The sequence below is a fragment of the Microcebus murinus genome, chromosome 11 (assembly GCF_040939455.1).
Source record: "Microcebus murinus isolate Inina chromosome 11, M.murinus_Inina_mat1.0, whole genome shotgun sequence".
Lineage (NCBI taxonomy): Eukaryota > Metazoa > Chordata > Mammalia > Primates > Cheirogaleidae > Microcebus > Microcebus murinus.
This window is the reverse complement of record NC_134114.1, coordinates 51,492,202-51,636,380: the sequence shown is the minus strand read 5'-3', so window position 1 is coordinate 51,636,380 and position 144,179 is coordinate 51,492,202. Positions and strand designations below refer to the sequence as shown.

General features: G+C 43.1%; 1 protein-coding gene and 1 long non-coding RNA gene across 2 annotated transcripts; one reads left to right on the top strand and one right to left on the bottom strand.

Moving 5' to 3' along the window:
- The first annotated feature begins 47,909 nt into the window (after positions 1 to 47,909).
- On the top strand, positions 47,910 to 114,658 carry ZNF366 (zinc finger protein 366). The gene is made up of 5 exons (XM_012783297.2): positions 47,910 to 48,366; positions 93,961 to 95,306; positions 98,475 to 98,666; positions 107,554 to 107,728; positions 110,580 to 114,658. Exons 2-5 carry the CDS (start codon positions 93,975 to 93,977, stop codon positions 111,104 to 111,106), a joined length of 2,226 nt encoding a protein of 741 aa, XP_012638751.2. The 5' UTR covers positions 47,910 to 48,366; positions 93,961 to 93,974; the 3' UTR covers positions 111,107 to 114,658.
- Positions 75,281 to 120,799, bottom strand: LOC142873735 (uncharacterized). Its single transcript, XR_012921692.1, has 5 exons — positions 120,689 to 120,799; positions 81,183 to 81,252; positions 80,457 to 80,748; positions 79,091 to 79,178; positions 75,281 to 75,356 (listed from the first exon to the last, which is right to left on the bottom strand). It is a non-coding gene; the product is annotated as an uncharacterized LOC142873735 (long non-coding RNA).
- Between the last annotated feature and the right edge of the window lie 23,380 nt (positions 120,800 to 144,179).

Genomic DNA, 144,179 nt, shown 5'->3' with positions numbered 1-144,179 from the left:
CCTGGTCAATCAAGTAGCCATGCTCATACCCCAGCCACACGGGCCGCAGGTAACGTGAGTGTCTGATGCTCTCAGCTTCTGCTGTGGGAGGTGGGTGATTCCCAACCACAGGACAGGGATTCAGATGTTAATAGGGAAAAAGAATGCCAAGTGCCCACCACTGGTGGGAATCTTCTATTCCTTAGCCACTGCATTTCTGCCTGGTTGTGCACCAAATGGCAGTTTGGGGTAAGTCTTCTCATAGGTTTTCAATAATAGCAGCAGCAGTAGAATACCAGTTATTCCCGCAGTTATCCACAGAACAACCTTGAAATGCAGGTGACTCATACCCACAAAGTGAGTCATGTTGAAATGTCATTTCCACATTTCTCCATTGCTCTATAGCATTTTACCTATTCCATCATTGAAGGCCTATTGATTCCCTCCTTCTGCTTTTGTCTTATCATTATGATTGACAGTTCAGAATGGGGAATAGATGGGGAAATTGACAGGAGATGTGTGGAGCCAAGGATGAGTAATAAACACCTTGGTATTTTCACAGCTGTCAATATTTTTATTTCAATCACTTTGTCATCAGATGAATCATATTGTTGAATGAACCAAACATTTGAAATAAGCAAAATTTAGAAATTGCCATTCTTCCCTTGTTTTTTTATGGTTTTTTAAAATTTAATTTAATTTAATTAATTTTTTTTTTTTTGAGACACATTCTCACTGTGTTGCCTGGGTTAGAGTGCTGTGGCATCAGCCTAGCTCACAGCAACATCCAACTCCTGGGCTCAAGCAATACCTCTGCCTTAGCCTCCCGAGTAGCTGGGACTACAGGCATGTGCCACCATGCCCGGCTAATTTTTTCTACACATTTTTAGTTGGCCAATTAATTTATTTCTATTTTTAGTAGAGATGGGGTCTCACTTTTGCTCAGACTGGTTTCAAACTCCTGATCTTGAGTGATCCACCCGCCTCTGGCTCCCAGAGTGCTAGGATTACAGGCGTGAGCCACCCAGCGCAGCCCATTCTTCCCTTATTTTAAAGAGAATGGACAATGAGACATTTTGTCACATCCCTTAAAGACCCTTTCTCCTCTGCCTCCTCTTTTTAATTTAGATTCAATTTTAATAGGTATACAGTGACCAAGGAAGAATTCACATGACTTTCAAAACCAGAGGCTGAAATGGACAAAAAAAGGTTAATTCGTAGCCCCTACTTGCAAAAATGTAAATTCAAAAGTTAATATTTGCAGATAGTTATTAGAGATTTGGAATATATTATCCTCTTCTGCTGCTGTTTGATATTATACTTTCAATTTTCACTCCTTGCTTAAAGCTTTTGGTGTTGTAAGTAAAACCTTGATGGTATTTTAGAAGACAGTTCTCCTGATAAACCAAACTGGGGAGCTGTTAAAAATACCTACACACGGGCTCACTCAATACCAATTAAATCACACTCACCACGGCCCAGCCCTTTACCCCTTGACTGTAAAGTGCAGCCAGGACAGAGAACCACTGGTCTAGGCCTTGGAGGCATTTGACTGTTGACTCAAAGAACAGCCAGGTGGTGGCTCAGCTGGTAAGGCGAACTTGACCCAAGCAAGAAATGAGAATTTATCAGGCCTAAAGATAGCCTTGGCTTTACAGCAGGGAGGGACAAGGGACTAACTTGGGGCTGTCGGGAATGGAGGGGAGGGAAGTGGTGACGTTGCAGGGCAAGCTGGTGCTTCTGGCCAAGGTCACACGGTTCTGTTCTTAAAGAAGAAACTTAAAACGCTGAATTTCACCGAAGTATAGAATTAGCCTTAAAAACAGGTAGATGGCTGTCTTGAACGAATCAAACACGATGAAGAAAAATGGGTTGGAGAGGGTGCCCCCCCCCCCCCCCCGCAGGAGTAATAACAAAGGGAACTACCAGGCAGTGTGAGACTTTGGTTAGGCAGGCAATGCTGCAACGAAGGCGGTATCCTGAGACGCCTGGCTCAGAGGCAGCTGTGCCAGGAGCCCCAGTAGATGCCTTGCAGGCCTGGGGCAGATGGTACAAGCTGTGGGGCCCATGCCAGCTGCTGCAGCAGGAGGGTCCCCCTGGGAGCATCTGGTGGTGCCATTTGGGAAGCCTTCCTGGCTTCATGGCCTCCAAGCCTGATTCTTGGCCTTCCTAGGGATTACGGTCCCTCAGCACACCGTAATAAATTGCCATTGTACTTCAACCCATAGGAGTGAGTTCTGTGTTTACAATTAAGAACTTGGAATGACACACATTCTCATTTAATGTTCATTCAGCCCAATGGGATAGAAGATATTATTCCTCTTTAATAGAAATTGAGAATCAGAAAAGTTAAGAAGCTTGTCCAAGGTTAGACAGCCACAAAAGGATAATACTGGAGGGAAATTCACATGTGAACCGTCCCACAGCCCCTTCTCTTTTGCCTGTAGGGGTCCTGGAAGGGCGCCACCACGCTGCGCAGCGGTGCTTTGGAGATCCGCTGCTTGGCAGCCTTCTCCCTGCGTGGTTCAGTCTAGGGAAGTGACCCGGCCTTAAGGTTGCCTAAAGTTTGTCTGCCAACGTCTGCCTTTTATTCAAATTACTCACAAGAATGTGGGCTCCGACTGGATGCTTCTATGGTTTTGTGTTTTTGTACCTCGTAATTTCCTAGCAATAAGTTTTTCTGAAAAATTTCCTCCTTTCAGAGTTGAACTTACAGGAAAAGGGTTTTTCCTACACCTCAGCCAATATCAGAGTGGTCATGTGTGTGTGGGCGGCCCCAGGGACCCAGTTTTAGAATGGAGGACAGGTCATGAGTGCCCAGGCGGGAAGAGACCAGGGGTCACTGTTGGCCCCTCTTCCTGCCAGCTTCTCACAGATTCCACCCACCTGTGACCTCCAGAAACCATGCATTTAGACCCCAAACCACTGGAGCCAGAGTGGCTCTACCTAGTAAACCAACTCTAGTTCTCCTTGGAAAGCCCCCAAATTTAAAAGCTGGAAGGGACCTTAGAAACCTCATTTTGCGTTGAGAAAACTAGCTCAGAAAGGATTTTCTTGGGGACACACAGTTAATGGCCAGGAAGAGTTCTTGCTTTGGGCTAAACATAACAGAAACTGCAAAAGCTCTTTATAACCAGAAAAAGAGAGAAAGCTTAAGGCAAAAAGAGCATGTGGCTCTTCATATTTTACAATTTACCTGGGGAGACATGTACTGAGAGATGAGACGTTGCGTCACTTGGAAACGTCCTGCAGGAACTCGGGGGCAGGCGACCCTGGAGAGTCTGAGTGGTCAGAAAAGGCTTCTCAGGGGATGGGGGGGGGTTGGAGTGCGCCCCCAGAGGAGGAGGAGCAGAGAGTGATGGCTCCCTCTCTGACTGGGCCTGAGGAAGGGGAGGAACCCTGCTCCCCCACCACACTCCTGCTCAAAACCCTGGGTCCTGAAACGAAAAAAAAGGGGGAGGGGGGAAGGCACCAAGACAGCTGTGCAGGGTGATCCCTCCTTCTCTGGTCAGTGTAAGCAAGCACACGTGTTGGGGCGTGGCTTAGGGGGTTTAGGCATGCCTGGCGGCCAGGAGGAGGTGTCCGCCTGGCCAGATGTGGCCACTCTGGAGCCTCCCTGTTGGCGCCTAGCTCTCCCCCTACCTGGCTCCGCCGGGTGGGCTCCCAGGCTCCTCTCCACCCGCTTCCTTTGGGCGCCTGCTGCTGCTTTAGCTGCGAAGGCCCAGAACCTGCTTCCTTCCCCAGTTAACTAGGGGTTGTGGGGAAGGAGGACCCAGAGAGCTGGCGCCCCCTCCCTCTCCCGCCTCTCCTCTCGCCCCTGTCTTGCACGCCCCCTGCGTCCCCTGCGCCTAGGATGGCAGCCCTGCACGCAGCCCTGCCGGCCTCAGCTCCGCAGTCTGCCTCTTAAGAACAAGATCTTGCAACTGAAGTTGGCGCTTTCGAGTCCCAGTTTCATCACATATATTTGTGTTTTCTATCTCCTGGATCCCAGTAACTGCTCTTCATGCTGCAGAGGGAGAAAAAGGTGCACTCAGTTCTTCAATTTATTTATTCACAGTAGCCATCATGTCGAAAGAACAGGCACACACCATAAAACCCAGGAATAGGGCTGTCGAAAGAGTGGAAACAAGGCCAGCAAGCCACACGCCACCGCATGCCGCGTTCCGTTCGGTACTCCTGCGAGCGAAGGGCACTGCCCTGGGGTTGCTGGCTGGCCCCTTCAGTGGGGAGAAGACCTGAACGTCCCCCCTGCGCACCCACCACCCCAACCCTTCCAGTTTGACTCTATGAAAAAATAGAGTCTCCGTCAGTTGTTCAGGTTTTGGTTGGTTTTGCCTTTTGGAGGCTTGCTAAGGGCCACAAGTCCCAGCCAGGATTGATAAAAAGCTTTGTCCTCTGGGGTTTTCATTCATTCGTTCAACAAATATTTACCAAGTGCCTGATATGTTCCAGGCATTGTTCTAATGAACAGACTTAATATTGTTGCCCTCATCAGAGCTGACATTACATTGGAGAAGAGGGAAAATAAAGAACAAATATAATTAATAAGTGAATTTACATGTTAAAAGGAATAAAAAAAATAGAGTGGGGTAAAAGGATCAGAGTATGTGGGTTCCAGTTTTAAATAGGGTGGCCTGGGTAGGCCCCAGAAGAACCACTGCAATAGAAACCCGCCAGGCAGGAATTAGGCTATCTTAGCTTAGCACACTTCTTTGTGCTCAGATTTGCATAGAGCTGGAGACAGAGGCTTGAAGAGGATGGCTGTCTTTTATGGCTAGAATAAGATGGGAGGTGGAGCATCAATAATTCATAGTTTAATAGAGCATTGCAGCTCCGACTTCCCGTGCTTCCATTCCTAACCTCTGGAGAGCTGTGAAATGGTGGCGATTTCTGAAAACAGGAAGGTGGGGAAAGGAGAGAGATCATAAACCACGGGAGTTCTGTGCTTCTGAGGGCAAAAGGGATCCTCAGGTTGGCTCCTGAGAAAGCTGGTGAAAGGAAGGTGGGCCCAGCTTTTTAGGGTGGGAAACAGCTATATACCGGGTGAAGTCAAGGACATATTTTAATAACTCTAAATTTGATTTTTCCAGTGGGTTGATAATAATGACAACAATTAAAATAGCTGGTGTTTATTGAATGCTTACAGTGTGACAAGTGTTGTGCACAGGTTTCACATGTAACTAGAATGTCAACTAGAATGTCATATAAGGTCCATGGGAGCAGAGACCTTGTTTTGTTTCCTGCTGTGCCTGGAGCAACGCCTGGCACACAGACGGTACTCAGTGAGGGAAGGAAAGAATGACTGTGTTAGATCTTATAACAACCCATTTTACAGGAGAGAAAACTGAGACTTAGAAAGGTTAAGTAATTGCCAAGGTCCTATGGCAAGTTCATGCCAAAGAGCCTGACTCCAGAGCTGTGCTCTTACCCATTACACTAGCTGGTAGGGTAAAGGATGCACTGTCATTATTTTATACTATCCCTGTTGCCCGGCTTACCACATCTCCAGGGTAGGGCAACGTTTAGAGCAAGTTCTCTGTCATTTAGGGGAATATTTAAAAGCCTGCCAAATACTTTAACAATGCATTCAAAGCAAGAGATCACATTGTTTTATTTCTTGGGACTCATAGTGAACTGGCTCGAATTCTTTCACTATTAATTACAGTTGGCTCAATGCTTTAAGAGTATTGGGCCATGAAGATAATTTGGGTGCAGGGCATTTGTTATAATTGGTCTGTTTACTTCTTTTGAGGTTGTCCAGGTACAAGGGTGTATTAGTGCCCAGTGTGTACTCAGTGCTAAGCAAGTTACTGAGCAGGGAAGGGCAAGAAGGATTAAAATTGCAGCAGAAGTCATCCTACCCAATCTGACTGCACTGATGATGGGTGGCAGTTACTGAAGTGAATGATAAAAAATGACAGCACCTAACATGTTTTCATTGTCCACATACATGTAAATTAATATGTAAACACATAAATTCATATAAATACATATAAATATAAATTCACTTGCCAGTTTTTCACAGAAGCCTAAGAGCTTTGCTTTGATTCTACATTGGCTGATTAGACTTCCGTATTGTTTTTCTGGACTAAATCATATCCGTGGTGAATCATCTACGATGCCCAGTTTTGGTTTCTTTCAAGTGAGACAGTTTTCAAGTAAGTTGAGTGCAGAATACTTGTAGATTTTTCAGATATTTCCCCCTAGTCTTTTAGAGTTGTCTTTCTCACGCCTGATTTGATAATAAGGTTTTTTTGTGTATGCATGCAATTTAACTTTATGAGTCTTTTCAAAGTGTTCAAATTAGTTTTTGTAGAAACAGTTTTTTTTCCTATTCACATGCTCTGAATTTTCCTATTATTAAGTAGTTAATTGCATAATTAAGATGAAAGCGCTACTGTTATAAACAGCTATGGGGACAAACATGGCTGCTCCCTGGCAAGCTCACAGCACCAGGGAGGAAGTAGACAGAGCACCTTCCTGGCTGAGAGACTTCTTTATGCCATGAGCGTTGAGCAGTACGTTTTGCAGAAGCAGTGGGGAGTATGAGTACATTTGGAGAGTCAGCGCAATGAAGGCTGGTTAATAGAGCTCCTATGACATATGCACCCTAGATGTGTCACTTTCTAGCCCTCCAGAATCCCACAACCTACTGGGAAATATGTGTCCCCAAATGCCTTACCCACAGTCCACAGAGGTCTCCTGCTCTCAATCATGGTTCAGAACCCAGGGGTTCTGCCCACCCATCCTCTCAGATCACTGGAGGTGGACACCTGACCCCCACATAGGCCTTGGAAACTTTCTGGAAAAGAAAAGCCAGGTTAGTTATATTTCTGTAACAGGGAATTTATACTTAAGAAACAGAAATCCAATTGGTGATGAGCACTTGAATGAGAGATCATGGAGTCAGGTTTGAGCAGTTATTACGGGGTTGTTGGGGTTTTGAGGGAATAGAAGTACAGACGGAGCAGGTCAAGCACAGTGGAAATACAGGTGGAATCGTTAGGCAAAGAAATAGGAAAGCCATAACAGAGAGCGGGCAGGAGACGAGGAGTGGCTGGTCTGCGAGCTTCCTGGGTCTCTCCCTTCCTGCGTTTTCTCCTCCCTTCCTTCCTTCCTTCCTTCCTTCCTTCCTTCCTTCCTTCCTTCCTTCCTTCCTTCCTTCCTTCCTTCCTTCCTTCCTTCCTTCCTCCCTCCCTCCCTCCCTCCCTCCCTCCCTCCCTCCCTCCCTCCCTCCCTCCCTCCCTCCCTCCCTCCCTCCCTCCCTCCCTCCCTCCCTCCTTCTTTCTTTCTTTCTTTCTTTCTTTCTTTCTTTCTTTCTTTCTTTCTTTCTTTCTTTCTTTCTTTCTTTCTTTCTTTCTTTCTTTCTTTCTTTCTTTCTTTCTTTCTTTCTTTCTTTCTTTCTTTCTTTCTTTCTTTCTTTCTTTCTTTCTTTCTTTCGACAGTGTCTGGCTCTGTTGCCCAGGCTAGAGTACTGTGGCATCAGCTTAGCTCACAGCAACCTCAAATTCCTGGGCTCAAGTGATCCTACTACTTCAGCCTCCCAAGTAGCTTGGACTATAGGCATGTGCCACCATGTCCAGCTAATTTTTTCTATATATATGTTTTTAGTTGTCCAGATAATTTCTTTCTATTTTTAGTAGAGACAGGGTCTCAAACTCCTGACCTTGAGCCATCCACCTGCATCGGCCTCCCTTAGTGCTAGGATTACAGGCGTGAGCCACCGTGCCTGGCCTCCTTCCTGAGTTATTTGTTCTGCATTTCCTAACCCCTCTGAGACCTCTCTATATTCTTGCCATTAACACTCCTTTTAACTTGAGTTGGTTTGAATAGGTTTCTGGCTCTTGCAGTTAAGAGTTCCAACTAGATTAGGAGACAAGGTAAGAGCAAGCAAGTGCTAAATTGTATGTTACTGCTCATTAAGAACCCACGAGAGTCCAGAGAGAGATCAGCTGATATCTTGATTTTCTGTCCTATTGCTCTAAACTTGGAAGGTAGATTCAAGTACCCACTGCTCATTAGTTCTGCCCATCCCACTTCAAACTCTGCATATGTCCATCCTTGCCCCTTGGCCAGCACGCTGGCTCAGTAGCCCATCCTTCTTTCTGTTGTTTCCACTCTGATTTTGCATCCAGACCAGTATCTCCTGTTTCTGCCCAGTCCCCAATGTCCTGGAACTGAGATTTGCCTTTCTTGCTTCTTTGGAGCTTCTAAGACTGGTCCAATTGTTGAAACTGCTCCTGGGACAGTTCTAGCTACCGGCTCAGGCCCCTTCCTGATACTGACTGCCTTTCTCCCTCCAATTCATTTTCATTGTTGGCTACAGGAACCTCTCCTTGTCACCCACACTACTTCCCAGGGTCTTGTCCTTCTCTGTCCTTGTTCTTCCATAACCATTGTTATCCCAGGAACTTTACAGACAAGGTAGGACTTGGCTGGACTTGGAAGGATAAGGGTATGTGGTTTGGCAGTGGAGCAGAAGAAAGATACTCCAGTTATAATGGTTTATACCTACTTCATTTTCATTGGCTTTTAAATTATGGCCATGTTTTTAGTAAGAACATGATATCATTGTTGTAGGAGTGAAGAGCCATCTGTTTACCATATTGCCCAGGGACCAATGTATATGTTTGTTAGCTATGATGTGAGAATTTTTAAAGTCAGTTCTTGGACTTGATGCCAAGATTGTATCTCCTGAAAGGCTCAAGAGATATATGAGTCATGCTTCCTATAGTTGTGAGACGCTGTGGGTTGAATGGATTAAGGAGTGTCAGTAGGAACACTCTCTGCCATTCCAGCTGGAAAAGGTAGCTGCATTCAGAAGAGAACTGACTGAACGTAACAGTACGAAAGTCATTTTAACTCCTCAGGTTAAAGAAAAAATATTTGCATACCCCCTGTATGATCTGAGAAAGAAAATCTAGTAACCTCACAGTTATATGGAATTCAGAATAAGTGAGCTATTTACATAAGTGAAAGTTACTCCTTTAAGATGTCAAATCTTCATGGGAAATTACATCAGATTTTCCTTCTTTATTAAACAGAGCATATTAAACTATATTAACATTCCTAGATGGTTCAGGGTCTCACTAGACATTTTGTGCTGCCTGCTTGCCACAATTTCTGCCGATGGGCAGGCCTAGGGTAGTAGCTGTGTTTTGAAGCACGTAAGTCTCCCAACGGATTGGACCCAAACTGGCACCTGTCCCCAAAGTAGCCAGTCTACAAAGTTGGCCAATGATTTGTGGCCTATAATCTGGCTTAAAAAGTTGAGTTGGGCAAATAGGGATGCTCAATAATTTAAACCAAACATGAAAAAATGTGGAGATTTGTGAAGCACGCCTAAATAAACATTTGTGATGGAAAAGTCAGGGCTAAAGAGTCCATGATGGTCTGTAAGTAAGCAAAGCTGCGAGGAAGCAGTAACCATGGAGAAGCAGGCACAGAGTTGGTTGAGAGAAGACTTAGGAGTTGATATGCAGACATCTCTGTTCCTTGCAGCCAAAGGGATCTAACGAGAACAGGGTTCTTACTTCAGCACTGCGTGTAGGCCCTCGGCCGTCCTGCAGTGTCCAGGGTAGTACGGCTGACACGAGTGTCTCCAGTCTGCTCTTCTCTTTGAGCTGGTGCTACTTTTCCTTGCTCTTGTCTTCTGCGTTCTTTTTTTTTTTTTCTTGAGACAGCGCCTCACTCTGTCACCTGGGCTGGAGTGCAGTGGCCTCATCATAGCTCACAGCAACCTCTAACTCCTGGGCTCAAGCAATCCTCTCGCCTCAGCCTCCCGAGTACCTGGGACTATAGACATGCACCACTATGTTTGGCTAATTTTTCTGTTTTTCATAGAGACAGGGGTTTCACTCTTGCTCAGGTTGGTCTTGAACTCCTAAGCTCAAGCTATCCTCCCACCTCGGCCTCCCAAAGTGCTAGGATGACAGGCGTGAGCCACCATGCCCAGCCTTTCTAAGTTCTTCTAAGTCCCTTATTTTCACTCTTGGGGAGTCTATTTCTTCCAGAATCATGAACATTTCTAGGCTTTGCTCTGGCTTCTCTGTTTTTGCCATTTGTTTCTCATTTTTCATCACTTTTTCTGTTCCTTCTGTCTTCCCCCAGATTACTTTCCCTGGGCTTCTGAGTTTTGTTATTCTCACTGACTGACTTCTGTAGCCTTCAGAGATCTTGCTGTCCTAGTGTGTGCTGTTGACTAGAATAAGAACTGGTTGCCTCGTGTTTTCTCTAACCTTCAAGGTTTGGACCTTCTTAGAGTGAACCACTGCTCACTCCCAGAGGCCTTCAGGGGCTATTTTCAGGTTTGCAGCTGTTCTGGAGAATAGGAGGTACCAGATGTTAGAGAAATACCAGTTGGCTAATAATGCATTATGTTCTTTTCTTTTCTTTCCTTTTTTTTTTTTTGGCAGCAAAAGCCTGCCTTTCAAGTCCCTTGCTTATTTTAAAATTAGTTTGCATTCCATGAGCTCAAACCATGTGAGCTGTGGGGGGCAAATGAGCCAAGATGTTTGTTGTGCTAAATTTCAGGGAAAAGTCAACCCAAATTAAAATTGGACCTCAGGTAATGAACAAAATAAATATTGTTAGATAATTAAGAACTGATAATAGTGCTGATTCTAACACTATCTAGAAAACACCTGACCACAGTATTAGCAAACAAAATAGAATAAGTGAGAGGGAGGATTTTTAACTTGCCAAATGCCAAGTCAGCAAACATACTATCAGGAAATCTCTTATTGTTCATTTTCTTGAGAGACTGGAAAACTTATAGTCTGTCTAGTTTCTGGATTCCATGGTTATTTTATATCCGATATAAAGTTGCAACTAAAGTTCATAGCTTGGCCTAGTAGCATAAGAAAATAAAGTGACCCAACATCTTTAAAGCACCAATCACCTTCTCCCTGTGGTTTAAGAAAGTGTGGAGCAAATTGGTTCAGAGCACAGCTCCCCACCTCCCCTTCATGAGCCCCCACTTTAGAAAAGAAGAAAACCAGCCATCTCCCCCATTCTCAATCTTCCTGAGGAACATTTATTATCCTGGTCTATAAAAGACTTCTGGGCACTGAACAAACAAAGGATTCATTATCAGGCTACAGTTGCTGCAAAAAACAAAAAACAACCCAAAGGATTCAGGCTTGCATCATCCCTTATAAGAGAGCCACAGAAAAGCAAAGCAAAGCAAAGGAAGGTTTGGGAGGAAATATTGAAGGTGTGTTGCTTTGTTTCATTCAGGTGAAAAGGTCATGGTGAGTTTTTGTCCCTCCATCCACCCTTCCTTCTTTCCATCCAATTGTATAGCTTAGAATTTAGAAGTAATGTTTGCTAAGGGATGTGTATTAACATGTTTATTTTAAATGATTAAAAAATAACAGAAAGCCATGTCTGAGTGAAAGTATAATAAGTCTAATTTGCTAAAGAATTTGACGATGATGACAGCTTTGCCAATTACATAATATGCTGGAAATTTTCTATAAATTGTATGAGCTAACTTGCAGTTTCAAAGTTTTTTTTAAAAAAATAAAGTATTATACAATTTAAAGTATGGCAGAAATTTCACTCTTTGCATGTATTTAATGATAAAGATGTCTGCTTAAAAGTGTGTGAATCTGTATAAAGTTCTTCAAAATTATTTTACTCTGAGATACCAGAACAAAATAATTGAGTATCACTGCTGTAAAGAATGGTTAAGGATGTGATGGTATTTTGCTTGGGGAAGATCAAGAGGAAATTGTAGAGGTGGCGGTGGTGTGGGCTTGTTCTTAAACAATTTAGTTCAATGGAGCAAATGTTCTAAACACGTGCTTTGTAGAGGGCATTGGAAATGATGCTGCGGACACAGAGATGAGTAAATGCTGATGACATCGCCATGCCCTTGAACCAGGTAAATGTGTATCAAAAAAATTTATGCCATGCGTTATTTTTGGAGGAAGAAGGTACGCTAATGAAATAAAAGTAGGGTATCATAACTGCACAAATGTGAATCTTGAGAATGAACTATCTTCCTGGTGAAGAGGGTCAGAGCAATGATGGGCAGTCCTGCAACAAACTTTCAAAATATGATCTGGCATATGCAAGAATGTTCATGGCAATTCTATGCATGTGGTCACAAACCAGACTAACCCAAGTGCCCTCTTCAGTAGAACGGGCAGACAAACCATGTATACTTAAGCAACAGAATACTTTACAGCAATGAGAGCAAGAGTCAAGAAACTATGACTACACACAATATGAACAGAACTCACAAATATAATGTTGCATAACAAGACTGACATAGAAGAGTATATACTATGTGATTTGATTTTTAATTTAAGATCAGAAACAGGCAAAAAGAGCCATCATGGTTAGAAGTCCGTTAGGGTCATGGTTATACTGGAGAAAGCTTCTAGGTGCTGTGCATGTTCCGTCTCTGGATTTGGAAACTGTTTACAGGGCTGTGGTCACCTTGTGAAAATTAATAGAGCTGACTATTTATGATTTGTGTGTTTTTATGTATTCATGTTACGCTTCCATAACATTTAAAAATAAACAAAGCGGCTGTGATGTGGTGTTAAGTTAGTCCTCGGTTGAGTGCACCGCCCTGGTGCTCTGCACAGCCGGACGTGAAGTAGGAAGGCAGGGGCCTCAGAGGCGGGAGCCGCTGTGAGTGGAGCTCAGGATTTTGTGGTGCCCATCAGAGTTCTGCTGTGGCGGCTTCTACCCCACCAGCCACAAGCCGTCGTCCTCCTCTTTCTCCCCACCCTGTCACAGGGGTTTCAGATCTCAGACTATGAAATGGCACACAATTTGGAACATACCTGCTGGGTCGGCGGCAAGGCCACATGCCACTCCTGCCCACGTGACTCCTCGGGTGGCTCAGCACAGTCCTCTCCCTTCACTCTAGTCAGACCCAGGAGAGCCAGGAGGCAGCTGGAGCTCCTGGGGCCGGGTTAGACATCTCTCCTGCCAAGCCTAGTGAGGTGGACTTAGCAGTTTCAGCTTCTGACACCCTGTGGGTGATTTCACAAGTGTTAGAGGGTGACTTTCATATGATTGGCAGCTCAGGGGAAGAGGAAAAAGCCCTTTCTGTGACTCTCGCAGGCAGGGTGACAATGAGGCATGTGCATGGAGCAGCTTGGCACAAGGCAGGGCTGAGAATCCCCGGTCAGCTCCGGGGCTGAAGGTGGCAGGTCCTGGCTGGATGTGGCCCAGGACATCAAAGCTGTGCAGACTGAAATGAGACTTGTCCCCGCCCAGGTGGCCTCTGGGCGGGTCAGCTGGCCTGGAGAAAACAACAGGGCCTCAACGTGACAGTCCCCGCATTCTGCAGACTTAAAAGGGAAATCCTTTGGATTCTGACTGGACTCCTGGGGCTCAGCCCTGGCCGTGGCCTGAGGCTGCAGAGAGGAAGAAAAATCTGGAAAGGGCTGCATGTTGCAGGGAGGGGCTCTTCAGAGGTGATCAGAGAGGGTGTCGTGCCTGCGAGGACTCAGTAGCCTGGGCTGCTCTGTGCCTTCATGTGCCCTCAGCTCTGCTGACGGTGCCGGGGACCCCTCTCCCCATACTGCTCCCTGTCACCTTCACTCACCCCACATGGCTCTGCGGATGCCTCTTCCTCACTGTGACTCCCAGCGGCCTGCCTGTCAGCCCGCAGGTACTCAGAGCTTCGCCCCAGTGCCGCTGCCCCTGGGACAGACTCCGTGCCTGCGCCTTCCCTGCTCCGTCGTCCCGTGCTCGTCCCTGGCTGGCTTGGGTTTTTATTTGCATTTCCCTTCCTGTGTACACAAAGGTAGGACACAGAGGAAGGCCAGCAGAGGGCAAAGAGCACTAGCGCTGGAGCCAGGACATGGAGGAATGTTTGGTGTGTGACTTTGGGCAAACGGTGGAGACGCTGCCTCTGGACATTGGTGTGACGAGCTGGGTCCCCTGTGCCAGACCCCAGTGCCTGGGCTGTGCCGGTGCCGGTGCCAGGGCAGGTGCAGAGACGGGACCTCTGCCCCAGCCCTTACAACCTGCTTGATAGCAGTGTCTGTGTGTTCTCCCTCTCCCCACACCTCCACTCATGTATGTGCGTGTCTCTCTCTCTCTCTCTCTCTCTCTCACACACACACATACACTCCTATAGGCTGAATCAGAGTGTTTCTTAGCCTTGACTCACTTTAGTAGCTCCTTGCTGCCAGGTGTGACTCTACACTCCTGTTTAGTTTTCAAAATTTGGTGAAATGAAGATGTTAACTCAAAGCTCATTTTGTTTTGCTGCCACAGATATCCATGTAATTGCTGGATCCTTGCAGTGGGGAAAATGCCTGTTGTCTTGACCTCAAAGCAGACCAAGGGCATGGCAGTCGGAGTCAGAGAGGTGCAATCAGACAAAGCCAATCAGAGGTTTACAGAGCCGAGTCTGGCAGGACTAGACCTAGAATTACACTAGGGAAGAACATGAGGTTTCATGTGAATTTCTGCAGAGTCCACTTGACCCGCTTCCTACTTGGTGCGTTATGGCTTCCACTAACTCCCGTGCACAAAAGGACAGTGTTCTTCTGATTAATCAAACCCCAATTCTTCCTGCATTTGTACCCAGACTCTGATAGGATGTATGTCTTGATGACCTTCAAACATCAAAGATTAATTAGAATAAACATTTCTCACTTTCAGAACAATTGACATGGGGATGGGATTTTGTTTCAAAGTAGAGAGACTAATATAAATGGGAATATCTGTGTGAATACTCAAAATCCAAGGCAAAGAGTGTCAAGTTTATTCTGGACTCAGAACTGCAATATGACCTAAGGGTTAACTTGTGTCAGAATATGAAATGTTATTTTCTACTAGGAAGGAAAAGAAAATAAATATATCTTAATGTGTGCTATGTGATAGGCACTTTACATACATTAATTTATTTGATCCCGACCATAAATCTCCAAGGAGATATTTGATTTCCTTTTTACAAATGAGAAAACTTGAAGAGCAGACACGACAGCTATAGAGCCAAAGCCAGAGTTGTAACCCACACTCTGAAATGAGGGATTCTGCAAACATTCAGGTGTAACCCCATGCTATGCCATGCCATAGCATGTGACCTCATCAAACCACTTCTCAGCCATCTTCTGTCACCACAATGAATTTAGTCTTAGTTCATTTTCTTCCTGGTACTGTGCTAGTGGTATGGCTATTACAAAAGAATAAGATGATTCCTCTCTTTGAGAGCTTACTGGTTTGAGAGAAATTGGAGCCACAGACACAAAACAATTAGAGCATATTTGGTATATAACGGAGATGGAGGAAGATGTCGAGTTAGTGAGTGAATAAAATTCAACTGAGTGCAACTAGATGGATGTCAGATGATGTCTGATTAGGGAATCCATCCTAGGACAGACAGCAAAGGGGCAGTGGCAGGAGGCCATGAAAGACAAATTTGGCAGGGTGAGAAGGGAGCTGTGGACCGGCTCAGGGTGGGAAATTCAACCGTTTTCACTGGTTGGTTGACCCTAATCCATTCATTTCCATTTTAATCAGCAATAAAGAGAATTTTATCTGAATTTGAGAAGAAACTATTACCTTTAACTTTGCCTTTATTGTTCTGATCCTTATTTTCTTTTTCTATGTCCTTTTAAAATTCTGCCTTTCCTATAGAGGGGTTTTCTTTTTTCTTTACTGCTCATGCAAAACTAAGCAAAGAGGGGCTCTCCCTAGACAAGGCCTGCCCCTCTTCTGTTTTTGGAATACCTGTTTCATTCCTCAAAGCCTCAAACACATTCTCTTTCATCTGTGTTGTCTTGAATTTGTGCCCAAAATTGACAGGAGTGTGAATATCCTGGCTCTTTCACCACTCAGATGGGATGACTGGGAGGCAGGTGTTTTATACTGGATCACAGAGTGTCCCCAGTGGAAGTTCACTTGAGTGGCCATGGTAGTAGCTGGCTTGATGATGCACCTGCAGTCATCTTCCTTGTGTCACTGTCATATCCCACATGCCCACCCCTTTACCAGCACTCCCCCTACCTCCCAAAGAAGCCACTGGCATTCTAATCCTTGCCTCTGATCCTGTTTCTGGGAGAGCCCCAACTAAGACAAATATATATAGACAGACCTATACTCAGAAGGTGAAAAACAAAAGGAAATCATATATGTTGATGAATAAATTACATTTTCTTTCTTTTTTTTTTTTTTTTTTTTGAGACAGAGTCTCGCTTTGTTGCCCAGGCTAGAGTGAGTGCCGTGGCGTCAGCCTAGCTCACAGCAACCTCAAACTCCTGGGCTCGAGTGATCCTTCTGCCTCAGCCTCCCGGGTAGCTGGGACTACAGGCATGCGCCACCATGCCCGGCTAATTTTTTTTATATATATATCAGTTGGCCAATTAATTTCTTTCTATTTGTAGTAGAGACGGGGTCTCGCTCTTGCTCAGGCTGGTTTTGAACTCCTGACCTTGAGCAATCCGCCCGCTTCGGCCTCCCAAGAGCTAGGATTACAGGCGTGAGCCACAGCGCCCGGCCATAAATTACATTTTCTATGTGTGGAGTCAGTTAAGATATTTGTACTGAATGTGGCTTATATTAGCATAATAAACTCAAAATTTCAAATAATTGCAAAAATGTTTCCTAGTTAGCTTTAAAAGATGCTTTGTGTTTTCATTTGTTTATGAGACTAACTGGTGACTGGAAATAAAATAATGAAGCCACTAATGAAAAGACTCCCTCCTCCACTGCTTGCCTTGTTCTTGCCCACTATTCTGTGTTAGAGATGTTTTAGCTTGATGTTAAACACTAGTTTAAAATACTCATGTCTGCTGTAGTTGTTCATATCATAAAATCTTAAGCCCCTCAACTGAATGAATGGACACCCTCTTGGCCAAGGCGACCCGCCCCCCAAAAACCCCTGAAAGCTGAGTTACCAGCCATGAAGAGAAGTGAGGTCAGACACGCCCCCCGCAGTCCCTTTTGAGGTGTTCTTTGTAACAATAAGATAAAAAATCATTAACAATTGATGACCACACCTGCAGGTCGTCAATTTACTTAATAGATCATTGAATCATACCCAATGTCTGGTATACGTCTGGTGGCTTGTCTCTGATGAACAGACTTACCTTAACTTAAAACATTCCAATCCTTTAGACAAAGCTTCATTTCTTTAACCAATTACAAATCAAAGGATCTTTAAACTCGCCTATAACCTATAATCCCCTGCTTTGAGATATCCTACCTTTTTTGGGCCAAACAAGTGTATATCTTCCCTGTATTGATTTATGACTTTATGTGTAATTCCTGTCTCCCTGAAATGTATAAAACCCAACTGTAACCCAACCACAGAGAGACCACTTGCTCAAGGCTTCTTGGGGTGGCTCTCCAGGCCGTGGTTGCTCAGAATAAACCTTTTCAAATTATTTTACAAAGTTTGGGCTCTTTTCCATTAACATTAGGAAAATTAGTGTGTTTTCATTTGATCTCTTTCCTCCTGGGAACTTGATTGGATGGGAAATATAGACATAAACAAGAATATGAACTGAATAATTTTCAAATCTACCTGCTTAATTACAATTATTTGCCCACAGAACTCAAAACAAGACTTGCTGCAGATAATGCATTCCATGCTCTCGAAAGCAGGTTGCATCCTTTTGTTTGAAGCCTAGATGTCCAGAACTCCAGGAAGGCTGGGACTGGAGAATTGGAGACCAGGAAGACAACTGGCCCCAGCTCGCATCTCATTCCCAGACATATGCAAGATTCTCTTCAACTGCAAGTTTCTTCTGCTGGTGTACTTCAGTTTTAAGTAATTGGATTTCCTTGTAGACCATGTCAAAGGTGTATTTCCTTCATATTATTAATAGTTTTGCCTGTATTGTCTCTAGTTTCTGAAACTTTGTCAAGTTCTCTCTTTGGTATATTCTTCAGACTTTTCTAAAAACAGTTGATAAAGAGGATTTCATTATGTCCAGGATACACCTCCCAATGGAACTTTCTAGTCTCTGTTCAGCTGTAAATTTTACCCCAATTGCTTCATGTATAGTCTAGTTGTTTTTTCTTTCAGCTAGACCGTGAGCCCTTGAAGACTGGAATTGAAGCATCTTCCCGTAATTATCATAAACCATCACTGAACACACAGTAAGAGTCAATAAATACTGGCTAGTTGATTCACTCATGCAATCTGCAACAGTAAATGTGGTACCTGCAGGGGTTCTCTAATTGAGAATCCACACAAGGAAATCACATGTAGAATGGCACCTCCACCGTGGCTTGCTTTCTTATCTAAATGATTTTGTTTAAGGCTGTATCGTTTACAAAGCACATTCAAATGCGATGTTTATTTCATCTTCACAGTAGACTTTTGAGGTAGAGAAGGCAGGGCTTAGATCTCCATTTGACAGTTGAGGAACCCAAGGATAAGGGATTTGTACATCGTTATGAGGCTGGTATCTTATGAAGCCAGCACTGGAGCCCAAGCCCTTTCAAATAGATTTAATTTCATAAAGATCGTACTGCCTACAGTGCTATGTACAAAATTGGAGCTAGGTTCAAAGAAAATTTAGAAAATATATATTTTCTAAAAAAATATATATATATAATATATATATCAAAAAATATATATATATCAAAGAAAATATATATTCCTGAGCATTGTGTTTCCCAATTTTATGACCCCCCCCTTACAGAAGCCCTCAAAGGTGGCAATTTTAGCTTCTTTTGCTTAATGCTTAAGAACTTAGGTACTATAGTCAGCCTGCTCAGGCCTCACCACTTAATTGCTATTAGTTTGCCCAGCTCTAAAATGCAGGTAAATATACTTCCCTCATGAGTGTGTTAAGATTGAGCCAGGAAATATATAGTGAGGATTTAGCAAAGTGCTTCTATAAACATTAGCAATTATCCCATTACTCCTTTGTAATCTTTGAGGCTTTTTAAATTTTTTTCCTTTTCTTGTAAATAACAGCCATTGTTTTGAAACTTCATTGGTTTAACTCTTTTTTAAAAAGCTTTATTGATACAATAATAAAATGTACTCACCAGCAATTATCAGAGTTTTTTTAATAGTTGCTTCACATCCTTACCAAGGAATAGTATCTCTAGTTTTCTTTATTTTGTGCATCCTAATGGGTATATAGTTGTAACTGATTGTGGTTTTACTTTGCATTTCCCTGATGATCAATGATATAGAGCATCATTTCATGTGCTTATTTGCCACTCTTATGTCTTCTTTTGTGAAGTGACTGCTCAAATCTGCTTATTTTTAATTGATTATCTGTCTTCTTATTATTGAGTTGTAAAAGTTATTAATATATTCTGATTCTTGATCAAATATAAGTATCATGAATATTTTCTCCCAGTGTGTGACTTGTCTTTTCATTTTCTTAATGGTATTTTTCAAAGAACATAAAATTTTGATATGATGAAGTCCAGTTTGTCAACCTTTTCTTTTATGGTTTGTGTTTTTTTGGGGTTCTAAGAAATCTTTGCATACTCCAAGATTGTAAAGACTTACTTTTCTGTTTCACCCTAGTTTTATAGGTTTAGCTCTTATGTTTAAATCTATAATCCATTTGATTTAATTTTTATTTATGACATGAGATAAGGGTCAAGGTTCATCTTTTTACCCAACAATCAATATCCAATTGTTTCAACACCATTTGTTGAAAAGATTATCCTTTCCTTTCCCCATTGAATTGCCATGGCATCTTTTAGAAAATCTATTTACCATTTATGTGTGGGCCTATTTCTGGACTCTAGGTTAATCTAAATGCCTGTTATCTCGCTGATACCAGAATGTCTTGATTTCTTTAGCTTTGTAGTAAGTCTTGAAACAAGGCGGTGTAAATCTTTCAACTGTGTTCTTCCTTTTCAAATTATTTTGGTTTATTTAAGTACTTTGCATTCCTATATAAATATACAATCGGCTTATCAATTTCTCCTACATAACATACATACAAGAACCTGCTGGGAGTTTGATTGGAATTGCATTGAATCTATATATCAATTTGGGAAGAATTCACTTCTTAACAATATTGAATCTCCTAATTTAGGGTATGGCATATCATTCCATTTATTTAGGTGTTCTGTAATTTTCCTTGGCAATATTTTCTAGATTTCAGTATAGGTATTGCATATGTTTTATTAAATTTATCCTAAAATATTTCATGTTTTTAGGGGCTAATGTAAATTAAATTTTAAACATTTCATTATTCAATTCTTGATTGTAATATATGTAAATAGAAATGATTCTTTTTACCTCATACCACGTGACCTTGCTAAAGTTACTTATTAATGTGTATATTTCTTAGGATTTTCTATGTACACAACTATTTTTTCTACAAATGAATTTTATTTTTTGTATGTCTTCAAGTTCTATTATCATAGCTGCTTTAAAGTCCTGGCCTGCCAATTTCAGGGTTGGTCTCCCTTGATTATCTTTTTCTCTTGAATATTAGTCACATTTTCCTGTTTTTTTCAGTAGGTCTAGTAATTTTTTATTGTATCACAGACATTAAGGGAAATACATTATAGAGGCTCTTGATTCTGTTATGTTCCTCCAAAGAATATTGATTTAAAAAAAAAAAATCAGGCAGAACCAAAGTCTTAGATATCAGTTCAGTGTTAAGCTTTAATCGGGTTGCTTAGAGTCTGCTTCACCTGTGATGATTCAGGAGTCAGCCAGAAATACGAGCAGAGTTCATAGGCAGATTTTAGGACTCTCCCTCTCTGATTCTGTTCTGTATGAAATTTCTCTCCTTTCTTTCCAGCTGCTATGGTTGTCCTGATGTCTGCCCCCTGGTTCTTCCAGCAATATGATTATGGATTTCTATGCCCTGCAGGATGTGAACTAGGTCTGCCTTCAGGCTAGCAGCTTTAAAACAAAACAAAACGAAGCAAAAAATAGGAAACTCACCCAAAGCTGTTCTCTTCTAGATTTCAAACCCTCCTCAATATCTGCTTACTTACTTACTTACTCACTCTTCAACGCTTTCAGGTAGTTATTTTAAAGTATTTTGTCCAGCTTTTCTGGCTGTTATTTGCAGTAAGAGCTCCTCAGCTGTCACTGGAAGTGGAAGCCGTCTTCATGGGAGATGTCCAGTTCCTACAACAACTCAAACAAGATCTGAGAAGAGACCTAATTTTAGGCTTTCTTGCAGATCACAGGATACCTTATGAAAACTCGTGTGTAAGTGTGACTCTAGAAGGGTTCTCCCTGTTATTTTTTAAAGACAAGCTTACATTTAAACAAGGTAATTACCTCTTAGAGGCTGTTTGCCAGGGCTCCTTGCCTAACGCAGAAGAATGCTGACAGAATCTTCCACAGGTTCAGGCTCTGTGGGCGGAGCCAGGCTTCCAGAGCAGCAGTCCTTTAGAAATATGTCGTCCCCGGAGGCAAAAGCAGACCTAGAAGCTGCCTCTTCTATGTGATGGGCTGGACTCTCCCGTGGCTGCCCAGCTCCCCAGGAAGCGCCTGCCTCTCTGGCCACATTTTCATTGCCTGGTCAAGAGTTTACTCTGGTGGCAGAGGCATCTGAACTTACTTCATGTGGCAGGAATTCAAAATAGCTCTCCTGTTCTGGGAATGGAGCGGCCATCTTGGACAGCAGAGAAGGAAAGGAAGGAGAAATCCGATAGAGCCACTCTCTGGGGGAACATTTTCTTCTCGGAACCCTACATGGAACTTTGCAACTGGTTCTTATGTAAAATATCATTAGACTGGAAAAAACCCACTCAGTATGCACTTTTGGTATCACTCCACCCACATTGAACGAGGCAACACTTCCATCTCCCAACCCTCTCCACCTGCTTCTGCTGCCAGAATACTCCTTGGCCTCAGCAGTACACTGAGAGATGAGCTCCCTTCCCAACTTTTACCCCCAAACCTTCCACTCTGACCACAAAGGAAAGGCCAATCATGATTTACTATTTGAACCACATGGTTGCTCAGAGGAGGCTGAACAAAACTAGGACTCTACTAGAAAAGAGGAAGGGAGAAGAATTGTTGAGCAGGAGTCCACTGTATCAACTTCACCTGGATATTCTTTATTAAACCTATTTGGATATGAATAGGTTTTCAAGTATTTGTTCGTAACTGACACCATATGTATCATAATACACTTACACTAAAACCTGACTGTGCACAGCAATCATCCAGGGAGCTTTTGAAAATGCTGATGCTGAGTCCTTCCTCCAAAGATTCTGGTTTAATTGATCTGGAACAAAGCCTGTGCTATGGGATTTTTAAAAGCTCTTCAGGTGATCCTTTTGTATAGGAAAGTTTGAGAACCATTGTCGTAGTTTGCTATGGTTTGAATGTGTGCCCCTAAAAGCGTGTATTGGAAACTTAATCCCCAATGAGACGATGTTGGGAGCTGGGGCCTAATGGAGATGTTCAGGTCATGAGGGCTTCATCCTCATGAATGGACCACCCTCGTGGTGCCAGTTATAAAAGGGCTTGAGGCTGTAAGTTTGATCCCTTGTCCTCTTGTGCCCTCTCTTTGCCCTTCTGCTATGGGATGATACAGCAAGAAGGTCCTCATCAGATGCTGGTTCCTTGACTTTGGACTTCCCAGCCTTCAGAACCATGATCCAATAAATTTCTGTTCATTTTCAATTACCCAGTTTGTGGCATTCTCTTATAGCACAAATCAGACTAAGACATAGTCCATTACTATTTTACACATTCCACATAGAAAAGAGAACTAGAAATCAGTTGCCCTTAAAAGCTAAGATCAATAATGCCAGACTATCAATAACTGGTATTTTTAATCTGCTGTAATTGGTGTGGACTGCCGTGTACAAACAAGGTTAAAATTACATTTTAGTATTCAGAATAATCATTCTGGTCCTCCACAACCTGACACATACACCTACCAGTGGAAAACCTTATGTCCTTGTCTAGGCCTCCTCCTCATTCTGACCTTAGACTTGTTTAAGAAAATTCCTGGGGCTTATTCAGTGCCAAGGGCCAGTCCTAATTCTACACACATCATGGAGAAAGAAACATGGAATTAGCTAGCTCTTCCAGAAAGCCCTCTGTCTTCTCTGCCATTACTCCTGCCAATGCCCCACGATGCAGTTAAGACAGGTGTCCACATGCTGCCTGCTGCTACCTTGATCCCTTTGCTGGAAGCAACCAGCAATAGCTTTTAAGGCTATTATAAAAAATGACAAAGTTACGCTTCACTAGACACCCATTGTATGTATTTATTCGTTCTTCCAGGTCCCTAACTCAAAGAAAAAACAAAAGGTTTTGTTTGTTTGATTGTTTGTTTGTTTTGGTTTGGTTAGCTAGTTGGATGAAACCTGAGCCAGAACAGAAAAACTTCCTTTTAAAAGTTGCTACCGACTTCTTTGTCTGCCTGGGACTGAAGTGTCCCCTCTCAATTATGCAAATGTAAGGTCAATAGGCACTTAATACTCTGGAAGGTAAGATGACATTTATGGCCTGAAAACAAACAAACAAAAAAATCAGTTTACTTCTTGTCCCAGTGCCTCTTGTTATGCAGAATTGGTCCATAAAGAGTTAAAAATGTTGTAGGGAGGAAGGTAAAAAAGTTTTCTGGGAATAGATTGTGTCTTTTCTCTTTTGAAGTTCACTGTGGTGCTGACTGCAGTATGCCAGTAGGATAAGACATGGAGGGCCCTCTCAGGGTTGGGCCCCTGACCTGGACTCAAGACCAGGTGTGGCTGTTACCAGAGCTGCTTCCGCTCAGCATGTGGCTGACACTAGGACACATCCTCAGCTCCCCAGGCAAAAGAGCTGACCAGCTGAGAGTGAATCAGAATGCTTATCCTGGGAACCCCAGCAGGACGCCTCTCCCAGTCCATTTCCAACGCTGAAGCAGCAGAGAGAGGCAGTAGCCACACTCCCAAATGCAACCTGCTGGGACTCCGCCTAGATGGGCAGCCGCTAGCCACACGTGGCTTCTGAGCACCTGAAATGTGGCTAGTCTGAATGGAGACCTGCTCTAAGCATAAAGAACACATTAGATTTTGAGAACATAATGCAAAAAAGGATTGTAAAATATCTCAATAATTTTTATGTTGACTACATGTCAAAAGGACGATATTTTCCATATACTGGGTTAAATAAAATATATTATTAAAATAATTTTGTTTTAATGTGGTTACTAAAAAATTTAAAAACACACATGTGGCTCATATTCGTGGCTTGCACTATATCCCTATTGGACAGTGCTGGTCTAGATGACCCCATTGTCACTGCCAGAGCCATTTGGAAGCGGGTAGTACCCCTGGGACATTTCAGCGTTCAAGGAATAGCAACCCCAACTCAAAGAGGTACAAATAATAAAGAAATGTATTATCTCACAGAGCAGCAGTTCGAGGCTGGGAAGCACCAATGTTGGTAACACAGCGGCTTGATGGCTTCATTGGACCTGGTGCTTCTCGCTCTCCCATTCTGCTCATTCAAGGTCAATATATCTATCTACAGAAGTCCCAAGAGTCACATCCAGATATTTTCAATGTCCAGAGGACACAGAAGGGAAGGTGCCTTTCCAGCAATCAGCAATCAACGGACTGGCGTTAATAACGTCTTCAGTGCTAACTTGCTACACCTGTGAAGCTTAGCTGACGTTTCTGGGCTTCAGCTGGTTAACCTTTAAAATGAATGTCCAAAGATTCGAGTCAAGTTGACTCAGTAATCACATGAATGCTTCTCCCTACTCTAATACAAATGCGTAGGAATGGTGATATAAATGGAATGTAACACATTCAAAAAATACATGTCATAGAGTAAAAGGGAAAATTTCTTTTTAAAATAAAAGATAGCAAGTCTAACCATGGAGTACTATTCAGGTCTAAGAAACAATGGTGATATAGCACATCTTATATTTTCCTGGTTAGAGCTGGAACCCATACTACTAAGTGAAGTATCCCAAGAATGGAAAAACAAGCACCAGATATATTCTCCAGCAAACTGGTATTAACTGAATAGCACCTAAGTGGACACATAGGTACTACAGTAATAGGGTATTGGGCAGGTGGGAGGAGGGAGGGGGGCGGGTATATACATACATAATGAGTGAGATGTGCACCATCTGGGGGATGGTCATGATGGAGACTCAGACTTTTGGGGGGAGGGGGAGAAATGGGCATTTATTGAAACCTTAAAATCTGTACCCCCATAATATGCTGAAATAAAAAAAAAAAGATAGCAAGTCGAAGTCATGGGGCATGTGGGAAGTAGGCTCTGTCAAAGTTCTTTTGGACATGAGGGCCAAGAGAACTCTGCATCCTGGGTGACCAGGTTCTCTGGGTTAAGCAGGGGGCTGGGACGGCACCTCCAACCAGGGAACTAGGACGGAAATAATTGCTTGACGTCTCAGCTCTGGTTAGAAATTTTCTACTTGCCTAGCGAGCCACCCATATATAACAAAGGCAACCCGCCTGCAATAGGTTGCAGGTGTAATACACTACCTGCTTGAGCTGAACATGCTGAAACTTTAATGTGAGATTATTCTGGAACTTCTGTAATGTTTAGAAGGCCAGGCTGAGGCAGCCATGGGAAGGAGCAGGCATCCAAAAATAGCTTCACACAAGATGAAATCTCAAGTAAAATTCAAAAATCACACAAAGAAATCTGTCACCACATGAATCCATTATGAGACTCAACAAGTGAGAATTTATACCCAAAGAAATTAGAATGACATGTAACTCTTCAAATAACTTTAAACTTAATATGCTTAGCTCCTTAGGGATTAAGGAAGAAGAGTACCCTTTCAATACTAAATGGGAGGTTATATAGCAAGAACAAGAAGATATGGAAATAAGCTTGCTGGAAAAGTTGAAAATTAAATTTTACTCATTGATTTAAGAAAAATAACAACAAAAACAAGCCTCAGTGGTTGAGCTAAACAGGAGACTGGGCAGACCTGAAGACAGAATTAAAGAACTGGAAGATGGAGCTGTGGAATCACGTAGGACACAGCCTAGAAAGAAGAGACAGAGGAACAAAAGAGTTAAGAGGAAAGAAAAGCAGATGGAGAAGCTCCATTCACACATCCAGTGGGAGTTCCAGAAAGAATGAATAATGAGAATTGGACAGCAAAAAAAATATTTGAAAATACCATAGCTGAAAAAAATTTTAATTGAAAAAAATATATAAATTCTCAGACTGAAAAATCATCCTGAATGCTGAGGAGGACAAAACCAAATAAAAATAAAATTCGCATTTAGACAGAATGTCCTAAAATTAAAATGAGTGTTAAAGAATTAAAATGGTTGTCCTGATTTTACAAAATTGTCTGGAGGGTCAAAGGAACAACCGGTGGGAAGGTGCCCTGCAGAGAACAGTGCATATAACTGCAGTGCACTGGGGCAGAGTTGGGGGTAAGAGGTGATAATTGATCAACACTCCCCCACAACCTCTGAGTTTGGAACCAGTTGAGAAGTAGCCACAAAAGATGGAGAATGAACATAAAAATATCAGCTTTATTTTGGATAAATATGGATTGATGAACACTATCCACCTTTAAACAAGATGATTCTGATACACAACAATATTTAGGAATCACTTCCTGGAATCATTTGCTATTGCTGTGTAACAAATTTTTAAAATTTAGCAGCTTAGATCAACACACATTTATTATTTCACCGTTTCTGTGAGTCAGGAACCTAGACACTGTTTAGCTCGGTCTTCTGCCAGGGTCTCGCAAGATTGCAAACAATTGGCCAGGAATCATTAGTTCCTGGAGCTCAGAGGTCTTCTTCTAAGCCTGGGTGGGTGTTGGCAGAGTTCAGTTCCTTGAGGATACAGGACTGAGGCTGGAAGATTCTAGAGACCTCCCACAATTCTCTGCCATGTGGCCCCCAACATATGCAGGTGACATGACAGCAGCTTGTTTCCTCAAGGCCCACAGGATAGTCTTGTTCCAGAGTGCTAAAAACCTGATTTCATGATGCAATCATGGGGGATAGCCTGGTGCCTAATTGAAGGAGTGACAGCCTGTCACCTTTGCCATATTCCATTGGTTAGAAGCAAGTCATAGGCCCATCCGCACACACAGGGAGTGTATTATACAGGATGTGAACACCAGGTGGCAGGAACTACTGGCAGTCACCGGTCTGCCCACCACACTCACTGTCCTAATCTATAAAATGGGAATAGTATTACACAAGGTTGTTATGAGTATCAAACAAAATAACAATATGAGAAAAAGCCTGATGCAAGGAAGATGATCAGTAATACTAAATGTCCTTTTCTGGCCCATGAAGAGAGTAGGGGGGATCAGACACTGCCATTTGCAACAACATGGATGGAACTGGAGGAGAATGTAAAGTGAAATAAACCAAGCACAGAAAGACAAATCTCGCATGTTCTTATTCGTATGCAGGAGCTAGATATTAAAAACTATTGATCTAATGGAGACAGAGAATAGAATGATAGCTACCAGAGGCTGGGAAAGGTAGCAGAGAGGAGGGATAAAGTGGGGATGGTCAATGCATGCAAATATATAGTTAGTTAGATAGAATGAATAATATTTGATAGCACAACAACGTGATTATAATCAACAATAAGTTAGAGTATACTTTAAAATGATGTTTTTAACACAAAGAAATGATAAATGCCTGAGGTTATGGATACCCTAATTACCCTGATTTGATGAATTCAGATTGTATGCCTGTATCAAAACATCACATGTACCCTATAAAGATATACAGCTATTATATACCTATAATAATTAACAATTAAATAAATAAATACATAAATAAAGTGGGGGTGGTTTATTAGATTCCTCACGTCTGGTACATTGCAGATCTTGCTTTTGTTCCTTGGCCCTAGAGTTTGCCAAAAGTAAAACTCAATTTTGTCACTATTTCTTTTGGATTGGCAAATACTCTCAGGGCAAAATCAGATTTGGATGTTGGTCTTGTTCTCTGGGTTCTCTTCTTTTGGTTTTGTAGTTTTGTTTTGTAGATTTTGGTTTTGTAGTTCCTCAATACCTTATAAATACTTAAAATGCTTCTAAGATGTTTTTTAATATATCATCCAGCTCTTTAGGTTTCCTTAGTGGGACGGTTGGTCCAAATTTCCTAGTTGTCAATTACTAGGAGAAATTTCAGCTTACGTATTCATCTGAGGAAAAGAAATTTTTCATAGTTTTCTATTTCTGATTACAAATTTGTCAGTTACTACAAAACATTTCATATTTGCCAAGAATGTAATATAACCCACAGAACCAAAATTGTTATGTAACATTCATAAAGTCCCTTTAAAGAACCCAATCTGGTATGATATGAAATTGTTTCTAAGTTAATTTTAAGTCATGACTACTTCTGGCCTTTGGTATTCCGTATGATAAACATGTACCCCACCAACTCATAAAGCTATAATGGAAGAGCCAGTGAACCATATAAAATATACACACATAATATCTTATCCCACCAAGGACACCTACTTTTCCCACAGAATGAAGGCCTATTCCTCTTCCCTTGCCTCTTTCTCTACCCTTACTTTCTCCATGAGGCCTTCCCTCTATATTCTGTTTGAAATTACAACAACCCCCAACGCACACCATTCCTGTGTTTCTTCATATTCTCCTGTCCTTTGCTTTTCTCCCTCATACAGACTTACATACTATACATTATATATCCTGGCTTTATTTATCACTGTCTCTCCAACTTGATAAATCTGCATAACCTCTCAATTTCTCATTTTCCTGTGATATAAAACAGGGCCAAGAAAACTGTCCCACCCTTCTTCATACAGATGTTTCACAATGAGTATGGTGATAGATCATAAAATAGGTTACATTTTAATAAGATTGTTACCATTATTATTATTGCATAATAAGTTTCTAAATAACAATGTGGTGGATTGCAAGAAATGGCTGCAAATTTCTCCTATCTATATATTTACACACCCTCTTAAATTTGGGCTAGTCTTATGACTTGCTGTGATCGATAGATTGTGGTGGAAATGATACTGCGTATGTTTCACGTATAGACCTCAAGGGTCCTTGCAGCTTCCACTTTTACCTTCTTGGAACCCTGAGATATTTATGTGAACAAGACTGGGCTAGCCTCTTAGTGGACGAGAGCCCACACAGAAAAGAGAGGCCCGGCCAACTGCTTGCACCAATTGCCAAGGAGAATATCTTAGATCACAAAGCTCCAGTCAAGCCACTAGACGAATGCAACCACATGCACAACAATGCACAGGACCAGCAGAAGAACTACCCAGCTGATCCCAGTCCAAATTGCTGACCCATAGAACCACAGGCAAATAACACAGTTATTGTTTCAAATCACAAACTTTTGGGGGTGGAATAGAAAACTGAGACAAAAACCATTTGCTAAAGAGCATGATAGACAACATCTTAGAAAACATTTGAATAGCTATTTATTCAAGAAGCAAAATAATAGGAGTTATTTATTCCTGTCATAGCAATAAACTCCTACCAAACCAACTGTGCTGCAGATAATAATTTAAAACTTTAGAAAAACATAAAAGCTCTCTGATGGCTTTGGAGGGCAAAGAAAAGCAGGTAGATATCAGAGGAGAATCTACACTTGAAGAAGGCAATAGTGTGAGTTAAATTTTATGTCTTTTATCCTAAGAGGAGGCTATAGTTGGTGCCACATAGAGGTCACTGAAACTTAGATAGAAACCCACAGTCTTCCTGGCTACCCTTTAGCATCAGATGCTAGAGTTCAAGGGAACCACAGCTTCTTGAAAGTGAGAGAAAAATTCCATGAAGGAGAGAATCAGAGAGAGAGAGAGAGAGAGAGAGAGAGAGAGAGAGAGAGAGAGAGAGCGCCCAGAGGCTGCCTATAAGTCTCTCACTGGAGCCTCTTACATGTGTGGGGCAGATCTCAAGCCTCCCAGCTAAGGCTAAAAAAGCTGAATTTGGATCTGAGGGCATACTTCAAGGCAAACAAGAGTTTACAGTTTGAATTCAGCTTGCCTAGGGACAAAAGCACAATATTCCTTAGAATAGCCTAACAGAATAGAGTCTTTATATCATTGACAGTAGCCAGGATACACTCCAATATTACTCAGTATTTGAAGAAAGAAAAATATAACCCATTCTCAAAAGAAAAGACAGTCAATTGAGAGTGATCTGAGGATGACACAGATGATAGGGTTAGCAGACTAGATTTTAAAATGGTTATTATAGCTATGCTCAAGGACATAAAGGAAAATATGTTCCTAATAAAGGAAAAGAAGGAAATCTCAGCAAAGAAATAAAAACTATTCTTTTAAAAAGAAGCAAATGAAAATTCTAAAACTGAAAATCACAATATCTAAGGTAAAAAATTCACTGATTGGGCTTAACATTAAAATAGAGACACCAGAGAAAAATGAGTGAACTTTAAAATAATTCAATATAAATTATTCAATATGAACAACAGAGAAGAGAATGAAAAAAATGAGCAGATTATCTGGGAACTGTAGACAATATCAAAAGGTCTAATATATATATATGTATATATATATATATATATATATATATATGCAATTGGAGTCAGAGAAGGAAAAGAGAGAAAAATGGGGCAGAAAAAATATATGAATAAAAAGAATATGGGAAAGTTTTCCAAATTTGGAGAAAGACATAATTATACATTTAGGAAAGAGAGCAACCCTCAAGTAGAATAGGTTTAAAAACACACATACATATTCACATATATACACACCCCAGAATATCAGAGTCTAACTACTAAAAACCAAAGTTAAGAAGAAAAATGTTGAAAGAAAGCAAAGGATCTTATTACAGACTCATTTCACACCAAGCAAAATACTGCATCAAAAATTTCATGATTTTTTGTTTTTTTGAACATTTGGGAAATTTTCAGCGGAGGAGAAATTGCTGCTTTTCACTGGAGAGATTCCGCGTGTGAGGGGCATTGACACTGAGGTCCCACAGAGGTGGGAGGTCGGAGAAGAGACCAGCAGCCCTTCGTTTCCATGCTGGCTGAGGAGGAACTTCTGGAAGAGACAGGGTGCCGTGAGCTCTCTTTCTGGAAGACAGAAAGATTTTGACATAAATAAACCTGAAATCAGGGACAGAGAGAAGTGAGATCATCATGGTAAACCTGAGAATGACCTGACCAGGAAGTCGAGTGCCTTGGAGCCGGGGGAATTTTTGAAATGGAATTAGAGGAAAGAAGTTTGGGGGATATGGGGAGGGCCCAGAAGATTTTGATTATTTAACAGCATCTGTTTCCTCAATATGTTTTCCCTTCTTTCTCCCACAATTCAGTCTACCCCTTCTCGGGTGGGGAAGTTTCGTGAGCAAGTGCTCTGACATGGGAGGAGCTGGGCTCGTTCTCTCCTGTGCACCAACAGAGCACAAAGGGCTGGAGGGAGCTGCAGTGAGATCAGTTTCCCCGGGCAGAGGTGTAGTCCTGTTTTGGCAGATGTGGCCCTCTTAATTCCTGGAGAATGATTTTAATGATTGAAAAAAGAAAAAAAAAAAACAAATAACAAAACCTCCAAATGTAAACCCAAGTTTGCTGTTGTAACTATATTTTTCATACTAGACTAGAAATAAGGTTACTGCATTTTTCCTTATAATATAAGTCACTTTTGCTCTTTCCGTCCTCCCTCCCCTACCTCCCCATGCCTCCATCCCACACCATCTTTTTAAAAAAAATTTTTAAAAAATTTTAGAGTATTATGGGGGTACGAGTGTTAAGGTTACTTATGTTGCCCATGCTCCCCTCCCCCTCGAGTAAGAGCTTCAAGCGTGTCCATACCCCAAACATTGCACCTCTTCCTCGTTGTGTCCCACACCATCTTTATGTTTTAGGGGCAGTGTACCCGAGGAGAGGAAACAGCCCAAGAAACAGCTGGCTGCCTGAGGTTGGGGCAGATCCCGGGACCGGGGACCGGCGGGGAAAGCGCAGCCGCAGCGGCACATGGCGAGTCTTCCAGGCCCGTCTGCAGCTCTTCCTGTAAGAGAGGCCTTTTCCTGTGTTTGAACTCACTCCCAATGGCTCTCCTACCAAAGGTAAACAGCAGCCTTCTAAGCAAACGACTCTGTTCCCAAAAGAAAGCTTTTAACTTTTCTTTTGGAGGAGGCGGGAGGGGGTTGTTTGAGGACTGGGTGGAGGAAGAGGGGGGTGTTTAGACCAGAGGAAACAGAAGTGACCCCAGAGCCTTGCCCTGCTGTGTTCCTTTCATTTCTTTTCTTTTCACCTCTCTCATTATTTTTGGCTGGCTCCTTTGTGCAGACGGCCCTCTGTTCACTGGCAGCCGCTTTGAACATCAGTCACATCAGGTCATCTGCCAAGCTGTGCGCCTCTGGTCACATCACTTGGAGGCCTCCAGCTTTTCAGCTTCAAAGTGCCTCGCAAGTGGCGACTTGTCTCCTTCGGGGAGAGCGTTAAAAGAAGGGGAAGCCTGGGATAGACTTGTGAAAGCTCTGGTGTGAAGGCTGGAAGCGTCCATCTCATTTTGCAGAAGAAGAAATTAGGACCGAGGGAGAACGGCGAAGGGCTTGTGGTCAGTAAGTGGAAGGACCAGGGGGTGGAAGCCAGGCCTGCTCACGTCTAGTCTGAAGGTGTTCTTCCTACTCTTGAGATTTAAAGCTGCATTTCTCAAGAAGTCTTAGCCCGCTTCAAACATGCCCCAGTGATGATGACATTTTGAGAGTGAGATGGGGAAGAGGAGGGGCAGGGAGAATGCCCAACGGACAGACAGAGCTCCATCCTCCTCCTCCAAACGGAACCTCTTCTCTTTGGTCCATTCGCTCATGCATTCACTCAACAAATGCAAATCGAGCAACATTCATGCGCCTCGCGTCCACACTGGAAAGACAGCAGCAAACCAGAAAAGTCTAATTCCCGTGACACTGAAATTCTGCTATTTGTATTAGCTTCCAAGTAAGATTATTTTTTGGTGATAGGGTTCTGTTAATTTTTTTTCTTTTGAATAAGCTTACAGAGCATTAACTAGTATTCATTAAGCATTGGCAACAGCATAGATTTTGAAAGCAAATGTAAAGCAAATGAACTGCTGATCCTCCAACCCATTGCAATTTAAAATTTGTCAAGAACAGAAAGTGAAAAAGGAAACTTGCTTATACAATATCACCTCTACTCACTGACAAACATGGGAAAGAAATAAAGAAACAAGTTGTTGGTGCTGATGGTGAGCCGAACTCCTACAGTCTGTAGTCTACCAGGGACCCTTATTAAGTTTGCCTCCCTGTTATCCCATATATAATAGTGTGCTGGAAAAATATGTGAATACTTTACAACTGACCCCTTTGGTAGGTGATGGAGCGAAGGTGGGTGTAGCAGTTGACAGCCTTGGTTAGTTTCAGTGTCAAATTTTGAGAGCCACCCAGGTGAATATTCCCTCCTGGGCTTTTTGGTTTGAAAAGTTAAAGCCAAAAATTGTCAACTAGCAGCCTTCTAGGTGCTAAGTATATTAGTTATCTTCTGCTGCATAACAAATTATACCAAAACTTAGTGGTTTCAAAAAAAAAACAACCCAGCAATAAATATATATTATCTCACAGTTTCTGTGGATCAGGAATTCAGGAACAGTTTAGCTGGGTGGTTTGGCTCAGGATCTCTGATGAGGTTGCAGGGGGAACGTGGCAGGGGCTGCAGTTACCAGAGGGCTTGATTGGGCTGGGCGATCCATTGCCAAGATGATGCAATCAAAGGGGTGTTAGCAGGAGGACTCAGTTTCTCTCCATGTGGCCCTCTCTGTAGGTTACTTGAGTGTCATATGGACACTCAGTGTCATAAGGACACTATGCTAACTTGAGTGTCATGAGGAGAGATCATTTCTGTCCTGAAATTAACTGGCAGCTAATTTCTCCCAGAGCAAGCAATCCAAGAAAGAGTGAACGAGGAGGGAGCCTCAATGTCTCCTGAGGCCCTTATTGTCACTTCTTCCTTGTTCTGTTTCTTAGGAGCAAACCACCAAGTCCAGCCCACAGGGAAAGGATGAGGAATTAGACAACATCTCTAGAAGACAGGAATGTCAAAAAATTTGGGAACATATTTTAAAACTGTCACATTATGTTCCCTCCACATATGTAATTTATTTTTTTCTTGAAGAATTTTAAAACAAATCACAGACATAATATCATTTTATCTGTTAATACTTCACTGTATATTTTTAGAGCAAAACTACCAGTCATTATCACAGCCAACAAAACTAATAATAATTCCTCAATATCTTTTAAAATCAGTCTGTTTTCAATTCTAAAATTTAAAAATTAAAGGGCTTCCACATAAAAATTCAGATTTCTGTGTTATTTTTTAAAAATAAGAAGATCTGGGCCAGGTGTGGTGGCTCATGCCTGTAATCCTAGCATTTTGGGAGGCCAAGATGGGAGGATCACTTGAAGCTAGGAGTCTGAGTGAAAGTGAGATCCATTCTGTACAAACAATGGGAAAATTAGCTGGGCGTGGTGGTGCGTGCTCGTAGTCCTAGCTCCTGGGAAGGCTGAGGCAGGAGGTTAGCTTGAGGTTGCAGTGAGCTATGATGATGCCACGGCACTCTAGCCTGGGCAACAGAGTGAGACACTGTCTCAAAAAACAAACAAACAAACAAACAAAAAAACAGAAGAAGAAGATCTGATCACATTAGGCCTATATGTGCCCATGGTCACAAACCACTTTAGATGGAACATGGACTCTTCGATTTGCCATGCCTGCCAAACCCTCTTGTATTACTTATTTAACACATTTGTGTTACCTGCTTAGCTCATTTAAGTATTTGAGTTTAGATTTAAATACTGATCTAGATCAAATGAGGCTGGAAGAAGTGGCAATGGGGTTAAAGAAGGGAGAAGGCTGACCCCTGCCGCGAGTCAGATCCCAGAGGATTAGGAAATGAGACAGATTGCTGGTTTTCCTGGAGTAGCAGCAACCTTGGATCTCGCCTGTGTAGGGCTGTAGAGATGACAGGGCTAACTGTGGAGATTTGGGCATGAGGCAATCAGTCTTGGAAGATTTTGGTTGATGCTCCTGTGACAGAACTTGACACTGAGGATGTAGAGCCACCAGCAGGTGAGAGACCACGCACCACCCAGGATGGATCAAGGATCAGTGCTATCTTCCTAGCATGATCTGAGTCCTAGATCTGGTAAAACCTGAGGAAGGGTGTGGGACCCATGAAAAATGTTGACATAGATATTAACTAACTTCAGCAAGGAGGGGGAGCTCTAATCATATTTAATTTAATGTATAAAGGTAAAGAAGGCTGTTTCTTGCCCCCTGTGTGCCACAGACACAGATACAGATGCATAAGCACTTAGGATGCTAGAAGCAAGAAGAAAGGCCTTTACAACCTCTCTTAGGGAGACTATGCAAAGATGGGCTTTACTCAGTCATAAAAGTGAATACTGGAGGAGAATGGCCACTCACCTCTGGCCTAGTAATAAACCCACAGTTGCTTTTTCTTGTAACTACAGCCACTCCCCAACGCAAACGTGCTTGTTTGCTCACAGCAGATGTTTGGAGCCCAGTATTTGTATACCTAATATCAATGCATTTTCCTGTAGAAACTGCATGTTCCTTGGTGGTTAAGTTCAAAAGCCAGTTGTGATATTGTGAAATATGTATTTGGTGTTCATCCTGGTTTCCTGGCATACAGCTCCTAAAATCCTTGGAATCTGAAAGTGGTAAGTGTACTTTGGTATGCTAATGAATTGACTGGTGGCTGGCAGCCCTAGGTAGATTTGGGATGGGGGCTGGTCACAGCAAAGGCCAAGGCTGATTGTCAGCCCCACCCCCAACCTCCAGGCAGGGGAAAGGAGTGAAGTTGATCACCAATGGCCGATGAATTAATGAATCATGCTTATGTCATACAGCTTTCATAAAACCCAAAAGGCCTGGGTCCCAGAGCTTCTGCATGGGAGGGCATGGAAGCTCTGCACCCCTTCCCCCATACTTTGCCCTATCCATCTCTTCATCTGGTGTTCACTGATATTTTTTGTAATATCCTTTATAATAAACCAGTAAACATAAGTGTTTCTCTGCTTTCTGTGAGCCACCCTAGCAAACTAATTGAACCTGAGAAGGGGGTCGTGAGAACCCCAACTTATAGCCAAAGCATGGGTGAAACAGGCTGAGGCTTTCAACTGGCATCTGAAGTGGGGGGCAGCCTTGTGGGACTGAGCCCTCCACCTGTGGCATCGGATGCTGTCTCCAGGTAGATGTTGTCAGAATTGGATTGAATTAGAGGACACTCCGCTGGGGTCTGCTGCAGGAATGGTTGATTGCTTGGTGTGGGGGGAAAGAAGTCCAAAGTGTTCCATGTTGTGACAGTATAATAGGAGACACCGAGTCTGTTTTTTCCCATGTGCTCAGACCAGTCCTCACAACCATAATGTGCTGGAACTCCATTATAACACTACCCGTCTATCAAGTAACAGTTTTCTTAGAAAATTTCAGCCTGAGTTCTACATGGGATGCTTAGAATACATTTTCCCCCGAGCCTAGTATTCAAACACTAAGTTTTTCTCCATCCCTCGAACTTGCCATTCCTGAGCCAGCCTGGAGGATGCCACTAGCTCCCTCCAAGTGTGTGCTAGAACAAAGGGAAGTGTCCTTTGAGTGAGTGTTGAGAAGTTTAGGCATGGGGATACACCTTGGGACAATGACAGCAAGGCAAGCAGACAGGAGGTTGGGGTGGAGTAAAGGAAAGTAGGATCTCAGCTTCGGAGACTCTGGGAACAGGAGTGGAGGCAGGGGCATGGTGGAAGATGTTGCTATTGGAAAGTATGGATCTTTCATAAGCCAGCTATTTTTAGGCCAGGCATTTCCTATATTCATTCTCCAACAGACTCTTGTCATAATATATATGCAAACAGCTCTCAAACTGTGTCGTCCTGTGACCTCTCCAGGCACTAACATGTCTACCTGTGTCTCCCGATTGTCCTTACTGGCATGATCACATTTGGCCTAGACTTGACAACTGCTCATCAGTTCCTTGCCCCTCTACAGTCCATTCACAGTGACCAAAATAGTCTTTCTGAAATGCAAATCTGGTCATTCCCGCCCCTGTGTGAATTTCCCATCCTTCTTAGGACCAGGTTCAGAACCTGAACTCAGACCTGCCTGCTCACTGTTGCTGCCTGGCTCTCGTGTTCATTATTCCAGTCTTAGCTGTATTTTCAGGAAGATCCTCCCTGACCTTGTCCAGATTTGGTGCCCTGCTCTATGCCCTCCTAACCCCCAGACTTCATCTTCAGAGCCCTGACTGCCATGGAACTCTTTAGGTATCCAAGTATGATTTGTTTGATTTGTTTTCTGCATCTCTCCTCCACCAGGCAATGGAATCCAGAAGCGCAGTGACCATGTCTAATACGGGGCTTCCTGGTGAATAAGACACGCTCACTGCATGGTTGCTTAATGAGCCTTTGTGCCTTTTATATTATAAAACATGCTGTTCTCCAATTTTAGGGACTGTTCACTGGGTTTTTACTATGTGACAAGTATGTTAGCAGAGAGGGCAAAGCAAGTGAGCTTTGTGGTTAAAAATTAGGGCTGTGAGCCAGAATTCTCTGGTTTGAAATCTTACTAGTTGTGAGATATTGAGGAAATCGTATAATGTCTCCATGACTCAGTTTCCTCATCTATAGAAGGGGAGAGGCAGACGATAATAGCACCTACTTCATAGGGCTGTTGTGACGATTATGTAAGTTATGACTTGTGAAATGTTTAGAACAGTGTCTGGTACGTGGTCAGGATATAAAAGATGTTACCTATTATTCTTATTTACTCCTAATACTGTACAAAATAGGTGTATGTTATTATCCCCACTTGTCAAATGAGGAAACTGGCTGCATAAAATAGACTTTCTTAAATGACTTCTTTAAATGCATCCTTCACATCATTTTTTTCGTGCTTAAAATAAAACTGAAAAGGAAGAAAGAATTGCATGTTCTCACGTTTTTGAGAGTTGGGGCTTGGAGGATATTGGGGCTTGGCAAGATGAAGACAATAAATCAAAGAAACAAAGGAAGTTTCAAAGCAGTTTCAGGCCAGGAACTTGGCCATCCCTCCTGCACTTCAATATAATGAAACTTAGCATGTCCGTGAGAAGCCGGGAGGGGAGAGGAGAGACACGCTTTCCTCTGCAGAGGCGGAGAGCACTGGAGCGTGACTCAGCGTGGCAAGAACTGGCACCTCCAGGCTGCTGCGGGAAGTGAGAACCGTGGCTCCCAACTCACTCCGAAACTCCTCCAGAACTCCCCCAGTGTCTCCAAGGGCATTGCCTTGTCCTCAAATCAAATGCATCTGAATTAAAAAAAAAAAATCTATGCCATGCATCCATATGAGAGGAAGTGTGTACCAAAGGCTATCACACAAAAAGATTGTGAATCACTGAAGTGGACAGTCTTCCTGCAGAGGGATGAGTCCTACATCTGGCAGGGACGGGAGTAGTCCTGGCAGCCCGTTTGTAATGGCCCCAAACCAGAAACAACCCAAATGTCCATCTTCAGCAGGCATATAAATTGTGATATATTTGCAGAATAAAATCCCGTATGATTTCACAGACTTTAGGAACTTAAAAAAAAAAAATAAAAATCCCGTATGACAATAAAATCCTATACAGCCCCAAGTACACTCAACAATAGGGATGAATCTCACAAATGCAATATTGAGGCAAAGAAACCCAAACAAAAAAGTACAAACCCATGTACTTTTATGTAAATTCAAACTAGGTAACACTGGCCTGTGTCAGATGTCAGAAGTCAGGATACCTGTGGGGAGATCACGAAAGGAGGGGCACCAAGGTCTTCTGTACTTTTTCTTCATCTAGATGCTGACGACTCAGATGTGTGCGTTTTGTGAAGTTCACTGACCTGCGCACTTATTTTTTGGTGCATTTTTCTGAATGCATATTCAATCCTCCCTCCATCCCCTGCTCCATGATCTGGGGTCAAGTTACTCCTGGGGTCGACAGATAGCTCTAGAGTTCTGTATCACCAGAAGCTGGAGACATACCAGTGAGGATGCTGCAGAGGTGTGAAGCCATTTTGAGTAGAGTTCATATTCCTGTGGTGCTGGTTCTGATTGTTGGGGTCACTGCTTTGGCCTCACTATGGTTTTTCTCTTTGTACTTCTATCCAGTCCCAGGGGCATGCAGCCCCCTCTCTTTGGTCAGATAATCTTGTAAAAGAAAATAAAAATCTCAGGACCACTCCTCTCGCCTCCAACTCCTTATGCAAATGGGAAAGTCAAGCCTGGAGGCTGAGTCATGCAACACCCCCTTCCAAAGGAATGGCTCTTACCCATCAGCCAGATGCCAGGGAAAGGTAAACGGCCTCAGGTTTCTATAAGGACTGCCCCCACAGATCATTCATGAGGAAATTCTCCGCTGGCCTCCCATAAACAAAGACATGCAAATTGTGGCTTTAGGTCCATAGGCTAAGCCTAGATCCTGAAACCAAAGGCTGTTCAATTCCACTCTCATAATAATGTTGATTACAACTTTATCTTCCCAGGTGCAGAACAGACATGAGGCAAGATCACTCATTCTTTCACCTACCCAGGGACATCTACATAATGGATTCTTCCTTAACTCCTTTTTTTCTCTTCAAACATTTACCTTATCTTATGTAAAATGTTGGTTTTCTGGGCACTAATGTCTCGCAAGAATGTAACCATTTGCCTCACTGCACACCCCATTCTTCCTTTTTCTTTCTGTGTGCCCTCTCCCCTTCCACACTGAGTTCCCAACTCACTCTCTGGAGAGTACATGTCACAGTGGTTTGTGCTTTTCCTGGTGCATCCTCCAACTTTGGTTAACAAACCTCCATGAGTGGAGATCTTTGCCTCAGTCACTTAGTCTGGGTTGTCAGGAGTCTTGCTCACTTCTGAGAAGGAAGGCAAGTTTCCTGTTTCTGTGATGACAGAGGGTAGTCTTCAGCTTGGGTCCCTTCTCCAGATAAGGAACTGGTTTACGGTTTTGTTTTGGAATTTAATAGCTGAAGGTTAAGGTTTATTTTCAGGGGCTATAACTTCTCCTTATGCTTAGAGATCTCAACCATACATAAATTGTGTGATTGTTTCTCTGTTTTTGGTTTCAGTCTGTCTAGCTTTAGAAGCTCTAAATTATGGGAAACAAGACCTTTAAAATTGACTAAAACCCCCACAAGTCAAGTTCCACCTTTAGAGACACCAGCCACTTAAAAGAAATAAAAATATTTTACCCCCAGATATATTAATATTTCTGTGACATATTTTGAGATGGCTGCCATAAGTCCAGCAGAGAAAAGTAACACTGCAGCATTGTCTTTTGTGGGGGGAAATTTACATCTGTAGAGAATCTCCATTAATAAACCCAGGTCTTTCATTACCTGATCCAGGAAAAATTAACTGAGAGTCTGATACCTTTAAAGGTCTGAAAATAAACAGTTATCATCTGTTTCTGTCTGAGGGCTGCTACTTCACAGGCTTTATTTAGCTAAGCTTCCTTTCTCCCTCCCATAACCTGTCTTGCCACCAAAACCCTGTTTTGCCACAATCCAATCCCCCATTCTTTAAAAACTTTTCACCTTAAGGGGTGGAAGGGGCGTTGAATCTCCATTCTGAAGGCTCCCATGTGTACACACTAAATAAAATTTGTTTGCCTTTTTTCCTATTAATCAATCTGCCTCTTGGTGATTTTTTTTAGTGAAGCTTTAAGGGACCGAGAGCCTTGGTGCCTACAGCTCGCTGCAGCGAGCAGGGTCACCAGCACCACTAGATTCTTCTGGAAGGAAGCTCCAGTCAAGAGAATCCAGGAACCTGATCTGTCGGGAAAAAATGGTGAGAATTTCTTACCAGCCGGGCTCCTGGCCTCTCTGCACAATTCGATTGAGCAGATGGTAAACAGCACCTGTCGCCTCTGCAAGATTTTGACTAATGGGAGGAAAAGATTTTGTGTGACTAGTCGTGGGTTTTAATGACTCTGGTATACTTTTTATACTTTTGGTACTTCGTGATGTGAACTCATATTGTTTGATCCCCCTCCTCCCAGTCTTTTCTTTGCTCTGTTTGTCTGTGTCCTGTCATAAAGAGGGGTACCAGGTAAAATTCCTTCTCATCTTGTTTTATGTCCTTGAGAGCTTGTCTTGTGACCATGTTGGAGCACTCCCTCTTGGTCTCCACCATCTGTGGGATGTCATTTTGGGGTTACATCAGGTGGCCAGCATGAAAATGGCTGGGAATCTGAGCTGTTTTTGTTCTGAACATGTCAAGCTCTTAGGAGAGTTTGGCATAAGAAATCCCATCAATAGGGGCTTTTGTCCTCTCGACCCTCGTTGTCCCGTTAGTGCTGGGAGAGTTCAGTCCCGGGAGGGCCTACCCAGTGTCACAGATGAACCGGTCTGTGAATGGTGCCCCCCCCCACACACACACACACTAATTTGTGGGTCAACACTATCCTTAATTGTGTTGGCAACAAGAGACTTCTTTTGTTAGCCTATTTCTGGCAGAATGAGGGGATCTTTGGGATTTCTTCATCTCTGAAAAGGCTATGAGATTGGCTCACTTTGGAATAAGTACAACATTGAAAACTAAAGGTCAAAAGATGGATCCTTTAAATTAGAAAGACTCCTAAATTTAAAAAAGAATGAATTTCACAGATGTCTTGTTCTAAACAATTACTGCATTTGTATTTATGGGCAGAGCAAATTGGAAAAAATGTCAGGTTTGGCAATTTCGTTCTGTGTTCTCAGTTCTTGGTGTTCTCTTGGCTGAAGAATGACCAGACACAGCAAAGTAAGGCAAGCATGAGGTGAAATTTATTGAGGGGGAGCAAAATAGGATTTTAGAGCAAGGGCAAGATATAGGTTTACAGAGCAAGATACATAAGCCACAGATGACAACCACATACCTTGTTATAGTGGAAGAGACCTTGGTTATGGTCTGGATCCAGATAGGGACCAGATGTCATCATGGAACCACTTTGAGGGACAATTGGGAGTTATATGACCTGACTCTTACTATGCATGTGGATCTGCCTTGAGCCTCTCTGAAAGGCCACTGTTCTAGATCACTTTCCAGACTCTATTGTACCTGTGCTACCTGGCCTGTGGGCTAGACAGTCCTCTGCATTCTTTTGCAGCTGGTGCACTAAGTTCTGATTGGTAGGTTCATAGGGTATTCCCTCCTCCCCCAGGTATGGCAGTCACCCACCTTGTCCCCAGGAGGGTCCAGAGGTCCCTAGCTGTCTACCTAACAAAAAGACACATAATAACATCGCGGCTGGCCTTAAAAATTCTCTTGACAAAATTAAAGAGCAAAACCCTGACCTAAAAGATAAAACCTTCTATGTGCTACCCCTGTGGGAATAGCTGCCCCTGCAGAAACAATAACTAAGGCCTGCCTTCCTTGTGGCCTAGCAGTTAAGAGTCTGTGCTGTCACCCCAGTAGCCTGGGTTTGACTCCCAGGCAGGAAATGGGGCTGTTTTGGTTTTATGTTTATATAACTTTCAACTTTTTGAGGTACTCATTTATTATTGATCCTCTCCCCTTCCTTAGATAGCCTTTAATTTCCTGTCTTCTGTCTGTGGGACTCCCAGGAGACTTTAGGGCCTTTGTATGTAGATGGTCAGCGAGAAGCTGAGGCCGTAGAGAATATGGCCAGATAGAAACGTGGACTGTACCGCATTTGCGGGGAAACTGATTTTTTAGAGCTGTTCTTATGCTGTTTCTGGATCATTGACAACTGCTTTCCATCTCTTTGGAGACAGCTCATGCATCCTTGGTTAAGTCACAACCTTGGTTAAGTTTAATTTAAAAGGCACCTTTAGTTTAAAAAATGTTCAAAAGCCAGAAATATCAGCTGTGTGTCTCTGCTAAAATCTGCTCCCATTTACTTTTACTCCTCCCTACTCCCCCTTCCCCCTTGCTGCCTTCAGTACCACATGAAAGGACCTAGAGGGAACTTCTGATGACTCAGACCCCTTAAGAAACTCAGAAAAGGCACCGCTCATCCCCTTTTTGGGGTCTTCTGTTTTCCTCATGATGTCTAAAGAGTCAGATTCCACTCAGGTATAAAACTCTGCTTGCGTTTGTAACTCTGTTGTAACTTTTTGTGATGCTTTTTGCTTACATTACCTCTCTGGCTTTTAGGAGTACCAGAAATTACTTTGCATCATGAGAAAATCTGACCTTGGTGTGGGTAATGGCTAGGCAAGAGTGACAATGTTACAGAAGGCTGACTACACCACTACGGGGAGCTTCTTGTTTCTTTGCACATTAAATAAGAAAGGGTGAAGTTTAAACATTTAAAAAAATGTCTTTGAAAGGGAATACACTGTGAAAGCCAAGGTGAGACATTCTGATATCTAGCTGCTTAATTCAGAGGGATTTCTGAATTTCCTCTAAGCTCATCTGTATGTCTATAAAATCCTATGATGAAGTCCTAAGATTTTGTGTTACTTTGGCATCTATTTTTAATCTTCTAACTAACACACCCAAACTCCCAGAAGAGGGGGAAAAAAGGCTTACATTCTCCCTCTGTGGTTGAGATGTAAATTTGCTACCCTTTTTCTCTAAAACTTAAGGGCTTCTCCAGATAAACTTTAACATTTTCCATTCACAAAGCCACAGTTCAAATCCAACCTTCCTTTTCAACTAGTAAGTTTTACTTCCCTTATGGCTAACGTTCTAAAATCAAAACTATAAAGTCTTTGTGTGTACATGTGTATATTATATTAATATGTTGAGTCTACATACATGTATATATACCCGAACATATGCTTATATACTGTCTACATGTGGTACCAAAATAATTTGAAAATGATAGCTAGCCCAAGTGCTTTTCAAGTTCATGTGACTTTAGTAATCTTTGATAAATATAGTTTTAAAATTGTTAATAAAATAAAAACTTCTTCAAAATTTAATTTAGATGTTTTTTTTCCCCCTGAATATACTGGTCAGGCAGGTTAATACTACCTCGGCTAGATGGTTAAATGTCATAAAACTTGCTTTGTAGTACTTTTGATACTTGCTTAACTAGTCTATGAGTTTATGACTTTAGATTTAAACCTTAGGCCATGGAGAGGCATAGGGACACCAGGTGGAAACACTGCTGATTATTTTTGTTTTCCAGTCCAGAGTTAAGAAAACTGTGTTATTTCTTCTTTTCAGCTATTTATACCTTACAACAAATTGATAAAATATATTTTTGTGAGCAAAATTAGATAATCATTTGTTTTTCTCTGTACTTGATTTCTCCAAAATTTAAAAACTATTTGTGAGTATTCTTAATTTATGACAATATGGTTATTTGTATAATTAAATAAGAATCTGATTTCTTTTATAACAGGACACAATTGGAGACACTGGTTATTTTACCAAGGTTTTGACTGGAATGGCATATTTTCATACATGTCCCTATTGCTTGGAAGAATTAAGGCTGACTTATAGAGCCGATAAAAAGCCCTTTGGAAAGACTGGCTTGGAACTTTGTCTTTTACAAAGTTTCCTGACCTGTAGATAAGTAAAGAATGTCACTTTCTGACAGGCCCAGGAGCCCAAAGTTATTTTTGGATCTTGAGAAAAAAGTAATTTTCCCAATTCATACAAGTATTACAGACAGTCTGATGATTTGACTTTCTAGCCACAAAAGTCTAATCTGAGATTCCTTGTGAAAAAGTTCCAGCAAAGACAATTTAAAAGGAGCCTATATGGCTAATAATTATTCTTGCTGCACTTTATACAAATAATCAAGCCAACTGTAATAAGACTAAAATTTATTTCACAAATAAATTGGTCCCACTATGATATAACCTTGGTAAAAATGAGAAACTGGAGAAAGAAAAAATTATATTTCAGAAGAAACTACAGTACAACTGTTTTTAGATTCTGGCCTTGTTCATTGTTTTTGGGTTTTTATTATTTGCCTACAATTTGGCATTGGTCCTTTTCTGATTTAATTTCCCTCCTCTCTGTGGGACACAATCTCCTAAGAATGAGCCTTCTTAGTGATATGGGATTAGATGAAACATACAACCCAAAACTCATGTTTTCTATAATGCTTTCTCTGAAGATTTTTAAGAATAAGGGGGGAATATAAGGGAAAATAAAAATTTCAGGACCACTCCCTCAACTCCTTATGCAAAAGGGAAGGTCAAGCCTAGAGGCTGAGTCATGCAACACCTTCTTCCAAAGGAATAGCTGTTCCTACTTAATAACATTACTAGCATTGTGCATCAGCCAGATGCCAGGGAAAGGTAAACGGCCTCAGATTTCTATAAGGACTGCTCCCACAGATCATTCCTGAGGAAATTCTTCGCTGGCCTCCCACAAATAAGGACATGCAAATTGTGACTTTAGGTCTGCAGGCTCCTGAAACCAAAGGCTGTTCAATTCCACTCACATAATGTTGATTACAACTTTATCTTCCCAGGTGCAGAACAGACATGAGACAAGATCACTCATTCATCCACCTACCCAGAGACATCTACATAATTGATTCTCCCTTAACTCCCTTTTTCTCTTCAAATATTCACCTTATGTAAAATGTTGATTTTCTGGGCACTAACTAATATCTCACCAGGATGTAACCATTTGCCTCGCTGCACACCCCATTCTTCCTTTTCCTTTCTGTGTGCCCTCTCCCCTTCCACACTGAGTTCCCAGCTCCCTTTCTGGAGAGTACATGTCCCAGGTGCTTCTGTGGTTTGTGCTTTTCCCAGGAGTGCCATCAAACTTTAGTTTAATAAACCTCCATGGATTGAAATCTTTGCCTCAGTCACTTATTTGGGGTTGTTAATGTCTACAATATGCCATGCAATGGGAGCTTTCCTGATGGGTCCACGGCAAGGCCACATGCCACTCCTGCCCGAGTGACTCCTCAGGTGGCTCAGCACAGTCCTCTCCCTTCACTCTAGTCAGACCCAGGTGAGCCAGGAGGCAGCTGGAGCTCGCGGGGCCGGGTTAGACATCTCTCCTGCCAAGCCTAGCGGGGTGGACTTAGCAGTTTCAGCTTCTGACACCCTGTGGGTGATTTCACAAGTGTTAGAGGGTGACTTTCATATGATTGGCAGCTCAGGGGAAGAGGAAAAAGCCCTTTCTGTGACTCTAGCAGGCAGGGTGACAATGAGGCATGTGCATGGAGCAGCTTGGCACAAGGCAGGGCTGAGAATCCCCTGTCAGCTCTGGGGCTGAAGGTGGCAGGTCCTGGCTGGATGTGGCCCAGGACATCAAAGCTGTGCAGACTGAAATGGGACTTGTCCCCGCCCAGGTGGCCTCTGGGCGGGTCAGCTGGCCTGGAGAAAACAACAGGGCCTCAACGTGACAGTCCCCGCATTCTGCAGACTTAAAAGGGAAATCCTTTGGATTCTGACTGGACTCCTGGGGCTCCGTGGCCTGAGGCTGCAGAGAGGAAGAAAAATCTGGAAAGGGCTGCATGTTGCAGGGAGGGGCTCTTCAGAGGTGATCAGAGAGGGTGTCGTGCCTGCGAGGACTCAGTAGCCTGGGCTGCTCTGTGCCTTCATGTGCCCTCAGCTCTGCTGACGATGCCGGGGACCCCTCTCCCCATACTGCTCCCTGTCACCTTCACTCACCCCACATGGCTCTGCGGATGCCTCTTCCTCATGGTGACTCCCAGCGGCCTGCCTGTCAGCCCGCAGGTACTCAGAGCTTCGCCCCAGTGCCGCTGCCCCTGGGACAGACTCCGTGCCTGCGCCTTCCCTGCTCCGTCGTCCAGTGCTCGTCCCTGGCTGGCTTGGGTTTTTATTTGCATTTCCCTTCCTGTGTACACAAAGGTAGGACACAGAGGAAGGCCAGCAGAGGGCAAAGAGCACTAGCGCTGGAGCCAGGACACAGAGGAATGTTTGGTGTGTGACTTTGGGCAAACGGTGGAGACGCTGCCTCTGGACATCGGTGTGACGAGCTGGGTCCCCTGTGCCAGACCCCAGTGCCTGGGCTGTGCCGGTGCCGGTGCCAGGGCGGGTGCAGAGACGGGACCTCTGCCCCAGCCCTTACAACCTGCTGGATAGCAGTGTCTGTGTGTTCTCTCTGCTGCTTGCACACGTTCAGCTAGCGAGATAGATAACCTGATGGATGATGGATGGATAATGGGAAAGAAAACTGTTAGAATGAAAAATTAATCTTATAGACCACCAGTACCCAATAAAAGTCTTACATGGACGCTGAACCAGGATCACTTTTTCCCTGAACTCACATTCATGGCTCCTGCAATCAGGTGTATTTCTCTCCCCAGTTGGGTGAAATAAGGAAGTAGTAGCCTAAGGCTGTTTTTTTCTTTTTCTATTTCTTTTTTTTTTTAGTGCCACAAAGGTCCACATAACTGCTTGTTCCTGTTCACAGTGAAAATGGCTTAACCAGATGAATGAAGGGTGGAGGACGCGCAACAGAAATCAGAGAATTTTAAACCAAGCTTATTTCCAAGTGCAGTTAAGCCGAAACAAAGCCCAGGCCTGCCTGCCGGCCTCCAGGTTCTCCTGCCTCGGCGAAGATATTCTCTCTGTTTCCTCCGCGCCTGCAGCCAGCTCCCCGTCCCCTTCCCAAACTGTGGCTGATTTATCTAAGACTTAGGCTGCTTCACAGTATTTTGAAAACAAACTAGAAACCTCCTTCCAGTTTTCCAGAGGTGACTAAATCCAAGAAGCCTTAGGAATGTAAAGGACAGGACAACGTAAACAACGGTTCTGAGACACTGTGTCTGGCAGCAGTATGGAAAGTTACTTCTTTCCCTTTTTTGTCCACCAGCAAAGATGGAAGCTGGATTTGGTCCATTGCATAAAGTGCAGTGACCGGTGCATAAATTTGCTATTCGATCTTGGAAAAACTCTAAGGATCTAGAGTTAGCCGAGGGGTTGCAGCAATGCTGGTGTTTCAAAGGGCCTAGAAAAGCCAAAAGTCCGGGCTAACCAGCCATGGTGCCCTGTCTCACGGGCTGCAGGTTTGCCTCCGTTAGCACAGCAGGCGAAACTTTCCCTTGCTCAGAGTCGACATGACATGATTTGTTCCCTTTTGGCTGTGTCAGTTCTGCAAACCAGATACCAGAGTCTGCAAGCTCAGGAGAGCCTGCCTTTCTGGAACACCATTTGTTTGGACAGGACAGGCCACTAAGGCGTTTTCATCTCTTTAAAGCTCCCAGGGCAGAGAGCATATTTGAGGAATTCCTTTTTTCAAAGATTTTTTTTTTTTTTTTTTGCCCCTTCCAACATTTTGTTTAAGAGAAAATGAGATGTCTATCTTCTGTTTCCTTATTTTTTTTCAGGAAAGCAAAGGGTTGTTGACTTCCTCCCTCTCCCCTCCCTTCCTTCCTTCTTCCCGAAGGTACTCATCTGAGAAAAAGAGAACGAAGTATTGTTCCTGTTCTCTTTCTTAAGTCATTTGAAACACTGTCCCTGCGAGTTCTTTAAGTTCCCTGTAATCTGTACACAAGAGAAAGAGGGAGAGAGTGAGGGAGAGAGACACAGAGAGCAGGGATCAGGTAAAGGATTGAGGCTGCTGCAGCCATTCAGACCTCAGGAGCTGGTAAGTCACCCATGCACTCATTTCTGCTTCCATTTCGATGTCCCTGGGATGGATACTGCTGTGGGCATCTTCAACAGAAAATACCTTGCTGGGTATAGTCTTTAATCAAAGGGGATGACTGATGGATGGCCCAGAATTTCAGCTTATACTTTTTTTTTTAAGAGAATATTGATGCTTTGCAGAGCTGAGGCTGCCAGAACTGGAAATAGAATTGCACTGGGGCTAAGGAGGACACTGTGTTAAATCTGAATTTTGGCACAGATAACGTGGCCAGGTTATCCAGGAGCCACTGGAGTGTGTGATGTGTCCCACTGGAGTGTTCACTCTTCGTCAGCTCTGTGTCCTGGGAACCTTATCAGGGTGTCTGTTAAGAATTGTGGTTTGCTCTGGAGGTTTTGTAACATGTTGTCTGGATTGAGGTGCCCTTCTCCTGTTCTTTTTTTTAATTCCCTGTGGCATCCCCCCAAAAGAGGACTGTTACTTTGTGACTGTTATTCTGCATCACTGAAAAAAGAAAGGAATGCCACTTTGAAATAGCAGTGCGTCTGGGGGGTGGCTTATGTGCTCAGGTTCCACATGTGGACTCAGTGTAAATTTATTATTTGCTGTCAATGGAAGACGTCATCTGCCACACAAAAGAAGGCAGAGATTTTGGGGCATATAGCTTTAGTTTTGGAAAACAACATGTAACTAGAATGGGAAGATTAAGATTGATCGCTTGTGTGAGTAGGAGGGGGAAAAAAAACTAAGCTGTAGATGCAACTGAAAAACATTCACCCAGTGCCTGGTTTTCCAAGCACCAAATAGAGTACTGCAAGCTAGTCAAGCTCATACACATATCTAGTTTTTAAAAGTCTAACTTGCTTCAATTAAATTTGTCAGAAAGGATAATGTTACCAAGAACTCATCATGGTAAGCCATGAGGGAGCTGAGATCATGTTGTCAAAAATAGGCCAGCAAGATCACTTGGAAAGACAGTGTATGTTTACTAATGTGAGTAGTTTAATTTAGAGAGGCATCGAATGGGTGAAAGGCAATGGCCAAGCATACTTTTTAAAAATATTCATTTCTATGAAATTTACTGACTGAAATAACCTGGGATATGAAGAGTATGATAAAAATATCTGAACTCTTATTTTAAAATTACTTTGGCCAATCTATGCTTTAGCCACAATCAAGGAATTGATCTTTATTCACAACCGAGCCATTATCTTAATAAGGATGAGAACATATGATAGCACTAGACTGTTGTGTAGGTTTTGTTCTATTAGTCAGACCTCCTTTCTCTTCTCCTTTTTACAAGAGACTTTCCTTAGGAGCACCATAAAATGAACAATGTATAAGAGATGTGATTAGCATTTGCCTGCTTGAGGATGCAAAATTATTCTAATAACGGTGGAAAGTGGTTTCCAGCTTCCCTAGCAGCGACCCTGGCCACTCCATTTTCGTAGATCTTCAGGTCAAAAGGTAGCCAGGGCTGACTGTGTTGGGCGTTATTGCATCATTTATCAGCAATTGTGACCCCAGTAGAAAACTCAGGGCTGCGATCTTGACTTGCTCCTTTCAGTTTCATTTCTGTTGATAATGCATTTAATTTTCTGCGCGATTAAAACAACGCCATGCAACACTCTATAGTTTTGGTTATTGAATAAAAGCATCAGATGCAATCAGAAACAATTAATAATAGCAGAGTCCTCAGACTAAAGACAAGGAAGGCAAAACGTGGGTAGGGCCAATGGCCCAGAAAACAGCCCCTGCTAGCACACATCTTCATTGCTGCTGGAGAGTAAGGAGCTGGGGGTAAGCTATTTTCTTTAAAGCAAAAAAATATATATTCAATGTTTCCATTCAAGTTAAACCATTGCCATAAGAATAGTTGTTGGATATTGGGTAAAAAAAAATCAGCTACCTGAAGAAAAAAGCCACCAACAAGTCTAATCTAAGTCGCTACTACTCAGTCTATGTCTGCTCAACTCCAAGGAGTGAGTTGGCATTCGTGGAAACTTCCAGTGGATGATTCTTCTTTGGGGTCATCAGAGGCTGTTTCGTGATATCATTGGGGGAATTCCAGTGTGGAATGATCCAGAATTTGACACACACAGATTTCATTAATTTATTTCTGCCAAATCTGTACACACAGCTAAATTACAAATTTAATTTTAAATCATGTTAGGTCTGTGTGTTGGGATGTGAATCAAGTTACAATAGAGCACAGGCTACGTTGTCATACAAATTGAATTTGAATTCCAGCTTTGTCACTTACTGATCAGGGGCCTTAGCTCAGGTGTTTAACCTAAGTCTCAGTGTTCCCACATGTAAAATTGCATGAATACAAGAGAGTTCTTGTCAGGGTTAAATATGATTATAAAACAGTTAACACAATGCTTGGCAAGTAATAGGAGTCAATCAATATCAGTTGTAATCTTTAAGTCATATATTAACACTTCAGAGTACTGTATTCTATTAATGTAGAGACTAGATGAGTCTTCTATAATTCCTGTAATTTTTCTTGCTTAATACTATACCAAGGATTTATCAGAACAAAAATTATTTCTCGTAGCTTTAGAGTTGGGCCCATATTGAGTGATGATATTATGAACCCCAAATCCTTATACAGTAAAAGAAGGTAGAGTTTAATGTATTGATACTCATTTTGCTAATAGCAGAAATGCCAGATTTAGCTTCGTTGATTATACCAGCTGTATTCAATAGTGCTCAATGCAGGGGAAAGTTCATCTGGGATGAAAGTTTGCTATTTAAATGAATGTGTGAACAGACCTTAATTATACTGTAGACATTTCTCCCTTTCACCCACTTCCCCAACCTCTAGAGCTCTGTGTCATGGGTGACCTTTTACCTGTCCATGGAAGGCTGTAGACAGATTTTTTGGAGACCACAGTGACTGTGCCGTGACTCAGCCAGAGAGAAAAGGACTTGAAGTGACATATCTGCCCCCACCGAGAGAGGAGCATACTTGGAGTTCTCTCTCCTCAAACATTCTGGCAGGGAGCCATCCACCTTCACACAGATACACACAGGAACACGGTATCCCCACACGGGGCGTGTGCAGGGTGGGGGGCGGGGTACCTGATTGACCCAACTGCTATTTTTCTCTCACTCTTTTAAACTTCAAAACTTTATATGCCCATTCGTTTGTCAAGCAATACTGATATTTTTACTTAGGTCTTAGTTAAATATCCCTCCACTTTCTGAAAGCAAAAAACAACCACAAATCTACCACTAACAACCTTTTGTTATTATAACCATTGGGGTCTTTTTGTTGGAATAAGAGGCTTCATGCAGCAGAGACTTGTTTGGACACTCAACCTTAGGAAAACAAATCGAAGCTGAGGTGTACCGCACTAACGTGCGAAAGGTGCCTTCTCTTGTGCTTGCTGCGTGGAGTAGAAAAAAAGACTAGATGGTGAGTCAGAACACTTCTGATCCCACCTTTGCACTCCCTTATATGCGCGACTTGAAAGATTTCTTTACTTGCTTGGACCTCGGTTTTCTCGTCTATGAAATGACAGGCTGGACTAAATAAGTAATTTTCAAGGCAGTCTGTGTGTGAGACTATGTATCAGAATTCACTTGGGGTTGGGGAGGGGGGCGCTCGTTCCCACCGTCCTCTTCCCGGCCCTCTGCACTGGGTGAGTGTGGGAAGCTGCTGTTGGCGTCCTGTGGTTCTCTGAGATGGAAGGTGAGTGTCTGTTCCGCCTTCTCCGGGATGACATGGACGTTAACTATAAGTGCATGCACTCAGAGCCATGCTTTCAAAGGGAATTCCTGTTCTACATTGGATGTTCTCTCTAGAACTTAGTGTTGAATACATCAATTGTTATTCTAGAAGCGATTAGTATTATGGAATAAGGAATGTCCTAGCAATCTGATGATACTGATCAACAGCCATATATAAGTTATAAAAAGATTGATTATAGATCGATAAATATTGTAATTCAATATAAATAGCACTTTTTGATTTATGCATTTCCATATTATTTGCATCTTACAGCGAGCATGTATTCTTTTTTAAATAAAAATACACAGATATCAACCTTTTTCTGTTCACTTTTAAAAAATATTAGTAGATTTGATCTCATAAGGTTTTTCTTTTAAACCTTTTACAATGTGTGCTGTGCTGAGCCTATTTTAGAAGTTAGATCCTTGTTCTTAAATTGATGGTGACATGGAAAGGCAAAAGGATTGATATGAGTGTTTAAAAAAACAGCACTCACAAGTCACATTAACTCTGCTTTAATTATAAGGAAAATATGTACCTTATAAAAAAAGCTGTTCTGAGGTTTCTGATTTTGTCTCTACCTAAATCACTTTTTTCCCCTAATGTATTTATATGACTAATGAAATAGAGTGGCAATGAGCACAGGTCTCGGTCCTACAGGAATATAAAGACAACAAATATCTTGATGTGCGCTCTTGGAAACAGCTAAGCTAGTAAAGACTAGTCTTTTTGACTATCCAAATGCCAAATACGTTTACATAAAGCAATGATATTTAGATAAAAGAATAGGAACATGTCTTCATCAGGTGCCGTGCATAACACATAAGTTCACTAGAAAGTAAGCACCACCAGGACAGGGATTTTGTTTTATTTACTGCTGTACACCTGGAGACTACAGGAAATAGCACATAGCATGTAATACATGCATAAGGAATATTTTTTGAATAGATGAGTTGATGAATAAGCTGAATGCAGAATGAAAGATGCTATCTTTATATAACACCAAACGAAGTGGTTAATGACTAAAAAAGTTAGTCAAATTTTTTTGCAGTCTAGACAATGCCAAACTGCCAGCTTGACAGATTTATTCCTCACCTGAATTGACTGGAATGGGGTTGTTTTGCTGTTGTGTGCACGGGGCTGGTACGTGTATATTAAACCGTCATCTTGGCAGTTCCCACCACCCACTTGTTCATGGAAGATTAGCATTTATAAGATAGATACACAGAAAAGACTTTTGGTTGCATTATATTTTCCATTTATTTTCTGGGCAGATGATGGGTTAGCAAATTGTTTTTGGCGAGAGAGAGAATGGTCATTTGTTTTCCCTTGACTAAAAGAGCTGTGAGCCAGCATTCAGCCTTGTAGGAAATGCTCAGCGCTCTCTGGTTTGTTATAGGCACAGGCTGTAAATCCAAGTTAAAGCAATACCACTCGGACTGAGTGTACAAAACACTATGGGGTGAACTCAGGGAGAGAAATGTGATATCCTTGTTGAGCACAACACCCTTTCCTTTATTTAATTAAAGGCAATGGAGACAGCCAAGATGAGCAAATACTGGATTGAGGCAGTTTTAAGCTTATTTGGCAAATTTAAAGTGATAAATATAAATGCCTAATGACAAATTGGGAATTTGGATGTTGCTGATTATGTTGGGGTCCAAGGTTTCTGCTGTTAGTAGTAGAAACTGAAAAGCTTTCCCTGTTCACATTGATAAAGCCTATCTCCTTAGCGTCAGGTACCAGGGGCACACATAGGCAATTCTGGACCATTCTCCACTTTCCTCTGATATATGATGGCTCCATTTTGACCTTATTCTGTAATGGCCACTGATACTAAATGGGAGAATGATTTAATACTACTACCACCACGGATGGCATGTTCATGGCAGAGTCGTTGCCAGGTTTGGGGTCTACTAAGAACTATAATATACAATAATAATATACATCATTTCACTTAACCCTACCATTCTAAAAAGGAAGTGCTTTATTGTCCTAATCTTGGTGATGAAGAAAGGCAACCACCTTGCTTAACAGAGTAGAGAATGTAAATGATTTGCTGAAGGTCACTAAATTGATGTTGCTTGTTTTCAGGTTTCTCATTAAGGGGAAGTGTCATCTGTAGCTAATAATTAAGTATCCTTTAGAACAGTGCCCATTAAATGTGGTCTAAGGACCAGCAACATGGGCATCACCTAGAAGCTTGTTAGAATTGCAGATTCTCAGGCCTTGGCCCAGAATCAACATTTTAACGAGCTCTCCGCGTGGTTCTGTTGCACATTCAAGTTTGAGCAGCACTGCCTTTGGATCTTGATCTGTTGCACACAGATTGATCCTGGGATGCAGATCCCTATTCCAAGGAGTTACAAAGCCATTTGTTAACTTTGACCTTGTCCAAGACAACATAATTCTAATCAGATAGTGGCATCACTAGACAAGTCTCAATTCTATTCAGCTCTGAGCAACATTAGGCGTGATTTCTGTAGTCTCCCTGGCAACTTAACTACACACCATGAGATCCTACCATTCTCAGAGAGGAAAGGGCTGTAGTATTATTTTTCAGGTATGTTTGGAGCACCAATCATCAGAGTCACCTGGAGCAGGTTTCCAGGCCTTTCCCCAGATCGAATAAATCTGGGGAAGGGACTAAGGCGCTGCCTATTACCCAAGCCACTGGCTCAGGGTAAAGAAGTCCCTGGGGAGAGCAGTGATGCGTAGTTTGTGTACATTAACTTACAAAAAAGTTGAGCTTTTTTCAACAGCTTAAAAAAAATATTTAAAAACAATAGTGCATGCGTGCAAGAGAGTGCTCCTTCCAGGAAGAAAAGGGACCCTGCCAGCTTCTTCCCTTGAATGCTGGAGAATGGAGGCAAGAAGTCCTGCCATCTGCCAGGAGTCTTCCTCGGGGGGAAAGAGGGAGGAGCCCGTTCTCCAGCACCGCAGCCAAGGAGAGGCCAGTACACACACCTCACTCGTCCCAGTTAGAAGTTTCCTTTGCATCGGGGACTCACCGTTCTCTCTTGGAACAGAAATCAAGAGGGGACTATTGTTGGAGGGGTGGGGGAAGGAAGCAGGGCAGGAAGAGAGCGAGGGAGAGGACCGGAACAGCCTTTGGTTTGTGCAGCCTGTACACACCAGGCGACTGCCTGGATAGAGCCTGCAGCTGCCACCCCCACCCCCACCCCACCCCAGCCACTGAGGCCCTCTGGCCTGCTTTCCCGGGATGCGCAGGGAGATGAGGAAATTTGGGTTTGAACAGTCTCATGGAACACCCACCATAATAGTGCCCACCACTCGTTTCTTGCTGTTTTTCTAGTTCAGGCAATTTCTTCCCCAGAGCATAGTTAGTGGAGCTTCTCTCCCTTCCTCTCCACTCCCAGAAAACTTTTTCAGTTTAAAAAAAAAACAAAAAAACACCACAAAGAGGAGTCTTCCAACATTATCCTCAAAGATGTATATATAGAGCACTTTTAAGGTGCTAAAGAACACTATACTTAATCAAGATGGGGTTTCTGAAGTGCTAGAACTTGAATTGTTAAGAGTGAGGACCATGCAAGAAGTTGTGAGAGGTTGCTAGTAGGTATATCCAGAGAGCTGGGCAAGGAGGGACTATCACAAGCATCAGAGGATCATCTTTCTTGACACTCAGGAGATATCCAATGATGCAGCAAGCAATGGGAGTGTCCTCCGACATGGCCACAGCCCTCCTGGCACTGCAGTGATGTCATGGCACAGTCACCTGCCTCAGGTTGGGTCAGGGTTTCCAGGGACAGAGAGTTCTTATCTTCTGGCTGCAGCCTGGGCTTCAGATCTGAATGGGGATATTGGAGAAGAAGCAGAGAACCCAGATTTAGGGAAGGAAGGTGCAGCTCAATTCTGCACCATTTTGAAGAAGGCAGTCCCATTCAGCATGTCTTCACAGGCTCCCTGTGCTCAGACACTCCCCAGTATTCAGCATGACTTACACTGGCTCCTTTCCCCCTTCTGAGTCTCCCAGGAGAAGAATTCCAGCATCACATCTTTAATACAGGCAGTTGGGAAGGACATTTAATGGTGAGCAAATCCTATCTCAGAAGGATTAGAACAGAAAATGCCAAATGTATTTGTTCTTCAACCAATCTGGATAGTTTGGGAAGGGGAGTTAGTTTACCTAATAAATCGCTATCTCATATGCACTTGTACATATGCCGCACGCTGGAGTGCACGTACACACACCCTGTCTATCCAAAATCACTGGCTCTTATAAAAGATTAGGAGCCAGTGGGTTAGCTCCAAATTGTTTATTTGACTCAAGAATGTAGTATCTGATTTTCGGTCCTCTATACATCCAGATTAACTGTCCTAATTATATTTTTCTTAGAGACATTAAAAAGAGTTTGAATATTGTTAGCTAGTGGCAGCAGGGAGAAGGTGAGAGAAGATTTAAGTGTCATTGCAAACAATCCATAAAGCACTTCATTCACTTACTCTGCGTCGTTTTGAGAATGTAGGTAATATAGGAAAGAATGCTACACTTGGAGTCAGAGAAGAGAGGTTTGAATGTGCATACTGACGCATGAATGGATGACAGAGCAGCAAATCCAAATGCATATGGGAATTTGGTATATGATAAAAATAGCATTGCATATCACGGGAGAAAGTTGGATTATGTAATTAATAATGTTGGGACAATTAGGTAGCTATTTGGGGGGGGGAACTTATATCCTAATTTAATTTCTTAAAATAAATTCCAGATAGATCAAAGACTTAAAATGTTAAAAATAAAAACACACTGTGAACCTAAAATTCTACTAAAAAAATAAAAACATAAAAATACTAGAAAAAAAGAGAGATTTGGTTTTTTTTTTAATCTCAGAGTAGGAAGGGTCGTTCTAGTTTTACCCAGAAGCCCTAACATTTATTATACATTTTTTTTTACAGTAAAACAAAAAGCCTCTGCAGGGTCAAAACTCAATAAACAAAGTCAAAAGACAACCATAAAACAGGGGGAAGCATTTGCAATGTGTATCACAAAGAGCTTAATATGAACAGAAAAATGAGTAAATCACCTGATGCACATATTTCACATAAAATGAAATATAGCTGTCTCTTAAACATGTAAAAAATAACAGATACTCATCTTAATTCATAATAAGAAAATGCAAATTAAAACTATGAGGTACCATTTTTATCTACTTGATTGGCAAAGATGGAACATTCATTAGCATACTTGTTTCAAGGGCTCTGGAAAGTGCTCTCAGACATTTCTGGGGTAATTGTGAATTAGCAAAACTTCTACAGAGAGCATTTTGTGAGTGTCTATCAAAATGTAGCATTGACTTCTCTTGAAATTTACTCCACAAATATGAGATGCAAAAAGACATACCTACACTGCAATATATCCACTACAGCATTATTTGGAACAGAAAAAAAAAAAAGCAGTAGTACAATTGTCCATGGATAACAGATTGGTTAAAGTAAGTACAGAACATTTGAATAATGGAATATTAAGGAGCCCTGAAAAATGAGGGAAGAGAATAGTATCCAGAAATGGATTACAGGTATATGTCTGATGGATTTAACAAAGGTGCAAAGGTAATGTGATAAGGGAAGGGTAGTCTTTTCAACAAATTGTACTGAAACAATTCAATATCTACATACAAAAGAAAAAAGTGAACTTTGGCCCCTAGCTCCTACTAACATATATATTAACTTGAAGTAGGTCACAGACCTAAATGTAAGAGTTAGGCTGGGCGCGGTGGCTCACGCCTGTAATCCTAGCACTTTGGGAGGCGGAGGCGGGTGGATTGCTTGAGGTCAGGAGTTCGAAACCAGCCTGAGCAAGAGCGAGACCCAGTCTCTACTATAAATAGAAAGAAATTAATTGGCCAACTAATATATACAGAAAAAATTAGCCAGGCATGGTGGCGCATGCCTGTAGTCCCAGCTACTCGGGAGGCTGAGGCAGAAGGATTGCTTGAGCCCAAGATTTGAGGGTGCTGTGAGCTAGACTGACGCCATGGCACTCACTCTAGCCTGGGCAACAAAGTGAGACTCTGTCTCAAAATAAATAAATAAATAAATAAATAAATAAATAAATAAATAAATAAATACAAATAAATGTATGAGTTAGAACTATAAAATTTCAAAAGGTAAACACAGGAGAAAATCTTTGTAACTTTGGGTTAGGCAATGACTTAGTTCTGACACAAAATGCACAAACAATAAATGAGAACGTTGATAAAGTGGACTTCATCAAAATTAAAAACTTTTGTTCTTCAGTAAAAGAACACCATTATAAAAATAACAAGACAAGCCACAAACTAGGAAACATATTTGTAAAATATATATCTGATAAAGGACTTGTTTCCAGAATACATAAAAAAAACTCTTAGAAATCAATAATAAGGCAAACAACCTAATTTAAAAATGAGCAAAAGTTTTGGATAGATACTTACACACAAAAAGATACAAAATAATCACATAAAAAGATACTAATACCATTAGACTGTGAAAATGTGGGCTATTAATAAAACCATGATGAGATACCACTACATAGTTAGTAAAATGTTGAAAATCAAAAAGATAGAAAATTTGAAGTGTTGATAAGGATGTAGAGAAACTGGAGCTGTCATATGTTGCTGGTAGGAATGTAAAAGGGTACTGTCACTTTGGAAAATAGTTTGGTAGTTTCTTAAATAGTTAAGTATATACCTACCCTACTAGCCAGCAATTTTACTTCTGGGTAACTATCCTCAAAACTGAAATCATAAATCTACATAAAAATTTGAACACAAATGGTCACCACAGCATTATTCATAATAGCCTCAAACTGGAAACAATCCAAAGGTTCATAAATTGGTGAGTAGATGAACAAAATCTGCTATATCTATGCAATGGAATACTGCTTAACAACTGAAAAGGAACTACTGATATATGCAACAACATGGATGAATCTCAAAATCATCATGCTATGTGAAAGAAGGCAGACACAATATTATTAAAGGAATCAGGCATGTAATAAATATTGAATTGTTTCATTTATGCGAAATTTCTTAAAGTACAAAGTATAGAGACAAAAAGTAGATTAGTGGTTTTCTGGGGCTAGGGGTGGGGGCGAGGATAGACTGCTAACAGGCGTAATGAAACTTTTTGGAGTGATGAAATTATTCCAAGATTAAATTTTGATGATGGTTGCACAACTTTATACATTTTCTAAAACTCATCACACTGCATATTTTAAAAGGCATGAATTTTATATTATGTAAATTATACCTCAATAAAACTATTTAAAATAATTGGGAAACACAAAAAGAATGAGGCAGCTCTATATATTCGATAAGGAAGCACTCTCCAATCTGTACAATTAACTAAAAAAGCCAAGGTGCTTTCACTGCAGACAGTGCTATCATTTTTGTTAAAAAAAAGTATATTTTTCATATGTATAGAATAGCTCTAGAAGGATACAATAGACTTACTATTAATAATAGATTTAGCTTCATTGTGTGCACAGGTATGCTCACGCGTGCAAAGAGGGTGGAGAGAGAAAGAGAGGAGTTCTTGATACCCAGGTCAGCCGCACCAGCTCTATGATAGTGGACAAATGTCTGAGCCTTTGTTTCCTCACCTGTAAAATGAAGGGGTTGGACTGGTTGATCTCTAAGTACACTCTGATTTCAAGTTCTATGCTCTGAGAATTTCTTTAAGGATGATCATCGATATTCCTCTTGTCCTTTCCCTGCTAGCACGTCACCAAATGCCACATAGAAAGCCACAACCAAAGCCTTTATTCCTTCTCATTCAGTTGCCTCTCAGTTTATTGGGTTCCCATCCTCTTGGCAACATGTAAAATGTGAGTGTCAACCAGGGTGAGATGGTAGCCCAGAAAAAAGCCGGGGAGGAATGTGGCAAGATGCTATATACGAGTGGTTATGACCCACGTCTTAGGAGCAGCTGCTTGAGATGAAATCCCGACCGTCTTACCGGCTGGCAGTGCGGCCATGGGTGGTTCACCTCTCTTTTCTTCATCTGTATATAATACAGATGAAGGTATAAAATAGCATCACCCTCCTTGGGTGGGGATTAAAGAGTGATAACTCATGTATTTGCTTAGCACAGTTTCTACCTCACAGTAATATTCAATAAACTGTTAGTCCTTTAAATTATCAGTCTAAACTCCCCTGCTCACGGGACCAGGAGCTTTGCTGGGGGTGAGGGGAAAGAGAGGCATCTAAGCTGACAGGTGTGGACTCATCACCTCTGGGAACCGGGAGTCCTGGCAGTGATGGAAAAGCTTGGTTTTCTTTTGTTTTTAATTCTTTTTATTTCATCATATTATGGGGGTACAAATATAGTTAAGGTTACATATATTGCCCTTGCCACCCCTCCCCCCCAGTCAGAGTTTCAAGCGTGTCCATCCCCCAGGTGGTGCGCATCACACTCATTATGTAAGTATACACCCGTCCCCTCCCCCCCACCTGCCCGACACCCAATAAAAGTTTTTTGGTTTTTTTTTGACATTTTGGTTACATTTTATATGTTTGCCTCTCCCTAAGAAGGGTTAGAGGTATGCCCTTCCCCTCCACAATGCTCACCACATCTCCAACTATGGCGCTCAAATAGTGGTAGTGTTCACCAGGGATTCTGGGGTGGGGAGGTAGACCCGCGTCTTAGAAAAGCTTGTCTTTAAAACCCAACAACCCAACGGGAGAGGCTGGAGTAAATTCTGCTGCTCCCAAGCCAATATCACTGAGAGAACTTTCTTCCAAGATTCCATCCCCTGGAGTCAATTTTATCTTCAAAATGTGACGGATGCAGGCTGTAAAATTACAAGATGGTGACATTATGTGGGGCGTTGACCCAGTCACGTTATAATGAGTTTCAATTTATGTGATAAATGTGCCTCAAATTACTTTGGATCAAGATATTATTAAATATTAATATTAGGACCATTGCATAACCTCCTTTCCATGGTAGTCAGTCAATAAATATGAGTTGCTGCTTCAGATCAAAGCAAACCAAACAAAAACAATCTTCACTCACTGTGATATGTGCATACCCCTATTTCCCAACTTCAGTCCCAGTGTAGCACAGCAGGGACTGTGATGAAATTGGAGTGATGAAATTATTCCAAGATTTAGATATCAATAAGGCAAAAGATAAATCCAGAAAATTCTCTAAATCCAGAAAATTCTCTATGGGTCCCTCTATCTTCAAGTGTCTCAGCCATAGATTAGCAGCCTTCCCACCACCAAAAAACAAAACAAAACAAACACAACAACAAAACGTGACAACTTTGTAAGGAATCAAATTTCCCTTGTGTATATAAGGTGACAGTAAACTCATTTTAAACACTTTTTGCCTTATGCATTATCAGATCACATTCTAGATCTAGATTCTAGAAGGCACAATTTAGTTTAGTAGTTTCACATGCTTACTAATTCTTCCATGTGTGTCTGCTCTCCTTAACCTCATTAGCACTATGTTTGTCAGGAACTGTGTCTTAAACTTTTTTTGTACTCTGTAGGGCAAGAGTCCTCCAAACTCTTGTTAGTCTCCATTAATTCTCTCAGATCCTTTGAAATAACTTCTCTTGTTATCCCCACTTTAGAGATGAGGAAACTGAGGCTCAGAGAGGATAAGTGATTCAGCCGAAGTCATACAGCTTTGTGGATCTTCGGGGGAATGTGGAGTTTTTACAAAGAGTCTGTGTGTGGATGTCAAGCACTTAATGTTTTTGGATTGACTAAATAATGTTTTAGAGGTATATGTACCTCTGTTTTTCAAATCTGGTTATGTTATAGTAATTCATTCATTCAACATAAATTAATGTGAAGATGTTACTAAGCTCAAATTAACTTTTGATTATTTGTATTTTTTCTAACTCATTAGGGATTTTCAAAATGAGTTTGTCTTTAAAATTTACCAAGGAAAATAAAAAAAATAAATAAAAAAAATAAAAAAAAAATGAAACAAAAAAAAAAGAAAGAAAGAAAAAATAAAAAAAAATAAATAAAATTTACAAAGGAAGTCCTTGAGCTGAGAAGTCTGCAATCCACTGAAGTAGCCAAGAGCTAGGGTTCACTAACAAATTGTTTTGAATAATCTAGGTCTTCTGGTGGCAAAGAACATTTCGATTCTTAAGTTGCTACCTAAAATAAGTTTGTATATTTGATTAGAAAGTGCCTGGAAGTATTCATCATTGATGTTTAATTTCTTCCTCCATCTAACAACTATCTCCCCCAAAACTCCTTGTTCCTTTCTTTATTATCTGTGTGACCTTGGACAATTTGCTTAACATCTTTGTGTCTAGTTTCCCCACTGACAAAATGGGCAAAAGAGTAGTGCTGAGCTCATGGAGAGCTGCAACAGCCACGTGAGTGAATGCATGTTAATGCAGGAAATCCTCAGCAAACGTGATTGTTGGTGAGCACCACTTGCAACTGTTTTTGACACCGTTGGGGCTCAATAGACATTTTTGGAATGAATTAATAAATAAGTGAAAACGTGAAGTAGGATTAAAGGGCAGTTCTAGAGATGTAATTCCTCATCCACGTTTCCTTAGTCACGGGCAGGCAGTTAGGACAGCTGCATTTGTGGAACATGCACTTGAGTGAGCTCGAGCTAGAGAGCTCATGCGGTTGCCGTATTTTTCTGGCCCAGCAGACTTTAGTAGTCTATCAACTTTGTATGTTAGATGCATGAAAACATGCATTAAGGGATCAGGTGAGAAGAGTCTAGGCCTAGAACCAATATGAAGTATAGGCTTTGTTCTTCATTAAAAACCATAAGAGGAAACAAGCCCATTTTTTAGACCGTCTAAATAGGAGAGAAGCAATGCTTTCTTGCCATAAACCAAAATGCTGAGAACCACAGTTATGAGACGGTCAAAGGAAGTTAGAATGACCTTTCATAGCAGGCTCAATGTAGCTTAAAATTTCACTTTCAGATCATCCCATGGATGGCTACTTAGCTTTATTACATAAACAACCTTCTGGCCTAATAAAAATTGTTGTTTTTGCCTTTTTTTTTTTTTCGGTATTTGCAAAGTGAGACTTTGAGGGTAGGAAAAAAGAACCTATTGCTAGACTTTAAAAGATGCACTGTCCTGAGTTTTTAGAGCCAGCTGATGTTTTTCTTAACAAAGGTCTCAGGCAGATGGGCTAAAGAAGAAATAATCAGCTTCTCAGAATCTGCTTCTTCTAAGACCAGGCGGTAATAATGACAGCAGCTAGTGCTCCCTGGCACTCCCATGTGGGGGAGGCTCTGTGCTGATGCTACAGACACTAAAGCGATAAGACCCAGTTTGAGCCTTCTAGAACTTTCCAATATTGGTTATCCTAACTTGGAGACTAATATACTTCCCAGTTACCTCTATCCACTGACCCTGTTTCTACCACTGGGATCAAATGAAACAATTCCAATTATTTTGTCAGCTTGAAGTATTTAAACATAAACTATCAAGAACTCAGGCCTCCAACATACTTTCTTCTGAAATACCAGGTAACTTCAGCAGGCATCTCAATAAGGTGTGGGTGTATGTCTCCTTTCCAGCAGGTAGCATTCCTCTGCATACTTTCTAATTTGTCCCTATCTGTAATGTTTGACCCAGAACACTCCCTTCCCACCCCATCCTGATGGTTTTGGCCAGTACAGAATAGAGCCACAGCAACTGCTGGGATTCTTCTTCAAAACTCCCAGTGAAGGGGCCTGGAATAAATAAATAAGAAACTTGAAGTAAAAATGATTGATCTGACTTATAATTATTCTAGATCCCAGCACTAATCTTGTCTTAGGTCTTTCTCCTTCCTCTGTATAACCATGAAGATATCTTCTTATCAGTGTTAGGAAAACCAAATACTAGTACAATGACTATTTATTGAGTGTCTTTTTCTGGTACCAGGTGCTTTAAATTTCTTATTTTATGAAATCTTACAATAACCCTGCACATTGGGCTATTCTTATTTTTTTATCCTCATTTTCCATATGGAGAAACTGAGGCTCAGAGATCAAGCAACTTGCCCCAGTTGAAAAGGGGAAAACCTAGAGTTGAAACCCTGGGCTGCCCAACTCCCAGGTTTATGCTCCTTCTACATGGATCAGCCTGTGTGTGATATAACTCTCTTAATGTACTGTACAGTACTTTGCTTGGCCATTCTAGGTGCTCAATAAATGTTAGCTTCCTTTCTGTCATCATGCTTCCTCTTCTCCCAAATAATCACATGCAACCTAAAAAATGAGGAGGAGGGCTGCACGTTGACAAAAGTGTACACCAGATCCCCGAAGTGGTCAGATAATGTGAATTCTGAAATGATGTACCTTTAGCCTCTAAGCCCCTTCCATGGGGCTGTGGGTCAACTCTACATCTGTTTACTAGGCCAACTAGTTTACTATCAAGGACTGTCAGGGGGTTCTTTCTAACCAATCTCCACCCTGGATAGCTTTTCCCTATTTCTTCGAATAATTCTATTCACTACCCAAACCAATTAAATTTAGTGTCTTTTGAGAGCTTCACAGCACCTCTGACCTGGTCCTGTCTCCCTGGCATCCTGAGTCCACAGGTCAGGACAAGATGTAAACAGCAAGTGCCATCTCAGGCAGAGGAAGGAAGTCTCAGAATGGGCTTCTCTGTGGCTCTTCCTACCCATGCTGGGATCCTTTAAGCCTGGCTGAAAGCTCTATGCTATATTTTCTATGGCAGCTGTCATACTCAAATTCAGTAGTTCTCAACTGAGGGCAATCCAGTCCCCTGGAGGCATTTGGAAATAGGGAGGGTGCTTTTGGTTATCACAGTGACTAAGGGGCATTATTTGGTATCCAGTGGTTGGTGGTGAGCAGAGATGTTAAAGTTCTGTAATGCACACAACAGTCTGGCATGATGAAAAAGGAACCCCAAATAGTAACGCTGTCACTTTCCTTGAGGAGGTCAGGGCTACCACTGTCTTCTCACCATTGTCCATCCATGCCCAGCACAGTACCTGCCCTCCACTGAGGCTTCATACGAATCTCTTGAATGAAGGCTCTCCTTGTCATCTTGCCTGTCTCCTCTCCCGCTGAGGTTCTGAAAGAGGGCTGTCCTACTTGCCTCTCATTTCGGGAACTGACTTCAAAGGTGGAGGCTTCATTCAGCTTTATCTCATCTGTATTCTATTCCTCTTTGCTTCCCCTCCTCTCAAAATTTTCAACAATTTGAAGGTACACAGCCCTAATGAATGCCTTCTAAATTGATCAATTATGATTTACCCTTTGAATAAAGCTCAAAGACATGGCTTTCTAGAGTAATTTCAGGTAGGAACTTTTATCTCCAAAGTAGATTTAAACACTCTGAAGTGGTATTAGGTCGATGGTCTAATGGATTAAGTTGTTAAGTGATTAACTCTAAGTGATTTAGCCAAAGCAGCAACAGTGGCCCTGTCGCCTTTCCTTCTCATACCCTTGAAGCTGCAGCCTGGAATGGGGGGTGGGGGAGGGGGGCCTCCTAAGGAGCCAGGGAGGAAAGAGCTAAGGCTGCAATGTCAGGAAGGCTGGTCCCAAGCTGACGAAGGGCTCCAGCTCCATCCAGGACGGTGGCTTGCGCGGACAGCCAGCACCAAATCCCCAGGAGATCCCGTACCGGCCCTAGCTCTGCGATCGCAGCCTGATGCCGAAGCGTGAAGTGTTCTCTGTGGTTGGAAATTTTTAGAGTTCGTGGGTTTTACTTTCTGGCTGATTCCCTTGAGAGGACCCTTCGCTCCTTTCCCTTTTGTAAATTTCAGTGAGAAGATTCTCTTCCCATGATGGGAATTCCCAACTCTGCTCCACTCAGGGACTCTCCCATTTTTTTTTTTAAAGGGTGTTAGGGAATAATTCAAAAGGTCTTAAAACAAAGTTCATTTTTCTCAAACTGAAAACAACTCTCTGAAGAGTAGCATAGCTCAGGGCTGGGAAGGATGGGCTGCGAAGAACCATGAAGCAGAGAAATTTGGTAAGGGAGGAAAGAACTAACATTTGTTCAGCACTTGCCATGTGCCATGCTCTTTACCTATTAGGTACCTTATTTTAATCTTCCTCCAGATCCATGAAGGAGTACATGAGATAGACTAGCTATGTCCCAATAACAAACAACCCCCAAATCTCCACAGCTTAAAAAAAGGAAGGAAGAAAAAACAAACAAAAAAACCCCCAAGGATTTATGCCTCATTTCCATTACTTATCTATTACATAGATCAACTGTGGCTTTGACCCAGGTCATCTTAACTTTAGGCCCCAGACTAACAGAACAACTATTATCTGAAATGTTTCAGGTTGCCATGGCAGACGGAAAGAAAACTGTATGCAATCATGTAGTACTTCTCAAAGATTCCACAAATAAATGACACATGTCACTTATGCTCACATTTTATTACCCAAAGTAAGTCATACGGCCATGCCCACCTATAAAGGGGATAGGGAAACGCAATCCAACCACATGCCCGGAAGAACAGCTGGAAATATTTGATGAATAAAGCGTTATTGCTTTTGTTTTATAGCTGAGAAAACTGAAGCCTAGGAAAGGCAGTAAGTGGGGGAGCTGGTTTTCAAAGCCAGGTTTTGCAATAATGTCTTCTGAGATCTTTGCTCTCCTACAGTGAGTAGATTCCACAAGCTTGCTACATCCCTGGTGCCCGACCTCCCCTCCCAACACTGCGGCTGCGCCGAAGTGCTCTTGGGGGTTACGAGGGTGTGTGTGTACACCGGGGTGTGGACAGCTTAAAGCCAAATCAAAATTATTGTGGATCAGCTGTTATTTCATTTTACCTATTTCAATTCTCCTTTCAGGGCTTTGACACATTCAGTATGAAATCCTATGTAATAGAAGTTTTATCTTTGAACATATGCCAGAATTTTCTTTCTAATCTTTGTATCAAGTGTCATAGGTTTCCTTGCTTATTGCTTTTATTTGTTAAATAATAAAGAAATGGCCACTCTGTCCTGAGTTTGGTAAGGCTGCAACCTGGTGGATGTCTATGATCCTGGAGAAAGGATGCTCAAAATTCCCTTTATTACTTTCAGACAAAACAGTCTCTAGGGGAAAATTTTTTTTTTTGCTCAAAGAAACAATAAAATAACAAGATTGATTCCACTAGCCCTTAGAAAATCAATCCCAGTATTTCATCTCCCTGGAGCCTAGAGGAAGAGCCCTGTAATGTTAGTCCTTCTGCACTTTTCTATTCCAAGTATCTATCCTTACTGGGAGAGAAAAATCTGCAGAAGAAATCCTAAGTGGTCTGCCACAGATGGAATTTCAGACTTTAACTTGTCCCGGTTTTTTGCATTCTGCTCCATAACGCACTCGTTCGTTTGCATTTAAAAGGTTTTAAGTTACTCACTACTACATAAAATTGATAGGCCAGAAGATATACTAACTTATTCTATGATTTCCAACACCCATAAGAGCTTGACCTTAAGCCTGTCCCATCCTTTAACAATACTCTTATGATCTGCAAGTGGGTCCCTGAGGGAGAAGGGCAAGGGTTGCTGTCAGGTTGAGGGTATGGTGGGTGCCCTTGGCAGCTACAGTGCCCAAGAAGCCAGAGAAGCCAGAGATGACAAGGGTAAGGAGGGGGGGGGAGAGGAGGGGGGAGAAGAGGACGATGAAATGATACCAAGAGACAAGGAAGAACCCCAAATATGGCCCCCATAAGCACATGGAAATAACTCAGAACTAATTTACTGATTAACACTGATGTTAAAAAGCTACATTTTTTATTCATTATATTTTTCTTATCCATTAAAAAAGACAAAGTATTAATACTTTGTCTGAAGCAAAGCAAGTTGTAGCCTTAGGCAATTTGTTTAACCTTGCTGATGTCCAATACATAAAGCGTGAACTCCAGTGCCACTCTTAACCTCATAGAGAGTGAAGCTTGCAAAACTCTTTGAAGGCAGAGAATGCAATTTGAGTATTATGTATTATTGAATAAAATGTCTATTTAGGTAGGAAGCTCTTTTAGTAGCATTATATGTGCCTTAGCTAGTCCAACACCTGGTAAAGCTTGTTGTCAAAGTTGCACAACAGAAGGGACCCGGTTGTTGACCACTTAAAATGGAAAATAAGAGAACAAAGAAGCAAGCCAGGCAGTAGCAAACGGCATGCACCGTTAAGGCAGTGACTTGGTTCAAAGAGAGATTCCTGAGCTAAAGAAGGCCTCATTTACTGGAATGGAAAAATATAGGGCCAGGAAATTGCTCAGAGGTCTCCCGTCTTTTCCTGTGCACATGGAGATGCACTATGTGTTGGCTACTGTTTTGGATCAGAGTCTCAGTTTTAGAAATAGCCCAAGTTGTGTCCTTGGAAAGGGAGAGAGTTGTGTGGTGTGGGGCAGAAGAGGGGGCGGCGGGGAGGATGTTGGGAGGAGCCAGCTAGACGCTCTCTGGATCCCAACTGTTTCCTTGAGCCGCACAGACAGTCGTCAGAATGGAGCTGGCAGACTGGGCAGCCAACCTGAGCGCGGGAGCCTCCCGCTGTCCTGAACTCACCCTGAGTGCACAGGGCAGGGCAGGCCAGCTCTGCACGTCCATTGCTGCATGGCTGGTCTCACCCACGTCTGCCTGTTTCACGTGCATAAGCTGAACTTCAGTCTCTCATTCAGCAGATACTCACCGGGCAGCAACCTCACGCCAGACGCTGCTTTAGGCAGCAGGGACATGCCAGGAAACAGAAGACAAACATCCCTATGTGCGTGGAGCCTGCATTCTAGTGGAAGGACATGGACAATGAATAGAAGAAGCTGTATAGTGTGACAGAGGATATGGAGAAAAATGAGGCAGGGAAGGAGAGATAATGGGGAATATTTGGGGGACAGGATCAGGGAGGACCTACAGCATAGATGACACTAAGTGAAAATCGAAAGGAAGCAAAAGAGAGAGCCATGTAGGTATGTGGGGAAAGCTGTCTGGGCAGCAAGAACAGCCAGTGCAGAGGGCCTGAGCTGGGAGAATGTCTGCTGTGTGCCAGGGACAACCAAAGGCCACAGGGACTGATGGTGTGAGTGAGGGAGAGCATGGGAGGGTGTGAGGTCAGAGGGGTGGCAGGGAGTGACATCACCTGGAGCCTTGCAGGCCGCCATGCAGATTCTGGCTTTTACTCTGCAATAGGTGGAAAATGGCTGGAGAGTTTTGAGCAAAGTGACAATATGTGATTTACATTGTAATGGAATCGGTCTGGCTATTGTGTCAAGTAGGCTAACAGGAGCCCAAGGTGGAAGTAAGGAGAAGAGGTAGGAAGCGACTACAATAACCCTGGAAGGAAGCCGTTGTGGCTTGACCTGGGTAGGGGCAGTGGAGGTGGTGAGAAGTGGTTGGATTCTGGACAGACATTGAAAACAGAGCCCGTAGAATTTGCTTGTCCGTGTACCAGGGCCCTCGGGTGGCCTGTGCAGGAGGATGCTAGCTGTGAAGGTGACAGGTATGTCCCCTTCCCCACTCAAAAGGTATTAGTAATAAAAGGAAGAAGAGACACGGCTAAAGCAGGCCACATTCTCATTGTTCTTCCTTTGTTCCTTTCTGTTGATCAGGGGTCTATTATGGGTCAGACACTATAGTGACCCTGACCTAACAGGATCCCTGCCCTCACAGAACAAGCAGGCTGCTGAGAGAGTCAGATGTTAAATGAATAATCACACAAGAAAATGGAAGATGACGACTCCGACGTGTGCTGAGTGTCGAAATGGGTACACCTGCCCTGGTCAGGAGGTCCGAGGAAGGAATGATGGAGCTGGGAACTGAATAAATATGCACGCGCCAGGCGGAGGGAGGCGGAGGGAGGAGAGTAGTGTTCTGGGCCATGGAGCGGCCTGCAGAGAGGTTCTGGAGGGAGGGGCACAGGGCGTGGGGAACTGAGAATGCCAGCATGAGTCGAAAGCAGAGCCTGGGGGCAGGGGCAAGACACCGCTGGAGAGATAGACAGGGGGCAGACTACAGAGGGCGCGCAGGCCATGTTCAGAGTCTGAATTTTCTCCTAAGATCAATAATTAATGACTGAAGGCCTTCAAGCAGGGGAATGGCACGGTCAGGTCTGCCCTGACCGTGGACAAGCTCACTTTGGCTGCCGCGTGGAGAATGAATGACGGGGTGGAGTAAGAGAGAGGTGGGAGGTCGCGCATGAGGCAATGGCAGCAGCTCAGGTGAGATTGTGGTTCTTGGACCAGGGAGTAGGTTGTGGAGATGAGGAGAGAATAAATGCAGAGAGCTGAAAGGTATTTAGAAAGTAGGACTGGCTTCATATTGGCCATGAGGGTTGATGGAGAGGGAAAGTCCAACAATAATTCCTAGTGTTTTGTTTAAAATTATGTAAGTGGATGTAAGACTCAAGGACTTGTAGACCTCACCTACTTGTGTTAGACTAACCCACAGAGGAAGTCAGAAAATTTACTTTTCCTACAAATCTTTAAAAATAAGATGTGCTGTAGGATGACTTAGTGTCCAGCCTTACCTGCAAGAGATTGGTGTGACAGATGACTTCCCCCGGCCCTCTCCAGCCCCATGGCCTGGTTGTAAAATGAACTAATGGAATCCTGCATCTAAAACACAATAACTGTATTAGTGCTGGTCCAATAGAAACGTAATATAATTCAAGCCACAAAGGTAATTTTATATTTCTAGCAGCTATATGAAAAAGTAAAAAGATTGGCCGGGTGTGGTGGCTCACGCCTGTAATCCTAGCTCTCTAGGAGGCTGAGGCGGGTGGATAGTTTGAGCTCAGGAGTTCGAAACCAATCTGAGCAAGAGCGAGACCCCATCTCTATTATAAATAGAAAGAAATTAATTGGCCAACTAATATATATAGAAAAATATTTAGCCGGGCATGGTGGTGCATGCCTGTAGTCCCAGCTACTCCGGAGGCTGAGGCAGGAGGATCACTTGAGCCCAGGAGATTGAGGTTGCTGTAAGCTAGGCTGATGCCACGGCACTCACTCTAGCCTGGGCAACAAAGTGAGACTCTGTCTCAAAAAAAAAAAAAAAAAAAAAAAGTAAAAAGAAATAGATAGGTTTAATTTGGATAACTTATTTTATCTAATGCAATAAATAAAAATGTTAGTATTTCAGCATGTAATCAATAGAATAATTATTGAGATTTTTCATTTTAATTTTTTTTTACTAAATATTTGAAATCCAGTGTGCATTTCACATGTACAGACTGTCTCAGTTCAGATTAGCCACGTTTGAGGTGTTCAAAGCTACAGATGGCTAGTGAGTGCTGAATTGGACAGCATAGGTCTAAGCCACCAGGCAACCACACAAGTCTCAAAGCCATGCATGAAGCTCTGGAAATACAGGTCCTCCTACAGTAATTTAAAAAATAAGTAATACCATAAATAGAGCTTAAATTTTAAAATTGAATACTTTGTCATGAATTAGCTGTGGGTATTTGAGGACATCTGTTTATGACTTTCTGCCTCAGTTTACAACAAAGAAGTGTGGTGGGGCCAGATAATGTGTGCCTATCATTTCAATCTTAACAATCATTGATTCTAGGCTAAGGAAGACCAAATAATATTTCTTTTTATCTTGTTATGCTACTAAAGAGACCTTTCCCTCCAACCTTCTAAAGTCTTCTATGACAAATGAACAAGGTGGGAAATTGACTAGTTCAATAGTAAACTGACAAAACTTCAAGAACAGTTTAATTCCAAAGCAAATGTTAATGTTAAATTTCTTAGAGGAATTTAAATACTGACCAGCTATTTAAATGTTAATAAAACTATTGATTTTTTTAGCTACAATATACTATTGCAGCTAAGTTTTAAGAAAAAATCCTTATGTGTAAGAGGTACAGTCTGAAATACTTATAGATGAAATAATATACTATTGTGGACTTACTTCAAAATCAGCCTAATTGGGAGGTGGGGGGATAGGCAGGGTATAGACAAAATGAGATTGATCATGAATTGAAACTGGGTGGGAGACATGGGAATTCATTATGGGATTCTCTCCACGTTTGTAGTTTGAACTTTTCCATGACAAAAAGTTTTTTTTCAAAGTAGTGTTTCAGACTTTCTTAGTTTGTACTACTGGTCAGATTTCAAACATTCCCCTTAAATACTATGTATGCCTCATGAAAAAGCCTGCTTGAGTGCCAAGAGCATGCGATTCTTATTTAAAAATACAACGGAACGAAGCCCCAGGCACATAATTCCCATCATAGTTTGAGTATTTCTGGTGCTTTTAGTGGTAACATGACTTTGCCCTCTTGTCCCTCCCTTTGGGTACAGTTTAGGGTCAATATTTATAAGCAAAAGGCTGTGCCTCCTGTGATTCAAGGAGAGCATCAGGCTCTGCCAGAGCCCCGCAAGTGCCCCCGGGAGCGCGGCAACGCTTCACCGCTTGGACAAAGCACAGTGCAACACACAGAAAGGCACATATGCGTGGCTCACAGGCGTAAGCATGTCGCTTCTTCCTCGTGCTTTGGAAGCTCCATGCTACGGAGACAGGCAGGGGCTATCTGAGGAAGGAAGTCAGAGGGAATGTGACCTCAAAGGCCAGGAGACCCAGCATCGTGGACCCAGAAGGGAGAGGTATATAGGTCAATTGTCATCCTGGGTTGCCTGGGCACTAAGTTTCTGGCATAAGTATCTCTCAACGTCAGGGAGAGATTTCTGGCCTCCTGCTGTCTACTTGGCCCTCTCAAACATCATAATAGGGGAGGAGGAGCTGGACTCTGCCTCCTAGTCCTTACTCAAGACACTGTGAGGAGCTGAATAGTGAATCAAGAGCACAAGACAATCCTGCAGGGCTGATACCTTCAGGAGCACTTGCCTGACAAGCTCGGATCTTCTGGCTTTGACACTACTGGCTGCTTGACCCCTCCCTCACCAAGAACTGAAGAGCAGGCACTCAATTTTACTTCCAAGGGAAGACTATCGCTAATTTCTTTTAAACAGTGTCTACAAAAAAAAGAGAACAGGACTCAGTCCGGGAATGTTTTCCTTTTGCATTTTCATCAGCCAAAAAAAGTATTGAGTTTAGGGTACCAACATACGGCACAAATGTTAATTTTAAGGAAAATTTGGCACACTCAGCATGCTAAACTGTGCTACTTTCTACACATGTGATACTTGGCTTCAGTGATGGCAATCTAATGCCAGATTTTCTTAAATGTCAGGCATTTTAAGAAATGATTTCTCAGAATTAAAAATTACACACACAAAAATAAGTGGGAATGCTACTGTGATGTTTCTAAATAAGAGGAATTTGACTCCCAAGAGAAAACAAGGCAACTACAGACTGCAGGCCATGGTGGACCATGGGTTGACAGTCAAACGTCAGCAGTAAGCTGTTTTAACTTCGAAACAATCTGTTGTAATCCTATAGAACTTTAATCAGATGATATTCTGCAACGTAGAATGTCCAGATCTTTGGGGTGGAAGGAGTGTATGTGGTTTCCCTTGGAGATTACCCTTATGTGTTAAAAGAACTCACTTATGCTACCTAAATCAGATGAGCAGGTGAGAATTATTCAGAGGAAAAGACTTCCCCTCCTGGATTAAAATATATGTATTTTGAGAGGAAAAGTCTCAGCCAACTCTAGCAGTTGGTGGTTCTCATGATCAGAATAGTCTGGTGCTGAAATATGGTGGACCCAGAATTCTATATGTCAGCGGTCCTCAACCTTTTCGGCACCAGGGACCAGTTTCATGGAAGACAGTTTTTCCACGGAGGGTGGGAGGTGGACCCAGGGGTTGGGGACTGCACCTATATGTGTTCTTACTAGATCTCCCTTGACCATTTCAGTTTATTAAGTTCACCTTAAGTTCAGATCTGCCTTTCTCACCTCCTGTGGCTCATTGTCATGCACATGCTCCTGAGGGATCTTTTCTAGGTCATCATCCACATCAGAGATAAAACACTCATGTCAAGATTGTTCTGCTTCTGCTTATGAGTGAGAGTCTGGATTTCTAGTTATTTTCACATCCCTATAACAGGGAGAAATCTAATGGTGTACTTTCCAATGGATTGATGAAACAGAGCAGGGGAGGAGGAAACTGGGACTGACACAAAGCCTTACAAGGACCAGGCTAGTTTCAGCAGGAAAGTGATATGTGAGCTGAGATTTCAGACCCTTGGGCCCTGGAACTTCAAAACTTGCATATTTTCCCCATTCCTCTATTAGATGGAAATATTAATAAAACCTAAATGAGAAGCAAATGAAAGGAATCATATAAGGTAAAAAGATATATTTGAAGAAATGAGAAATTTAAGTATAAGTGAGGTTGACCTTTCTGGAAAACAATTTAGCAATTTGCATTAAGACTTGAGAATTCCTATGCTTTCACTCTGTAATTCCATTTCTAGAGAATCCAAGGAAATGATGACGATGCAACAAAAATTTATGAACAAAGTTGTCTACAGCAGGTGTTATTTGTGCATCACATAAAAAATATAAATAATCAGTGTTGTAAATGAAAACATTCATGCATCGTAAAAGACTTATAAAACAAACCACAGCATTATCCATTACTCTTGGTGGCGGTAGTATTGATTATTTTAATTTTCTTCCTTAGATATTTCATTCCAATAGTAATGAATTCATATTATTTAAAGGTCATTAAAATAAATTATGGAAAATTGTTCACCTTAATCTAATTCTGGTGTCAATACATTTTGTCTTTTAATATGTCTTGATCAATAGCCAGCTTATCTCAACTGTTTTCAGGACTTTCTTCTTGTTCTTTTGCTCACCACAAAGCTGTGTGGGCTTTATGGTAAAGCTAACACCCAGTGAGTTGAGTGTTAGAGGTGTTAGGGTGTTCACATAGGCTGCTCCTTCCTCCCTTGAATGCCCCCCATACACTCTTTGTCCACATGAAGTTCACAGATATCAATTGCCCAGGGCTCTTTTCTTCTGGAGTAAGAAACACCAAAGACACTCTAAGAGTGTATCTTGCTTAGTCTTCCCTAGAAAGTTCTAAGGCAGGAACACTCTTTATGCATGCTGAATTTCTCATTAATTTCTACAGAATAGAGCTTCATTCGGAAAACCCAAAGTTTTTTAGAAATTATAGGCAGGTCTGTAAACTCTAGGCTGAATTCACACATATTTTATTCTTATTAAATAAACCCAACTGAGCTACCTCTGTCCAGGTGAGCTCCTCAGTAAAAAGGTGTTTCATTATTTATTCACTCCATTATTCACTCATTCAGCTTCACTCTGTTTCAGGTCAGCCTCAGCATTTCTTCAGTCAAAACAAAGGAAGATGAAAGCTTGACGGGGTCATTTCCCAAATGCTCCATTACATGGTGTTATCAAATGTACCTGTTTTATAAGAAAGCCAGAGAAAGTTAATGATCGAACAGAATCAGCCTGTAACTCACAGCCAAGACAGAAGGTGGGAGTGAAGGGGAGGGAGGAAGGGAGATGTATTGATTGAAATCAACCAGAACAAAGTCTTTCCCAACCACTCAAAGTCAATAAAGCTCCAAGGAACAGAAAATGAGTTATGAGAAATCACTTAAAAGAACTCCTTTCTTTTGCCAAACCTTCCAAGAAAATATTTTTTTACCCAGAATCTTCTTCTAGATTCAGTCTATAGCATCCAGGCTCTCAGAATAGGCCCCTCAGTATCTTAACTTGCTTTTCCTCGCCACCTCATCGGTTTGTCACACAATTCTTATTCAGTTTAGATCCAGCTATTTCTGCACACTTTTACATTGATTTGGAAAGTGTCCTTCACACTTTGGTTTTAGTCTCTACTCATGAAATGACATTTTGCATTAGGATGATTTGATTTCATGAATGTGATTTTGGCCTTGGATGAGCCTGGGGCCTTGGATGCTACATTCCAGACATTGTTGCAAAACAAGAGTTTGTGGGACTGCTTGCATCTTTCTTCTTAAATATATCTATTTTTTTCTTCTTTTGTTCAAATTCTGAGAATTGAGATCTTGGTTATATTTGAATGTACTGTTTTCACAAGCTTTAAATCTGAAGTTCAGTCCAATCTCTGTTTCCAGTTTCATATCCTCCACAGTCATTTTAAATTGTCTCAGGCAGGTGTATGTTTATAGAGAAAGATTACACATGCTTGCAGACACACACAGCTTACACATGCCAGATAGGATTCTGTATGTTTTGTCTAAACATTTCTGTTACTGGTGATTCCATGATAATTAGATATCTGGTGTTACTTGAAACTAGCCCCAAACAGTTTTGTTTTTATTTAATTTGTCATTAATATTGTTCTTCCTCGTTGCCTTTCGATGGCTTTTGCCAAATTTTCCACTTTAAATAGTCACTTTTGTGATTGATTTATAGACGTTCTTTGATATTGGGTAGTATTATTTGTCATATGTTGTAATTTTTTTTTTCGGTTTGTCATTTCATTTTAAATTTTATGTGATCTTTTATAATCCAACTATTCAACTTTTCTAGTATCTAACTTTTGAAAGATCATAGGGTTAAGGCACAGACTCATCAAAGCCCTCTCTACCAATGAGTTGGAGCTTAGGACTTAGAATGGAGCTGGTACAATGTTCCCTACTATATTGTTGTTATCGTTGGCAGGGTTTAGGTCTGGGAGAAAGGGTTGGATTTACACTCATCCTGGGGAAGAAGAGACCTTTCTGAAAATAGAAGAAGTAAGAGGAAAGACTCTTGAAGAAAAGTGGGGAGGGGCGTGGAAAGGGTGATAAAACTTATGTGTTATAAGAGTCATTCATGTGACTAGAAATTGAATGACTATTCTGTCACCTTTTCCAAGTTCCTGAGCTCTGGGCCGATTTTAGGGGATTTTGAGGGCCAATTTCTCCCCAGACTTAAGCAATCTGGATGATTTGGTGGACAGGGTTTTCTAGGGCCAAGTTCCCTGGCGGATGCCACCACTTTACATTTGCAGAATGTTTCTCCTCTTTGTAAAGATTTTTCACATAACTCTATCTTGTTTGATTATTATAGCAACTGTGTAAATGAGCAGGGTACCTCAAGGTTTCCTATTCTTTTTATAGGGTAGAAATGAATAGAATCTCAAATTTAACTGACTTTCAAAACTTACTTAGTGACTGAATTAAGCAAGGTGAAGTGTGCAGTCCACTATACAGGGGCAGTGTGGCCAAACAGAAGGTGCGTAGGTGAAGACCCTGGGCATATTTGGGGTGGAATGCCAGCTCAGCCACTTGCTTGCTCTCTGACCTCAGGCAAGTCACTTCCCCTCTGTGCTTTTATTCCTCATCTATAAAATGGAATAATGGTACCCATCTTGCAGGATTGCGTGGGAGTTAAATAATATAATGCTCCATTTCCTTCAATCCTTTATCTTTTTTGTAGTATGTGTTCTTGAATGCCACCTTGAAACTTGCATAGAAAGAGGAGGGGTATGTAAAGACACTGAAGAAATGGGAGAGCCTGAAGGGCTTTACAGGGGCTTGGAGCAGAGCAGATGCTGCATCAACTAACTCCTCCCCCCCACCCCCCCAAGCCCACAAACTCCTGGGGCTAAGATGCCCTTGGAGGCTTTCCCCGAAGGTTCCTAAGGTGGTTTTACAATCCCACTTGTTCAAACACCTTTTGCCATCAAAACATTTAGAGTGTTGCTGGCATTAAGAAATATGACTCATTTCAAAAAAAACAAACCCTCAATTATTTACCCAGTAGGCCATTATGTAAGTGGGCTCAATGTATGTAGAAAAGATCATTTATTGAGATAAAAGACTCCAGTAACAGGCCTCAAGAGAGAGATTAGTGTCATGATTAAGAGCAGAAGTTGGCAAACTATAGCTTCCAAATTACATCCGGCCCACCACCTGCTTTTGTAAATAAAGTTTTATTAAAACACAGCCACTCCCATTTGTCGACATGGGAAGTCTGGCTGCCATCATTACAAATGCAGGATTGAGGCATTGCAACAGAGATTGTGAGCCTCACAAAGCTGAAAATACTTACTATCTGACCTTGGCAGTAAAAGTTTGCCAACCCATGAGTAAGAGCAGCTATTTGCAGGCCATGGGGCCTTAGGCAAGTCATATATACTCATTGTGTCTCAAATTCCTTATTTATAAAATAGGAATAATAATAGTTCTAATTAAACAAGATAATCCACGTAAAATTCTTGCATGTGGTAAGTCCTCAATTACCATAGCTACCATTATTATTACCAATGGCATTGATGTACAGCAAAACTCTTAGGCTAAAACATTCACCCTGACCCAGGAATAAAAACCTGTTTATTCACCCTCAGATATCAATAGCAGCTCAAATAGTCACCCTTCCCTGCTACAATCATATTTTCTTAAGACCAGCCATTTCAATCCCATTAGCTTAACTTTCAGGACATTAAAAGCATACACTACCATCTCTCCACACTTAATGTAGACATTGGGATCCGTGTCTTTGGATATTTTCCAATAGTCTGTGTAACCTATCTGGGAGAAGAGGAATTGAATGAGGCATTTTGTTGGAATTAAATGTCAAGAGTACCAGCTGCTTTTTTCTAAAAATATGAGCGAGATATTCTAAAAGGTGTGAACCATCAATCAAAGTACAAGGGAGGATTTTGCATTTAGTTGTTTGTTGTTAGAAATTGTTTTTTAAGTGTTGTAAAGAAAACCAACCATTTGACAAATGGCTTTAAAAGCCGTGAAGGGAGTTGAAAAACCAACAGTCCCACTTTGCCTCCTATATATGGTGGGAAATGCTTTCTCAATGTAAAGAAGAAGTCTTATCCTACAGTCCAATCAGCACATGGAGGTGATTTCCAAGAGAGAAGTGAAAAAATAAAAATCCCACAGCCCAACCTTTCAGAAGTATTATAGTCATGCAGAGAGAAAACCTTCTCCTGCCCTCTTCCTCATTGTCAAGCTTTGCAGCTCAGAAGATCCATCTAGGCAGCTGGGCAGAGCCTTGGTGGAAGCACAAGAGAAGAAGAAGGGATGGGGAAAGGCCTCCAGCTTGAGACTCACATGCATACAAAGAATGCACTTGATGCATCTGTGAGCACCCCACCACCACCATGAGACTACAGCATGACCTGTCCAGATGCTTCCCTTTGTAATTACCTGGACTGCCAAATGGTCATTGCTATTGTCTGTGCTTCATCAACTCAGCCTTGGCATAGAGAAGAATGTTCTCCCCACCATCAGTAGCCTGGGCAAGTGAGAGAAGAGAGAGATGAATAAAAGTCACAGGGCTTCTTCCATAAGAAGGTCTCTCTGCAACCCTCCCCCACTCGCTGTGCCCACTCACACTCCCCTCATTCTCATTCAACACAGGCCTACCGAGCACCTCCCTACGGTAGTTCCCAGCCTTAGGTGACCAAGAATATCACCTAGAGAGTTTGTAAAAAATGTCAATGCCTAAGCCCCACCCCAGAGATCCTGAGGTTATTTAGGTCAGGGAGGGACCCAAGCATTGCATTTCTAGGAGAAGGGGGCCATTATATGTTTAAAACTTCCCAAGTGATTTTAATGTGCTGACCTACTGTGTGCCAGACACTGTTTTAGGAGGATGCAATAGTGAACATAAGCTAGGTACCTGGGCTCCTGGAACTTATGGTCTAGTGGGGTAAGACAGGCAATAAACAAAGGCATGGTCAAAATATTTTCTGACAGTGCTCCAGGAAAATAAAACTTAGGGCCATGAAAGAGATAGCTGGGGGTGGGGTGGGGAGATTTATAACTTCAGAGTGGTCAGGGTGTCATCGCTGTGGGGTCATGCTTTGGTCTTGGCACGTGGTAAGCTCTGTTAGCACTCAGGGCCAGCCACAGAGCCACACTCGGGCAGACATCTGCTCCTTGTTCTTGATGGGTAGAGTCACTGTGTTCTCTGAGCTCAGTTTCTATAGGCTGATGGAGACTGGGGACCCTGATTGGACAGGTCAGCCCAGATCAATCACTGTAACTGGAAGCCACCTTGGAGGGCTTGCCCTACCCTCAGTGGTTGGCTTGCAGAATGAATGCTTCAGCCCTTTTCTCCATTCACCTACTATTAAATAAATGGCAAATAAGGGTAAATCTTAAACAATCCTGTTTTTTAAAAAAATTTATTACTGTGTGTTTTCTCCATTAATATGAACTTCTTTGACTCTTCCACTCTGAAGTAATATCCTATTATCAGCATTATTTATTGAAAACAATTTTCTGATTTGTTTATTGATAATACCAAAAGCAGACTGAGTTGCACTTATTCAGTGCAGACACTCTGCAAGACAACGATCTCATTTAATTCATTGCTAAGGTAGGCATTATCCGCCCCATTCCATAAATGTGGATACCAAGCCTCTGAAAGGCTAAGGGAACTTAGAAAGTGGTTTACCTTTTTAGACCTTTCGGTCTCTTCCAGCTCAGAGAATCTGTGGTCCTGTGATTTCTAGCTAGTTTCCCCAACTAGGTGGCCAGCTCCCTGCGGAAAGGCCTTTCATCTTACCAGTCTTTGCGGAAGACTTCCTTCTCCCCAGCCCGCCACAGTCATACTTGTGGTGGGCAATAAACACATCGGAGACCAGTCTGTGAAGGCAGCTGCTGGTCACCCTGGAGGCCGGCAGTACTGCTGCTCATCGCCTCCCACATGTCATGGCAAAGGTGGTGACTCTGGCCTTTCTCAAGGCGCCCGGCTGGAGTCCTCAGCAAACAACACTGAGACTCCTCAAAGGAGCCCCAGAGCACCTCGCAGGCATTTCTAAATGGGTTTTGTCGCTGTTTGCCCCATGATATGTCTCCTGGAAAGAAAAATTTAAGAAAAACAATTATTTTATGCTCCTTACTCTTTTTTTTCTTAAACTTTAAAAAACTGAGATTAAAACACCAAATAAAGAGTCAATGCAATTCCTAGCCTAGGGTTTGTTATTCAATAAGGCCGACTTTGAATCCCAAGACCTAAGTGGATTCTGTAGTTAAGGGGGTGGAGGGTCCCACGCAGAGAAGGCCGTCCAGGCAAGGCTACTAAGGGAGCTAGACCTCTGCAGGGAACACCCTGTTTTGTTAAGGTGCCACACTCAAAGAGCATAGCAATTTGGATAAAAGAAGCCTTTACATGGCTTATGGGGGGATGTGTGTGTTTGTGTATGTTTGAGGCAGAGGAGGAAAATGAGGATATGAATGTGGTGACATCTCACTGAAAAATTAACATAGAAAATTGAGAAGTTACAATAACCTTCTTTTCTGAATTTGGACTCCTTGCTCCTCCACGCTGCTGTCCTTTTTGATTTTCACAGCTTAAGTGCCTTAAGAGAAACAAAAAATTGTCCAAGATATAAGTCCTGTGATTATCTCAATTTAGTTGAGGAGTAATTAAGCCCTCAGAGGTTTAATCAGTGGTGGTGATTCCCCATCCCCACCCTGCTTCCTCTCCTTTTTCCCTTTGCATCCAGGGGAGGACCACAGCCCTCCAGGGAGACTTTCGGCATGGCTCCACTCCCCAAGGTCATGGTGCCCCAGCTGAGTGCGGGAGCTTGAGAGCTCTGAGCCTTTTGATTGGCCTGTGTAGTGCTTGTGAGACCACCAAAGAGTCCTGATCTCTCAACCTCTTGATACCAAAAACCCAGATTTAAGGAGTGAGAAGTGGATCTCTAATATCAACAAATGCTCTTTAAATAATGTGCATATTCAACATAACGTTCCCAGCAGTAAATAGCCAACAGTGATAAGGTTTGTTGCTGCAAATTTCTCCACATGGCAAATTAATTCATTCTGATTCTGAACTGGCAACCAATGGTGCTATTAATTTATCAGGTAGAGAGACACCCTAAACTCACGTGTACTCTTAAAGCCACGGACAAACCTGTTTTAAAAAGCAGATATAGCCACCCATAGTAAGGGAATCACAAACAAGCAGGGGATACCTGTTGAGTATCTTCGTGGTGATAAGTACAGTGCAAGGTGCCACGGGAGAAAGAAGACCATGAATCCCAGGCTGCAGGGAGCTTACACGCCGGTTGGGAAAACAAAATCTAATCATGAAATAATTAGAGTGCAATACAGGGAGAGAAAACCCAGGACTCGGCAAGGGCAATGCAATAAGATCTGAAGGAAGGGAGAAATAACTGGGCACAAGACTAGGTAGCAAAGGCTTTTGGGAAGAAGCAGAACTTAAGTTCAAACTGGAAGAATGGAATGGATCAATGAAAAGAATATTCCTAGATGGCCAACCGTTGTAAACAAAGGCAAAGAGGTAGGGATTAGTTTGCCCCAAGTAGAGAATAGCAAAAGCCTGGCCTGACTACAGTTGACAGGATTTGAAGAAGAGGGAGAATGTAGTTGGACTTGAATATAAAGAACTTTGAAAGTCAGGTAGAGTTTGCACTTGATTTGCTCTGTGTATCTGGTAGGGCCTATGTTTAGCTACAAGCCACAGAAAACTCTGGATGCATTTGCTTAACCAAGTAAAGGATTCATTTTCTCAAATAGCAAGACCACCAGCACAAAGTGGGCACAGGAGTTCCTCCAGCCCTCTGTCCTACTTGGTGGGAAGCATTGCCGGGAAGCTTGCTGCTTCATGGCTCCAACGTGGCTGCTCCACCTCCAGTCTCATATCCACATTCCAGGGGAAAGGAGAAAGACAAGAATAGATAATGTGGCTGGCGTCTGCATTAAGAATGCAAAATATTCCTCAGAAATCCCTAGCAGTCTTCTATTTATAGCTCATTAGCCAAATTGTGGTACAAGGTGACCCCTGTCTGAAAGGATGTCTGGGAAAGCTAGTGTTTTTGCTGGACACATTGTCACCACAAGCAAAATCAGAGTTTTGTGTCTTAAGGAAGAAGGGGAAATGGATATTGAAGTGGCAAATAGCAATCTCTATACAGCATGTATAGCAATCTCTGTACTCGATTATTGTAGGTTCGCGAACAGAAAGTTGTCTTAGAAAAAGTGATGACTTTTTTAGATGGATTTGGCATTGGTATGCAAGGGATTTGGCAGGAAGGAGAAGAAGGGTCTGGGAGGGTGGATAGAAGCTGTCGCAAGTAATCTAGCAGTAAAGTTGTTGTGGGCAATCGGACTAGCGCACTAAATATGACAATGGAAGGAAAGAGGGAAGCCAGCAGACATTGCCAAGGAACAATGAACGAGATGTGACAGCCACACAGCAACGAAAGGACGAGGTGAGGGTGTTGGTAAATTGACTACAGGTCCTTTATATTTTTCTTCTATGCATAAAGTTAACATTTGGGGTGGATGGGAGAGAACTTATAGAAGGGAGAAATTGATAAAGAAAAATCCAAGAATCAGAGACATGCTGAGGCAGTAACAGATCCTGGAGTTTGTTGCATATGAATGTAGAAAGCTCCTGGGGGGTAGCAAAGGAATGATTGAGCTTCAAAGTCAGGGATTTCTAAGATAAATGTGCTCCTCTTTGCTTTCTGGGGATGTTCTCCAAAAATAACACACAGGAGAACTTTAGAATAGCCTCTAGAACACAGCTGTGCCTAAAATGCAAAATGAACCAGATCTGAAAACAAATTACATCCCTTTAATGACGGATTAATCCCAACCAAAGAAAGCATTCTGCCTGTTTGTTAGAATGGAAGTAGCAAGGGAAGAGTAAAAAGGAGGGAATTCCACAGACTTCTTTTTTTTTTTTTGTAGTTTCATCTATTAGTTATTATAAAAGAACAGAATAATCCTTTTAAGACAAGAAAGTTAGTGCAATGTGAAAATGCATCATTTAAAAATGTTATTAAGTACTAGTCATGGTGCAAGGCAATGAAAATGCAGAAAGGTGTAGGAAATGGTTCCTGGCCTCAAGGAGATCCCAGCGTTGCGGGAGGCAGATCATGACAGTAGCCCAGGAGGAAGCTACCTCAAGGTTGTGGGCACAGGCTGAGAGGAAGGAGGGACTGATTCTATCCAAGGGCTGGGGCACGGTTTGCACTTGGAGATCTCGAACTCATCCGTTTTCTATAGTGGCACGAATCAGATCAGACTTTTATTTTAGCCTGAAAGGAGAATTTAAGCAACTCAACTACATTAGGGCCCTGGGGGAAGACCTGACATGACAAAAATCTAAGGGTCTCACCCTTGGATTCCTTCTCACATTGGGGAAGAAGCCAAGGAGAACTCATGGATGGGTGGAGTGGAGAAACCGGATCAGTCACATTTGTAGCGTGTAATTCTACAATTCACAGCACAGTTCCGGAATTTTCAAGGCTGAATGCAGTTACTTTTTTTTACTTATACACACCAGGCTTTCCTAATGCGGTTAATTAAAGGTCAGCTTAATTTTGTGAGCCCCCAAATTCCTCCTCTGTCCTACAGAACACTCTGGTAGGGAAGGCAGGGCACAGGTTGGGGGAGGGGGAAGGTTTTCTTGCTTTCCTCACATCCACAGATATAGTCTTCATTCTTTTCATGTTGTTCTACCTAATGTTTTCATGATTAAAAAAAGGAAAAAAAGAGAAATATTTCAAAGAAATGTAGTTCTGCTTCTTGTTCTCTCATAGTCAGTAAATCAACCTTTTAGTTCAAGATTCTTCTACTGTGGCTCCTGAAACATTCTACTCCATATCTGGTTGTCAGTTTCTTTCACCAGATGGTGGGTTCCTTGAGCCTAGTGTGTGGCATGTTAGATGTCACCTTCCTGGCACAGAAGATGGACCTGAAGCAGTTTGTTGGGTAAATACCTTTGGGGAGGCTCTTCCCAGTCTGATTCTTTACTGCTGTTTATGCTTATTTCCTGATGATCTAAGCCTGAGTCAGAAAGCTGCACGTCAAACTATAAACCAGGGCAAAGCCTGGAAGGGGCATTAAGCAGGGGCATTAAGCAGAAAAAAATCCAGGCATTCAATGAAATGCACCAAGGGAATTCTTTAGAGCTCAAAAGGAAGGGGATCTCAAGTCTAATTTTATCTGAATGTTTGCTGTTTGAAAGCCAATATGAATTTTTATTTTTTCAATGCAAGTGTTTGAATAACAAAACCATGTGCAGTGTATAAAAGTATAAGCAGAAAAGGTGCACAAATTTCTCCTTTCCACCCAGGGCCCTGCACAACTGCAAGCCTTCTTTCTAGAGAAGAGGGTGGGACTGGCCCCTCCTCAAGTCAGTAACTCCCCAGCCCTCCTACTCCAGCCACAGAATCTGCTTCCCAGAGACAGCCCATAGTGCCAGATTCTTGCATTTTCTTCCAGAACAGGCTATCTGTACCTGGACATGAGAAGATAAGGATATATGTTTTCTAAGTATATATATTTTATAAGAATGATGTTGGTGAGCAGAATCAATAGAAAAAAATCAATACAAAGCAGGTGAATAAGAAGAACTTGAGCTAAAAATTGTAAGGGAGGAGAAAATGTATCCAGATGAAGAGTGATCACTCATCAGAAGGCAGAAATCGAGCAGGAATTCTACCCACATAAATATAAAGATAGGCTGGGGTCCCAGGTCCATCTGCCTGCAAGGATGGGCATCGCCACAAAGCTCATGGGCATCTGCATGGAGAGTTGTGGGGGAACCTGAAGCTGTTGAATAAATAGGAAATCGTGGTGTTCTGCCCTCTCGGGACACTGTTTGCTGGAACATGGGCACTCTAATCTGTGATGACACACTCTCTCCAAGGCTCGGTGGCATTTGCCCAGGGTCACCTTGGGCATTTCCAGAGCCCTCCCACATTCATTTATATTATTTCAGTGAAACAAGGCATTTCACCTTTCATGTGGAAAGAATACAGCACACACTGGCCCAGGAGCCTGAGCCGGACCTTCTGAGGGGCACTGCCCCCATCCCTGCCACGCCCCAGCTAAACCACTTTCCCCACTGGACAGGGTCTTAGCAGTTAATTTATGTGAGGTTGGCTTGGGATAAACTGGGACAGGACAAGAAACCAGCTAGTTCTCCCTTCAAGAAACACCCAAAATTTGCCTAGGATCAGGGAGCAAGAGCAAGCTAGAACGTGGGGTTATTTGTCAAGTGTCTTCCCAAGTATATATTGGATCCCTACCATATATAAACCACCAGGCAGGCTTCTGATTTTCAGATCAGATTATATCAGAAATACAAGACATCCACCACACAGAAAGGTGCCTGGCAGCACAGGACCCTTCCAATGAGCAGAGCATGAAACAATTGTCACAGATTTCAGAAAAGTGAAGAGTTTGCTTCCAGCTCTTAAGGAAAAGAAAGTTTCACCTCTAAAACCTCATAAAGACTCCACTGGGGGAGATTCTCTCCACCTCCTGCCCTGCAGAATCTTGCAGCAATTTGGCTGATATGTCCAATGAAATGTGTCAAAGAACGAAGGAAGCTGGCCGCATGGGCAAGCAGCACTTGGTGCGGGCGTCACAACTCAGGACTGGGCCAGTGTGGCTGGAGATTAAGAAACAAGATCCATTTTGTCAGAAAACTCAGTTAATCAAGTTTAGGAGAAATATTGCCCAAGAGTGATCTATGGATCTGAATATCAATACCAATTTATTGATTTTCAAGGGGTAGGAATATATTTTCTAATGACCAGAATGATGCACTGATGGCAGGCTACTTTACATTTCAAAGAATGTTGGAGCAATTATGGAAGATTGTTTACTGAACAAGCAATCAAGGCCAAAAATTACCTTGAAGGATAAGTTAATGCACCATTCCTGGCCCACAATGTTCTTGCTAAATAGAATATATGCAAAAAATTGCTGGTATCTGCCATATTTAAAATCACCTCTTGGGATAGAGCAGGAATTATTATCATTAAATTCTTATAACCCAGTTCTCTTTATATACCATATGCATATTATTGGATGCATTCCATAAATATGAATTGATTAGATGGTCGGGTCTGGGCACCTTAACTAGTGCTGGATATTTCCCACATATCCTCTTTTTATGATGATGTGCCAAATAGCATGTTTTGGTATATTTCTTCTATATTTTTGAACTTATTTTAAATTTACATTCAGTAAAATTTATTCTTTTAGTTCTATGAGTTTTGACAAATACAGAGTTGAGTAGCTACCACCACAATCATAATAGAAAACACCTCCATTACATTCCCCCCAAATATTTCCTTGAGTTACACTTTTAAAATGGGTTCCTTTCATAGATGGCTAATCTCATCAATTATGTGCTGATCTTTACTGCAAATAAAAGTGGTATGTATTCTGGCATATCTATCAATAATGGGGCCGACCAGGCTGAATACACTGCCATTCCCAGAGTTGGACAAAAAGAAGCTTTCTAACACGTGTGTCTATTTTTGCTTAGCTAGGATTAAGTTTATCAAGTTTATTTGATCTAAGAACATAAACCAAAAAGAATCAACATATATTCTAAGAACATTTCCCCCAAAGAAAGCTGGAGAAAAATTCTAACATTCTAGTTAGAGCTCCATCCACAAGAGATATATTAGCTCCAAGGGCTGATGAAGAGAACTGCTAAGTCATATCTCCAATTCATTTCCTTCCTTTAAACGGGTCACGAGGACAGAGATAACCCCAACATGCTAGCAGTTGTTCTAGTGCTCAAATAATCACACTCACTCCTACTTTCCAGAAAGGAGGCCTAGGTACTCAGCACTGAACCTTTCCTAAACGTAACCGGTATTAATCTTAACCTATGCAAATTAGTAGCTGGATTTGTTGTTGTTAATTTTTTTATTAGGAGCTTCCTAATAATATATAAAAATGGTACATATGGATGCTTATAATGGACAATTTAAATAGTACAAAACGGAACTTGACTTTTGTTATGTCTTGGTGGTATTTAGCAACTTTTGAAAAAAATTATTATGTGAGTTCAATTGACTATCTCATGTATGAACAAGTCTCATCACTAATTAATATTTTCTGGCCATTTAGAGGACTCAGCCCCTGCCATGGGCTAACAGATTACTTTTTATAACAAAATGGGAGAAATTTGGGTTTATAAATTAAATGGGGGCCAGGAAGGTATCAGAAGGGCCCTGGGGTCTGGTCACCAGGCATCTGGTCACCTCTTTGTGGCTCTACCACTGACTCAGAGAGTGACAAGGCAGAACATTCATTTCATCGACAACATAATGCTTCATTTGCCAGACAGGTATAGAGACTGTCCTGTTCCTGTCGATCTCAGGAATGTAGAGCTGAATTATTTACTTGCCAAATACCCACAGATGAAAAACTCAGTAGTACAACTACTGTTGTACTATTAAGACAATTATGTTAAAACATTAGAACATTTAATTTTAAGATTCTGAGTCTCCAGCCATTAACCCAAATTCAGAAAGAACTGGGGGAGCCAATAAAATCCCACTTCAGAGAAGCCTTATAACAAGACCCCTGTGCATGAACAGAGACGGGATGACAGTCCACCCGTGTGTGTCCTGCCTTCCTGCTGTCCTCCCTGTGTTTCTCTTCCAACAGCTACTTGTTATTCTCACCCTCCTCCTTGACTCTCACCTCCTCCCTGCTTCTGTCTGTTGAGAGCAGGGCCCCCAGGTAAACCACATAAGTAAACTGCCACTGTCTCATATTATCATAAGGGCGGCCAGGGCCTCCAATAATAAAATGAAACATTTTCCGATGAAACGTTGGAAAGCTTCTAGGAATAAAGAATATATTTTCTGTCTTTCATGTGAGAGTGAATATTCTTTCATGAATGTCAGGATGAACAGAAATCAGTGTCCTGGAGTAGAGATAGCGGATCTGCCCTGGGCACGCTGACTCACTGTGAGTCTTCTAATAGCATTTACTGGAATGACCTTCAATTTGAATGAGAACCACAAAATACCAGTAATTTTATCTGGGGAATATTTATATTTTGGTATAGTAGGTGAATTCCCAATGTCAGAGCATTATTAGCAGCATTTTTCCCCAAAACTAAATATGGTTTCATCGTGGTTAGGCCCAGAATTTCTAATTGGTCCTTACGGTTCAAAGAGGAGTTTTTTGTTTTTGTTTTAAAATTCATTCATTCCCTCTTTCCTCATAACTAACTCTCATGGATGATGCCAGATAAGGATGATATTTCGAGTCCCAGATTCCTTTAACATAGATTAACCCAATATTTTCTTTTTTCAAACTATTTGCTTCTTGATGTATAGCCTATTGGATTTTGGTGATACTTGGTAGAAAGCCAAGGGCCTTAGAACATTCTCTGACCATAACAATGAGAGTGTATGATTACATGAAAGTCTTCTCCCCATCATTGGTACAAAGCGTAGACTGCTACTAATTTCCCAGACATTTCCTTTAGGTGGGAGAGAGCAGGTGACCACCCACTCTTGGTTTACATTTCCCATTCTCAATCCAGGAGTCAGTCCTTCTACCCCCACTATTCTTTGGACTTTTTAGAAATTTGTTCTTGGCTGAGCTGCAGACCCTGTGGCCCTATGAGAATGGCTCCCCGGCATTAGTGTAGCCAGGGTTTAGGGCTTACCCTTAATCTGAGAGTAAGTTCAGAGGATGGTGACCTTGAAGACTGAGGAGGGTAAGCAACAGCTCACACAAGGGGTGCATATCAAGTTCTTCCCACAATAATTGCCTAAGAGCTTATGAGTATGCTGATCTCATGAAGGACATACCAAAAGTCACCCACAATCTAAATAATGTAAGTTAAAGTTGCATGCAGAGACTTTAAAAACAAAAACCATTCATTTCTTCTTTCATCCCAAAGCAGATTATTGAGCATCTACTTTGAGCCAGGCATGATGCTGGGGACTTGAGATACAGCGGTGCGTAAAACAAACCCAGTCCCTTCTCCTCACAGTCTAGCGGGAATTGCAAGAGCTGCTTTGCTGATGTTGACCCCACACTGTCCCGACTTTGGGTTTGACCAGAAGGTCCTCCTGTCCCTAGGAAGGTGACCTCTGCTATGACATTAGGGGCAATTCTTCAGCTTCTCACACACTGGCTGAAAGAACTCACGGGGCCAGCTGATCCCCTTGCTTCTACTCCCCACTCACCAGAGCAATCTGTTAGGAATGTGAGCTCAAAGATATATCTCCACAATGGGAAGGACAGCCATAGAGAGGGAGTGGGGCAGTATTCTTAAACTACGAGGTTTGTGGTTTGCCTGCACACTGAATCACACACCCGCTGGCCTCTTTGTGTGTGGTTCACCTTCACTGTTGTGATAACACCAACTCCGGGTAAATGAGTAAAGTCTTGGTTTTGAGCTTGCAAAGCAGAGTCCCAGACACAAGTCAGTGGGTGACCCAGAGCTTCAGCTTGGAAAACAGATGCGATGTCAGCCGGGATCAATCCACAGATCACAAGCCAGCCCTCCTCTGCTATCCACACTTTCTTATCCCTCAAAACCACTACGCAGCCTAGTGTTTAACATACTTTCTCATACACACTGTAACAACCCTATGGGGATAACTCATTTTATGGATGAGAAAATCAAACCTCCAAATTAATTGCTCAGTCTCCGCCAGCTGCTAACACAAAGCCAACATTCAAACCCAGAACTTTAGGCTCCAAACCAATGCTCTTTCCACTCTCCCATAGCTGCCTACTTTTACAATTTCAGTTCTTCTTTCTTTTTGTGTATTGTTTCAATTCATCCTGGTGCAGAACTGTCCTAGGACCTGAGCTGGTGTCCCCAGGGGCTCTGGAAGCAGCCATATGTTACCGATACAGGGAGGGCTGTGGCTGCTTCCCATCCCACCTCCAGGCCCCACCAGCCCATGTTTTGGGTCTCCTAATCAGACTGCTGTCCCCAAGCCTCTCCTGCCTTCTGTGTAAGAATCCTGTAGCTGTCATGGATGCCTGTGGATCTATTTTTAAAAATAGAGGGGAGCATGTGGGTGGTGCACATTGAGGTTTTCTAGAGGTCTATTAATATTTTTGCTGAGGACACTCTGAGTTTTAACTTCACTGATTTCAAGATAGATTACCTCCTGAGGAAGATATCCTTCCCCTACTCTTCCCTTCAACACTCCCCATCCCCAATACAGGTTTGTTTTCTGGGTGATGTTGTTGTTGTTGTTTTATCCCCTAGGGCTTCTCCTTCCTTATCCTCCAGTGCTCAAAGTCAGGGACATTAATAACTAGCAGCGGCATCGTAAATTTCTCTGTCAAGAAGGCCAAGGGGAAAGTAGATCTAGTTCTCCTTGACCTCTGTAGAGATTGGTGATGCTCCTAAAGATATTTATGCAGAAAGGGACTGCTGTTTTAAAGCTTTGTAAAAATTTCCATGGATGGATCCTGATGTTTAAACCTCCTGGGTTACCGATTTTATTCTAAAGCATGCAGACTACTATTTTGAAGGTGGGAGAATCATCCATATACACAAAACAGAAACTGAGGAAAATTAATTTTATGACATTAAAATACATAAGAAATAAAACATACATATGTAAAGCCTTTGCATTTGGGGACATAATTGTGCCATTTATGTTTAAAAAACACATCATCTCTGTTCAACAATGTTTCTTTGCTTTTACTAGGTCAATGGTGGTAAAATAAAAATGCAAACACTGAAAATAAATATGTATTTGAGATTATCATTTTTATTAGGAGTATCACTTCTAATATATTCTAATGCATCAGTTGATTATGTCACAACTAAAATCAAACATTAAACAAAGGCCACAAAAACTGAAATACCTTCAGTTTCAAAATTAGTGGCAACATTCCTTTCCAAGTAGGTAGCTTTCCAATATAAGCTACAGCTCATAGTATAAAGATATCACACGTCATTATGCCGTGCATTTTCAAATACCTTCTTAAAAATAAAATACACAGGAAATACAGTCAGCTTTGACACATGTTCTGACATGTCTCTTTTTCACTAGTTCCCAAACCAAGCTCTCTGATATGAACTAGGATTTATTGCCTCTCTGATTCAGATCAGAGTAAAACAAAGAGAGCCAGTTTGTTTTCATGTGGATTCTGCTATGGTTCTTATAGCCTGGAGGAGTCTTTTCTAGTCTGAGCAACCTTTTTGCAAAAAGGAGCTTATCTCCGAAGGGGTTATAAAACCAACAGCAGCCAAAATGAAATTACAGAGAAAGGATCTGCCATTTTCCCCTCCAATTCAATGGGACACATTTAGCCTGTTGAAAACCACTTATTTTTATAGGTGCAACAAATTCTTGGACCAGGGCCACACCCTCTATAACTCTATGTGAATCTGGGGATCAGGACGTGCTGAATTGCAAGCCAAGAGACGATCTAGTAAACATGAAAAGCCATCAAAGAGCCTCTGCTTCCCCATCCTCCTGCTGGTCCTTTCTGATAGCAGCAGCACCACAACTCTCATTTCAATACCCACCCACACCCCTCCGGGTCCCATAAAGCTACACATTCCATTCTCTTACTGCCCTCATCACTTCCCACAATTGCTTGGTCCTTGAGGCAGCAGTGGAAGAAGACCTAGCATTTCAGTAAGAACTTGAGGAAGATGCAAGCTAGGACACAAGCTGCACCTCCCACTTGCTGGATACATGAGCTCTTGCTCTTAATTACTAAGACCCAACCCCATGGTGAGAAAGCCGAGCCAGGGCTATCTTCCCCCTCACATAAGCACAAAGCAAATACTAGCACACATTATTTTTTACTTCTTTGTTCAATTTCACATAACAAGTTTTAAAAATGCCCAAATATTCATATAATAAGGACATATATTTTCCCCTTATTGAATTGTCTGTGTATGGACATGATAACTAAATTTTTAAAAGGCTCATTTTTGTTTTAATTGTACTGCAGTTCTCAAACCTCTCAAAAAGAGACACATGGAATTCTGGAATATCTGGATACTTGTAAAAACTGTATCTGCCTCACCCAGGACTGCAGAAAATCACTGAAAGCTGTTGGCCTTCTCGCCCCTGGGACCTTCACCCCATGCTACGTGGGGTTAGTCCAGGACTCTGTGCCCACCTTGTCTCCAGTGGCCCTAGGTCCAGTCTTGCACCTGGCCAGGCCAACTGGCTCCATGGGAGCCTCTGATGAGCAAAGGGGGTCTATCTCATTCAAGCTCAGAGCACTTGGGTAGAATGGACCCTCATTAGAAATGTGGAGCCAATCACTTGGTTCATTCTGTCAGTATCCATGTGAGCAAGATAAAAAATGGCAAGGACACATGTGAAAGCGCCATTGGCTCTTTCAGACATGCCTGATGTGGTTACAGGACACAGTAAGTGTCTCAGTGAGGAAATGTCAGGCACCATAGGAGTCACCACGGCTACCTTTTACTTTGACACCTAGGGGAAAGGAAAGAAAAGACCCAAGTGCAGTTTTATAATAGAATATTGGAATTTTTCCTCTGAAGTTGCTTCAGGATGAGGATTAGAATGCATAAATTGCCAAGATGACTTTTTTAACACTGGGTTGTCCAATATGCTGTTCTTAATGGCGTTGATCTCGCTCACTCGATATGCCGCGGCAGCACACCTTGTTCAGGGTGGATCCCCAGAAAATATGAGATCCCCATTGAGCATTAACATTCCCTCTCCTACGTGGCCTTGAATAGCCCCATCTTCCAGCAGCAAAGGTCTGAGTAAAGGTGTAGCAGTGAAAATGGGTTTCCTTACATAACAAATGACTGAGAGAGACACATTTGAATCACCGTTGGCAGAAATAATGACATGTCAGATTGAAAAGCTGCAGCAGAACGTGTTCAGCTCTAACTCCTCCACTGAGTGGCTGTGTGATTTGAGCACATCATTTCATCCCTCTGGGCCTTGCTACCCTCATCTTAAATGGGGGCAGTACCAGATGAGTTCTCAGGTTCCTCCCAAACAAGTCCACTCCCACTCCCCACCACCCCTGCGGCTCTGTAGCTGGGTTTACACTGGAGTCAAGTTCGACTGGGCCCTGGGGTCCCATTCCTGGAGGCCAGTGGTTTCCACATTAGTAACTGGGTTTACAAGGAGAAAAAAAGGTGATATTTTGAATAGTTCTGGAATAAACCAGGGTCCGTATTAAATAAGTATTACTCTTCTTATATTAATACTGATAAGTAGCCAAAACCCTTAATGAAAAAGAGGATTTAAAACAAAACCCCACAATAAGTTTCTTTTTCTTTAAAGGAAAATTGCCAAGGATGCAGAAGGAAATGAAGATGATCAAAGATGAGGATATGCATTTCAACCTGGGTGTGAAGAGGACCCCCTCCTTTCCCCACTGCCTGCAGCCAGGGGCTTCCCGAGGGAAAGCCCCCCCAAGACACCCCTTCCCAGAAGCTCTCCGGGGACCCTTTTCCCAGTTCCGGTATGAACCTCCTCCAGGAGATCTAGACGGATTCCCCGGGGTCTTCGAGGGAGGTGGGTCTCGGAAACGGAAGAGCATGCCCACGAAGATGCCCTACAGCCACCCTGCAGGAGAAGCCACTGCCGCCCTCCACTCCGAGGAGAGCAAAACCCACGGCCTCCCCAACCTGCCTTTGCTGTTCCCGCAGCCCCCGCGCCCCAAGTACGACTCTCAGATGATCGACCTGTGCAACGTGGGCTTCCAGTTCTACCGCAGCCTGGAGCACCTAGGGGGCAGGCCCGTCAAGCAGGAGCCCATTAAGCCCAGCGCCGTGTGGCCGCAGCCGACACCCGCTCCGTTCCTGCCCACGCCCTTCCCCTGCTACCCCAAAGTCCACCCGGGCCTCGTGTTCCCCTTGTTCGTGCCCTCGGCCTCGCCCTTCCCCTTCAGCCGGCACACCTTCCTGCCCAAGCAGGCCCCGGAGCCTCTGCTGCCCCGCAAAGCCGAGCCCCAGGAGAGCGAGGAGACCAAGCAGAAGGTGGAGAGGGTGGACGTCAACGTCCAGATCGACGACAGCTACTACGTGGACGTGGGCGGCGCGCAGAAGCGCTGGCAGTGCCCCACCTGCGAGAAGTCCTACACCTCCAAGTACAACCTGGTGACGCACATCCTGGGCCACAGCGGCATCAAGCCGCACGCGTGCACCCGCTGCGGGAAGCTCTTCAAGCAGCTCAGCCACCTGCACACCCACATGCTGACCCACCAGGGCACGCGGCCGCACAAATGCCAGGTGTGCCACAAGGCCTTCACCCAGACCAGCCACCTGAAGCGCCACATGATGCAGCACAGCGAGGTGAAGCCGCACAACTGCCGCGTGTGCGGCCGGGGCTTCGCCTACCCCAGCGAGCTCAAGGCCCACGAGGCCAAGCACGCCAGCGGGCGGGAGAACATCTGCGTGGAGTGCGGCCTCGACTTCCCCACCCTGGCCCAGCTCAAGAGGCACCTCACCACGCACCGCGGCCCCATCCAGTACAACTGCTCCGAGTGCGACAAGTCCTTCCAGTACCCGAGCCAGCTGCAGAACCACATGATGAAGCACAAGGACATCCGGCCCTACATCTGCTCCGAGTGCGGCATGGAGTTCGTGCAGCCCCACCACCTCAAGCAGCACTCCCTCACCCACAAGGTACTGCGGGCCCGCGGGGGACACCGCACTGCTCCCCACCTCTGACCCCGAGGAGCGCTCACCCTGGACACGCGGCTTCCGTTACCCCAGCCCCGGGGTCCTTCCTTCCCTTTAAATAGGAGGGAAGGATGAGACTAGAGACCATACATCAGACCCTTGCCTCAACCAGCCTTCCAGAGTCTAAGGCAGCCTAGAGAGAAACAATGCAGACATTTGCAGAGGAGGGTGAGGAAGGATGAAGGAAACAGCTGCTTGACGTGCTGTTGCTTCCCAGTCCCCAGGAATCCCTATAGTTCAGTTTCTAGAAGCTTCATCCAGGACTCTAGCACAGATCACCTCTGTGCCTGGGATGTACCAGTGAGAGCCTTCTTTTTAGAGAATTCTCTTGGTCTTTTGCTGTCTAAGCAGTGGCTACCTTTGGTTTGTTTTCTCCCTCAGCTGTGAGACCTGCTTCATAGGCAGGGTCTCCGAGGGGAGCAGAGGTTGGCCAAGTCCAGCAGGGCCTGTGCTTCCCTGGGCTGAGCCCCTTCCTGGTTGGGTTCAGTGTCTTGTGGTTTGTATTGTAGAAGGCAGGAGAGAGCATTCTTCTCTATTTTGGGTTTGGTTTTATCTTCTCTGCACTCAGGTCTTCCAGGAGAAATACAGGCCCAAGAGTCTTGAGTCTAACCTAGTTTGCAGCCAAAGCCCTGGAGTCATTCAGGTTGAATTAAAACCAGGCCCTAGTGGTATCTCTGAAATCTTACCCCAGCTAAGCTGACTTGGGTCTTCTTTGAGCTTCCAAGACAGGAGTCTTGACCCACTAACCCCTACCCTCACACCCTCGACCTCAAGTGGTTTTCTTTGCAGAAGAGAATCTTAGCAAGCTGGAGTTTCTAAAACATTCTTTAATTCTGAAAGGTCAGTGGAAGACTTTGCCCAGCCAAGATAGTGTTTCTGCTCTGCTATAATGAGTGTCATTCATTAGGTTAGGACAAAACACAGGGCATTTTTCTGGCTCTGCAGCAGAGATGAAATGTGTGGCCTGCCCTACAAAAGGCACCTGTAGTTACCATTCAGAGGTTTGGTGTCTGTCGCGTGCAGGAACCATCAACAAAGGACCTAGACTGAGAATCAGCCACAAAGGGGGTCATTCGCTTATTTCAGGGGCTCCTGCCCATGTGGAAAAGGGATCAAAGGTGCATTTTAGAACATACAAGATTCCATGGGATAGTAGAAAATAAAGTCAAAATGGGAGAAACAGCCTATTGTCTAAAATAAGTTTCATTCGAATTAGGAAAATTCGAATTAGTAAAAATACATTCTAACTAGAGGCGTCAGCCTGAGAGGTAGTATTTATTGAAAACTTGCTGTATGGCAGGTGTTTTATTTTCCATTTAATCCTCATTTGCTTCTCAAAAACTCTAAGAGCTACTCCTGATTTGCAGATAGGGACACCAGGGGATGGTGAGGTCACTCAGGGGTCTCTGACACCAGCACCTGAATCTTGAACACTCTATCATAAGACATCCCTTCTTCCACCCTCATAGGCTCTCTGTGATTTCTCTGATCCTATCAGAGAAACAACAGCTTCCTTTGTTGCCCCAAAGTTGTGTCCAGGCTCCTGTTCACTTGCATTCTAGGCCAGCCCACATGTGAATCCTACTTTGGATGCACAAGTCTCTTTAAAGAATTCCAAAACCAGTGATAAGTAGAGATTTTCCCTTGGTTTTCATGACACCTGGATCATGGTCAAGCCCAAAGAGAATCTTGAGAGAAGAAATTTTGAAACCCATTAAGAAAATATATTTCATTAATTTGACAACTTTAAACTCACTGTTTGAGTATGCACTGCATTTTAAAAATTCATCTTCTTAGGGGGGGGACATTAAATTTAATTTTTGAAGGAGGTTGATTTCTAAATCTCTTTCTTAGCATAAATCCACATGTACCTGCAATCATCTAGACTACAGAAGGTTTGACCTGGAAATAACCCCAAAGTTGTCACGATCACCGCTTCCATCTTGAGATGAAAAGTCTTCACCAGGAAGGGCTGTGGAAGTGATCTGAAGCTTCACAGGCAGTAAATGGTGGGACAGAGACCTGAATCCACCCTTTAGTGCCCTGGGCTCACCAGAACTGAAGACCAATATGCTTTTTACCATGCCCCAAATTAAAGAAATGGAAATATAGGCAGAGAGAGTCAGACTTGAGCTTGGAATCCTTTCCTCCTTAGCCACTACAGATACCAGGCAATGTATGTTTTATAATGTTCAGTTGTTAACTAAGTAACTTGTCCTAATCCTGGAATAACCTTCATTTTAGTGTGGTGGTTCTCTAAGTTTTTCTTCCCCAAAGTCATTCTGGGTCAAGATGTCTTACAAAGACCTTTTCAGGAAAGTGGTGGTTAATCAGGGTTAGCGAGTGCTCTACTCAAGCTGAGTCCCTGGAAGTGCTCTTAATGGAGGGTATTGATGCTAAAGTATCAAACACTCCTCCCAACTCGGCAAGGAAGCTAGAAAACCTCCCCTCCCCTGTTTTCTAGTTTAGACAGCTATCTGCCAAATGTCCCTGTAGAAAGTGGCTGGCTTAGAGGAGGCTCTATAACCATGTCACACACAGTCAGTATGGCCTATGGGAACCCAGGGGACCAACTCGAGAGGGTGATTGTCAAGTTATAATTTGCTGAAGTGTGTATCTGTATGCTTTGCTCTTCTGAGATTTTCAAGTCCACTAATGAGAACTCAAGAGGGCATTGGTTTTCAGGAGGGAAATGATAATAATCAGTTTAGAAGATTTTGCTTTTTTCATTATCCTTAAAGCTGGATTATAGACTCATTTTGCATATCATTCTACAGTGCACTTACCAAAATCCTATTAATTCCCAAGAACTATTCCTGTAGAATTAACCCCAGCAGCAGCAGGAACAGCAGAAGCAATAGCTTTTCTTTTGCTCTAGTGGTCTGGCTAGTTTATGGGTTTCAAATGAAAAAAAAAAAAAAAAGATTATGCAATCAATAGATTTCAAGAAAATAGTAATTTAACAAGGCTAAAGTGTCACCATTTGAAGCTCCACATCTATGACCAAGTCCTTTGTGGATTTAGGTGGCATAGAGCAAAGCGAAGCCTGTAACCCCAGTGAAAGTGTGTTTCCTGTCAGCCCCCGCTTTTCTGAATCCTGTCTCCCTACAGGGCGTAAAGGAGCACAAATGTGGCATCTGCGGGCGGGAGTTCACCCTGCTGGCCAACATGAAGCGCCACGTGCTGATCCACACCAACATCCGTGCCTACCAGTGTCACCTCTGCTACAAGAGCTTCGTGCAGAAACAGACCCTCAAGGCGCACATGATTGTCCACTCGGATGTGAAGCCTTTCAAATGCAAGGTGGGTGGCGGCCTGGGGAGGACCCAGAGGGTTGTGCAAATGCCCAATAGGGAAAGGTCCCCAGAGAACCTTCTACTCTACTCATCAGTGGTGCTGCTGGGGCTCAGAGCCCCAGAGTGGGTCCACAGCCAGCCCCAGGTCCCATCTGCTGCTCTGTCCCTCTGGCCACCACACTCATGCTCCAGCCAGCCTGGTCCCAGAGTGCTCAGGGGTGGAGGCAGGCAGTAGGGAAAGTCCTGAGAGTGGGGGGCCCTTTGGAGATGAGATTGTTAAGGGATGAAGGTGACGTGGAAAGCTCTTGCTGTAGAGAGGACAAACCAGGTACGGCCCTCTTCGCCTTGCAAGTTAGCGAGTAGGACACAGAAAGGAGCTAGAGAAGCTTCCAGCACAGTCCCTTCTCCTTTCCCCTCCTCCCCTCCTTCCCTCCTGACATTTGGGCTGAGCCATGGGTATATTTGAGGGCAGGCTGCCCAGAGAGGACGACAGGGAGCTAGCCCCTGGGAGGCCCTCAGAAATGCTTGCTTGGGCCGTGGCATAACTGCAAGCACAGTCATTCAAAGTGTTTGTCGTTTGTGCGTAAGTACCATGTAGCACAGAGATGGAGCATCTCTGTGAAAGTCTCTGTGTCTCACTAACTTGGTTAGGTTGGGTTTTTATTTCATCAGCTGAGGAAATGTGTGAGCTGGAGATGAGCGAAGCCCCAGGCACCACCCGGGCATGACTCGGAAACGCTTGGGCTGCTCAGGGCTGTCCCCAAGCCCCAACATTGCTTCCCTTCTCCACCTCTGCAATGAGAGGGAATCTTGCTCATGATTGGGTTTAATTCAAGCAACCTACCAGCGCATGTCGCCCGGTCATGAAGAGGGCTGAGGGGGGAAGAAGAGGGAAAACACCACATTTGGATGTCATTAGAGCCCATCTGCTCAAACCGCAAGTTTTCTTTTCTTCATACTGTGTACCTGATGGGTCCAAATGGTGCTCTCTGTTGATCCATATTCCTGAAGCCGGGTTCCCTGCTTCCAGGGGCTGTTCCTGCTGTAGCCTCTGCCGTGTGTCCCCGCTAAAGGAATCCCCTGTGAAGCTGACTTCTTTCCTGTGTTGGCAACTCTTGGATGGGGTGAGGGGTCAGCAAGCAGAGCTTCCCTAGACCTGCACGGGCATTGTCCAGAGGGGGGAGAGGGAGGCTTCTCCCTCCAGCCCTTTTCCTGCCACCCACTTCTGTTTCCCCTCCTTTTCTTCAAGTTTCCAGTGGCTTGAAAGTCAATTTATGTCCATCTAAAGAGGGAGTAAGCTGCTGCGTGCAGGATGAACTACATAATTTTCAGGGCCTCTGCAAAATGGAAATGCAAGGCCCCATGCTCCAACATTATTAGGAATTTCAAGATGATGACAGTGGAGCATTAGACCAAACTGAGGACCCCCTGAGTATGGACGCTGTGCTGCATACTCATGCAGCAGACCACCTCTTCTTTCTCTCTTGGGGCACTTCTTTATATCATTGAGCCCCCAGAGCACTTCACATTGAACAGGGCTGTTCCTTCCTGCAAAGGGTTTCATGTCTTCTACAATGGAGGTGCAAGCAGGTCTCTTTGCTCTTCTTCATTCCTTGTGTTAAGTTTACTCTTGAGCTTCAAGCATGAACTGTATTTTTCATCTCATGGACTGTTGATGGAGTAAAGTTGTTAAAACATGAAGGGAGCCATTAGCATAGTTCAGAGTCCCCTAAAACTCCACACCTGTCCAGTCCAGCCATCTCCCACCTCCGCTTCATCAATTCTGGTCCAGCAGTAAGTGGTATGACCAGCTGGAAAATGTCCCCGAAATGTAGGGATATGTCAGGGGGCAGAGCCAATGCAGGCTGTGTATGATGTGGGGGCACAGAGGCAGTTCTGCTTCTCTACCCTCAGGGGGCCTGGACGATTTCTTAGCCAGGTAGTATCTAAGGATCTAGAGGGTTCTCTCTAGTACCAGTGCACAGAAGACTGCATGGTGTGATGTAGCCTGGGTCCTGAGATGCAGTGAGCCACGCCAGCTTGATGCTTCAGGCCTCCCTTCACCAATGGCACCCCCTCCTTCTGCTCCCCAATGGTGGTGCCCCATGCGTGGCTCAAAGAGTGTCTGGTGGTCAGCTTTACCGCTCAGAAACTCCATTTTACCCCTTCTTTGAGAGTTGATGAGGCTCCGGATGTCTGGTCCACACCATCAGAACCCATAAGAGAGAGTAGTTGATAGTAATTTATAAAGTAGAATGCCAGCTTTGAAACAATGCACAGTTTATATGTTACACTGGGAGATGGGCCCAGCACAGGAATGGGACTGGTCATTTGCAAAGATCCCTTCTTCTTGGTGGGTAAGTCCCCTCAGGAGACCACACTATAGGTCAGGAGGCTGCCTAGAGAGTGTTATCTATCATTAGACAAAAAGAATTGGACATAAAAGGGCATTCTTGTCGAAATTAGGTGGCCCTTCTCTGTTCTTAGACATTTCTGAAACAAGAATGGGTGTCAATCACCTTGACCCAGAAAGTGCCGAAGGCATATTGCCAGGTTCTTCCTCTCCCTGCAAAGTGTCCTTGGAGCCTACTTGGTGTCCTCTTGGAACTATCACCCTTCTTCATTTCAAAAGACTTTCAGAGCAGGTCTGAGTTCCCAGATCAGGTAACAAGTCTCTTCATGTTCGTAAACTAGCTCCAGATCCCACTGTGGGGTGGGCCATCTCGAGATGGTGTCCTGTGGACCTTGCTTCCCATCCGTGCCATGCTGGATTCTTGGAAATCAAGCCCTGGGTGGCAGTTGCTGGGGGCGTGGGATGCAGAAGGGGGATGGAGGGCCACATACTTGTCACTCTGTGGCCCATGGCCATCCCAGATGAATGGTTGGCTGGCTGCTCAATGATTTGGAGAACAGGCCCAGATGCCTGAGCTCAAGCTTTATTGTGGTAACAGGGAAGAGTTATTCACTTCCCACGATTGAAATGGCTGGACAGAAGAGGCAGGACTCACTCCAGACACACTGCAAGAGCTAGCTCTACCTCCTTTACCCCAAAACTCACATCAAGGAAGATTCTTATAATAACAGATTCTAATTTCTTGGGATTTTCACCATTAAAATTCTTCCTCACATAAATCCCACCTCCTGTTTTGACACAAACTGGTTCTTTCCAGCCCTGTGCTCAGTGGAAACAGCTGTCTCTAGCAAGCAGAAATGTTCGCTCACTGTGGGCTTAGGCATTAACAATAGGATGGAAAATTAGAAGAGCAGAAAGGTTTCCATTCCATCTGTCTTTTTTTCTTTTTTCTTTTCCCCCTTATAAAATAGTTACTGCCCTTCTGGGCTCTTTTGCTCTTGGCTCTAGTTCTGGGCTCCTTGCTTCTTGGAGCCAGCTGGAGTGTTTCCACAGACCTGTGCCTGTAGACGTAAGCCACTTTTCAGAAATATGCCCCCCAGATTCTGGGTAAGCACTCCTGGGTTGATTTGGGTACTATCCTTGTAGCGGCCGCACTCCCTGATAGCAAAGAGCCAGCTGCCGTCTTTGGGAAACCTGTCCAGGAAAAGCAGCAGCCATCCAGAATTTCCGGGACTAATTCTCTTTTGAGATGGGTGAAGCCGGGAGCTGCCTGAGTTATGAATCACCAGGTCATCTGCAGCCTTGTCTGCCGCAGAGGGCTGAAGGCCGGAGGACAGAGCTGTTAGAAAAGGGATGAGGTCTCTCTCCAAAGGTCCCCACCACCCCTGCCCAACCGGCTCCGTCTTCCCCTCACGCTCTTGGATGCTCTAAGATGGGAGAAATCCGATGGGGGACTTCGGGGACCCCTATGCTCGGGGTCAGGATTTTCAGGCTGGCATTGAGGGGGTTAAGGCAGTGACCAGATAGCAGCCTTTTGGCAGCGAAGCCCTCCTCGGCAGAAGGAAGGATATAGCTGTATGAACTGCCTGCTTAACAATGCCTCGCATGTCCCCAGGGGCCCGCCTGCAAATAGATTTCATCTTGCTTTCTCTTGTACTTTTCAAAGCTTCCTGTTTTCTCACGGTCCTTTTGGACAGTTTACAGTCTCTCTCTCCCTCCCTCCCTCTCTCTCCCTTTGAGGAAAGGAACACCCTTCTTATGAAAAGCGGGAGAGGGAGAAGAATGTGAGTGAGGGAAGGCAGCTGAGCGGAGGCCGCTCTCCTCAGTGGCAGGCCGCGGCTCTCTGACCTTTTCTCTCAGAACAGGAAAACACAGGCTTCCTGGTGCATCTCGGTTCTGAAGCTCCCATCAGGCTGCTCAGGGCGAGGGAGTGTGCTGCTCTGGCTTTGCGGCCTCTGGCCCCAGCCCAGGGGCTGCCCGCTGCCATCACCCTGTCCCTGGCCACAGCCCACCTCTCCACGGCTGCTGGCTGTCAGCACAGCCCCCGGGGCTGGTGGGAAGGGCCAGAGGGGCCTCCAGGCCCTGGACCAGGGAGGAAAAGGGCACCAGGAGGCCTAGAGCAAACGGGACATCTGCCAGCTGTTCAAAAGGCAGACGGAGGACTGGGAGATCCAGATAATGGGCTGCAATCTAGGACGAATCTTCTCTTTCCGTCCACACTTCCCAGTGCTGGGGCAGGCACAGCTGCTTGCATTGCTGTTGTGCCTCAAGTAACCTGTCAGGCATTCACCCCGCGGACTCCTCATTTGGTTCTTCCTTCAATACTCTCCTCAGCTACAAAGGCCTTTCCATTTCTGACATGTAGGAGAACCTACTGTGTTCACCGACAATGATAGTAATAGCAACTATCTATTGTGCTTTGACTATTTGCCAAGCCCTTTACATCAATTAGCTCCTTTGATCTTCACAACAACAAATCTGAGAAACAATGATTATCATCAACATTGGACAGATGAGAACATCTCTCTGCTCTGGCCTCTTATAGCCTAATGATCCATGCAACCCATTTTTAAAGGGAAGTTCCAAGTATGTGTTGTGTTTCAGTTTTTTATTCAGGTTTGAGGGCCACCTCCCTCTTAGGAAGCGGGTGGCTGGAGAACTGAGATGTGATGTCAGAGGCACATGGATGCTGCCCGTTGGCGTGAGCGAGAGTTCAAGCGGGGGACATGCCGGTTGGGATGACCACCTGCAAGACGGAATCAGTGTCCTCACCACTGCGGTGGCTTCCTGCACCAACACCCACCCCTATTTTAAGGTCCACAGACCTTGGCAGGAGATGATTCAGCAAGTCCTGACTTCATGTCTCTGGTTGAAGGAGGCCCTGGCTTCCATGGCTGCGTTCCTCTTCCCTCCAGCCCAGCTCTCCTCCCCCCCCCCCACAGCGCAGCGACTCTGCGCAGAGCTCACATCCAACTCCACCCAAGAGCACTGTCATTCACCATCCTCTTTGTCTGGCCTCTCTTCACTAACAGTGTCCGAGAGGTGTCTCTCTGAGTTCCACAGACATGAAATATCTCTATGCACTTATGTGTTGTCACGTGAGGGCCATCTTCCAAGAAAGATGTTCTAGATAAGGACCAAAGGGCTTTGTGGAGGGTCAGAGCTGAGAGGAGGGACATAGATGCCTACCACCAAGATGGGAATGGAGCCCAGCCACCTCAGGTCCTGAGTGAATTGGCTTTATTCTCCTGCCGTTGAGGCTTTTAGCTTGCAAATTAATCTGTATTGGAGTAATGGGGGAAGGAAGAGAGCTGCTCTTTAGAACTTTGCATGAGGTAATGATATTTTCCGGACTCATTTGTTTATTTCCCCAGTCAAATACTTAGATACTTAGTGAAGTGCACTGTGGGTGTAGCCCTGGGCTTGATACTGAGGTTGGCTACATGGACAGGGAAGGCAGCCCTTGCATCGGAGACTACTTGGGGTGCTGTTTAGAGCCCCAGACACCATTACAATGAGTGCACGCCTCTGCGTGTGGAGTTGGGCTTAGACGTGACCTTGGGCAGGTGAACTGCAGAGGCTGCACTGCCCCCAAAGTCTCAGCATGTGTGGCAGCAACAAGCAGCTGATCGTTACCTTGCCTGTGGTGTAGGGTTGACTGAATTGTCAGAAAATATCTAATGAAGAGAATTTATCCTTGAGTCAAAACAAAAACAAAGTACACTCTAACATTCTTCAAGGTTGGGCTAAAATCCCAACTCCTTTATAAAACCCTTTCAGACCAGCCCAGCTTGTGATACCTCAGCAACCACAGATAATAGCTGAAAGAGAAGTTCCTCCCATTGTGGGAGCCAAGTGCAAAAAGCACCCGTTGCTTGCTTTCAATGACCTCTCTCTGGCCTGGAGGACCATTAGACCCCATTCGTGCCTGGACTAGAGCAGTAGCCTAATCGATCTGCCAGCCTTCAGCTTCTCTCCCTCTACACACCTTGAAACTAACCACTCACAGCTTTTTCTTTCATGAATTTTTCTGCTGCAAGAGACTCCACCCCTTTACTCACGCAACAGATCTTTCCCGAGGACTTATCATGTGTCAAGCTAAGACTAGGACGGCAGAGCCTTCATGAATGTTTCAGCCTACTGGGTGAGAAGATATCTGAAACAAATTCTGGTCATACTCAGCAAATGCAATAACAACGCCACTCCAAATAATCAGGAACCATCCCACAAACCCAGTGAGGTATACTTTTTCTAAAAATGACCCAATGAATAGAAATACCTAATGTAGAATCTCCAGGTTCAAAGCTTTTGCCCCTTAGCCCTGATGGAGAAGTGGATAAACTAAGCTAATAAACAACCTAGCCCCAGATTGATACATCTTAATAAGTTATCTCTATTGAGACTAAAAGAAAACAAGTATCCATCCCATGGATTGCTTCTCTGGAGGAAGTTGGGGTTAGACCAACTCTCTCATCCTGCCCCCCCTTGGGTCACCATTTTCCATGAGTGTGGTGCACAGGTACTCTGGCTGTTGAGCCTGGAACCCCATCCAGTATGCCAAATTCATTCTTACTAGTAAGGAAGCAAAAGGGGGAAAGTACTTCAAAATCCCCAAATATGAATCATTCAAAAATACAGAGCCATTCATTATCCATATGTGGGTTATCTGTGGCAAATGCATAATCCCAGGCTGGTTTCCTCTTACCACCCGGCATTCTTGTAGGCTAGTCTCCCCAAATCATCATTCGTTAGGTCTACCCACTTTTCCGAGGCCAGCTCAACCCACACCTCCACAGCCACCTGAAGAAAGTGTTGCCTTCATTAATAAAAATTCAATCCAGAATCCCCAGTGTTGTCCTGAAAATATAGCTCAGTGAGAAAGGAGAACTGATGTAAGTGTCAGAGGATGCTACACCTCGAGTCCTCTCTCCCTGGCATCTCTCACCACATATTGCCGTCCCAGCCACACTGGCCTCTGAGGTTGGGGAGGGAAGGAGAATGCTCCTCCCTAAACCCTCTGCTCCAAGCACAAACACAAAATCCAGCACAGCCTAGGAAGGGCTAGAGTTTCCAAACCCCACTCTACTAAAGCTTGGGGACAACAAAAGCACCCCCCTCACCCAAGCAGCTACTTCTGGTTTACACTTTCTGCATCTGCATACATTGCCCTTGAAAAGAAGATTCTGCTTTTCCAAAAAAAGATGGAGGATCACTGTTGTAGGCCATCATATATTTGCATAGAAATAGAAATGATGAAAAAGGTCAGGCCCAGTGGCTCATGCCTATAATCCTAGCACTATGGGAGGCTGAGGTGGGAGGATCATTGAGGTTAGGAGATCAAGACTAGCCTGAGCAAGAACAAGACTCTATTTTTACAAAAAATTGAAAAAATTAGGTGGGCTTGGTGGTGCGTGTCTGTGATCCTAGCTACTCAGGAGGCTGAAGCAAGAGGATGGCTTGAGGCATGGAGTTTGAGACCAGCCTGAGACGAGCTAGATCCCTGTCTCTACAAAAAATTGAAAAATTAGCCAGGTGTGGTGGTGTGTGCCTGGTCCCAGCTACTAGGGAGGCTGAGTCAGGAGGATGTTTGAGCCCAGAAGTTTGAGGTTGCAGTGAGCTACAATGTACACTGTACACTATTTGTTTCAACAGAGCAAGACTGTGTCTCAAAAAAAAAAAAAAGAAAGAAAAGAAAAAAAAAAGAAATGATGAAAAAGAGATGCATAAAACATGTTTATTTATTGTTTACCTGAGATAATACTCTTACTACTTCAGATTTCTACCCAGAGAAAAGACACATTCCTTCTTTAGATGTCTGTTTGTTCTTTTTAACTTTCAAATCCATCCCAATAATTAGCAAATTTAAAAATTGGAAAAGCATTTCCTGATACAGTCTAATAGAAGATTTATATTGGGGGAGACACGGTATGGTGTGGTGGTTGACCCTGTGGCCTCTGGTATCCAATGGCCTGAGTTCACTGCTCCAGCCCCAGCACCCACTAGTTGTGTGACTTGGCCAAGTGACTTAAGCCCTCAGCTTGCCCATCTATAAAATGGGGATGATAACAGCACCTGTCTCATTGGATTGGTAGAATTAAATATTTCATGGCAGACTTAGAACAATGCATTCCACATTATAAATGCTCCATAAACATTAAACACATGATTCTATCCATATTAGTAAAGGCAGCATACTTTTAGTCACTGCTTGTCAGATCAGCATTTCTCCTTTCCCAAAGGTTTTATTCAAAAGAAGCTTTGCAAACGTTGAGGTGTTTATCTCAAGTGTAAAGATTCCTGTGTTCCAGCAACAAATCTTGTGAATCTATCTTTACCTGCCCCGCCTCTGAGGCACAGCAGAATCTTGCCTCTTCCGGACTTCTATGGAAATATTTTTTTTTTTTTTTGGAAGCAGTTTAAAATGCCAACGTCCAAACTAAGTAGAAGTGGTGTGGGCTGCAGCACTTCTGTCCTTCGTGGGCCTGGATGGGGTTCACGCTGGCAGGGTAACCTGTGTTCTCCTCCTCTCTGTCTCGGACAGCTATGTGGGAAGGAATTCAACCGGATGCACAACCTGATGGGCCACATGCACCTGCACTCAGACAGCAAACCCTTCAAGTGCCTCTACTGCCCCAGCAAATTCACCCTGAAGGGGAACCTGACACGCCACATGAAGGTCAAGCACGGTGTCATGGAGCGGGGCCTTCATTCCCAAGGTAACCACTCGGCTCGGCGGGAGCCCCGTACTGCCTGGTCAGTCCAGTGGGGAACAAGTGAGAGCAGCGTTTGGGTTTATGGGGCATTGCTTTGGGAGGGAGCTTAGTCTTATCAAAAAGGGGAGCATAATTTTCCAGACCACAGCAGAGTAGCAGGAAGAGATTTAGAACGCTACTAGGAGAAATATAACGCTGATATCTGTAGGAGGCAAGTAAAAGTGAATTAGACTAAATTGGGACATAATAATAGTGATGCCAGTGCCAGCCGGTACCATTTTTGGTTCCTTTGTTCCAGACACTGCCTCAGACATCTTCTCTCCCTTAATCTTCATGGCAACTCCAGCCTGGAGGGACTTCTGTTGTCTCTCTTTTACAGACAGGGAAATGAGGCTTTAAGGGATGAATTTTCCCAAAGTTGCTCAACTGAAAAGTGGCAGAGTCAGGATACGAACCCAGACCTTTCTGACTCTACGGCCTTTATTGAATCCACTTCATCACATTGCTGTTAATGGACATGTGATTTTTCTTTCTTTTTTAGAAACAGGTCTGCAAGCTCTGCTGTTAGTAGAAGCGTGTTGTAGCAGGCTAGGTCTCCCCTATAGACGCACCCAAGGAGGGTTTTCCTGCTCAGGCAGATAGGCCGATAGGCCATAAGCAGAGCAGGGGCGTACGTCTCCCCAGCTGAGTCCCAGCCGAACTATTGAAAAGGTCTCTTTTACCTTCTCCATCCCAGGGACCTTAGCAGTGAAGAGAGTATGTTCCAGATCTCCTGAATTCAGCAGGGTTGCTCCTTAGTCACTTAATCAACCAGTCCTGCAATAAACAGGCAATAAATGCACCTCTGTCCAACATAGTGAGCTACACACAGTGGCAGGTATGAGGGGAATGAGACCACCTTTCTCTCTAGGAGGTCTGTGGAGGGATTACATGTAATTTATAAAATCGTATTAATGCTATGATTCCATGAAAGATACCATGTCATTATCATTTAAGAGGAGACACAGGCCTAGAGGTATGACATAAACTGCTCAAGGTCAAATGGCAAGTCGGAAGACAGAACTGGGATTCCAACTCAAGATTTTCCAAATCGAGCCAGTGCTCACTCCCCTAGGCAGAAACGTGGGGTGATATGTTTGTGTTTGCTGCCTCTCCCACTCCCTTACCAAAGAGGGAGTCAAATGAGCACACACATTCGGAAATCAGACACACATATGCACATACAGCATAAACAAAATGGTCGTAGCTTTCCGGTTTTCACAGCACGCACTGAGTGCATGGTGACTCTTGGGTCATCACAAAGCAAGGACTGGACTTTATGCAAAAGCCCTGAAACAATCCTGGTTAAAAAAAAAAAAAGGCAAATTTTTTCCTGAGAATGTTTTTCTCTTGAATTATTCATTGACTCTCTAGTTGCCTGAGCCACTTCCCCAGTGAGGCCTGGATTTTTCCAGAAGAGGTGAAGTGTGCTCCGTCTTCAGGACAGGAGACGCACAAGGCAATGAGGAGGAGAAAACGCTCCAGCTCAAAGCCTGGCCTGGTTACTGGGATGTGCCCCACACTGGCGCCCAGATCCTAAAGGGCACCAAATGGCTCTGTCATTCTGGAAAAATAAAGAACATCACTATATGTCAGAGGGTTGCTTCGAAAAATTTTAACAGATTTTCAACAATTTTAGTGTTTTCTTGTACAAAGGGTGTTAGCATTTTTTTTTCACTACTAGTTTTCGAAATGGCTCAAAAATCATTAAAAAGGTCCTCTCTCTCCCCTGACAAGATTAAAGATACAAACAGCTTTGTTGCCTGACAACACCACAAATCTGCAAAGTTGGGCATCAGCGCCCCTACTTTTCCTTTGTACACCCTCTCCCCAGAAGCCTGGTCGGGCTGCACCCCAGGACCCTCCCTTCCTATTTTTCCTCTTTAGCATCCCTGACTATTCCTCAGGGCCTTACAGATCCGATCGAATGACACACTACCACACCGAAAAGCCCAGCCCTACAGGCACTCAAACAGAAATGAACACAGAGGACCCCCAAATCACTGTGCCCAACAGCAGGGACTTTATGGGGTCCCCGGAGAACCTCTCTGTGCTCTGTCAGTGCACGGGGCCCACAGTCCTGGGACAGCCTCCGCAGCCCCAGATGGAATCTGTTTCCTTCAAGATGAAAATACCTTTTTTATTGCTTTACTTTTTTCTTATGGAAAAATACATGCTCATTGTAAAAAATAAAATAAGAAATACATTAGAAGTTATTACTAAAAGAAAATGTTCCTCAATTTTGGGATTTTGGCATATATCCTTCCAGGCATTTTTTTTAATAGAAATAGCTAGCTAGATAAAATTAGGTCTATATTGTAAATATATACATACATACATAGGTATATATGTTTTTTTACTTAAAATATATAGAGAATAGCTTTTTACGACCATTAGTAAGTCTTTGCATCACCTACACGTGGTTCATTGTATGGCTATACCATTATTTATTTAACTGAACCTCTATTGTTAAATACAAAACTCGTTTTCACAGTTTCACTATAATTAAAAATGTGGTGATAAGCATTCTTACACATACGTTTTGTGCACCTGCCTGTCTATTTTTTTACAGTTTAAATTCTCAGTAGCTGAATTGCTAAGTCAAAGCTTATTTTTAAAAGCTTTTGGTGCATGTTGCCAAATTCACCTTAAAGGGATTATACCGATTTAGAAAGTGCCTGTGACAAGCCTCCCATGTCCTCACCCTTACTGGGAATGATTCGTTTTTAAAATGCGCCGTCAGAATATGTACCGGGGCACTGGGTCCGCACCCCACCAGGTCCCACTTCCCTGAATTCTCGCTCTGCTCCGCCAGGTCTGGGAAGGGGGCGGATCGCCCTGGCGCAGACGGCCGGTGTCCTGCGCAGTCTGGAGCAGGAGGAGCCCTTCGACCTGTCTCAGAAGCGCGGGGCCAAGGGGCCCTTGTTCCAGTCGGATGGCGAGAGCGCCCGGGGCAGCCCCTGCCACGAGGACGACGACGAAGACAACTGCTACGAGGTGGAGCCCTACAGCCCTGGCCTGGGTCCCCACCGCCAGCAGCGCTGCACGCCCAGGGATCTGTCCGCCAAGCCTGAGCAGGCCCCAAGGGCGCAGGGGGCAGCCTGCAAGGAGGAGGAGGAGGAGGACGTGCCCAGAGAAGAGTGGGAGGAGGGGAGCAAGGGCGACAGTGGGGCAGCGGAGGGTTGCGCCCGCAGGGACGAGAGTCTCAGCCTCAGGGATCTTCAGAGCACCCCGCGGGGCCCCTCTTTTTCTGATTACTTATACTTCAAGCACAGAGATGGGAGTTTAAAAGAATTACTGGAGAGGAAAATGGAAAAACAAGCAGTGCTTTTAGGTATCTAAGTGAACAGTTTTCAGATTGCATTTGGAAAATGAGAGCTAGGCAGTTCAAGTACAGCTTTCTGCATGAACTGTCATTTGCTGGGGGCAGGCGGCTAGTGCCAGTCTTCACAAATGGCTCAGACTAAATGAGCAGGGACCGTCCCAGGCAATGCAAATGCTTCTCAGGTCGTTCACTGGGCCCTTGCTACTACTGCTAACACACATGCGTCTTCTGCGGTGTGATTTTATGTAGTGTAAAGAACTGTGCATATTCTTCTAGATATCTCATTGTAAGCTGATGCTGAGGTGCTTTAGAAGTTCTATTTTCCTTTGACTAATATGCTATACATGGTAAATTTCTAGTTGCAAAAAAATGGTGCTTGACGTGTTTTACCTTATTAATAACTATTTAGTTAAATTAGTGAAAGCTATAATATTTTTCCTGATAGATGAAAATATTAGTAGTTGTATATACAAAAATAGCTTTTTTTAAATAACCAAAAATACCAGAAATGACCCAGGAGGATGAGCTATTAAAGAGGATGTTTTCAAGTCGTTGCTGCAGTTAGATAAAATTTCAGGACAAGATGAATAATTTTGACTACTCGAAAACCAGCCATACTTAGATTCCACCTGGAATACTTAGATTCTCTTGTTCTGCTTCAGCTACCTTCGTGGGGTGAGGCATTTGGAATGTATTTTCAGATGCCTCGGCAGTGCTCAGGGGCCCTGGCTCCCCAGACCACCCCCATGTCCCAAGCAGAGCTCCCCCCTTGAGACCATGGCCACCTGGCTCTGAAGTCTCATGTCCCGTAAGACAGCTGCAGGAAGTGTTGTCACCAGTGAGCAGGGCATCACCCCTCAGTGCTGGAGCTAAGGGGGTGATCTGGAGGAATTCTCCCTGAAATCTCAGCTCTGTTTACTAGGATTGGAAGAATCATCAGCTAATCACTGGTAAGGAAGCCTCTGGGCTGTGTTCTCAGCACTGTCTGTACATTACAATCATCTGGGGAAGCCTTTTAAAAAATACCAAGGCCAGGGCCTCACTCCCTGAGATCCTGATGTAATTGGTCTGGAGTGGAGCCCCAGGAGCCCTAGTTTCCACATTGCCCCAGGTGATTCTTATGTGCAGCCAAGGCTGAGAAAGATTGACTGGGCTAAAATAGCACTCACCCATTCCTGTAGCTTCCAGGGCTCCTCCCTGGGACTCTGTAAATATTCCTGTTCCTGGCTTCAGACTTGTTAAGGTAGGAACAGGAGACCACACAATCATACTGCTGATTTAGGCCTTCTAGCCTGTTCTGTAAGAGCCTCACAAGGGGAAACACACACACACACACACACACACACACACACTGAAAAGATAGACGCGTTTTGCAGTAGAAGATGATGCCTGTGATGTTTATGGTCACCTCATATGTTGAGAGATGCATGGCTGGCCTATGGTGACTGATTGTTTCCTCCCAGATGCTGCACCTTGATTCCAGTGAGCAATGACAACTCAAAGAGTGTGTTGGTCCCTGCAAGAAGGCCTTAATTAGCAATGACCCTGAGAGAGCGACACTGACAAGGTGTTGCATGTGTGACCGAGCATGAGCAGTGACCCTTTGGTACTGTGTCTGGGTTTATGTGAAAACTGCCTCTTTGTTGGTAGTTTCATCTCCTATTTGTAGAGCTAGGTACTGTTTGTTATCTTGCTTCCTCTCCTTCCACACTTCTCAGTACATTTCTTTAGAAATGCATCCCTCTCCAGCTGCTGGGTGCTGCCTTTTCTGTGGGCCTAGGTGCTCCCCTGCTGATCTCATCCTTCACTGTGTGCTTGTCAGTCCCTGGCCCATTTCTCCCGTCACCTCGTCACCTCGCCTCAAGCTCCTTCCTTCAGCCTCACCGCTACCCCCAAGGGTTCCAGCTCCCAAGCCCTGAGGTCAGAGCACCTGCAAACAGGATGGAGAAGAGAAGATGTAGGTTTCTGCGGTTACAAGCATGACTCTGGGCCAGGAGTTCCAATTCCTTAGAAGGGCAAGTTCCCTTCCACTCACGATTCATTTGGCTCATCAATGCCTCTGCTGAAGGTGCCCTGGAGGCCTGCAGAGGAGCCTGGGAGGCCTCCAGCTCTCAGGGTCCAGCTACATACCTATTCATACAGCAGCCGTGTGTTGAGGGCCTGCTGAGTGCTGGGCCTGACCACAGGTGTGCCAACTGCCAGCTGGGACCCAGTGTGCCCGGCTGGAATAGGAACCAGGGAGATCTAGAGTAGCAGGCTCTAGTCCTTTCCAGCCAAAACAAATCACGGGAGAATGTTTGAGGAATCAGTTAATGTTGAGATGGACAGAGTACAGTCTAGAATGGTGGTTTTCCAACTGTGTTTTGAGAAGCCAGAGGTTGCTCTTAGGCCCCCGAAGGGCTGCTGAGGGGTGAGGGGAGAAACCCTCAGTGCCCCGTGCTCACTTCACTCAGAGTGGCTCAAATTTCATCTGTGTTGACTATTAGCATTCTAAGTCACATTTTATCCATAGGGAAGAAAATGTAAGTCTAGGAGAAGTAACAAGAATTTATTATGGTGTGTATTCCAAGGCCTGTTTTTAGTCTTTAACTCTGGGTAGGAGAGACTTAATTAGATCTAACCTGATGGTTAATATAGCACTGACCTTCCAAGAACCAAGGCTAAAACCTTTGTTTTGTATGTTGAGTGATCAACATCCTGGTTTGCCTGGGACAGAACTGGTTTAGACCTGTTGTCTCAAGGGTAATTACTAATAATATCATCTTTATTATCAAAAGTATCCCAGTTTGGGTGCGAAATGGCATGGATACCCTAAGCATGAGCACAGAGCTAAGGGAGGGGTTGGCCAACCTTGCTTAACAAGCTGATTAACCAGAGGCAAGCCAGAAGGGGAGCCATGGGGCCATCTCAGAAAACTGAGGGATCAAGCCTTCCAAGGTTACCAGCACACCAAGGCCAGGATAGCATGACACTCGTCACGTGTGACACTCTGAAAATAGGTCACTACCAAATGCTTTCCAGGCTTTTGACCATCATTACTTTGAACCAACCAATGGACCAGCCAAGTGGCATATTTTTCTTTTATCCTTTTTATTCATTCCTATGATTACCACTCTTGTTCCCTTTCAATTCTGCTTTTATTCTTTCTTTTCAAAAATTTGACTCTGCGTTGGCCATGAGACGGAGGCTGACCTTTCACAAACCCATGAGAGTAACTGTTACGTTTGTATATGAGTAGTTGCATGAGAAAGCTCAGTGTGCATACTGTATTTATTAAGCCCTGAAGGCATTTAATAAAATATTAGCATTGTGTTTTGAATTATGATCTTTGTCTGCTTTTCTGGAACAAAATGTAACAGAGCTAACATTGAAAATCCTTTGCATATTTGGACAACATTACACCAAATGTTGGTTTTGTACAGAACTCTGGCTTGCTATTTAAAAACTAAAATTCCAAGTATACAGCAGCCCAAGTTGTGAATATTGCTTTCTGCTTCAGTGAAAAAGCAGTTTACCTGAAAATAGCATGTAACCTATATTTTGTTAATTTAAACAAATAAAGACATGTTGGAAAGCTGAGTTAATTATTTGCAAATACGTGAAATTCTGCAAAGAAGCTGCTGTTGTCAACTTCTCACTCTACCATGATACCCTCTGCCAGGATGGTTCCCAGTGGTTGGCTCCTCATCCCCAGGGATACAAGTGTGTTTGGATTCTCCCTTCCTCGGGGCTTCAGAAAAGATTAATGAGCCTCAGCCCATTTGCAGGCAGGTGACATCTTCCTCATCCTGTTCCTTTTTTCTATTTAGAAAAATTTGTTCTGGAAGGGTGTCATAGGCCAGTGGGAGGTGAGAGGCAGGATGATCTCATTAACATGCTTTGTAAAATGAAGTTCAACCAAGAGGCAAGAGACTGTTGAGTAAGAGCACAGATTCTGGTCCAAGCCTGTGTGAGTTGAGAGCCCAGCTCTCCCACTTCCAATCTTTGGGACCTAAGACCAGTTTATGAACTTCTTTGTGCCTCATTTCCTTATCTGTAAAATGGCACTAGGAACTGTACCTTCCTCACTGGGTTGTTGGGTGGGTTAAATGACCTAACATATGCAAAACACTTGGACTGTGCCTGGCTCACAGTTTATGCTATGTAAGAATAAAGCATTATTATTATCAGCAACATGACCAGAAAACTGAGCACTCAGTTTTTCCTCCTCAACAAAAAACTCATAAGGCTGTGTCAGCATGGGAGATTGTCCATTTCTGAGGAGCTTCCCTTTAAGACAACGGTCAACTTGCAACACGTGTTGAAACACTCTTATATGCCAAGCACTATGCCAGGTGATTTACACACTCCGTCTCCTTTAAGCCTCACACAGCCCTGGGAGGCAAACATTATCCCCATTTTACAAATGAAGAAATGGAAGCTCAGGAGTGTGAAATAACTTGCCCCAAATTACCTAGTTAGTGAGTTTCTCCTTGGCTTCCGAAGCATATAGCCTATAGCAGGTTAGGTTTTCTGGAAGCAGATGATGAGAAAAATTTGGATGCAAGATATTTATTAAGATTAAACACCAGTGAAAAGAAGATAGAGGAAAAGAAGATTGAGCAGAGACTGAAACCCACCTGTAGTGCGGCCCCAACAAAGCCTCAGCCAGCCTTCCTGGCAGCTCTGGGGCAAGGTTGTCCCAGAAACGTCCAGGCCTTTACACCCCCAGCCTTGCTCAGTCACCAGATGCGGACTTCCCCGGGAAGGGCATGACTCTCTGCAGCTGGGGCAGACCCTGAAGGGGCTGGCAGCTGGCGGCTGTCTGCTGATTGCACTCTCATAGCTCCGGGGCAAGTGCTTCCTCGAAGAGAGACCAGCTGACTCATCTCTGCCTCACCCCAGTGCGCTTCCTCGTGAGCATTCAAGGCACATCTCCTGCAGGTTCCAGCAGGCCTCGCTTCCTGATGGACAACTTAGAAGAAGAAGGTGAGGACAAACTCTAGCCCCCACACCTGCAATGAGTCTAGGGACCAAAACCAATATTCATTTTCTCTTCCTCCATTACCCAATCTAGATTCTCCTTACCATCGGATATCACCTCTGCCAGCCTCAGTGGCTCTCCTGGTGATTTCACCCAAATCCTCAGCCCTAAAGAGTCTGAGCCCTGGTCACCATGCTGCTATGAACTGAATGTTTGTGTCCCTCTGAAATTCATATGTTGAAACCACAATCCCCAATGTGATGCTATTTGGAGGTGGGGTCTTTGGGAAGTAATTAGGTTTAGATAAGGCCATGAGGATGGGGCCCTCATGATATGATTAGTGCCCTTAGACTAACAGGAGGAGACTAGATGCTCTCTCTCTCTCTGCCATATGAGGATACAGCAGGAAGGCAGCTGTCTGTAAACTAGGAAGAGAGTCCTCACCAGACACCAAATCTACCTACACTTTGATCTTGCACTTCCTAGCCTTCAGAACTGTGAGAAAGAGATATTTGACATTTTAGCCATCCAGTCTATGGTATTTTGTTATAGCAGCCCAAACTGACTAAGACACATGTCCTTTGCAGAATAGAGTTCTGTGCTCATTCATTTACAATCACAAGTAGGCAAGGAAGGACCAAAAGAAGCCCAAATGGGTCACTTGGGTTCCATACTATTCCTTCCTGACCTGTTGTGTAACAACAGTCCTACTTCATCCTGGTGATCAGATCAATTACCTCTGTCAAGATGATGACTCCTCCCTTTGTCTTCTGGTCCCTGGAGACGGGAAACAAAAGTGCCCAGGTGGTAGCCATAGCTTATAGTTCAATGATACTCTTGCTATGTTCCCAGGTGAAAGTGTGACTCCTTTAAGGATGAGAGCTTCTAATCCTGCAGTGTTCAGAGTTACAGGATAAGAAGTATAAAACCCCCCAGCGTGTTCCTGGGAGGATGGAAAGTAGAGCCATTCCCTCTTCCTCCCTTGGTCCCTGACTCATTCAGTCTTCCTGTTGAGGACATAGCACCATATAAAAGTTTTTGATCCAATGCATATACTAGAGGATGTCCTCCAAAAAGCATGCTAAGGAGCTGGCCACTTCTGGGTGGTACATATGTGATAATGACCAGTAGATTCTGTGGCCATGGGCTCATCTCTGCACCTTGTTTACTGTAAAGTGAAGCTCATGGTTTCATGTGATATTATATGGGATTCTGTGCTTGCAGAATGAACACCCCATAACCCCACCCTTGCATACTAGTGCTGACCAAGTTCCTATGAGCAGGAAAGGCAAACGTATACCCAAAGTGTGTGTCAATGCCTGTGACAATGAATTGTTGGCCCTTCAGGATGAAAGGAGCTCAATATAGTCAACCTCTCACCAAGTGACTGATTGGTCTTCTTGAGCAAGGGTGTCATATTGGAAGCTTAGCATCAGTCTTTGTGATTGATGTGTTGGATATTCAGCAGTGGTAGTAGTTAGATCAGCCTTGGTAAATGCAGTTCAGGCTGTTGGGCCCATGTGTAATCTCTACCTTTGCCACTGTGGCTTCTTAGTTCATGTGTTCTGTTCTAGCACTGGGGTGGCTGAAGTCAACCGTCAAGGTCATTTTGTCTGCCAGGTTATCTAATATCTCTTCCAAGGTGGATGCTATTTTATGAGTATTAACATGTGATACAAAGATTTCACATTTTGTGTTCATTCCCATATGTCTATCCACGTAACTCTACCCTAGAGAGAGAATAATAGCGAATACTTATTATTCACTAATAGATGAATTGGAATGGTCAGGAATTGCTTCCCTGAGGAATTAACATTTAATTTGAGAACTGAAGGATAGAAGGAGGCAGTCATGGAAAGAGAGAAGAGCATTGCAGGCAGAACAGATAGCATATGCAAAGGTCCTGGGGTATAAAAGAGTATGGCCAAGGCAAGTTTAACGATTCCTCATATTACGTATGCTGGGAAGTAATTTTATTTCTTCTGCTAGAAAGTAGTGATAGTAAGTGTCTCAACCTTGTGTCAAATGAGAGGATGGATGAGGTAAAATCCATTAATCATTCTGGTCTTAGAGACAACAGCTATGTCATTTGTCATTGTTGAAGGACAGCTTCCCTTCCAAACTGTAGCAAATCTAGCAAAGAAAACAGCTTCACTTGGAGTGGGAGGTTATCCAGGTCATAATAATGTCTGAAATCCTCAGGTGTAGTGGTTTTACAAGCCTGTACACATACGGCGTGGAGTCACCTGCCTCTCCTCGCTCGTTAAGACGGTGTGGCGGAACGCCACAGCAGAGGGAGGCCGAGGCAAGGCGAGGCGACCACGGAAAACCATTGAGCATGGAGGTGAAATGATGAGAGTCACATTTTTGAAAGCTCATGCTTGCTCTAGTGTGGAGAATGAGTTGGAAGGAAGCCAGACTCATGCTGGGAAACCATCAAGAGGCAGCAGCCCCAGTCACCTGTGAGACAGAATGTTGGCCTGGACCAAGGAGGGTAGCAAAGAACTTAGAAGTGACGAGTTCAAAATCCACTTGGGGGGTCCAAATTAACTTGTTATACTGAAGGCGAATTTTAATTATAAGATAAGATGCACATTTTTCTAAGTTCATAATAAAATGCCACTTGATATAAAGTCCATATCCTCACATAACTACAGAAGGGATCAATTAGATTTTTGCAGCTATCATAAAAATCCTACTCTCATTGGCAGGAGAGCGTAGTTACTAAGTAATGTATGTAAAATTAAGTCCATCTGGTTCCTCTCGGTTTTGTTCTAGATTACAACTGGTGAAGAAGTAAATAGTCCAGACTGAGGAAGGCAAGGAAACTTCTCAGATACAGACTCTGAGAAGAAAGGGCAGAAGTGAAGCCAAATGAACACAGAGTTAGAAAATCAGAAAACCAGTGGAAAGAGGCTAGAATGAAAGAACATAGCAGGAGGCTGCAAAGAGTCCTTTTCATCTTTGTAGTCCCCGAGGACATCTCTGATCCAGCCAGTAAAATCATACATTTATGGTAATGCATTTCCTTGGTCAAAGAGTTAATTATCTCTTCCATATTTATTAACTAAAATGCAGTCCAAATACATTTCCATTGTTAAAAATTCAGTTCCGAAAGGGTGACAGTCCGGTTATGTGGAAAATTTTATCCACTGCACACCTTATTTAGCAGCAATGCAGAATCAATGAGATGTCGTCATATTTTAAGTCCCAAAGTCCATTGGCCTATGGCATCACTGATAGCACTTTAGGAAGGAATAAATGAACAACAACAACAACAACAAAAACACATGGAAGGAATTTGTCCCTGCCCTTAAGGAACACACAGTTCTTAGCCTGACTGCAGAGGCTGGCAGGAACATGGCTAATGATTTTTCAAATCTCCTTTCTCCAATCTCCAAAGCCTTAAAGCTAAAAACTCTCTGTCTTGTGAAAACCCCAGTATGAACATAGGCTGGTTCCCTGAAGCATGATGGCATTTTATTTTTTATTTTATTTTATTTTGCACTTTATTTTGCTGAGCCAAGAGTAACTTCCACTCCCCTTACAAACTTGTTCTGCAAGTGGAGGAAGACATGCTCATTTGATGGCTGGGGAGTAACCCTCGAAGGGTCCCTGGGGACCCAGTATCAGTGGCGCTCTCTGTTTCCTCTTCCCTGGATGCAACAATATATTAAGGGAGGGGGGAAAAGAGGAGTTTGGCTCTTTTCATGATTTTCCCTTTTAATTTTTGTTGAAAATGGAACTATGTTCTCTTGATCCTTCAAACAAACGCAGGGGAAGTGGAAGCCCGACAGTTTCTCTTACGCTCCCCAGAGAGGGTGGCTGTGTTTGTAGTGTGATGTGGGAAAGGTCCTTGTGTATCTGCCACATTGTCATGTTGTACCAAAGCGATTTGCAGTAGGAAGTGCGGGATGAATAGAATTTTTATGCAAGAGAAAGTGATGGAGCCAGAGTCTTTGAACCAAAGCTCTCACTTTGCCCTCCAGCTCCAAGGCGTGCTTCCCCTGACCTCCACCCCTCCTCGTTATTAGATGATGAAAGACACGCAGAGCACTCTCTGAGCTCGCCCCAAACAATGAGTCCAAGCAGAAGTCCTTGCTACACGGAAGGCACTGGGCTGAGGGGGGTGAGAAGATGAAGGGACTTGGCAGGACACGCCGGAGACCACAGAGGCAATGTGAAGGGGAGGGTATTAAAATTCCTGGCATTACACCTGAAGAATCATTTTAAATGGACGTTTGACATATGCAGTGCGAGTCTTTTTGGGGGAGTAGATCTCCATAAACAAATGGTCTTTGGAAGGAAAATGGATAGCTACATTAAGACACATCTAAAAGGGTTATAAGAATACTGCTTTCGGTTTAGCAGTTCATCACATTAAGCATGCCGGCAAATAATTTTGTTTCTTCTTCAAGAAAGCAGTAACCATAAAAGTGGTCTCAACCTTGTGTCAAATGAGGGGATGGATGAGGTAAAATCTATTAATCCTTCTGGACTTGCAGAAACAATCACGGTGTCATTTATCATTGTCAAAGGACAGCTTCCCTTCCAAACTGTGGCAAGTCTAGCGAAGAAAACAGCTTCACTTAGAGTGGCAGGTTATTCAGGACAGAATAATATTTAAAATCCTCACCTCTGGTTTTGTAAGACTGTGTACATACCGCATGGAGTCAATTGCCTCTTCTTGGTCCTTAAAAACTAGTTGAAAAGAAAAGAAATATGAAATCCCCAGCAATGGGCAAAGTCCTACAGGAAGAGAAAGCAAAAATCAAAGCAAGGTTATGCAGAGCCTTAGAAACAGATAATCACAATGTCAGCTCCCCAGGGATATCCAGTAAACACCCATCGAGTATAATGATGCATCTCTCTGAAGCAAGCCCTGCTGTCAGGGTCTATCTAATCCCCTTAGAAGTCACTCTAAGCCCCTATTTGAAGACACAGGTGATTTTGTGGATTTCAAAGGGCTTGTATTTCCAAAGGCTCCCTGTGCCTCCACACCGTTAATCCCCTTACCTTCCTACAGGAACACTTTACTTTTGATCCCAGGTTTATCTACTCAAATACTTTGCCTTATTCACACCATTAGCTCTCTGAGCAAAGGCCTTGGCCACCACTACACCATCTTCGGCAAGGTTTCAGACAGACTTGAGATTGGATGTAGTCACTATCTCAGTCGCTTCTCCTTGGGATGCTGCCAGAAAAGTGTAAGATTGATACACGAACCTTCCAGGAAGAGCCTTCAAGAGGACTGGTACAGAATGCTGTTGTTCAAAAACATGCATCTCGGGGGAGGGGATGGGTATGTACATACATAATGAGTGTGATCCGCACCAACTGGGGGATGGCCATGCTTGAAGCTCTGACTTGAGGGGGAAGGGGGAACAAGGACAATATACGTAACCTTAACATTTGTACCCCCATAATATGCTGAAAAAATAAAAATAAATGCATCTTTCCAATATAGTTAATTTAAACTCTCTGAGGAAGAAGGGGGCTTCCAGAATGGTAATGCGAGTGAAACCTAGTGAAACCTCTCGCTCAGAGAGGCATCTGTTAAACTGGTGAAAACTAGCAAAGGCAATCATTCAGAATCTCTGGTGATTGACCAAAGGGCTTACAACACTCTAAGAAATATTTATTCAACAAATCTATGGAATCTCAGTAGGAACAGTGGGAGGCCATGGCCACCAAGCTGGGGGCTATGCTCTTCCCCCTCCCCAGCTCCGGGTTGTGGAAGGTGATTCCAGAGGGCTTGGCAGCCACTGGCAGCACCCACCTCCCCAGCTCCATGCAGATCTACCCTGGGTCAGTGGCCGGTGATGGTGCCAGTGGGGAGCAGCCAGGTGGAGCAGCTGCTAGAGAGCACAGGCCCTCACCCCCCACAACTCTGTGTTCGGAAGAGCGATTCCAGTGGGTTCGGGAGCCAAGTGGCCACTCCCATCTCCCCCAGTTTCCTGGCATAGGAAAGCTATTCCAGAACAACGGAGCGTCCAGTGAACAGCACAAGTCCCATTCCCCTGGCTCTGTGCTATGGGAGACCTATGCCGGGGGAGCTGACAGCAGCTGGTGCTGACAGTTGTACAACTTTGTGAATACAATGAGTATATTCATAGGTTTTATGATATATCGTTTTTTACTGTAGTAACGTATATAATACATAAAATTTACCATTTTAACCATTTTTAACTATACAATTCAGTGGCGGTAAGTACATTCACAATGTGCTACTATCACCACTATCCATTTACAGAAGTTTGTCAAAATCCCAAACAGAAATTTTGTAGCCATTAAACAGTAGCTCTCACTCTCCCTTTCTCCCAGCCTCTGGGAATCTCTACTCCACTTTCTGTCTCTGAATTTGACTACTCTAAGTACTTTGTATAAATGGATTCATTCCATATTTTGTGTATAGTTGATTTTGTTTAGCACAATGTTTTCAAAGTTCGTCCATGTTGTAACACATTTCAGAATTTCCTTCTTTTTTAAGGCTGAATACTATTCCATTGTATGGATAGACCACATTTTGTTTCTCTGTTTAACTGTCGACGAGCACTTGAGTTGTCTTCACGTTTTGGCTATTGTGAATAATGCTGCTATGAACACTGGTGTACAGATATCTGTTTGAGTCCCAATTTTCAATTCTTTTGATTTTAATTTTGAGTATAAAAATTAGACTTGTTCCTTTTCTGCCACTAGAATAGAATATCATAGACTGGGTAATTTACAAACAATGGAAGTTTATCTGGTTCATGTTTCTAAAGCCTGGGAAGTCCAAGATCGAGGGACCAGCGTCTGGCGAGGGCCTTCTTGACTGCACCATAACATGGCAGAAGGCATCATATGGATGAGAGAGAGAGAAAGAGAAGAGGCCAAACTCATTCTTTTATCAGGAACCCACGCCCATGATAACTAACTCACTCCCGAAACAAGGGCATTAATCCATTCATGAGAACAGCACCCTCATGATCTAATCACCTCTTAAAGATCCCACTGGGGGTTAAGTTTCCAATACATAAACTTTGAGGAACATGTTCAAACCATAGCATATACCTAGAAGTGGTGTTACTGGGTCATATGATAATTCTACGTTTAACTTTTTGTGGTATTGCCAAACTGTTTTCCACAGAAACTGCACCATTTTACATTCCCACCAGCAATACACAAGGGTTCCATTGTCTCCACATCCTCATCAACACTTGTTATTTTCCATTTTTTTCATAATAGCCGTCCTAATGGGTATAAAGTGGTATCTCACTGTGGTCAAAATTTTTTAATTAAGGTATTTAAATTCCTTTATCTGTTCAGCTGTTAATGCTGGGATCCATATTTACTTTTATAATCTTCCTGTTTTCCCCATTAATATAAAAATAGAAAATAAAAGATGAACTGTAGCTTTTTCCTTGTAGATAGAAACTGGATATCGCAGTGATTTATGTGGGTTTTACTCCTATTGCTTTGCTATTGTTTTGCACCTACTATCCTTCAAAGGACAAGTACTCTGCGTGGGTTTTGAATTGAAGCCTGTATTCCAATTAAGACATTTTCTTCTGTTTTACCATTACATTTTCCTTTTTGACCCCTGATCATTTTCCACTGACCCTGCAGTGCAAGATGACCTAATAGCTATGGCAAGCTGACTGTGCCCTTGGTTGACCTCTATAGAACTTGTATCAAAATGATTAGGGATTAGTCTTTCCTGGGACTTGTCTGTGAATGAGGCCAGCGCTGCCTCTTCCATTTGGGTGGGTGGAGGTAGTGGAGACAGTGACATGCATGCACAGGGAAGCGGTAGAACACGTATCCAACCACGATTCAAGTTGCTGGGAACCTTCTAGCCCCTTGTCCCAGCTTGAAAATTTTAAACTGTAAAAACTTCAAAAATCAAGCCAACAAAAAAAAAACCCAAACAACTTCTATGGAGCTTTTGTTTGTTTGTTTAGAGAGAAAGAACCAATGTGGCTAATTTAGTACTTATATGAGGCATTTAGTGATCAAAGCCTATACTTAGCCACTAAAAATATAAAATAGTAGTCATTTACCAAAACCCTGACACTTTGTCCCATAGCTAAAAATTTGTCTGTAGTATTTGCCAACCATGACTTTTCCATTTGAAATCAAAACAAAAGGATCAACAACTTCATGTACTCATTCCATGAATATTTAGTGAGCACCTGCCATGTGACAGGCATTGTGCTGGGAAGGTTCTGGAGACCCTGGAATGAGCATTCCAGTCACAGCCACTGTCCTAAATGAACTCATAGCTTTGTGTGGCCTTTAGAAGTAGGCCAGTCTATACACAGACCATTGATGTGACCACCCTAATAAACAACAATACATCAGCTACATAGAAAGTCCCCAAATTATAAGCAGAATGACTAAGTGCCTATTGAGACAATTATTCTAGAATGCTACTCATATAAATTAATTAGGTAGAATATTCACAACAATCATAATTATTACTTAAATGCCTTCAGTAGTATTGGTTGAATTGTCAAACTAGACACCTCTCCTCTCCCCCAAATTTTAAATGTCCTCCCTGGCACTGGAAATTCCTTTTCTGGGGTTTTACAAGGTGACAGTGAAAAGGACTCGAGTGCTAAGTCTTCTAAAAACCATGAACAATGGCTTCTGCCCACAAGCAGCTTATTTCTATTTACCCACACAATGAAGTATAACATTTCCCTTGGCATAAGGCACGTGGTTTAAGAGGGAATTTTAAGAGTCAAGTCTTACATTTATTTTCAACTTAAAGATGTTCCAATCCCTCACACCTTTAGTTTCAATCCTTAGGGAGCTCAGGAAAGCCCATTAGCTTGCATGGTGTCTTGTCTGAAGACACAGAATGATTTATCTAAGACGCCCTGTCCTCACCCTTCGCCCCTAGCAAGCTTGTGGAAAGTCAACACTTGGATACTTGCTTCTCGATAGCAGCCCTGGGATCTTTCCACCCAACCTTCGAAAGACCCACATTTCCCCTTAAATTGCTACAAGTCACCATGGGCCTGGGAAACAGCAGAACCTAGAGGTTCTTGTGAAAGAACATGGCTCTGGTGTCAAGACAGACTCCTTGTGACTCCTGGCTCTGCCACTTGTTAGCCATGGAACCTTGAACAAACTACTTAACCTTTCTGAACCGGTTTCCCACCTGTAATGTAGAGATAATGCAGGGTGGTGTCAATCCCAGGCTGTGGCCCCGGGCAGACCTGGGCTCTGGTCCTGGCTCCATCTCCCACTGGCCATCGTAATCTGGGGACATTATTCTCCCCATCTAAGCTTCAGTTTCCTCCTCTGCAAAATTGGGAGTCCATTAGCATCCACCTTACAGAACTGTGAGATTTAAGTGGGTTAAGCTTGTAAATACCTAAAGCTAAATAAGCCCTCAGTCCACGTTAGCTGTTAGTATACTCACCCCAGTGACCCCACAGGCATGTGCTTAGAGCAGGGTCTGACACCCAGATGCCCACAAACCATCATGCCAGTTTCCTTCCTGAGTCCCCGGGCTGACCCAACACAAATGTGAGATCATCAGTATTGCTTTGGGGGTGACAACATAGAGTTAGGGAGAAGTCTCCCACATCTGCACCCCTGTTCTTGCCTTCTCATTTTACTCCGCTCCCCAGGCTTCTCCATACATCAGATCACTCTTCCTAGTGACAGAGGCGCACACGCCTCTCCCTGCCGTGTAACCCAATCAGCTGTGGGGAGACAGATTCTTGGCCAGGGCTGGCGAGCATTTGCATTCCCTTCCTATGAGCTGCGTCAAAGGGCATCTGGAGGGAAAGTACCTCTCCAACTGTGACAGACAATCAAGCAGAATGACAGAGCCAGGTGCACTTACTGATATCCCAGCGCCAGCACCAAATTACAGCACATTAATGCCGACTTCTGAGGAAGCCTCGGATTCATGTCGCTCCCGGTGCATTTAGCAGGGATAACTTTTAACTTTTAAAGGAAGAACAGACTCAGCAAGCAGACAGCAAAGGCTTTTAAGGTTTTTATGACTGAGGGCAAACACTGGAATTTTTCCTCAGGCCTGTGGTGCAGCACAGACAGCAGTGGTGTGTTTGACACTACAGGTCACTGCCCATTAGTAGATCATGAAATCAAGCGGGCTGAGACCAGCATTTTTTTACAAAATGGAAGAGACTGGAATAGAAACCAGCAGTGAGGATTATGCATAAGAAGCCTAAGTGCTTTTGGTGATGCTTTTTTGTTTATATGTATATAGATGGGTGGATGGTTAAATAGATTGTATTGTCAATGTCTTTCTTACTGTTGGTCATGCTCAAAATAGTTTGAAGGCCACTGAAACACTAGATACACATGAAAACATATGAGCATTTTACCAAAACAAATGAAAGCACCCACTCTGGACTAAAGAACTGCATGAAGATATGGGAAACCCAAATCATTCAACCAATACCTTCTGTTCATAATGGTGTAATTCTACTTCATCACAAAAAGTGTGTGTGTGTGTATGAGAGAGAGAGAGAAAGAGAGAGAGAGAGAGAGAGAGAGAGAGTTAGCCCACCAAAGAGTGTGTTCCCATCCCCAGAGACCTGGTAACTAGAGCTGTATCAGTGAGGGATAAAAACCAGCTGATTGGATTCAGCTCTTCTGGGTCCCAACTGGTGGGTTGAGTTGATTTTCAGCTCCTAAGAATGAAGGCCAAGTCTTTTATTTCTTTTGGCTCTCACTGTGTCTTGTCACAGTAGGTGTTTGAGAACTTTTTATTGACCTGAAAATCCATGCAGGACACAGTGATAGACTTGTTGAAATAGCCCTGTTTTAGTTTTCAGCTGTTTTCTCTGAGTTTACATAAAATGCAAGCATACATAAAATGATGAATGGGGTCTCCAGGCAGTTCCCAGTAGGTAGAGGTTCTGGTACCTGGGTGAGAACCAGGGGCAGGAGATGATGCTTGAGGGACAGGCCCCTCCTGTAGATGACAAATGAGAAGCCCAGATATCAGCAACCCCAATTCCAGGGATTGGCCCCATGCTTTTGTATGCACCTGTACACGAAGATACACATATGTCCCCTTGAAGCCTGTTTTGAACTACCAAAATAATCTAAATGTCCATCCATAGGGAATTGTCTAAATAAATTATGGCACCTACCTCTATACAGTGGAATCCTATACAGCTATGGGAAGAAATAAGGAAGCTCTTTATGTACTGATATGGAACAGTCGTTCATAGTTCAGGAAGAGAATAACTATGACTCCAAAGCATCGTCCCATCTTCTGAAGCTCTCATGCTGTCAGCAGAGGCCCTCATTGAAATTGTGTCACAGCTCAACTTCTCCCTGCCTAGACCCATTTCTTTTCTTACCACACATGCTATAGTATTTGTTTATTGCTATGTAATGAACCACCCAAAACTTAGTAAACTTATTAAAACAACAATAAACATTATTATCCTATGGGTCAGGGATTTGAGTGGTTTGCCTGGGTTGATCTGGCAATAGTCTCTCGTGAACATGTAGTCAAGACATCAGCAGGTCTGTGTCTTCCACCCTGTGTGGTGTGAAGATGACCAACAACGCTTACCATGCCTGAGGGATGGGCATTGCTGAGGGGCAGGGGCTACAACTAAGCTGTATCAGAAAAAGAGCATATCTTCTGTTCCAACAGTCTCCAGAAGAGGAAATTCTATTACCCAGGTCAATCTCCCCTCTGGGCATGGCTTCAGTCTGCTTTCTTTTATTATGTCTACCCTGGGCATGGAGATATGTGTTCACCATTATCTCCCCAACGTCTTTTTCAGACTTAGTGATTAACTCCTTTCCCTTTTTCTAATAGGAAGAAATAATCTCCTTCCTAGTATATATCTTTCCTTCACCATTCTATTCATTATCTTCTTACTTGCATGGATAAAAATGAAAATATAGCCTGGAAATCTGAATCATATTCCATTGAAATAATTTACACATATCATTGGGGTCAGGCGGTATCTTTGTGTGTCCTGTCCAACACGGCTCCCACAAAAATCTTTTCCACAGCCCTTCTATGTGTCTCTCACAGCATGCCTTAATCATCAGTGGAATTAACCTATTGATTGTGAAAGAGATTCATGCCAAGAGGTGGATTGAGGACTCCTGCCTCTCCATAGCCATCAGACCCCATCTCCAACAACCTCAAGGCTACCCCAAAGTAAATATACAATCGAACTAAATCTGACTTCAATTAAGCCCCCGATCCCTTCTTCCAATAAGATTGTCATACCTGAGACCATCCTATGTGGATGTTCAGGAGTGGCCACCAGTTTGAGTATACTGTGTGACAGATCATGCCTTTGCCTTTCCAGCTTGTGCTCACTAAGTGGATCAGCTCCTGATGCTAAGATTCTAGTGCTCTTGATTTGTACTTTGCTGCAGGTGAAGAGAATGAAAGATGTCTCTTTCTTTGGAAACAGTGGTTCCTATTGAGTCTGCCTTTAACCCTGGCTGCCCATAACCCATATGCTAGGGAGTCACTGTGTAAAAGAGAAAGCACTTGTCTCCTAGCCCCACTTATGGCAAAAATGAGTTTTCATTATTCCTGCCTTTTCTACCCTCTTCTTGCACTGTTCTTGAACCCCTGGGCCATGAATTTGGCTTCCTGGACTTTGGCTCTTAGTGACTCTCTTAGACCTTATTTCACCCTCAGTTTCCTTCAGGGCTAAGTACCCCAGAAGCTACTTTGCCCAGTCAGTGCCAGAGCCTGGGATCCATTCTGTGGCTGCTCGCTTGGTCATTGTCAGTCACTTTATGACTTCATTAAAGACAGTTGAGAGGAAAGAAAAACTGAGTCATAAACAAGTTTCAAATTCCCAGATTAGAGTCCCTAAAACTGAAAGGGCATCCCAATGACAGACACCAGTGCAGACTCCCAATGGGGATCTCAACTCATCTCGGCAGCTGTGGCTTTATTAACAGTCACCAACTTCTCTAATAAAGTGCCAGCCTTTCTGAGGTTGATGACACCTGTATATGACATTTGGGATTTTTGTGTTCCCTGCCTCAGTTTCAAACACAATGCCTAGAGGTCAGAAGGTTTTAAAAAATAACTTTCCAGTTCAACTGTAATTCCAGTTTGTTAGGCAGGGGAGATCTCCAGGATGGCATGAGAAAACTCATTTACAGGAAAACTTACCAAGAGAATTTTGTTCTCTCAGTATTATCATGCTACTCCCTTAATCTCATCCTTCCATCCACTATTCCCACCTCCTAAGACTTCGTCTTTGAATCAGTGATTCTAAGAATTAATTACTTTACTTTTCCAGTATCTATATGCCCTCTAATTTTCCAGGTGGAAGGAGTGTTTTCTGGAGCTTATCCACAGTGAGGATAAGGAGATAAAGGTAGCTAATCTGACCTGGTTAATTCAGAACTGTGTTGTCTGGAGATGTTTATAAAGCAGAGCCTAGCCTACATCAACCAACACCTATCTGTGTGCTCACATGGAAACAAATGATAAAATTAGGTGAAACTTATATACATCCCTAATTCTAGATAGGAAATTTATGAACCAGGCACCACAAAAATATTTTTATCCTTCTTGTTGAAGATTCTGTCTTTGAAAGAAGATGAGTATGAGAAGTGAGCGGCGAGGTATATGGCTGGCATACCATGGTTTAGGATAAGTTCCTGGTGAAGATTGAGAGCTACTTATGAAGACTTAAAGGAACATATTTTAAAAGGATAAATGACAACCAAGAAATGACAGGGAGGAAGAAAAAGTCTAAGAAAAACTATAAAATCAATTATTATGAAGAGTACCAGATATAAAAGAAAGATCAAGCTGTATCAGCTGGCACAGAGTCTCTACCGATATGGGAGGGGTTATTTATATTATTGAGGGGACAATCAATAAGTTTCAGGAAGAAATAATAGGAAAGTTTCAGTAGTAATATTTTGGATTCTTAATGGCTACATAATAAGCCGAAATATGATTATTAAAGTAATTCAATATTTTAATATGAGATAAATGTATTTGTTTGTTGATATTCCTTTCTAAAAGATTTGGGGCCACAAGGTAATAGAATTTCAGAGGTATTGTTAGACCTGGCACAGAGATTACTGGTACTCCTGGGACTTCTACTGTTCAGATACCTGCAGGTAGTCTCATCTTGCTAAAAGTAGAACATCTAATAAATTCCTAATATCCCTTGCTAATAACATCTTTTCTCAGAAGCAGATGGATCAATAAAACCAATATGACCAACTCTGATTTCTGAGAAAAAGGTAGAACTTATTAATAAAGTGGCAGTGAGGTGAGCCTTGAGAGACAGTAGCCGTCGTGGACACCTGTTGTTCTTCAGCACTCTCTCATGTATTCGCCCACTGCAGGTAACTGCACCATAATTCCCTCTGGAGGCATTGCCTCTTTCTCATGGTGTGTAGTCTTATTGGGTATGTAAGGCAGGGTTCCTTGCCCTCCCCTAGCCAAGGATGGGCATGTGACCTGAGCTAGGGCAATCAGACTCACTGTCTCTCTTAGGACTTTGAATCTGAAGGATATGGGCACCAGTATAGATGGATTCCTGAGGAGCAGACTCCTGGATCCACCCTGCTTCTGTCTGTTGCAGAACCTGGTTCTGAACCTTCTTAGCAGCCTGTGAACTTCCAGAAAACCTTCACTGAAAATTCCACTTTTGTTTAACTTAGCCATAGTCTGTTTCTGCTGCTCCTAACCTAATAACCTTATTGACTATGACATCCATCCATTCTCTATTTTGTGATAGCCAAAGGAAAACAGCAGGGATAATGAGGCATCTCTCTGAGATTTCAAATATTCAAGGAAGAGATATGTGTGTCAATTTAGCTAGAGCCTTTGTATAAAAGGAGAAGTGGTTTAAGATTCTATCCCCCAAAAAATTCTGAAAATATTATTTTTTAAAAAAAAATCTTGGTGTAAAGGAAAAGAGACAGGAATGGAAGGAAGAAATGAGCAGCAGATGCTCCGCTTCGGTGGAATCAGATTGTAAAAGATCACACACACGAGATCAGAGAACAGAGCACAAATAAGGGGGAAAAGAAAGTTGGTGTAGAAGCATCAAAGTCATAGCTGGAAAGCTAAAGCCAAGAGAAAAGAAAAAAAGAATCAAAACTTGTGAAAAAAAATCTAGAGGCATCAAAATGGTCTTTTGTTGGAAATGACCAGAGTAAAAAAGGCCAGAACTGTGTTCTGAGGCTCATGTTTTAAAGCTAACTGATGGCAGAGAGGGAAGTAGAACTTCTTTACAACTTTCATTTCACTTCTATCTTCTCTATGAAAGTGAAAGATCTTCAGGCCTGAAAGTGTAGAACAAACGTGGTTAAAGGTAACTGAAGTCTAAGATAGGGGCCAAGATAGTAAGAGAACAGGAAGCCTCTGTAAAAGTCAGTCCTTTAGACCTGGATGAATTCAGCTCAAGGTGCTGAGGGAGCTACCCAAAATAATTGCAGAATGGCTGCCATCAATTTTTGAAAATTCAAAAAGAATGGGAAAAATTCATGAAAATTGAAAATGGACAAATGACTTTATTTCTGAAAGAAGTGAAGGTAGTACAATATTGGGGTTTAGAATCTACAAACAGTGTATTTAATGAGAAGCCTGGTTATTTGGGAATTACAAGACTTAGATCACCAGGTCTGCAGGCTGCACATTATCACGACTTAAACAGATAAAGCCCCTCACACTGCCCATCAGAATCACGTGGATCAAACTTTTTAAATGGGGTAAAAAAGAAAAAGAAAAAAAATAAGAGAAAATTAAAAAATAAATAAATAAATAAAAAATAAAAATAAAAAAAAAAAGAATCACGTGGAAAACTGGACAAACAGTACAAGTGTGTGAATTTCTAATTGATTGAAAACTACTACCCATCGAGTGCTGAGTGATGAATCAATAGTCTCTGTAGGGCAGGATTTTGGACTACACTACAAGATTCTGTTCTTGCCCATACTATACAGTATTTATCAACAACCACCAAAATACAGAAGCCACTTTGTGGCTGACTCAGAAATAGAAGAAGCAGTAAATCCACTGAATATAAGAATGAGTCTAAAAATTACCTCTATGGGTCATTTATGTACAGAAATTTATTCATTTATGGATAGTTTGGAAAGACTTTTTTTTTTTTTTTTTTTTTTTTTTTTTTTTTTTGAGACAGAGTATCTTACTCTGTTGCCTGGGCTAGAGTGTCGTGGCATCAGCCTAGCTCACAGCAACCTCAAACTCCTGGGCTCAAGTGATCCTCCTGCCTCAGCCTCCCGAGTAGCTGGGATGACAGACATACGCCACCATGCCCAGCTAATTATATATATAGATTTTTAGTTGTCCAGTTAATTTCTTTCTATTTTTTTAGTAGAGATGGGGTCTCGCTCTTGCTCAAGCTGATCTCAAACTCCTAAGCTCAAACCATCCACCCACCTCAGCCTCCCAGAGTGCTAGGATTACAGGTGTGAGCCTCCGCACCAGGCCTGGAAAGATATTTATTAAAGTCCTCAAAAGATATACACCAAAGTATTCATAATGATCACCTCTGGGTGGGTGGCATAATAAAATTTTTAATGCTCTTTTTTTGTTTGTTTATCTGTACTTTAGAATATTTTTGTAATGAACAAATATTCCTTTCATAATAAGAAAAAATAATAAAAGAGATTTATTTAAAAAAGAAAATTATTGCACTGGCTAAAACAATGTAAAAGCAAACCAGATGAAAGTTAGTGTGAATAACTGTAATGTTCTGTGCTGAGGTAAAAAAAAAAGTACTTACGTAAGTATAAAATGGAGGGAAGATGGGTCTGAGAACAGTTTATTAGAAAAATATTTGTAAGTCTTGAATACAAAGTGAATACGTGTCAAAAGAGTAGACAAATGCAATCCCAGGCAGTATTCGCAGAATATCGAAGTCTGGGAAAAGAGAAGTGATGGTTCCAATGAGTTTATATGGAGCAGTGTGTCCAGTTCTGAGCCTCAGAGGCCTGAAGAAAGTCGGAGGAGGGTCTTTTGCACAGAAACAGGTTGAAAACCACATCACCTGAGAACATGTGACCTAGGTTAATTGTCCTAAGTCAGAGAAGACTTAAGGTACATGTGACAACTGCTAGAGCCACAGCTCAGTCAGTGGAGGGACAGATAGTGTAGAATCTGCAACCCAGACGAACCCACCACATGGTGGCTGTGATTAAGGAAGTTTCTAGCATACTGAAGCCCAGGAAGTCAGATGGAGAACAGGAACATCTTGTAGATGGCAACAGAGAGAGGCCCAGGAAAGCAAGTAGAGTCAGAGACACCCTAGAGCAGACCGTGGGGACCCAGCAATATTCTGGTAGACTTAGGCCTATCCATTAAATAGGCCTGCAGAGAGGGGTACAGGGTTCCGGCTGCAGAGACTGGGACTCTCAGAGAGCCGGGAGGCGGAGTGTAACAACTGGCTTTAAAGGTTTGAACACCAGGATGCCCTTACTCCATGTTACTCCTAAAAACAAAACTAAGGCTACAAGATAGAATTTAGAATGTTTTTTATTTAAGATAAGAACTTTAAAAACTGGCCTGTCCAGTTGGAATAAGCTACCAACTTATTGGTGGTGGAATAAGCTACCTCCTAAAGAAGTAAGCTCTTTCTCGAGGAAAAAGGAGCCAGTCCCTGAGGAGCTGGGGTACCAGCCAGGCACCAAAGGAAGCAACTCAAACATGGGACTCAAGAGGATTCCATTAGCACCTAGTAATGGTTCTCAAATTTCGTTTTCAGAGTAGCAGCATCAGCATCACCTAGGAACTAGTTAGAAATGCAAATTCCCACTCCCCCTCCCCCAAGGCGTACTGAATAAAAAAACACCCCCGGTCTAGGTTTGAACTGGCCCTCTGTGGTTCTAATGGATGCTCAAGTTCAAGAACCAATGGCCTAGTGATTCTGCACATGCACTCTAGAGCCAGAATGCCTGGGTGTAAATTCCAGTTCCACCAGTAACTAGCTATGTGATCTCAATATCCTCATCTGTTAAATAGGGAATAAAAACAGCCCATACTTCCTAGGGTAGTAGCAAGGACTAAATGGCTCACACATATGTATATATACAGGTGATCTTAAAACGGTGACTCTGGCACAGGCAATTGTTAGCTGCTATTGCTCTTATTAGTCATCAGAACTAGGGTATACAGGTGAAGGAGAACCACCCATGAAACTGCTTGAGGTGGAAGCACATAGGTTTGAATTCAAGGTCTTTTTATCTAGGTCCATCACTGGCCTGTAGAGAGGGGTACACGGTTCCAGCTGTAGAGACTGGGGCACTCAGAGAGCCGGGAGGCGGAGTGTAACAACTGGCTTTAAATGTTTGAACACCAGGATGCCCTGACTCCATGTTACTCCTCCCACCTCAGCCTCCCAAAGTTTTGAAATTTTAGGCATGAGCCACCATGCCCAGCCATGAATCAATAGATCTTTATTGAGTGCCTATGGAGTGATGACACAGAAGCCCACAGGCCTTCATTCATCTTTGTAAGTAAAGGGAAAGGAGCACCTCAAGGTAGGTACCATCTCCCTTTTGCAGATCTCACAATCAAATTAGCAGAACCAGGACATGAAGCTTTTCTACTACACCATGTTTCTTAGGTCAGTTCCAGGTCATTAAAAAAAAAATGTTAGCCTTGTGATGTCAGGAAAAAGGCAAGAATTTACCGTAACTGATACAAAGGGGAAATTTTTATTTCTAGGAGAACTGGAATAAGTTTTATCTTGGCTGTTTTTATTAAAACAGGATCAATTATGTGAAGGTATAGTCAATGGGTTAGAAGATATGAGGTTGGGGAATAAATTGAAATTCAATTTCTTTTAACAAAAATGCAAGAAGTCAATAAAATTTTCTACAAAAACAAACAAACATAATCTTCTCAAGACAAGATTATACAACAAAAACCAATGGCAATTAGAGTGTCATAGAAATGCTTCTTACAAATAAGCAAATCCAGACTGAATTTTATGATGACAAGATACAGAATAAGTATATATTTAACAGTTTAAAACAACCTTTACTATTCTTTTACCTTTATTTGTGTAAAAGATATATTCTCAAGGCCTTTTGCCAACAAAGTTTCTCCCTTCCTCAAAGTTTCTGATATTTAAAACCCATGACCTTTTGTTTCACTCTAATTTCTGGCTTTAAAAACTTGGAGACTTTTAATTTTCAGTTCTACAGAGGCCATGAAGAGCATATCACACTGCTGTTTATGTTCTTGGAAATAAGATACAGGACATTAGAATCATCTATCATATAGGAAACATCTTCTTAAAATGTGTATAGGTCCGGCAGTTCTACTTCTTAAATTTGTCCTAAGGAAATCATTGAACAGGTACACAAAAACATCAAAACAAACAAATATTTTAATAGTTAAAAAGAAGAAAACAATTTAAATATTTACCAATAAGAGACTGGCTAAGCAAATCCACATATATCCAAATAAATGAAGTGTTATGCAGCCATTTATTAAAGATGATACAAGTGTATTTTAACATGAAAAGATGTTAAAATTATACTGTTCAGTTTTAAAAGGAGGTAACTGAACAGCATGGGGAAAAGTCCAGAAAGTTCCCCACCAAAATGTTTACAGAGGTTATATGTCTTCATGGTAATAGAAAAGTTTTCTTCAATAAATTTCTTCTTGTTTCCTTACATGTATTTTCTAATGTGGCTACAATATACGTGTCTTCGAGGTGTGATAAACAGATAAATGAACACTACATAAGAGGGAAAAATAGCACTTTTACTTCCCATCACGAAGAAACACTCCCTTGATCACGTGTCTTCCAGCTTCTGCCCCATTTTCGGCTCCCATTTATAGGAAATCTTATCCTGCTGCTTCTGCACCCTTCCCCCACTTTCTCTTGGGCCACCTCTCTGCACCCACCAAACTCCTGCCGTTGATGTCACCATTCACCTCCGCATTGCTCCATCCTCTGGCCTCGTCCTGCTCTCTCCTCAGCACTGCGCAGAGCCATCACAGCCGCCTTCCTGAAACGCTCCCTCACTCTCCTCTCTGCTCTTTCTCCCGCCTTCACAGGCGACACCTCCCCAGCCCCCTGACCTCCTGTCATCACAGTGCCTGCCGCTTAGCCCTCGGGCCTCCTCTCTCTTCCTTTTAGCACCATCTGCACATGCACCCACAACATCCAAGTCAGTATCTCCTCCCCATCCCAGTCCTCAATAGTCAGCTGCCTTCTCCACATTTCCACTTGAATATCTAAAAGAGACCTCAAACTAATATATCCAAAAAAAAAAAAAGAGAGAAAACTCTTGATTTTCTTCCATCTTCTCCAACCTATTGATTCTCCACTCTTCTCGTGCCCATTAGCAAATCTTGCAAGCTCTACCTTCAAAACATGTCATGAGTCTGACAATGTCTCGGCCACCTCTATCACTGCCTCCTGAGTCCGAGCCAGCACCCTCCCTCCCGAAGAGCCTCGGGAAGGCGGCTGTGATGGCTCTGTCCAGTGCTGAGGAGACAGCAGGACGAGGCCAGAGGATGGAGCAACGGGGAGGTGAATAGTGACATCAACAGCAGGAGTTCTGGTGGGCGTAGTGAGGTGACCCAAGAGAACGGGGCTAGAACTGTGCCAAAGCCCCCATGATCCTCGTGCCCTCCTTGCTGCTCCTTGAACAGGCCATCCTCTGCTTTGGACACAGGCCTTTGTACTTACTATTTCCTCGGCCTAGAATGTTCTTTCCACAGATATCAGATATCCCATGGCTTATTCTCTCTCTCTTTTTTTTTTTTTTTTGGTTTCTTCTCAAATGTCATTTATCAGAGAAGACCTCTTTGCTGATATATATAGTCAATATAGTTCCAGTAATATTTAAAATATTACAGCTCCTCCCACCTCCAGCTCTCTTGTTTTATCTTATGCTGCCTTAGTTTACCCATGGCACTTATTGCCACCTAACATACTAGATGTTATTTGCTTATTGGCTGTCTTTCCCTACTAGACTATAATAAGCCCCACGGGTGCAGGGAATTCGTTTTGTTTGCTGCTGCACAACCAGCACCTAGAACAAAACCTAAGACAGGATGAGCACTCGATAAATATGTGTGGACCACATGATTTGCCCTAAGATTTTTTTTTTCCTTAGTAAAAAGGAACTCTACTTATGGTTTCTTAATTCTTAAAATCTTGGGGTGGCGGGATGGGGTTGAGAGTGATGTCCAAGTGGGGCAGAGTGAGGAAAAGAAGCTGTGGGCCCTCCTCTGGGAGTCTCAGTCAACTTCAGAGTGGACAAGAGTGACAAGAGCAGCAGCACACACTGGACACTGGCTGGGAAATGTCCCCACCCCCCCATCTATGGGCTAGGGGCCTCTTAGCCTGGGCATTGATCCCTGAGGTTTCCGATTGACAGTTTAGCTCCAAAATGGAAGGAAGGAAAAAAAAAAAACACTCTTGAGCAGCTAGCCCAGACCTCTTAAGGAAGATGACTTCAATCTCATGAAAACTCTACATGAGAACAGCCAACAGTGCCTGAGGTATGAATGATCCTTTCTCCTCCACTCCCACTTGGGGACAGCCAGATTTCTGCAGCCACTGTGTCGTGACTCTAGCTCCTTCGCCCAGCCTTGTGCCTCTAGGTCCCCTGTGAAATACTGGGTTAGACCTAACACTAGAAACCAGCCTTCTCCCACCTTCCTTCATATCTCACAGCCTCGCCTGGCATTGACAGCAAACATCATGGAGGACTACGCCTGTCTCCTGGAAAACAAGCATCTGGTAAGCATTTCGAAGGCTAACCAAAGTTGCAGAATGCCTCGTACCCCCTATAGTGACCATGGACCCTTTCGGTCATCATTTTGGTAACATGGGGAAGTAAAATAGAAATCAGGAGTCCCACGACAGGAATTTACAGGCAGTCTGCGCCTTTGATTTGCCTGGGCCTGGGTGCCGCACCTGGAGCAAGCCCGAGGGTGACCTGGGGGCAACGCTGAGCTGCCTGAACTGTCTGCAAATGCACGTGAGCAAACTGCTTCCTCTGCCTCCTCTCTGCAGGCTCCTGCCGGCTTTTATTTACTTAAGATGATGTTGTTTGCTGGACTGAACACTGGCTGTGTCAATGGACTGCTTCATTTGAAATCTGTTTAGACACAGACCTAGGGGAGCTGCCCCGACCTGGGAAGAGTAAACGCCTTCAGAGCTTGAGACAAGTGTCCTTCGTTTCTGTGAACATGACCAAGGGGCGCTAATGTCATTATCCTATTCAGTAAGAAAACTATTCTTGTCTTAGTTTTGAGTTTGCATAACGCTGGTTGTGCTGGTGTGATTAATTTCAAAGAGAGTACTCACGTATTCACTCGCTCATCATGAAAAGCACAACACCTACCATGAGTCTCGAACAGGGCTAGACTTGGGGATATAAAGCAGAGGAGAAGGGGTCTTCTGGAGGCTTGCCATTGCACAAGCTGACTCAAAGTTGGGGGATCCCAAGGCAGAGGCTGTGGGCGTCCTTGCTGGATTTTGGAGTTGCATCATGCTGTGCATTTCAACAGTGATGCAAGTTCGGGAGTTCAGGACAGCAAATATCAAGTCCAGGAGAAACTCCAACATTCAGAAATAAAAAGGACAACTCTCACTTTGTATGTAATAGGGCAATTAACACATAGTTCCATTCAGGCTCTAGAATATTTAGTGAGCACTCACTGATGGGGCAATCACTTGGCAGTGCTGTAGTATTTCTCAGACTTTCCTAGGGAAGTGCTCGGGGCACAGGGGCGTGATTGGGGTATGAATGGGTCGTGGCTGGTGGTCTTCTTGGTCAATGCCTGCTGTAAACATGACATTTCTCTGTTTTACCTTAAATATTCACATCGATTTTTCTTTCTGCCCCAAAACAGAGTCTGTTTTAATATAAAATACTATTTTCTCTAAAACCTTGAATAAAACTTATGCTCCAAATAGATGTTTATACTGTAGCTTTGAGTAGCCCTGGCATAAAACAGTGGGTACAGGCACAGCACTTTGGCCAGCACAGCTCTAGGGGCTGCCACGATGTACCAGGTGAAGCGCCGGCTCTCAGGTATCCTCCAGCCAGGCTCTCTGAGCTATTTACAGAGCTGTCAGGGATGGGGACAGTGTGTGCTAGAGAGCACAGCTCTGGAGCCAGGCAGCCTGCCTTCAAATCTTGGCTTCACCACACAAACGGCATTCCTCTAGGCAAGTAACAACGCTGTCTGTGCCTCAGTTTTTTCATCTGTAAAATGGATGTAAGAACAGCACTGCCTGATCAGGTTGGGAAGCTCAAATGAGTGAATGCATGTAAAGCTTCAGACATCACCGTTCTTGGCCTTCCTGACGACTCAGTCTAGTTGCCCTTTTCCACCAAGTACCATACTTTATTTTCATAGCATTTATCACCATCTAGAATTATCTTCTGTATTTTTATAATTTTAAAAAACCTGAAAGTTTAATAATAGGAGACAAGTTAAAATTACAGTGTACCTGTATTATAGAATGCTAAGCAAACAATTTAATATTTAAAATTCTTTTTCTCAATTCGTTGTTAAAACTAAAAATGAAGCTACCGAAGAGCATATATAGAATACAACTTCATAAAAGAAATATATATTATATATACACACATATATATATTTTTATTTCAGCATATTATAGGGGTACAAATTTTAAGGTTGTGTATAATGCCCTTGCTCACCCTCCCCCCATAAGTCTGAGCTTCAAGCATGACCATCCCCCTAACATTGCACATCTCACTCATCATGTATGTATATACCCGTCCCCTCCCACCTGCCCAATACCCGATAAATGTAATTCCTATGTGTCCACTTAGGTGCTGATCAGTTAATACCAATTTTCTGGTGCGTATATGTGGTGCTTGTTTTTCCATTCTTGGGATACTTCACTTAGTAGTATGGGTTCCAGCTCTATCCAGGAAAATACAAGATGTGCTATATCACCATTGTTTCTTAGAGCTGAATAGTACTCCATGTTACACATATATATATGTTAACAGAGGTTGTCTCTGAGTATAAGGTTAGAGGGGATTTTAGTATTATTCTCTTTGCTTTTCTTCCCAAATTTCCCACAGTTGATATCTATTGCCTGTGCAATTAGGGGGAACTGTTATTTATTACGGTACCATGGAGGCACAGGGGGAAGCTGGGAGATGGGAGGAAAGGAAAAGGTGGGTCCCCAGTCTCAACTGCAGGTGGCACCTGGAAGTCACTGGGGATGACCTGGCTCCCACCCACCTGGCCTGCCCTGGTTCTAGAACCCATTGGTGCCTGCAAGCCCAGTGCTCACAGGAGGGGCCATGGCTTCACTCCTAAACTCAGGGCTGCCTTTCCTCCCCTGCAGCTCCACAGCTGCTCCCAGCACCTGTGTAATCAGTTTTTTCATTAAGTCCCTATTGTCATAAAACTTAAAGAGAATTTTCTGTTTTCCTGGTTGGACTCTAATTGACACTCCTTCTGATCTATCATGCACTCCCTAGGAATTGGTCGTAGAGAAATAGTCAGAGGAGATGACATCAAAGGTTTATGTAAAATATTGTCCACTGCAGTGTTATCATTTCGGAAAAAAAACAGAAACTACATAAATGTCCAACAGGAAGTGTTGTGGGTTATATTGTGTTCCCCACAAAAGATACGTTCAGGTCCCAACCCCTGGTACCTTTGAATGTGACCTTATTTGGAAAAAGGGTTTTTATGGATGTAATCAAGTTTAGATGAGGTCATACTGGATTGGAGCAGGCTTTAAGCCAATGACTAGGGGTCTTTATAAGAAAAGGAAAATAGGGACACAGACACAGAGGGAGAATGTCACATGACAGTGGAGGCAGGCATTGAAGTGATACAGCTGCAAGCCAAAGAACACTGAGGGTTGCCAGCAACACCAGGAGCTAGAAGAGGCAAGGAAGGGTTTTCTGGGAGCCTTCAGAAGAGCATGTGTTGCCAACTCCTGCATTTGAGGCTTCTAGCCCCTTGAACAGTGAGAGAATGAATTTATGTCCTTTCATGCCACCTAGTTTGTATTAACTTGTTTAGGCAGCCCTGGGAAACTAATGTAGCAAGCCAATGATTAGAAAATGTTTTAGAAGAACTGGAATTTGCCCCCAAGATTACTGTTAAAGATACACATCTGTGTGCATAAACATATAGATATATAAAATTTATCTAAATAATAATATACAACTTAAAGAGAGAGCTTGTTTACCATGTTGCAATGCAGGTTCCTGGGCCCTACCATCGATATTCTGATGCAATAGTCTGTTTTAGTTACCCCTGGCTGGAGTCAGTCACAGTTGGACCTTAATCTTGTTCCCTGAGAAATAATTTAAATGATTTAAGAGGGAGAGAGAGAAGCCACATTTCTTGGTTTCCACTCTCAAGTAGTCTCAGACTTCAATGGAGCCTTAATTTTCAGAAAATTGACCTGTCAATCTTACTTAGGAGAAATTGGTTTTCTTCAATCAGAGTTGGGAAGATGTCATTGAAGCCTGAAGAGGTATTTGCCAGCTTTCTCACTGTCTTAGATGAGGCTCTTCTAGTTCCAAATCACAGAAACCAACCCCAGCTAATTTAAACATAAATAGTGAATAAATAAGGAAAGCCAAGGAAGATAAGAACAACCAGCCTGTGGAAGGACTAAGCCCAGAGCATATCCGGTTATTACCATTAGTGACAATTCCAAGTCACCACCCTCGTTTGACAGCATGCGCTCCTGATATCTCTCAGCTCAGACTTCCAAATTCCTCAGAGGCAAATCTAATTGGTTCCATTTAGGTCAGGGGTACCCTGAACCAATTGGTTATGCTAAGAAAGAATAGATAGGGTCATGTGATTCAGACACAGCAGGTGGGGGTCCATTCGTGTGAGTGGGGGCCAGTTCTCAGAGAAGGGGAAATAAGAGAGTGGCAACTCCCCCAAGAGGCCTCCACTCTCCTGCTCGCTTCTCTGATCCCCAGCCCTTAGTCCGTGCTCTGAGAACAGATCTGAAACCTTCTCCTAGGACAGACCATTCCTGTCTTCCCTTCCCTGTTTTCTATGCTCCATTCCGGACAGCCCATTTCTGAAATGCCTCCTGGGTCTTCTTTCCCCGCAGGTCCCACCCATGTGAAATTTGGATTCTTGCTCATCCTGCACATTTATGCCCTTCTGTGAAATCCCCTCTCTGGAGGGAACTCCTTTAAGATCAATGAGATGATACTGCTCTTTGGATAAATGACACCAGAAAATCAGAGCCAGTAAGTTCTGGTTTGGGTTATTTTTCTATGGCAGTGACTAATCATGTTGAGTCATCCGTACTTGTTTCCCTTGTGATCACTGTCGCACGTTAAAGAGCACACGGGCTGGTTGGGTGGTATATGGCTAACCACAAAACAGGGCTTTTCCCAGTGGAAAGACAGGTTGACCGGCCTGTGTAGGAAAAGAAAGGTTAATCCAGGCACACAGCACCACACCCTAAATGGAAGGAATGAGTTATAGTTTTGAAAATGGCTTATGTCTGTATCATGTCAACTCTCCCCCATTCCCTCCTTCAAGGATGAGTTGACCTCATGTTAAAAAAAAATCAAAGCTATTTCCTTGGGTACCTTCTTCCTTTATTCTTTCTCCACAGAAACTACCTTAGCTATCACATCATCAAGCATTAATTATAATGACACAATTAGTTCTTACGAGTCATGAAAAGGTGCCATAAAACTCGGCTATGAATGTCCTCTGAATTGAACTAAGTAAAACACATAATGGAAATGCTTAGCTCATGCTGTGTTTCATTGGGGCCGGTTTCATAAACTCTTTTGTGACTGTTTTCTCATCAGTAAAGTGGCATAATAATAATAATCATAATCCTTCCCTCAGGGGACTGTTGAGAGGATTAAGTAAGTATAAAAAAATCAGAGCAGTCCTGCTATATATCCAGGGCTTAATAAATGTTAATTATTATAACCATTTCCTGACACCTCAGGGAATGCTTGATACATCTTCTATCTGTGAAAGCATCCTGCCTTGTAAATGTTAGTGTTCTTGTCATTCTTCACCACTAGACCGGGGCTCCAGGTGGGAGCCCCTTCATCCTGTATTTCTAGCACCCACGAGCCACATGATGCCAAGTGCACCTGCAACGGTTGCTCCAGAGCGAGGCTGTGCCGTGGGGACTGGGATGTAACAAGGAAAACTGTAACCCCAGGGCTCTTCAGTGGTGTGAAGGGTGAAGACATTCATTGAAAGGTTTGCCCAAAGGTCATCAAGGAGTGGAGGGGACAATTAGGCGTATTGTATGAAATTGGCCTCAGTTTCTTCTGCTGTAACATATGGATAAGAAGACCTAACCTCATAGCATTGTGTGACAATCAAATGGAATAACAAGATTACAGTGCTTGGCACATAATAAGCATAAATAATAACTATACAAGAAAAAAATAGTTATACAAGTAAGGGTTTTCTGAGGAGCAGCTCGATGACAAATACCGATGATACCACCAATGAATCCCTCTGACTACTTTCATCAATAGGCTTACCCAGAGGAGAGGCAGACTCACCGGCAAACAGGAGTCCATTTGACTCTTGAAGAAAGTCAAAAGACCTGTTTAAAATGAGCAGGCATTTATAAATTTTCTCCGAGAGTCTCACAGAGTTGGAAAAACTCCTGGTGAAAAAAAGGAGTCTTTCTTGACCTGCCAAGGTCAAGACTTGATACTGGCACAGAATAGTCCCATCTTGTTCTGCCACCCAGCCAAGTGTATGCACCAGGGGCACCTGCCAATCTCCTGCTGCTTCTCTTCAACAGCCAGAAACCACCATTAGACAACAGACTAGGATACAATGAAGCTTAGAGAGGCAGCAATATTTCATAGAAGAGCAAGTTATTGGGTCATTAAATATGAAATGTCTGATTTTGAATCAAAGTATAGTTTATTATATCTCAAACAAGAAGCAGCATAATTAATCAAATTATGCACCTAAACCATCAACACAGTTTTGCTATCTTAACGATAACTTGTTTATGCCAGCAGTGAAGAAGCCTGGGCAGCAAGTGGTGATGCAATCTTGAAAGGCATTTTCCACAGCTTGTTGAAAATTGAATATTTTTCCTTGCAAGAAGTGGTCCAAAGCCTAGAAGAAGTGGTACACAGTTGGTGCAAGGTCTGCTGAATACGATGAC

Coding starts and splice junctions, on each gene's coding strand:
- ZNF366 (XM_012783297.2), top strand. CDS start 93,975: ATGCAGAAGGAAATGAAGATGATCAAAGATGAGGATATGCATTTCAAC. Junction 95,307..98,474: donor AGCACTCCCTCACCCACAAG/GTACTGCGGGCC, acceptor GTCTCCCTACAG/GGCGTAAAGGAGCACAAATG. Junction 107,729..110,579: donor GCGGGGCCTTCATTCCCAAG/GTAACCACTCGG, acceptor CTGCTCCGCCAG/GTCTGGGAAGGGGGCGGATC.